Source organism: Pristiophorus japonicus, unplaced genomic scaffold, assembly GCF_044704955.1.
Source record: "Pristiophorus japonicus isolate sPriJap1 unplaced genomic scaffold, sPriJap1.hap1 HAP1_SCAFFOLD_213, whole genome shotgun sequence".
Classification (NCBI taxonomy): domain Eukaryota; kingdom Metazoa; phylum Chordata; class Chondrichthyes; family Pristiophoridae; genus Pristiophorus; species Pristiophorus japonicus.
In genome coordinates this window covers 591,191-735,369 of record NW_027251832.1, presented here as the reverse complement: position 1 = coordinate 735,369, position 144,179 = coordinate 591,191, and the positions used below count along the sequence as shown (strand labels likewise).

Here is a 144,179-nt window from a genome sequence, read left to right as displayed (position 1 = left end):
CGGGAAAAAAAAAAAAAACACAAGGATTGATTAAGAAAAGAAACAGTAACTGATTGATCAACTACGATTGGTTCGTGCCAACATATCTCACACACCCAGACTGAGCCCGAATTAAGAGCCTTTTCAGGCCACGTAACGGCCAGGAGAAGTGGGCGTAGAGAACTCGGTTGGCCGAAAGGATTGTGAGATCAGAAACTGTGGTAAAATCTTAAATCATCCAGAATGGGGGCTGGAGCAAGTAAACCACCACCAAAAGGGACCCCAGCCCATTTTATGCTCCAGAATTGTGGTCAGTCTTCAATTGACCACCTAAGAGAATGGGTAAAATGGACTAAGGGTGAAAACAGGCCATTTCCACCCGATGGTTCATTCAATTTAGAGAGAATAACCTGTCTAGAAGAATGCCTTATAGACAGAGACCCAGGTAGAAGAGGGAAAAAAAAAGTGAATTGGTCAGCGTTTGGAGATTGGAAAAGGGAAGCTGAGGAACGACACGAGAAGAGCCTAAGAGTTAGCAAGCAGTGTACTAGAGGGAGAAAGCAGGGGGATGAACGGGTAGAGCAGGTGAATCGCCCTCGACATAACAAACACCCATCCGTTATGGTTGCTAAAGAGACAAAGGCACACTCACCTAGGGCTCCGGAGGGTTGGGATAAGGATAAGGATGAGGATGAGGACTGGGATGAGGATTGGACTCCCTACAGCCATCGACCACCGCCGTATGTTCCATCCCCGGGGGGTGCTCCAGGCCAAGGAGGAGATGATCCTCGGGCCGGAGTACAGGGAAACGGGGTAACACCCGCTCCCAACAATACAGGTGAGGCTGCAGGAAATATAAGTCAGTCACAAGGGAATCAATACCGTGACGGCCCTGCAGGGGGCACACGAAGTCATACCCGTGGACCAGAGCCCAGTGCCCTGGAGCCATCATCATCAGTATACCCAGTAAGACTTTTTCCCAGTCCACTCTCGGGGGGGGCTCCGGTCCCTATTTATCGACCATGGTCACCAAGTGAATTAAGAATAATTGTGGAAGGATTGGCAGACCCCAAAACCAATATTGAAAAGGCCATAGACCAGTTAAAAGTAATCATCTTGTGCCACGAACCCAGTATATTAGATGGTCAAATCTTACTGAAAGCATGGTTAAAGGACACAAAATTTGCCGAACTTGAGATAAAATTCAAAGATTTTAAAACCCATCGAGAGGCTCCGGATGCAGATCCCAGCACGAAGCCAGGAGAGGGGTTCTGGGGAAGATGTTGGGAAGCCTTACATTCGGTGTTCCCGAGGAAAACGAATTGGTCCAAAATTATGGAAACTACACAAAGAAAGGAGGAGGATGTTGAGGATTATGTAGAAAGAGTGCGAGAGATCATGAACCAATGTTCAGGCATGAAAATGGAGGAGGTAGAGGCTCCTATGATCAGCGCCGTGGTAAACGGGCTACGGCCCGAACTCAGAGATCCCTTTAAACTAGTTTGTCTCGGATGGCGACAGGAATCGCTATCCAAGGTTGTATCTATGTTAAAGGACATACAAGAGCGAAATAGAGAATCTAAAAGCAAGGTCACCATGTTTGTAGGACAAGCAGCTCCAATGACACCCACCCCGGTGACACCGTCCTACGCCCCACCCCAGGGTAGAGGAAGAGGGCGAGCCAGAGGAGGATATTACAGGGGAAGAGGGAGAGGAGGTGCAGGGCAGGAACAATATTATACCTGTCACAATTGTGGTCAGATTGGACACTGGGCTAGAACTTGCCGGGCAAAACAGCAACAACCAAATTATGATTGGACTCAACAGGCAGGTAATAGAGCACACCCTCCCCCTTCAGAACCCAACCCGTATGCGACCCAAGTCCAGGTACATGCTAGACCTCAGACTAATTTCTCTGTGCAAGATCCATTTGGATCACAGAATCAAAAGCAATTCGGCCAACCACCAAATTGCCCGTATAATGATCAATGACGCCCAATCCCAGACCCGAGTGCTGCGAACAAACAGCTTCCTGTCGTTTCGTTAAATGCCATAGGAGAACCTGAAGTAAAAATACGAATACAAGGAAAGGATGTCCCATTCCTAGTGGATACTGGTGCCACCTATTCGGTCCTTTCAAGGGAGGATACGAGGGGAATTCCCACTTCCACTAATCAAACCTCAGTGATTGGACTATCTGGACACGCACAGCAAATGTTTTTCTCCAACCCTATCAATGTACAAATAGAGGATTACGAAGATAGTCATTCATTCCTACTGTCTAAAGAGGTTCCAGTGAATCTGTGTGGACGTGACCTGTTATGTAAAATGAATGCCACGATCCTCTGTTCCCCAGCTGGTCTGGAGGTTCGAGTCCCCATAGATAAATGTGGCGCATATCCACTACTTCAACCCACAACTCCCATATTGTATGCCTGGGAAAATTTAGACCCCACACTAAGCAAAACCCTATCCTATTTGGTTGGTTCATATTGGTGTGTAACAAGGTTAATCACAGACTACCTCAAATCTCAAACCTTGGGCAAGTGGTACGAAACCTTACACTGCACAGCATATTGTGACAACACGGGATCAGACGCTGCAGCACAAATCTTTTATCAACCATTCCTGCACCAGAAACATCAATTGATGATCGAAAAAATCTTTATCGGACCCGAAGGGATAGCGGCAGGGGTTGAATTATCCTCCCACAGTCAGAGCTTGTTTAGGGTTAAAGGGAGCGTTCCACACTGCACCCTTGCGGTTGCAGGCACACATAAACCCCAGGATTTAGGACAGATGGTTAAAAGAATGCAAGGATCCCCAGTACAAGAGGAATGGCACACACGTAATGGAACTTTGGGGCAACATGAAAAGGGGGGAGGCTATTCTGTCAAGTTGAATGGGAAAGTATACTTCGATGCTGTCTTAGAAGAAAGGATGCTCTCAGCCACTAGCTTCCCAGTACGACAAAGCACAGCAGAGCTTCTTGCTAAAGTTCCAGAACAACTATGGTCTACACACGCTAATGAAGTAGGGAGGATGCTTACTGCACAACCCTATAAGGTAGCAATCAATTCAACCGCCCCGCTCCCCAAGAAGCCCCAATACCCCTTGTCCCCAGCCGCAGAACAAGGTATTGAGCCAGTCATTAAGTCCCTGCTGGCCCAGGGAGTAATCGTTCCAACTAGAAGTCCATGTAACACACCGATCTTTCCGGTGCAGAAGCCCAATAGTGACAAATGGAGATTTGTCCAAGACCTACGAGCCGTGAATCATTCGGTATTCCCAACTTATCCAGTGGTACCCAACCCGGCAATTATACTTGCCAGTATTCCGGCATCATCAACGTATTACACAGTAGTTGATCTGTGTTCAGCATTTTTCTCAATACCTATTCACCCAGAGTCTCAATTCCTGTTTGCCTTCACGTATAAAGGACGCCAATATACGTGGACAAGACTCCCGCAGGGATTTACCGAGAGCCCTACCATATTCTCACAATGCCTAAAGAGGGATCTGGAAGATGTAATTTTACCAGCAGGTTCTACACTTGTGCAGTATGTTGACGACTTATTGCTCGCCTCACCCTCCAAATTGGCCTGCGAAACGGACTCCCTTGTGTTATTAAAAGCTCTGGCCTCGAAAGGACACAAGGTGTCAAAGGCAAAGTTACAATTTGTCTCAGAAAAGGTTCGGTATCTAGGGCACGAATTGGTCAGGGATACGAGACAATTGACACAAGACCGAGTAAAAGCAATCTGCTCTGCCCCACTACCAGTAACCAAGAGAGAAATGAAACACCTCCTCGGCATGACAGGATACTGCCGGCAATGGGTTATGAGTTATTCCGAGATCGTTAGACCACTGTTAGACATGTCCATGCCCGCACTACCAGAGAAGTTGATTTGGAATGAGGTATCCCGGAATGCTTTTCAGAACCTTAAACAGTCCCTCACTTCAGCACCCGCCTTGGGATTACCAGATTACACTAAGCTATTCAACTTATTTGTGCATCACAAGTCGGGTTTTGCACAATCTGTTTTGACTCAGTTACATGGGGACAGGCAGCGACCGGTAGCATATTTCAGTACCCAACTAGACCCAGTGGCACGCGGACTACCAGGATGTCTTCCTTCGTTGGCAGCAGCTTATTATGCTATGCAACAGGCTCAGACAATAACTCTAAATCATCAGACCATTTTATATATCCCACACTCTGTCGAGATTTTACTTACTAAATGTGCCACCCAACACCTAACCTCCGCAAGAACCACTAAATACGAGGTCGAACTGTTATCAAATCCGAACCTTGTCATCAAAAGATGTACTACCTTAAATCCAGCCACTCTACTCCCCACGGAAGACGACGGCGAACCCCATTCATGTGAAATGGTAACCGAATTAGTGACTAAACCACGTATCAATCTAACAGATGTACCAATGTGTAACCCTGAGCTAGTGTACTATGTTGACGGATCAGCCTTACGAAATGATAGGGGCCAACCTAGAGCGGCTTATGCAATTGTAACTCAGTTTAATGTTGTCGAAACAGCCTCTCTTCCAGACTCCTTTTCAGCCCAACAAGCCGAATTGTTTGCGTTAACTCGAGCCTGTATTCTGGCTGAAGGACACACAGTTAATATCTACACTGACTCCAGGTATGCTTTTGGGGTATCACATGACTATGGACAAATTTGGAAGATTCGCGGGTACCTGACTTCTTCAGGAACCCCTATCAAAAATGCAGAACAAGTGGAAAATCTCCTGCGAGCCATTCAATGCCCCTTAAAACTTGCCATTATCAAATGCCAAGCACATACAGGCCAGTCGAATGAGGTGGCACTCGGGAATGCCAGAGCTGATAATGCAGCTAAGTCAGCAGCTCTGTCGAAAGGGGGGATGCAGGTGTCATTGTTCCCACTAAGGAAAAATAATTGCTCAGACCCGCCACCCACTATTAATGACGTGCTGGCCTTTCAGACACAGGCCAGTACGGAGGAGGTGGAGGAGACAGACCCACCACCCACTATTAATGATGTGCTGACCTTTCATACACAGGCCAGTACGGAGGAGGTGGAGGAGACAGACCCACCACCCACTATTAATGATGTGCTGACCTTTCAGACACAGGCCAGTACGGAGGAGGTGGAGGAGACAGACCCACCACCCACTATTAATGACGTGCTGGCCTTTCAGACACAGGCCAGTACGGAGGAGGTGGTGACCTGGACGATGGATCAATGTTATAAAAATCCAGAAGGAATATGGGTTCACCATGACGGCCGCGTGGTGGCCCCTAGATCCTTACTTCCATGGATTGCCCGATGTGTTCATACATTCACACATGCAGGCAAAGGGGGATTGGCAGATTATATTTTGGCAACTTGGTATGCACCAGGTATTTCGGCAATTGCAAAACAAATCTGTGAAAATTGTGTTACCTGTCAGACAATGAATCCGGGTAAGACGGAAAAAGTAGAATCTGCCTCCCACCCAAATCCAATCGGGCCTTTTGTACATTTACAAATGGATTTTATTGAATTACCTATGTGTATGGGATTCAAGTATGTATTAGTTATTGTAGATGTGTTCTCTAGATGGATTGAAGCCTTTCCATGTAAAAAGGCCGATGCCACTACTGTTGCTAAATGTTTGTTAAAAGAAATTGTACCGCGCTTCGGAATCCCTGCTAAGCTTTCCAGTGATAACGGGTCACATTTCACGGGAACTGTCATAAGAGAAATGTGTAAAGCTTTACAGATTAATCAACGTTTTCATTGCAGTTATCATCCACAATCAGCTGGACTTGTTGAAAGATATAATGGAATGCTTAAAAATAAGCTGGCAAAACTATGCAATGACACTGGACTGAAATGGACAGAACTGCTGCCCTTAGCTTTGATGGTAATGCGATCTGCAACCAACAGAACAACAGGCTTGTCACCACATGAGATAGTTATGGGACGTCCCCAACGACTACCTTTTACAGCACCATTTACTGCAAAACAGATGGACATCCACAAAATGGAGGAAAATATGTTGAATTATTGTATTGCACTAACCAAATGTATTTCCAGCTTTCATTCACAGGTAAAGGAAGCCCAAGTCAAGCCAGCGGAAGGGAAGTGTCATAACCTGGAGCCAGGGGAATTCGTTTACATCAAGATTTTTAAAAGGAAAAGCAGTCTACAGCCAAGATTCGAAGGACCATACCAGGTCCTGCTGGCGACCAATACTGCAATCAAGGTAAAGGAAAGACCAACATGGATCCACGCATCCCATTGCAAACGGGCACCCGACCAGGAGGAAGGGACGAAGGAATCAGAGGAACAGAAAAAGGAAGACTGAATAAAGAACTGTATGGACTATGGGGACTGATGGTGCTGGGATTGACAGGGTTTTACTTCACATTATTGATTACACCATGGGTACAGACCCACCAGCGAAGGGAATTGCACGTAAACGTATTTATGGCACTGAGTTATAGGTATGCTCAAGAAAGAAACTTGTCGAGTTGTTGGATATGTTCCCATGTACCTGTCCACTCCAGGGGGGTATTCCCCTGAGATCTGTCCCCTTTAACGAATCAGAAATGGTAGAATGGTTGACAGTGCAAAACAGGACAAAACTAACTAAGGGGCCAGAAACAAAGGAGCAAACAGAATGGAGGTCGGCAGGGTATAATCTTACAGCCTTCCAGGGATGGTACCAGCCCAATTATGATAATAACCATCAGCCTCCCTTCCTAAGCATTACTCCCAGAATAGGAAATCCTGAGGGTATAATATGCCTAGTGAGTAATGAAACTAAAAGAAATGGAAATGGAGAGACTGTACAAGATCAGAATGGATTGAGTTGTCCTTGTGAAGGACAAAATGGGGGAATGTGGAAATGTATTTTTATCTAAGCTGATACCATACGGTATTTGTGTGCCTTTTGATTAAAATGGAGTCCTGGCCCTTCCAGAACTTTCTGCATTTTAGCAGCCAGCTTATTATGAACAGCTAAACCTGCTGTTAGATGGCTGATGGTTATCAGACAGCTAGGAGACAAGTCATGCTGAGACAAGTAACCCCCCCATGGTGCTCTCCTATTGTCTACACTACAGGAGTTCCATGTCACCCCACCCTTATCTTCTAGCCATTATCTCTTTCCTTTACCTCATCCATTTGAAGCAAACAGGTAAACTGACCAGGAAATGGGATAATCCTGATACAATACAAGACAGGTGATAGCCCATTACCTATGACTCATGGAGTAATGGCCGTTTGGCTTTCTGATAACCCTGACAAAAGGAAATATGTTGACACCATTTCAGTCCAGGATATAGTAATTAACTCTTTATCTGTATTCACTGACTGTGAGACAGAGCAATACACAGGGAGAGGCCAGAACTTGGGTTTTACTGTATAAATATCTTGTGAAGCTGTACCATTGCGGAGGTTTCATTTTAGCCCTTGACTGAGTGAAACCTACCCCTTGCGAGCAAGTAAATTAAAAGGGAAACTTCCATCGGAGCTGTAAGTGTCGGAGTCATTCTTTTCTGAGGTCGAGATTTCGACAACACTGACTGGTGTCTCTCAGTCTGTCTCCCTCAGGGAGATATCTGTACACTGACTGGTGTCTCTCAGTCCCTCTCTCTCAGGGTGATATCTGTACACTGATTGGTGTCCCTCAGTCCCTCTCCCTCAGGGAGTTATCTGTACACTGACTGCTTTCTCTCAGTCCCTCTACCTCAGGGAAATATCTGTACACTGACTGGTATCTCTCAGTCCCTCTCTCCATCAGGGAGATATCTGTACACTGACTGGTGTCTCTTAGTTCCTCTCCCTCATGGAGATATCTGCACACTGACTGCTGTCTCTCAGTCCCTCTACCTCAGGGAAATATGTGTACACAGATTGGTCTCTGTCAGTCCCTCTCCCTCAGGGAGATGTGTGTACACTGACTGGTGTCTTTTAGTCCCTCTCCCTCAGGGAGATATCTGTGCACTGACTGGTGTCTCTCAGTCCCTCTCTCTCTGGGGGACATCTGTGCACTGACTGCTGTCTCTCAGTCCACTCTCCCTCCGGGAGATATTTGTACACTGACTGCTGTCTCTCAGTCCCCTCTCCCTCAGGGATATCTGTACATTGACTGGTGTCTCTCAGTCCCCTCTCCCTCAGGGAGATATCCATACACTGACTGGTGTCTCTCAGTCCCTCTTCCGTGAGGGAGATATCTGCACACTGACTGGTGTCTTTCAGTCCCTCTCCCTCAGAGAGATATCTGTACTATGACTGGTGTCTCTCAGTCCCTCTCCCTCAGAGAGATATCTGTACACTGACTGGTGTCTCTCAGTCCCTCTCTCCCCGGGGATATCTGTACACTGACTGCTGTCTCTCAGTCCACCCAACCTCAGGCAGATATCTGTACACTGACTGCTGTCTCTCACACCACTCTCCCTCAGGGAGATATCTGTACACTGACTGGTGTCTCTCAGTCTCGCTCTCCCTCAGTGAGATATCTGTACACTGACTGGTGTCTCTCAGTCCCTCTCTCCCTCAGGGACATATCTGTACACTGACTGGTGTCTCTCAGTCCCTCTCTCCCTCAGGGAGATATCTGGACACTGACTGGTGTTTCTCAGTTCCTCTCCCTCAGGTAGATATCTGTACAGTGACTGGTGTCTCCCAGTTCCTCTCCGTCAGGGAGATATCTGTACACTGACTGGTGTCTCTCTGTCCCTCTCTCTCAGGGAGATATCTGTACACTGATTGGTGTCTCTCAGTCCCTCTCGCTCAGGGAGATATCTGCACACTGACTGGTGTCTCTCAGTCCCTCTCTCCCTCAGGGACATATCTGTACACTGACTGGTGTCTCTCTGTCCCTCTCTCCCTCAGGGAGATATCTGGACACTGACTGGTGTCTCTCAGTCCCTCTCCCTCAGGGAGATATCTGTACACTGACTGCTGTCTCTCAGTTCCTATCGCTCAGGGAGATAACTGAAAACTGACTGGTGCCTCTTAGTTCCTCTCCCTCAGGGAGATACCTGTACACTGACTGGTGTCTCTCAGACCCTCTCCCTCAGGTAGATATCTGTACAGTGACTGGTGTCGCCCAGTTCCTCTCCGTCAGGGAGAGATCTGTACACTGACTGGTGTCTCTCAGTCTGTCTCCCTCAGGGAGATATCTGTACACTGACTGGTGTCTCTCAGTCTCTCTCTCTCAGGGAGATATCTGTACACTGATTGGTGTCCCTCAGTCCCTCTCCCTCAGGGAGTTATCTGTACACTGACTGCTTTCTCTCAGTCCCTCTACCTCAGGGAAATATCTGTACACTGACTGGTATCTCTCAGTCCCTCTCTCCATCAGGGAGATATCTGTACACTGACTGGTGTCTCTTAGTTCCTCTCCCTCAGGGAGATATCTGTACACTGACTGGTGTCTCTCAGTCCGTCTCCCTCAGGGAGATATCTGTACACTGACTGGTGTCTCTTAGTTCCTCTCCCTCATGGAGATATCTGCACACTGACTGCTGTCTCTCAGTCCCTCTACCTCAGGGAAATATGTGTACACAGATTGGTCTCTGTCAGTCCCTCTCCCTCAGGGAGATGTGTGTACACTGACTGGTGTCTTTTAGTCCCTCTCCCTCAGGGACATATCTATACACTGACTGGTGTCTCTCAGTCCCTCTTCCGTGAGGGAGATATCTGTACACTGACTGGTGTCTCTCAGTCCCTCTCCCTCAGGGAGATATCTGTGTACTGACTGCTGTCTCTCAGTCCCTCTCCCTCAGGTAGATATCTGTACACTGACTGCTGTCTCTCAGTTCCTCTCCCTCAGGGAGATATCTGTACAGTGACACTGTCTCTCAGTCCCTCTCCCTCAGGGAAATCTGTACACTGACTGATATCTCTCAGTGCCACTCACTCAGGGAGATATCTGTACACTGTCTGGCGTCTCTCAGTCCCCTCTCCCTCAGGGAGATATCTGTACACTGACTGGTATCTCTCAGTCCCCTCTCACTCAGGGATATATCTGTACACTGACTGGTGTCTCTCAGTCCCTCTCCCTCAGGGAGATATCTGTGTACTGACTGCTGTCTCTCAGTCCCTCTCCCTCAGGGAGATATCTGTACAGTGACACTGTCTCTCATGACCTCTCCCTCAGGGATATCTGTACACTGACTGGTGTCTCTCAGTCCCCTCTCCCTCAGGGAGATATCTATACACTGACTGGTGTCTCTCAGTCCCTCTTCCATGAGGGAGATATCTGCACACTGATTGGTGTCTCTCAGACCCTCTCCCTCAGGGAGATACCTGTACACTGACTGGTGTTTCTCAGTTCCTCTCCCTCAGGTAGATATCTGTACAGTGACTGGTGTCTCCCAGTTCCTCTCTGTCAGGGAGATATCTGTACACTGACTGGTGTCTCTCAGTCTGTCTCCCTCAGGGAGATATCTGTACACTGACTGGTGTCTCTAAGTCCCTCTCTCTCAGGGAGATATCTGTACACTGATTGGTGTCTCTCAGTCCCTCTCCCTCAGGGAGATATCTGTACACTGACTGGTGTCTCTCAGTCCCTCTCTCCCTCGGGGAGATATCTGTACACTGACTGGTATCTCTCAGTCCCTCTTACCCTCAGGGAGATATCTGTACACTGACTGGTGTCTCTTAGTTCCTCTCCCTCAGGGAGAAATCTGTACACTGACTGGTGTCTCTCAGTCCGTCTCCCTCAGGGAGATATCTGTACACTGACTGGTGTCTCTTAGTTCCTCTCCCTCATGGAGATATCTGCGCATTGACTGCTGTCTCTCAGTCCCTCCCCTTCAGGGACATATCTGTACATTGACTGCTGTCTCTCAGTCCCTCTACCTCAGGGAAATATGTGTACACAGATTGGTCTCTGTCAGTACCTCTCCCTCAGGGAGATGTGTGTACACTGACTGGTGTCTTTTAGTCCCTCTCCCTCAGGGAGATATCTGTACACTGACTGGTGTCTCTCAGTCCCTCTCTCTCTGGGGGACATCTGTGCACTGACTGCTGTCTCTCAGTCCACTCTCCCTCGGGCAGATATTTGTACACTGACTGCTGTCTCTCAGTCCCCTCTCCCTCAGGGATATCTGTACACTGATTGGTGTCCCTCAGTCCCTCTCCCTCAGGGAGATATCTGTACACTGACTGGTGTCTCTCAGTCTCGCTCTCCCTCAGGGAGACATCTGTACACTGACTGGTGTCACTCAGTCCCTCTCTCCCCGAGGGACATATCTGTACAGTGACTGGTGTCTCTCAGTCCCTCTCTACCTCAGGGAGATATCTGTACACTGACTGGTGTCTCTCAGTCCCTATCGCTCAGGGAGATAACTGAAAACTGACTGGTGCCTCTTAGTTCCTCTCCCTCAGGTAGATATCTGTAAAGTGACTGGTGTCTCTCAGTTCCTCTCCGTCAGGGAGATATCTGTACACTGACTGGTGTCTCTCAGTCTGTCTCCCTCAGGGAGATATCTGCACACTGACTGGTGTCTCTCAGTCCCTCTACCTCAGGGAAATATGTGTACACAGATTGGTCTCTGTCAGTCCCTCTCCCTCAGGGAGATGTGTGTACACTGACTGGTGTCTTTTAGTCCCTCTCCCTCAGGGAGATATCTGTGCACTGACTGGTGTCTCTCAGTCCCTCTCTCTCTGGGGGACATCTGTGCACTGACTGCTGTCTCTCAGTCCACTCTCCCTCCGGGAGATATTTGTACACTGACTGCTGTCTCTCAGTCCCCTCTCCCTCAGGGATATCTGTACATTGACTGGTGTCTCTCAGTCCCCTCTCCCTCAGGGAGATATCCATACACTGACTGGTGTCTCTCAGTCCCTCTTCCGTGAGGGAGATATCTGCACACTGACTGGTGTCTTTCAGTCCCTCTCCCTCAGAGAGATATCTGTACTATGACTGGTGTCTCTCAGTCCCTCTCCCTCAGAGAGATATCTGTACACTGACTGGTGTCTCTCAGTCCCTCTCTCCCCGGGGATATCTGTACACTGACTGCTGTCTCTCAGTCCACCCAACCTCAGGCAGATATCTGTACACTGACTGCTGTCTCTCACACCACTCTCCCTCAGGGAGATATCTGTACACTGACTGGTGTCTCTCAGTCTCGCTCTCCCTCAGTGAGATATCTGTACACTGACTGGTGTCTCTCAGTCCCTCTCTCCCTCAGGGACATATCTGTACACTGACTGGTGTCTCTCAGTCCCTCTCTCCCTCAGGGAGATATCTGGACACTGACTGGTGTTTCTCAGTTCCTCTCCCTCAGGTAGATATCTGTACAGTGACTGGTGTCTCCCAGTTCCTCTCCGTCAGGGAGATATCTGTACACTGACTGGTGTCTCTCTGTCCCTCTCTCTCAGGGAGATATCTGTACACTGATTGGTGTCTCTCAGTCCCTCTCGCTCAGGGAGATATCTGCACACTGACTGGTGTCTCTCAGTCCCTCTCTCCCTCAGGGACATATCTGTACACTGACTGGTGTCTCTCTGTCCCTCTCTCCCTCAGGGAGATATCTGGACACTGACTGGTGTCTCTCAGTCCCTCTCCCTCAGGGAGATATCTGTACACTGACTGCTGTCTCTCAGTTCCTATCGCTCAGGGAGATAACTGAAAACTGACTGGTGCCTCTTAGTTCCTCTCCCTCAGGGAGATACCTGTACACTGACTGGTGTCTCTCAGACCCTCTCCCTCAGGTAGATATCTGTACAGTGACTGGTGTCGCCCAGTTCCTCTCCGTCAGGGAGAGATCTGTACACTGACTGGTGTCTCTCAGTCTGTCTCCCTCAGGGAGATATCTGTACACTGACTGGTGTCTCTCAGTCTCTCTCTCTCAGGGAGATATCTGTACACTGATTGGTGTCCCTCAGTCCCTCTCCCTCAGGGAGTTATCTGTACACTGACTGCTTTCTCTCAGTCCCTCTACCTCAGGGAAATATCTGTACACTGACTGGTATCTCTCAGTCCCTCTCTCCATCAGGGAGATATCTGTACACTGACTGGTGTCTCTTAGTTCCTCTCCCTCAGGGAGATATCTGTACACTGACTGGTGTCTCTCAGTCCGTCTCCCTCAGGGAGATATCTGTACACTGACTGGTGTCTCTTAGTTCCTCTCCCTCATGGAGATATCTGCACACTGACTGCTGTCTCTCAGTCCCTCTACCTCAGGGAAATATGTGTACACAGATTGGTCTCTGTCAGTCCCTCTCCCTCAGGGAGATGTGTGTACACTGACTGGTGTCTTTTAGTCCCTCTCCCTCAGGGACATATCTATACACTGACTGGTGTCTCTCAGTCCCTCTTCCGTGAGGGAGATATCTGTACACTGACTGGTGTCTCTCAGTCCCTCTCCCTCAGGGAGATATCTGTGTACTGACTGCTGTCTCTCAGTCCCTCTCCCTCAGGTAGATATCTGTACACTGACTGCTGTCTCTCAGTTCCTCTCCCTCAGGGAGATATCTGTACAGTGACACTGTCTCTCAGTCCCTCTCCCTCAGGGAAATCTGTACACTGACTGATATCTCTCAGTGCCACTCACTCAGGGAGATATCTGTACACTGTCTGGCGTCTCTCAGTCCCCTCTCCCTCAGGGAGATATCTGTACACTGACTGGTATCTCTCAGTCCCCTCTCACTCAGGGATATATCTGTACACTGACTGGTGTCTCTCAGTCCCTCTCCCTCAGGGAGATATCTGTGTACTGACTGCTGTCTCTCAGTCCCTCTCCCTCAGGGAGATATCTGTACAGTGACACTGTCTCTCATGACCTCTCCCTCAGGGATATCTGTACACTGACTGGTGTCTCTCAGTCCCCTCTCCCTCAGGGAGATATCTATACACTGACTGGTGTCTCTCAGTCCCTCTTCCATGAGGGAGATATCTGCACACTGATTGGTGTCTCTCAGACCCTCTCCCTCAGGGAGATACCTGTACACTGACTGGTGTTTCTCAGTTCCTCTCCCTCAGGTAGATATCTGTACAGTGACTGGTGTCTCCCAGTTCCTCTCTGTCAGGGAGATATCTGTACACTGACTGGTGTCTCTCAGTCTGTCTCCCTCAGGGAGATATCTGTACACTGACTGGTGTCTCTAAGTCCCTCTCTCTCAGGGAGATATCTGTACACTGATTGGTGTCTCTCAGTCCCTCTCCCTCAGGGAGATATCTGTACACTGACTGGTGTCTCTCAGTCCCTCTCTCCCTCGGGGAGATATCTGTACACTGACTGGTATCTCTCAGTCCCTCTTACCCTCAGGGAGATATCTGTACACTGACTGGTGTCTCTTAGTTCCTCTCCCTCAGGGAGAAATCTGTACACTGACTGGTGTCTCTCAGTCCGTCTCCCTCAGGGAGATATCTGTACACTGACTGGTGTCTCTTAGTTCCTCTCCCTCATGGAGATATCTGCGCATTGACTGCTGTCTCTCAGTCCCTCCCCTTCAGGGACATATCTGTACATTGACTGCTGTCTCTCAGTCCCTCTACCTCAGGGAAATATGTGTACACAGATTGGTCTCTGTCAGTACCTCTCCCTCAGGGAGATGTGTGTACACTGACTGGTGTCTTTTAGTCCCTCTCCCTCAGGGAGATATCTGTACACTGACTGGTGTCTCTCAGTCCCTCTCTCTCTGGGGGACATCTGTGCACTGACTGCTGTCTCTCAGTCCACTCTCCCTCGGGCAGATATTTGTACACTGACTGCTGTCTCTCAGTCCCCTCTCCCTCAGGGATATCTGTACACTGATTGGTGTCCCTCAGTCCCTCTCCCTCAGGGAGATATCTGTACACTGACTGGTGTCTCTCAGTCTCGCTCTCCCTCAGGGAGACATCTGTACACTGACTGGTGTCACTCAGTCCCTCTCTCCCCGAGGGACATATCTGTACAGTGACTGGTGTCTCTCAGTCCCTCTCTACCTCAGGGAGATATCTGTACACTGACTGGTGTCTCTCAGTCCCTATCGCTCAGGGAGATAACTGAAAACTGACTGGTGCCTCTTAGTTCCTCTCCCTCAGGTAGATATCTGTAAAGTGACTGGTGTCTCTCAGTTCCTCTCCGTCAGGGAGATATCTGTACACTGACTGGTGTCTCTCAGTCTGTCTCCCTCAGGGAGATATCTGCACACTGACTGGTGTCTCTCAGTCCCTATCCCACAGGGAGATATCTGTACACTGACTGGTGTCTCTTAGTTCCTCTCCCTCAGGGAGATATCTGTACACTGACTGGTGTCTCTCAGTCCGTCTCCCTCAGGGAGATATCTGTACACTGACTGGTGTCTCTCAGTCCCTCTCTCTCTGGGGGACATCTGTGCACTGACTGCTGTCTCTCAGTCCACTCTCCCTCGGGCAGATATTTGTACACTGACTGCTGTCTCTCAGTCTCGCTCTCCCTCAGGGAGATATCTGTACATTGACTGGTGTCTCTCAGTCCCCTCTCCCTCAGGGAGATATCTGTACAATAACTGGTATCTCTCAATCCCTCTCCCTCGGGGAGATATCTGTACACTGACTGGTGTCTCTCAGTCCCTCTCCCTCAGGGAGATATCTGTACAGTGACTGGTGTCTCCCAGTTCCTCTCTGTCAGGGAGATATCTGTACACTGACTGAATCAACGTTTTCATTGCAGTTATCATCCACAATCAGCTGGACTTGTTGAAAGATATAATGGAATGCTTAAAAATAAGCTGGCAAAACTATGCAATGACACTGGACTGAAATGGACAGAACTGCTGCCCTTAGCTTTGATGGTAATGCGATCTGCAACCAACAGAACAACAGGCCTGTCACCGCATGAGATAGTTATGGGACGTCCCCAATGACTACCTTTTACAGCACCATTTACTGCAAAACAGATGGACATCCACAAAATGGAGGAAAATATGTTGAATTATTGTATTGCACTAACCAAATGTATTTCCAGCTTTCATTCACAGGTAAAGGAAGCCCAAGTCAAGCCAGCGGAAGGGAAGTGTCATAACCTGGAGCCAGGGGAATTCGTTTACATCAAGATTTTTAAAAGGAAAAGCAGTCTACAGCCAAGATTCGAAGGACCATACCAGGTCCTGCTGGCGACCAATACTGCAATCAAGGTAAAGGAAAGACCAACATGGATCCACGCATCCCATTGCAAACGGGCACCCGACCAGGAGGAAGGGACGAAGGAATCAGAGGAACAGAAAAAGGAAGACTGAATAAGGAACTGTATGGACTATGGGGACTGATGGTGCTGGGCTTGACAGGGTTTTACTTCGCAATATTGATTACACCAGGGGTACAGACCCACCACCGAAGGGAATTGCACGTAAACGTATTTATGGCACTGAGTCATAGGTATGCTCAAGAAAGAAATTTGTCGAGTTGTTGGATATGTTCCCATGTACCTGTCCACTCCAGGGGGGGTATTCCCCTGAGATCTGTCCCCTTTAACGAATCAGAAATGGTAGAATGGTTGACAGTGCAAAATAGGACAAAACTAACTAAGGGGCCAGAAACGAAGGAGCAAACAGAATGGAGGTCGGCAGGGTATAAACTCACAGCCTTCCAGGGATGGTACCAGCCCAATTATGATAATAACCATCAGCCTCCCTTCCTAAGCATTACTCCCAGAATAAGAAATCCTGAAGGTATAATATGCCTAGTGAGTAATGAAACTAAAGAAATGGAAATGGAGAGACTGTACAAGATCAGAATGGATTGAGTTGTCCTTGTGAAGGACAAAATGGGGGAATGTGGAAATGTATTTTTATCTAAGCTGATACCATACGGTATTTGTGTGCCTTTTGATTAAAATGGAGTCCTGGCCCTTCCAGAACTTTCTGCATTTTAGCAGCCAGCTTGCATAAACAGCCAAACCTGCTGTTAGATGGCTGATGGTTATCAGACAGCTAGGAGACAAGTCATGCTGAGACAAGTAACCCCCATGGTGCTCTCCTATTGTCTACACTACAGGAGTTCCATGTCACCCCACCCTTATCTTCTAGCCATTATCTCTTTCCTTTACCTCATCCATTTGAAGCAAACAGGTAAACTGACCAGGAAATTGGATAATCCTGACACAATACAAGACAGGTGATAGCCCATTACCTATGACTCATGGAGTAATGGCCGTTTGGCTTTCTGATAACCCTGACAAAAGGAAATATCTCGACACCATGTCAGGACCAGGATATAGTAATTAACTCTTTATCTGTATTCACTGACTGTGAGACAGAGCAATACACAGGGAGAGGCCAGAACTTGGGTTTTACTGTATAAATATCTTGTGAAGCTGTACCATTGCGGAGGTGTTCATTTAGCCCTTGACTGAGTGAAACCTACCCCTTGCGAGCAAGTAAATTAAAAGGGAAACTTCTATCGGAGCTGTACGTGTCGGAGTCATTCTTTTCTGAGGTCGAGATTTCGACAGTGTACTAGAGGGAGAAAGCAGGGGGATGAACGGGTAGAGCAGGTGAATCGCCCTCGACATAACAAACACCCATCCGTTATAGTTGCTAAAGAGACAAAGGCACACTCACCTAGGGCTCCTGAGGGTTGGGATAAGGATGAGGATGAGGACTGGGATGAGGATTGGACTCCCTACAGCCATCGACCACCGCCGTATGTTCCATCCCTGGGGGGTGCTCCAGGCCAAGGAGGAGACGATCCTCGGGCCGGAGTACAGGGAAACGGGGTAACACCCGCTCCCAACAATACAGGTGCGGCTGCAGGAAATATAAGTCAGTCACAAGGGAATCAATACCGTGACGGCCCTGCAGGGGGCACACGAAGTCTTACCCGTGGACCAGAGCCCGTTGCCCTGGAGCCATCATCATCTGCATACCCAGTAAGACTTTTTCCCAGTCCACTCTCTGGGGGAGCTCCGGTCCCTATTTATCGACCATGGTCACCAAGTGAATTAAGAATAATTGTGGAAGGATTGGCAGACCCCAAAACCAATATTGAAAAGGCCATAGACCAGTTAAAAGTGATCATCTTGTGCCACAAACCCAGTATATTAGATGGTCAAATCTTACTGAAAGCATGGTTAAAGGACACAAAATTTGCCGAACTTGAGATAAAATTCAAAGATTTTAAAACCCATAGAGAGGCTCCCAATGCAGATCCCAGCACGAAGCCAGGAGAGGGGTTCTGGGGAAGATGTTGGGAAGCCTTACATTCGGTGTTCCCGAGGAAAACGAATTGGTCCAAAATTATGGAAACTACACAAAGAAAGGAGGAGGATGTTGAGGATTATGTAGAAAGAGTGCGAGAGATCATGAACCAATGTTCAGGCATGAAAATGGAGGAGGTAGAAGCTCCTATGATCAGCGCCGTGTTAAACGGGCTACGGCCCGAACTCAGAGATCCCTTTAAACTAGTTTCTCTCGGATGGCGACAGGAATCGCTATCCAAGGTTGTATCTATGTTAAAGGACATACAAGAGCGAAATAGAGAATCTAGAAGCAAGGTCACCATGTTTGTAGGACAAGCAGCTCCAATAACACCCACCCCGGTGACACAGTCCTACGCCCCCCCCCAGGGTAGAGGAAGAGGGCGAGCCAGAGGAGGATATTACAGGGGGAGAGGGAGAGGAGGTGCAGGGCAGGAACAATATGATACCTGTCACAATTGTGGACAGATTGGACACTGGGCTAGAACTTGCCGGGCAAAACAGCAACAACAAAATCATGATTGGACTCAACAGGCAGGTAATAGAGCACCCCCTCCCCCTTCAGAACCCAACCCGTATGTGACCCAAGTCCAGGTACATGCTAGACCTCAGACTCATTTCTCTGTGCAAGATCCATTTGGATCACAGAATCAAAAGCAATTGGGCCAACCACCAAATTGCCCGTATAATGATCAATGACGCCCAATCCCAGACCCGAGTGCTGCGAACAAACAGTTACCCGTCGTTTCGTTAAATGCCATAGGAGAACCTGAAGTAAAAATACGAATACAAGGAAAGGATGTCCCATTCCTAGTGGATACTGGTGCCACCTATTCGGTCCTTTCAAGGGAGGATACGAGGGGAATTCCCACTTCCACTAATCAAACCTCAGTGATTGGACTATCTGGACATGCACAGCAAATGTTTTTCTCCAACCCTATCAATGTACAATTAGAGGATTACGAAGATAGTCATTCATTCCTACTGTCTAAGGAGGTTCCAGTGAATCTGTGTGGACGTGACCTGTTATGTAAAATGAATGCCACGATCCTCTGTTCCCCAGCTGGTCTGGAGGTTCGAGTCCCCATAGATAAATGTGGCGCATATCCACTACTTCAACCCACAACTCCCATATTGTATGCCTGGGAAAATTTGGACCCCACACTAAGCAAAACCCTATCCTATTTGGTTGGTTCATATTGGTGTGTAACAAGGTTAATCACAGACTACCTCAAATCTCAAACTTGGGCAAGTGGTACGAAACATTACACTGCACAGCATATTGTGACAACACGGGATCAGACGCTACAGCACAAATCTTTTATCAACCATTCCTGCACCAGAAACATCAATTGATGATCGAAAAAATCTTTATCGGACCCGAAGGGATAGCGGCAGGGGTTGAATTATCCTCCCACAGTCAGAGCTTGTTTAGGGTTAAAGGGAGCGTTCCACACTGCACCCTTGCGGTTGCAGGCACACATAAACCCCAGGATTTAGGACGAATGGTTAAAAGAATGCAAGGATCCCCAGTACAAGAGGAATGGCACACACGTAATGGAACTTTGGGGCAACATGAAAGGGGGGGGGGAGGCTATTCTGTCAAGTTGAATGGGAAAATATACTTCGATGCTGTCTTAGAAGAAAGGATGCTCTCAGCCACTAGCTTCCCAGTACGACAAAGCACAGCAGAGCTTCTTGCTAAAGTTCCAGAACAACTATGGTCTACACACGCTAATGAAGTAGGAAGGATGCTCACCGCACAACCCTATAAGGTAGCGATCAATTCAACCGCCCCGCTCCCCAAGAAGCCTCAATACCCCTTGTCCCCAGCCGCAGAACAAGGTATTGAGCCAGTCATTAAGTCCCTGCTGGCCCAGGGAGTAATCGTTCCAACTAGAAGTCCATGTAACACACCGATCTTTCCGGTGCAGAAGCCCAATAGTGACAAATGGAGATTTGTCCAAGACCTACGGGCCGTGAATCATTCGGTATTCCCAACTTATCCAGTGGTACCCAACCCGGCAATTATACTTGCCAGTATTCCGGCATCCTCAACGTATTACACAGTAGTTGATCTGTGTTCAGCATTTTTCTCAATACCCATTCACCCAGAGTCCCAATTCCTGTTTGCCTTCACGTATAAAGGACGCCAATATACGTGGACAAGACTCCCGCAGGGATTTACCGAGAGCCCTACCATATTCTCACAGTGCCTAAAGAGGGATCTGGAAGGTGTAATTTTACCAGCAGGTTCTACACTTGTGCAGTATGTTGACGACTTATTGCTCGCCTCACCCTCCAAATTGGCCTGCGAAACGGACTCCCTTGTGTTATTAAAAGCTCTGGCCTCGAAAGGACACAAGGTGTCAAAGGCAAAGTTACAATTTGTCTCAGAAAAGGTTCGGTATCTAGGGCACGAATTGGTCAGAGATACGAGACAATTGACACAAGACCGAGTAAAAGCAATCTGCTCTGCCCCACTCCCAGTAACCAAGAGAGAAATGAAACACCTCCTCGGCATGACAGGATACTGCCGGCAATGGGTTACGAGTTATTCCGAGATTGTTAGACCACTGTTAGACATGTCCATGCCCGCACTACCAGAGAAGTTGATTTGGAATGAGGTATCCCGGAATGCTTTTCAGAACCTTAAACAGTCCCTCACTTCAGCACCCGCCTTGGGATTACCAGATTACACTAAGCTATTCAACTTATTTGTGCATCACAAGTCGGGTTTTGCACAATCTGTTTTGACTCAGTTACATGGGGACAGGCAGCAACCGGTAGCGTATTTCAGTACCCAACTAGACCCAGTGGCACCGGACTACCAGGATGTCTTCCTTCGTTGGCAGCAGCTTATTATGCTATGCAACAGGCTCAGACAATAACTCTAAATCATCAGACCATTTTGTATCCCACACTCTGTCGAGATTTTACTTACTAAATGTGCCACCCAACACCTAACCTCCGCAAGAACCACTAAATACGAGGTCGAACTGTTATCAAATCCGAACCTTGTCATCAAAAGGTGTACTACCTTAAATCCAGCCACTCTACTCCCCACGGAAGACGACGGTGAACCCCATTCATGTGAAATGGTAACCTGAATTAGTGACTAAACCACGTATCAATCTAACAGATGTACCAATGTGTAACCCTGATCTAGTGTACTATGTTGACGGATCAGACTTACGAAATGATAGAGACCAACCGAGAGCAGCTTATGCAATTGTAACTCAGTTTAATGTTGTCGAAACAGCCTCTCTTCCAGACTCCTTTTCAGCCCAACAAGCCGAATTGTTTGCGTTAACTCGAGCCTGTATTCTGGCTGAAGGACACAGAGTTAATATCTACACTGACTCCAGGTATGCTTTTGGGGTACCACATGACTATGGACAAATTTGGAAGATTCGCGGGTACCTGACTTCTTCAGGAACCCCTATCAAAAATGCAGAACAAGTGGAAAATCTCCTGCGAGCCATTCAATGCCCTTTGAAACTTGCCATTATCAAATGCCAAGCACATACAGGCCAGTCGAATGAGGTGGCACTTGGGAATGCCAGAGCTGATAATGCAGCTAAGTCAGCAGCTCTGTCGAAAGGGGGGATACAGGTGTCATTGTTCCCACTAAGGAAAAATAATTGCTCAGACCCGCCATCCACTATTAATGACGTGCTGGCCTTTCAGACACAGGCCAGTACGGAGGAGGAGGAGGAGACAGACCCACCACCCACTATTAATGACGTGCTGGCCTTTCAGACACAGGCCAGTACAGAGGAGGAGGAGGAGACAGACCCACCACCCACTATTAATGACGTGCTGGCCTTTCAGACACAGGCCAGTACGGAGGAGGAGGAGGAGACAGACCCACCACCCACTATTAATGACGTGCTGGCCTTTCAGACACAGGCCAGTACGGAGGAGGAGGAGGAGACAGACCCACCACCCATTATTAATGACGTGCTGGCCTTTCAGACACAGGCCAGTACGGAGGAGGTGGAGGAGACAGACCCACCACCCACTATTAATGATGTGCTGACCTTTCAGACACAGGCCAGTACGGAGGAGGTGGAGGAGACAGACCCACCACCCACTATTAATGATGTGCTGACCTTTCATACACAGGCCAGTACGGAGGAGGTGGAGGAGACAGACCCACCACCCACTATTAATGATGTGCTGACCTTTCAGACACAGGCCAGTACGGAGGAGGTGGAGGAGACAGACCCACCACCCACTATTAATGACGTGCTGGCCTTTCAGACACAGGCCAGTACGGAGGAGGTGGTGACCTGGACGAAGGATCAATGTTATAAAAATCCAGGATGAATATGGGTTCACCATGACGGCCGCATGGTGGCCCCTAGATCCTTACTTCCATGGATTGCCCGATGTGTTCATACATTCACACATGCAGGCAAAGGGGGATTGGCAGATTATATTTTGGCAACTTGGTATGCACCAGGTATTTCGGCAATTGCAAAACAAATCTGTGAAAATTGTGTTACCTGTCAGACAATGAATCCGGGTAAGACGGAAAAAGTAGAATCTGCCTCCCACCCAAATCCAGTCGGGCCTTTTGTACATTTACAAATGGATTTTATTGAATTACCTATGTGTATGGGATTCAAATATTTATTAGTTATTGTAGATGTGTTCTCTAGATGGATTGAAGCCTTTCCATGTAAAAAGGCCGATGCCACTACTGTTGCTAAATGTTTGTTAAAAGAAATCGTACCGCGCTTCGGAATCCCTGCTAAGCTTTCCAGTGATAACGGGTCACATTTCACGGGAACTGTTATAAGAGAAATGTGTAAAGCTTTACAGATTAATCAACGTTTTCATTGCAGTTATCATCCACAATCAGCTGGACTTGTTGAAAGATATAATGGAATGCTTAAAAATAAGCTGGCAAAACTATGCAATGACACTGGACTGAAATGGACAGAACTGCTGCCCTTAGCTTTGATGGTAATGCGATCTGCAACCAACAGAACAACAGGCCTGTCACCGCATGAGATAGTTATGGGACGTCCCCAACGACTACCTTTTACAGCACCACTTACTGCAAAACAGATGGACATCCACAAAATGGAGGAAAATATGTTGAATTATTGTATTGCACTAACCAAATGTATTTCCAGCTTTCATTCACAGGTAAAGGAAGCCCAAGTCAAGCCAGCGGAAGGGAAGTGTCATAACCTGGAGCCAGGGGAATTCGTTTACATCAAGATTTTTAAAAGGAAAAGCAGTCTACAGCCAAGATTCGAAGGACCATACCAGGTCTTGCTGGCGACCAATACTGCAATCAAGGTAAAGGAAAGACCAACACGGATCCACGCATCCCATTGCAAACGGGCACCCGACCAGGAGGAAGGGACGAAGGAATCAGAGGAACAGAAAAAGGAAGACTGAATAAGGAACTGTATGGACCATGGGGACTGATGGTGCTGGGCTTGACAGGGTTTTACTTCACATTATTGATTACACCAGGGTACAGACCCACCACCGAAGGGAATTGCAAGTAAACGTATTTATGGCACTGAGTCATAGGTATGCTCAAGAAAGAAACTTGTCGAGTTGATATGTTCCCATGTACCTGTCCACTCCAGGGGGGGGTATTCCCCTGAGATCTGTCCCCTTTAACGAATCAGAAATGGTAGAATGGTTGACAGTGCAAAACAGGACAAAACTAACTAAGGGGCCAGAAACGAAGGAGCAAACAGAATGGAGGTCGGCAGAGTATAAACTTACAGCCTTCCAGGGATGGTACCAGCCCAATTATGATAATAACCATCAGCCTCCCTTCCTAAGCATTACTCCCAGAATAGGGAATCCTGAAGGTATAATATGCCTAGTGAGTAATGAGACTAAAGGACCAGAAATGGGACGCAGCAAGTGTTCCCAAATGATTAAATTGCAAGCCACAACTAATCCGACTGAGAGAAAGATAGCAACCGTTGGCTGGACAACGGTCCATAACAAAGCCCCAGGTGAAGGGTGGGAAGGTGAGACCACTCGAGTAGGGACAGTGCGAAAGGACCAGGAGCTGACCGTCCTATAAATGCACCTACTTTATTTGTGGCCATAAAGCCTACCCATGGTTACCAGCCAACTGGACAGGGTCCTGTTACTTAGGATATGTGGTACCCCTTATCAGATCAGTAAGGACTCTAAGGGAGGCCTATGGAAGCCACAGATTTAAACGGGATTTGACGTGGCTAAACGGAATATTCAAGGTAATGGTGCCACCCTATGGAATAGCATCGACCGAATGGCAGTTACGGGAACTGGCTAACTTAGTGGAATCAGTAGCCAATGCAACTTCCCAAGCCTTTGAAGGGATAAATGACGAAATGGTAGCTATTCGAACAGTGGCTCTCCAAAATCGTATGGCCTTAGATTATCTCCTAGCCAAGGAGGGAGGAACATGTGCATTAATAGGTGAAGAATGCTGTACGTATATCCCAGATGAATCAGAAGATATCGGTAGTCTAGCTGAAAACATCAGGAAAAAGGTAATAGAGTATAAACAGACAGTTGGCCAGGATGGTATCACCTTGTGGGGTTGGGCATCAGGATGGTTGGAAGCCCTGGGGAAATCTGTGGTACAGGGTTTGATCATATTCCTGCTGATAGTCTTCGCCCTGTATCTATTATTTGTCGTCATTAAGTGTTGCTGTGCCAGGGTGGGAGAAACTATGTTACCTACCGAGACCACGGCTAGAGTTATGGTAGCAACAACTCTTGTGTAGAAATGGAAATGGAAATGGAGAGACTGTACAAGATCAGAATGGATTGAGTTGTCCTTGTGAAGGACAAAATGGGGGAATGTGGAAAGTATTTTTATCTAAGCTGATACCATACGGTATTTGTGTGCCTTTTGATTAAATGGAGTCCTGGCCCTTCCAGAACTTTCTGCATTTTAGCAGTCAGCTTGCATAAACAGCTAAACCTGCTGTTAGATGGCTGATGGCCATCAGACAGCTAGGAGACAAGTCATGCTGAGACAAGTAACCCCCCATGGTGCTCTCCTATTGTCTACACTACAGGAGTTCCATGTCACCCCACCCTTATCTTCTAGCCATTATCTCTTTCCGAGACCTCATCCATTTGATGCAAACAGATAAACTGACCAGAAAATTGGAACAATCCTGACACAATACAAGACAGGTGATAGCCCATTACCTATGACTCATGGAGTAATGGCCGTTTGGCTTTCTGATAACCCTGACAAAAGGAAATATCTGTAAACCATGTCAGGACCAGGATATAGTAATTAACTCTTTATCTGTATTCACTGACTGTGAGACAGAGCGATACACAGGGAGATGCCAGAACTTTGGTTTTACTGTATAAATATCTTGTTAAACTGAACCATTTCGGAGGTGATCACTTAGCCCTTGACTGAGTGTGACCTACCCCTTGCGAGCAAGTAAATTAAAAAGGAAACTTCTACCGGAGCTGTAAATGTCGGAGTCATTCTTTTCGGAGGTCGAGATTTCGACAAAGCCACCGGTTGGAGTTGGCCGTCATCGTTACCCTGCTGCAACACACACCCAAACCCGTAGGATGACGCATCGCATGTTAAAACCAGTTTTTTACAGGCGTCATACAAAGTCAACAGTTTGTTGGAACACAGCAGTTCCTCGCCTTATTGAAAGCCCGTTCTTGACAGTCCCCACAAAACCATTCACAACCTTTCCGCAGGAACATGTGTAACGGCTCCAACAATGTGCTTAAGTTCGGCAGAAAGTTCCCGAAATAGTTCAAAAATCCCAGGAATGATCACAGCTCCGACGTGTTTCCAGGCCTGGGTGCCCGGTGAATCACCTCAGTTTTTGATTCAGTGGGCCTGATCCCGTGTACAGCAACCCTCCTGCCCAAAAACTCGACCTCTGGGGTCAAAAACACACACTTGGCCTTTTTCAGCCGCAAGCCTACCCGATCCAATCGGCGTAGCATCTCCTCCAGGTTGTGGAGGTGTTCCTCGGTGTCTCGACCCGTTATGGGAATGTCGTCTTGGAACACAATCGTTCCAGGGATGGACTTGAGCAAACTTTCCATGTTTCTCTGAAAGATAGCTGCTGCCGAACGAATGACAAACGGACACCTGTTGTAGATAAATAATCCCTTGTGTGTCGTGATGGTCAGAAGCTTGGATTCTTCAGTCTGTTCCTGAGTCATGTCGGCCGAAGTGAGGTCCAGCTTCGTGAACAGCTTACCACCTGCCAGTGTGGCAAAAAGGTCCTCCGCTCTCGGGAGCGGGTATTGGTCTTGCAGCGACACTCGGTTGATGGTTGCTTTGTAGTTGCCACAAATCCTGACCGAGCCATCTGCTTTAAACACAGGAACGATGGGACTGGCCCAGTCGCTGAATTCAACGGCCAAAATTATGCCCTCTCTGAGCCTGTCCAATTCACAATCAATATTTTTACGCATCACATACGGCACCGCTCTGGCCTTGTGGTGCACTGGTCTGGCGTCCGGAGTGATGTGTATCACTACTTTAGTGCCCTTGAACGTTCCGACACCGGGTTGAAACAGTGACCTGAATTTTTGCAGGACCTGTGAGCATGAACTTCGCTCCACGGATGAAATGGCGTGCACATCCCCCCATTTCCAATTCATCCCAGCTAGCCAACTCCTCCCCAAAAGCGCGGGGCCATTTCCCGGAACGACCCAGAGTGGCAGCCGGTTCTGTGATCCATTCTGTGTTACCACCAAGTTTGCACTGCCCAGCACTGGGATGATCTCTTTGGTGTAAGTCCGTAGCTGCGTCTCAATGCGTTCCAGTTTGGGCCTGCTAGCTCTGTGTGGCCATCGTCTCTTAAATTGTTGGGCGCTCATGAGTGACTGGCTCACTCCCGTATCCAGCTCCATGTGCACCGGGATGCCATTCAGTAAGACTGGCATCATCATGGGTGGCGATTTAGTGTATGAGCTGTGGACGTCAGCCACGTGAACCCGCTGAACTTCAGCATCCATGGCTTTACCCCAGGCATCATCCTGCATTGCAGATCCCTCGTCTGGTTCCTCTGTCTCGCAGATTCGCCTCGCTACTGCCTTTTTGCACATCCTGGCCAAGTGTCCACTGATATTACAAATCCTACAGGTATATTGCTGGAATCTGCAGCTTCTTGCAGTGTGTCTACCCCCCACATCTCCAGCATGAGCTGAGATTGAGATTGTTGTTAACAAAGGGACTATTACCCGGCATTCCCCTCTGATTGCCCATTTGGCTGTTTCTAAGCACTCTGATGGTGGGTGTTAATGGTCCCATCCCGGGACACATTGTTCCTCAAGATGGCGTGAATTGCCGATCCCCTCTCCATTGTCCTTGTTGCAGGCCCACCCTAGAGCCTGTTGCTGCCTGGGTGGTTTCAAAATGCCCTTGCCTGCCTGCGGGGTCCCGAGCAGTTTTCACCATGTTAACTCCCTGGTCCATCGCCACGTTGGGACCAGGGTTGCGGGCGTAAATTTGCTTGGTCTCCTCTTCCCCTGCCATAAAGGTCTGAGCTAACAACGCCGCCCCTTCTAAAGTCAAGTCCTTGGTCTCTATGAGCTTCCTGAAAATGCCGGCATGATTAATGCCCTCGATGGCAAAAGTCCCTTAATATCTCCCCCCTGCAGGCATCAGAGAACTTACAGAAACTGACCAAGCACTACAGGTCCGCCACGAAGTCCGAGACGTTTTGTCCCTCCCGGTGCCGGTGAGAGTAGAACCGGTGCCGGGCCATGTGTACACTACTTGCCGGCTTGAGATGCTCACTGATCAGCTGGCTGAGCTCTTCAAAAGACTTGTCCGCCGGCTTTTGGGGTGCGAGCAGGTCTTTCATCAGCGCATACGTCTGTGGACCACAGCTGGTCAGTAGATGCATACGTCTGTGGACCACAGCTGGTCAGTAGATGCATACGTCTGTGGACCACAGCTGGTCAGTAGATGCATACGTCTGTGGACTACAGCTGGTCAGTAGGTTCATACGTCTATGGACCACAGCTGGTCAGTAGATGCATACGTCTGTGGACCACAGCTGGTCAGTAGATGCACCCTCCGCTTGTCAGCCGCTGTCTCTTCCAGCCAGTCCTTTGTGACAAAGCTCTGCTGGAGTCTTTCCACAAAGTCATCCCAGTCCTCACCCACACAGTAACGTTCCTCTGTGCCACCGGTGGCCATCCTCGTGGTTCGGTGATTCCCGTTTCTCGTCACCAAATGTAGTGTCCCTGCACCTTACTACAAACTCACACGAGGCATGGATATATCAGACACGGTCACTCTGTGACCTTCACCTTTATTGGCAGGACCAAGGAGTACTGACCCTGGGTGGGACCTGCCCTTTTATACCTGGAAACCCAGGTGAGGAGTGTCTCCAACAAGTTGACCCCCTGTGGTCATGGTGTGCATTTCTAGGGTACAGGTACAGTGTGCATGAGTTACAGTTACATGACCAAATCATTACAAGATGGTTAAATACATGACACAGGGGACTTGTACGCCTTTAGTCCCATTATTTTACTGAGTACTACTTCACTAGCGATAGTGATTGTATGAAGTTCCAACCTCCCTACAGCCCCTTGCTTATCCACTATTGGGGTGTTTCAGTGGCTTCTACCGTGAAGACGGATACAATATATTTGTTGAACGTCTCTACCATTCCCCAGTCTCATCCTCCAGGGGAGGAACATTTACTTTAGCCACTCTTTTCCTTGTTATGTACCTGTAGAAACTCTTACTGTGTTTTCATATTTCGTGCTTGTTTCCTTTCATACTCTATCTTCCCGCTCTTTGTCAATTTTGTATTTGTTCTTTGCTGGCTTTTAAACGTTTCCCAATCCTCTGGTCTCCCACTGATCTTGGCCCATTGCAGGCCCTTGTTTTCAATGTGATGCCATCCCTTATTTCCTCAGTTAGGCACGGATGGTTGTCCCTTCTCTTACAGTCTTTCCATCTCATTGGGATATATTTTAGTTGCGAGTTAAGAAATATCTCCTTAAATGTCTGCCACTGATCATCAACCGTCCCGTACTTTAATCTATTTTCCCAGTCCACTTTAGCCAACTCTGCCCCCATACCTTTGTTTTCTCAATAATTTAAGCTTAGGACACTGGTTTGAGAACTAACTTACTCACCGCCCAACAGAATTTCAAATTGAACCATGTTATGGTCATTCATTTCACTGCACCAGATCTAAGATAGCCTGCTCGCTGGTTGGTTCTGCAACATGCTGTTCAAGGAAACCATCCAGGATACACTCTATGAACTCTTCCTCGGGGCTACGCTGGCCAATTTGCTTTGTCCAATCAATATGTAGGTTAAAATCGCCCAGGATTCTTTCGGTGCATTTATTACAAGCCTCCACCTGCCACGATCTTGCATGGCAGAGCAGGCTCGAGGGGCTCAATGGACTAATCGTGCTCCTATTTACTGCAAAAGCTTCCACAGATATGTGAAGAGAAAACGATTAGTGAAGACAGACATAGGTCTCTTGCAGTCAGATTCAGGCACTGATGTAAAGCCTGGCCGACAGGAGCTGCCATCGTACCTGGTGTTGGACCTCCTCCTTACCATGCTGGGTTGTGGGGATTGGTGCAGGGCCGGGCCGAGTGGCTCCCCCTAGCCACTCACTCACTGCTTTGGTGAACAAACCTCTATCTGCTGCTGCCCTCGACTCTCGCTGTAACTCACCTGGCCTCACTTCTGGGAAGGGGAAGGTCAGTGACATCAACCAGCCAATGGGAATAGATCCTGCCGCCAGCTTTGTGCTGGGTACCAGAGCTGTATATGCTGTGCCGAGCGCGAGTGAGAACATCCATATGTGAGGCAGGGAGGGGTCCTGAGGAACACTACCCCATTGTCTAGGCAACGGATGTCGCCACCTTAGTGCAGGCAGGTGACCAGCTACTTTAGGTGGTACTTTAGGGGGTGCCATCCTTTTGCAGGTCACTGCTGACCTTGCAGAGGATCCTGACAGATTGTCACTCCCCGCCCAGGGAGCCCTGTGTAGACAGTGTGTGAGTGAGTGTGATAATATTCACCATGAGGGAGAGTGGCTCGGACACAATGGGCCTTAAATTCCGGCCTCACCAGGTCAGGCCCAAGTGTACATGCCCCGGAAACCGGCTTTTCCGATCTGTCAAAGATGTCTCCATATGGATTCTCCACATCCCGGGGAGAAGACCATTTGTGTGGGTGAGATTGGGTCATTTGCCCAAATCATGCCCAGAGAATGTCCTTCAAACTCTTACACTGGTAAAAGTAATGTATCGACCTGCTTTTACCTGGTTTAAGAGTTCTAAAACATATCAAAAATAAACTTAAATACATATTTTTACAGTAAAAACCTTTTCCACCAAGGATCATTTATTTTAAACCTTATTGAAACATGTTAAAAAAAATTCCAAAAATATTTTTTTTTCCCAAAACATTGACTTTAATTTCAATTAATTTTAAATATGCGATGTGTTTTTTAATTTATTCTGTTGCTTTTCAATATTGAGGTGTTTATTCACATTGATAATAATGGGAACTCTGAAAAAGCGAGTTGCCATTATTATCACTGAGAATACTGCAGCGTGATTGGTGCTTCAGGCCCATGTGACTCCAGCTTTACTGTACGTATGGGGAAGGCCATTTCCCTAACGCTACACATGGAATGAAGGTCTCGGATGGGAATCGAAGGTTTACGTAAAATATCCTCCGGTCGGAGGCATTTGTCCGAAGGAAGCCCCCAACCGGGATTTCCCCCCCATTATCTGGTGGCATTGAGTTCTGAGGCTGTAAAGTCTCTGCTGCTTCTTATCGTTTAATGCATTTTACAATTACAACAAAGGGATATTTCAGCACATTCTTCCACTGCTCCCGGAACTTAGTCTGTGTCACGGCGTAAATCCCAGTGTTTGTACAGCAACTCAGCTGTTGCAGCATGTATCCCAGTTCAGTTACTGACGTAGGTATATATACAGTATGTGTAATCCAACCAATCCGGTTTGCCACAACAACCACCATATACATTGCCCATAGCAGGATGAAATTCCCCGAGATAACAAACAATAAAATCATGGATTTCCTGCGACTCTCCATCTCGGGGTCTCTGGGACTCTCCCCACTGCTGTGACCCCGGAGTCTCCTGCGAGCTCTGCTGGCCATTAAAATGTGTCTGACAGTGAGAGCATTGAGCAGCAGGATCAGAATAAATGGGACACACGGGGTTAGAATATAATGAAGTAGTTCGAATGCTGCCCAGCCCAGTGATGTATAATTAGTGTGATACAGATCACAAAACCAGGGGTTGTTACCTAGCACATACCAATCTGTGAACATAAAATACCAGGGTATGTTCTTTAAACAGCTCAGCACAGTCACTGTTCCCAGAACCACAGCCGCCGTTCTCTCGGTGCTATATTTAGTTTTCAGCTTCTGGCAACAAATGGCCACAAATCGATCGAAGGTGAAAGTGACGGTGAACCAGACAGAACAGTCTGTGGCTGCATACAGCAGGACGGCGTGGATATTACACAGGGGGATGGAATACACGAAAATAAACTGTTCCCTATAACGAATCGGAATGTGCCTCAGTATCAGATCCAGGATCACGACCAGTAGATCCGCTGTTGCCATGGCCACCAGGTAACGAGTGACACATTTGGAGAGTCCACACTTTCCCCGGGACAGGATCATTATCGTCACTAAGTTCACTGTGAGGAAAGGAAATAACCAGTTAAATTAAACATCAGGCTGGGAGCAAGAGCAGAAGATTGATGGGATTCGGTCTGCAATCTGCAAATCATTAGTGACATGAAATGATATAATCTAATTCTCGTAGCTGAGGAAATGAATGCAGGGTTTATTGCAAAAATAAAAAGGAATCAATAAATGAAATGGGGATAAAGACAACATGAAATGAACAGATGTTTGATCAATGAGACATTAAATGATAGATCTACCTTTAGCTCAGCAGACAACAACACTGCCCGAGGTAACAGGGACACACGGGTCAAGAACCTCTCAGGAAGCCTTTGTGTCCCGGGATCAGTCAGCACCGAGAGCGGTGAGATTCACTTCTGTGCCGCTGTGTTGGTGGGAGGGGGCGGTGATGGGGGGAGAGGGAGGGAGACCCTCATTGTATTCTTGCTCCTGCTGAGGATCTGGATTCGAATTAGAACTGAAAGTGAGTGTAACAGAAATAAACATCGACTGCAATTTTGCCATGCAATAATTACAGGTGGTTCTACTTAAAATGTATGAAGCTAATATGACGATGTTAGGTTATTAAATACAAATGTACAGCAGTTAGAAAGGTAACTGGGCTGCAGGAAGTGTATTGAACAATGAGCTTTACACCTTTTTGTTGAAATTGTCGCTCATTGAAAGTAAGAATTTCCGAATAACATGGCAAAGAATGGACTCTGAATAAAATAAATAGTTATCATTGACCAGGGAATGTCCAACTAAATGCTTTGTTTTAGCATCGAAATCGGACGACTTATTCCACAGGTAAAGTGTTGCCCAATGTTTCTGTAAAGTATCTGAACACAAATGGATAAGAGTTATTCTTGTTTTCTTTCACATGTTGCTTTCCAACTTGTGCATCGTATATTAGATGGAAAAATATCAAAAGATTGCTTTATCATTAATACTTCAGTTACAATCAGCTGACATTCTTTATGCTGAATGAAAGCAGGGTACAATAGAGAATTACTCCGATTCTCACTGACAGACCCACTGAGCTGTGGCAGACATACATGAGAGTCAATTGTAAACTCAAAACAAAGATTGCAAATAAATGTCTGGAAATCTGACTGAATGAGCATTTAGTGAGAATGAAAATGACCCTGATAAATCTGTTCCAACCATCAGAAGCAGTGGCAGCAATGCAGAACTGGAGAATGTGGAAAATGAGGCACTGGCTGGAACTGAATGATTCGAAACATGGAAACATAGAAAATAGGAGAAACATAGAAAATAGGAGATATTTCAGTGATTTAAGAAGGTGTGTATGATCTGTCAGGATTTGTTCTTCGCACTGTGTGTAAATAAACATGGCGAGCATTCGGTGAACACAACAGCAAAATACTGTGGATGATGAACGTCTGAAATAAAAATAGAAAATCCGAGAGATAATCAACAGGTCAGGCAGCATCAGAGGAGAGAGAAACACAGTGACCGCTTCAGGTCAATCACCTGTCGTCATTTGGTGACAAGTTCCCGAAACTTAGAAAACCTGCTCCTGATCTGATCCAAATGTGCAGTGCAGTGAGGATTCTGAAATTCAGGAAATAAAGTGTCTCATCCAATATCTTTGCTTGAGTTCAATATAGAACATTTGAATCTTGATGGAGCAATATCATTTAAAGAATCAATAGCCGACAGCACGGTGAGGTACCAGGGACACTAACAGTGAGGTACCAGATACACTAACAGTGAGGTACCAGATACACTAACAGTGAGGTACCAGATACACTAACAGTGAGGTACCAGATACACTAACAGTGAGGTACCAGATACACTAACAGCGAGGTACCAGATACACTAACAGTGAGGTACCAGATACACTAACAGTGAGGTACCAGATACACTAACAGCGAGGTACCAGATACACTAACGGTGAAGTACCAGATACAATAACAGTGAGGTAACAGATACACTAACAGCGAGGTACCAGATACACTAACAGTGAGGTTCCAGATACACTAACAGTGAGGTACCAGATACACTAACAGTGAGGTACCAGATACACTAACAGTGAGGTACCATATACACTAACAGTGAGGTAGCAGATATACTAACAGTGAGGTACCAGGGAGACTAACAGTGAGGTACCAGATACACTAACAGTGAGGTACCAGATACACTAACAGTGAGGTACCAGATACACTAACAGCGAGGTACCAGATACACTAACAGCGAGGTACCAGATACACTAACAGTGAGGTACCAGATACACTAACAGTGAGGTACCAGATACACTAACAGTGAGGTACCAAATACACTAACAGTTAGGTACCAGGGAGACTAACAGTGAGGTACCAGATCCACTAACAGGGAGGTATCAGATACACTAACAGTGAGGTACCAGATACACTAACAGTGAGGTACCAGATTCAGTAACAGTGAGGTACCAGGGACACTAACAGTGAGGTACCAGATACACTAAAAGTGAGGTACCAGATACACTAAAAGTGAGGTACCAGATACACTAACAGCGAGGTACCAGATACACTAACAGTTAGGTACCAGATACACTAACAGCGAGGTACCAGATACACTAACAGTGAGGTACCAGATACACTAACAGTGAGGTACCAGGGAGACTAACAGTGAGGTACCAAATACACTAACAGTGAGGTATCAGATATACTAACGGTAAGGTACCAAATACACTAACAGTGAGGTACCAGGGAGACTAACAGTGAGGTACGAGATACACTAACAGTGAGGTACCAGATACACTAACAGTGAGGTACCAGATACACTAAAAGTGAGGTACCAGATATACTAACAGCGAGGTACCAGATACACCAACAGTGAGGTACCAGATACACTAACAGTGAGGTACAAGATACACTAACAGTGATGTACCAGATACACTAAAAGTGAGGTACCAGATACACTAACAGCGAGGTACCAGATACACTAACAGCGAGGTACCAGATACACTAACAGTGAGGTACCAAATACACTAACAGTGAGGTACCAGGGAGACTAACAATGAGGTGCCAGATACACTAACAGTGAGGTACCAGATACGCTAACAGTGAGGTACCAGATACACTAACAGTGATGTACCAGATACACTAACAGTGAGGTACCAAATACACAAACAGTGAGGTACCAGGGAGACTAACAGTGAGGTACCAGATACACTAACAGTGAGGTACCAGATACACTAACAGTGAGGTACCAGATACACTAACAGCGAGGTACCAGATACACTAACAGTGAGGTACCAGATACACTAACAGTGAGGTACCAAATACACTAACAGCGAGGTACCAGATACACTAACAGTGAGGTACCAGATACACTAACAGCGAGGTACCAGATACACTAACAGCGAGGTACCAGATACACTAACAGTGAGGTACCAGATACACTAACAGTGAGATTCCAGATACACTAACAGCGAGATGCCAGATACACTAACAGCGAGGTACCAGATACACTAACAGTGAGGTACCAAATACACTAACAGTGAGGTACCAGGGAGACTAACAGTGAGGTACCAGATCCACTAACAGGGAGGTACCAGATACACTAACAGCGAGGTACCAGATACACTAACAGTGAGGTACCAGGTACACTAACAGTGAGGTACCAGATACACTAACAGTGAGGTACCAGATACACTAACAGTGAGGTACCAGATACACTAACAGTGAGGTAGCAGATACACTAACAGCGAGGTACCAGATACACTAACAGTGAGGTACCAGATACACTAACAGCGAGGTAGAGATACACTAACAGCGAGGTACCAGATACACTAACAGTGAGTTACCAGATACACTAACAGTGAGGAACCAGATACACCAACAGCGAGGTACCAGATACACTAACAGTGAGGTACCAGATACACTAACAGTGAGGTACCAAATACACTAACAGCGAGGTACCAGACACACTAACAGTGAGGTACCAGATACACTAACAGTGAGGTACCAGGGAGACTAACAGTGTGGTACCAGATACACTAACAGCGAGGTACCAGATACACTAACAGTGAGGTACCAGATACACTAACAGTGAGGTACCAGGGAGACTAACAGTGAGGTACCAGATACACTAACAGTGAGGTACCAGATACACTAACAGTGAGGTACCAAATACACTTACAGTGAGGTACCAGGGAGATAAACAGTGAGGTACCAGATACACTAACAGGGAGGTACCAGATACACTAACAGCGAGGTACCAGATACACTAACAGTGAGGTACCAGATACACTAACAGCGAGGTACCAGATACACTAACAGCGAGGTACCAGATACACTAACAGCGAGGTCCCAGATACACTAACAGTGAGGTACCAGATACACTAACAGTGAGGTACCAGATACACTAACAGTGAGGTACCAGATACACTAACAGTGAGGTACCAAATACACTAACAGTGAGGTACCAGGGTGACTAACAGGGAGCTACCAAATACACTAACAGTGAGGTACCAGATACACGAACGGTGAGGTACCAAATACACTAACAGTGAGGTACCAGGGAGACTAACAGTGAGGTACGAGATACACTAACAGTGAGGTACCAGATACACTAACAGTGAGGTACCAGATACACTAACAGTGAGGTACCAGATACACTAACTGCGAGGTACCAGATACACTAACAGTCAGGTACCAGATACACTAACAGTGAGGTACCAGATACACTAACAGTGAGGTACCAGATATACTAACAGTGACGTACCAGATACACTAACAGTGACGTACCAGATACACTAACAGTGAGGTACCAGATACACTAACAGTGAGGTACCAGATACACTAACAGTGAGGTACCAGATACACTAACAGTGAGGTACCAGATACACTAACAGCGAGGTACCAGATACACTAACAGCGAAGTACCAGATACACTAACAGCGAGGTACCAGATAATCTAAAAGTGAGGTACCAGATACACTAACAGCGAGGTACCAGATACACTAACAGTGAGGTACCAGATACACTAACAGCGAGGTGCCAGATACACTAACAGTGAGGTACCAGATTCACTAACAGTGAGGTACCAGGGACACTAACAGTGAGGTACCAGATACACTAACAGCGAGATACCAGATACACTAAAAGTGATGTACCAGATACACTAACAGTGAGGTACCAGGGACACTAACAGTGAGGTACCAGATACACTAACAGTGAGGTACCAGATATACTAACAGCGAGGTACCAGATACACTAACAGTGAGGTACCAGATACACTAACAGTGAGGTACCAGGGAGACTAACAATGAGGTACCAGATACACTAACTGCGAGGTACCAGATACACTAACAGTGAGGTACAAATACACTAACAGTGAGGTACCAGGGAGACTAACAGTGAGGTACCAAATACACTAACAGTGAGGTATAAGATACACTAACGGTGAGGTACCAAATACACTAACAGTGAGGTACCAGGGAGACTAACAGTGAGGTACGAGATACACTAACAGTGAGGTACCAGATACACTAACAGTGAGGTACCAGATACACTAAAAGTGAGGTACCAGATACACTAACAGCGAGGTACCAGATACACTAACAGTGAGGTACCAGATACACTAACAGTGAGGTACCAGATACACGAACAGCGAGGTACCAGATACACTAACAGTGAGGTACCAGATACACTAACAGTGAGGTTCCAGATACACTAACAGTGAGGTACCAGATACACCAACAGCGAGGTACCAGATACACTAACAGTGAGGTACCAAATACACTAACAGTGAGGTACCAGGGAGATTAACAGTGAGGTACCAGATACACTAACAGGGAGGTACCATATACACTAACAGTGAGGTACGAAGGAGACTAACAGTGAGGTACTAGATACACTAACAGTGAGGTACCAGATACACTAACAGCGAGGTACCAGATACACTAACAGTGAGGTACCAGATACACTAACAGTGAGGTACCAGATACACGAACAGTGATGTACCAGATACACTAACAGTGAGGTACCAAATACACTAACAGTGAGGTACCAGGGAGACTAACAGTGAGGTACGAGATACACTAACAGTGAGGTACCAAATACACTAACAGCGAGGTACCAGATACACGAACAGCGAGGTATCAGATACACTAACAGCGAGGTACCAGATACACGAACAGCGAGGTACCAGATACACTAACAGCGAGGTACCAGATACACTAACAGCGAGGTACCAGATACACTAACATTGAGGTACCAGATACACTAACAGTGAGGTACCAGGTACACTAACAGCGAGGTACCAGATACACTAACAGTGAGGTACCAGATACACTAACAGTGAGGTACCAGATACACCAACAGCGAGGTACCAGATACACTAACAGTGAGGTACCAAATACACTAACAGCGAGGTACCAGATACACTAACAGTGAGGTACCAGATACACTAACAGTGAGGTACCAGGGAGACTAACAGTGAGGTACCAGATACACTAACAGTGAGGTACCAGATACACTAACAGTGAGGTACCAGATACACTAACAGTGAGGTACCAAATACACTTACAGTGAGGTACCAGGGAGATAAACAGTGAGGTACCAGATACACTAACAGGGAGGTACCAGATACACTAACAGTGAGGTACCAGGGAGACTAACAGTGAGGTACCAGATACACTAACAGTGAGGTACCAGATACACTAACAGTGATGTACCAGATACACTAACAATGAGGTACCAGATACGCTAACAGTGAGGTACCAGATACACTAACAGTGAGGTACCAAATACACTAACAGCGAGGTACCAGATACACTAACAGTGAGGTACCAGATACACTAACAGCGAGGTACCAGATACACTAACAGCGAGGTACCAGATACACTAACAGCGAGGTCCCAGATACACTAACAGTGAGGTACCAGATACACTAACAGTGAGGTACCAGATACACTAACAGTGAGGTACCAGATACACTAACAGTGAGGTACCAGATACACTAACTGCGAGGTACCAGATACACTAACAGTCAGGTACCAGATACACTAACAGTGAGGTACCAGATACACTAACAGTGAGGTACCAGATATACTAACAGTGACGTACCAGATACACTAACAGTGACGTACCAGATACACTAACAGCGAGGTGCCAGATACACTAACAGTGAGGTACCAGATTCACTAACAGTGAGGTACCAGGGACACTAACAGTGAGGTACCAGATACACTAACAGCGAGATACCAGATACACTAAAAGTGATGTACCAGATACACTAACAGTGAGGTACCAGGGACACTAACAGTGAGGTACCAGATACACTAACAGTGAGGTACCAGATATACTAACAGCGAGGTACCAGATACACTAACAGTGAGGTACCAGGGAGACTAACAATGAGGTACCAGATACACTAACTGCGAGGTACCAGATACACTAACAGTTATGTACCAGATACACTAACAGTGAGGTACCAAATACACTAACAGTGAGGTACCAGGGAGACTAACAATGAGGTACCAGATACACTAACAGTGAGGTACCAGATACACTAACAGTGAGGTACCAGGGAGACTAACAGTGAGGTACCAGATACACTAACAGTGAGGTACCAGATACACTAACAGTGAGGTACCAGATACACTAACAGCGAGATACCAGATACACTAAAAGTGATGTACCAGATACACTAACAGTGAGGTACCAGGGAGACTAACAGTGAGGTACCAGATACACTAACAGTGAGGTACCAGATATACTAACAGTGACGTACCAGATACACTAACAGTGACGTACCAGATACACTAACAGCGAGGTGCCAGATACACTAACAGTGAGGTACCAGATTCACTAACAGTGAGGTACCAGGGACACTAACAGTGAGGTACCAGATACACTAACAGCGAGATACCAGATACACTAAAAGTGATGTACCAGATACACTAACAGTGAGGTACCAGGGACACTAACAGTGAGGTACCAGATACACTAACAGTGAGGTACCAGATATACTAACAGCGAGGTACCAGATACACTAACAGTGAGGTACCAGGGAGACTAACAATGAGGTACCAGATACACTAACTGCGAGGTACCAGATACACTAACAGTTATGTACCAGATACACTAACAGTGAGGTACCAAATACACTAACAGTGAGGTACCAGGGAGACTAACAATGAGGTACCAGATACACTAACAGTGAGGTACCAGATACACTAACAGTGAGGTACCAGGGAGACTAACAGTGAGGTACCAGATACACTAACAGTGAGGTACCAGATACACTAACAGTGAGGTACCAAATACACTTACAGTGAGGTACCAGGGAGATAAACAGTGAGGTACCAGATACACTAACAGGGAGGTACCAGATACACTAACAGTGAGGTACCAGGGAGACTAACAGTGAGGTACCAGATACACTAACAGTGAGGTACCAGATACACTAACAGTGAGGTACCAGATACACTAACAGCGAGGTACCAGATACACGAACAGCGAGGTACCAGATACACTAACAGCAAGGTACCAGATACACTAACAGTGAGGTACCAGATACACTAACAGTGAGGTACCAGATACACTAACAGTGAGGTACCAAATACACTAACAGTGAGGTACCAGGGTGACTAACAGTGAGCTACCAAATACACTAACAGTGAGGTACCAGATACACGAACGGTGAGGTACCAAATACACTAACAGTGAGATACCAGGGAGACTAACAGTGAGGTACCAGATATACTAACAGTGACGTACCAGATACACTAACAGTGACGTACCAGATACACTAACAGTGAGGTACCAGATACACTAACAGTGAGGTACCAGATACACTAACAGTGAGGTACCAGATACACTAACAGCGAGGTACCTGATACACTAACAGCGAGGTACCAGATACACTAACAGTGAGGTACCAGATAATCTAAAAGTGAGGTACCAGATACACTAACAGCGAGGTACCAGATACACTAACAGTGAGGTACCAGATACATTAACAGTGAGGTACCAGATACACTAACAGCGAGGTGCCAGATACACTAAAAGTGATGTACCAGATACACTAACAGCGAGGTACTAGATACACTAAAAGTGAAGTACCAGATACACTAACAGTGAGGTACCAGGGACACTAACAGTGAGGTACCAGATACACTAACAGTGAGGTACCAGATATACTAACAGCGAGGTACCAGATACACGAACAGTGAGGTACCAGATACACTAACAGTGAGGTATCAGATACACTAACAGTGAGGTACCAGATACACTAACAGCGAGGTAGCAGATACACTAACAGTGAGGTACCAGATACACTAACAGTGAGGTACCAGGGAGACTAACAGTGAGGTACCAGATACACTAACAGTGAGGTACCAAATACACTAACAGTGAGGTACCAGACACACTAACAGCGAGGTACCAGATACACTAACAGTGAGGTACCAGGGAGACTAACAGTGAGGTACCAGATACACTAACAGTGAGGTACCAGATACACTAACAGTTATGTACCAGATACACTAACAGTGAGGTACCAAATACACTAACAGTGAGGTACCAGGGAGACTAACAATGAGGTACCAGATACACTAACAGTGAGGTACCAGATACACTAACAGTGAGGTACCAGGGAGTCTAAAAGTGAGGTACCAGATACACTAACAGTGAGGTACCAGATACACTAACAGTGAGGTACCAAATACACTTACAGTGAGGTACCAGGGAGATAAACAGTGAGGTACCAGATACACTAACAGGGAGGTACCAGATACACTAACAGTGAGGTACCAGGGAGACTAACAGTGAGGTACCAGATACACTAACAGTGAGGTACCAGATACACTAACAGTGATGTACCAGATACACTAACAGTGAGGTACCAAATACACTAACAGTGAGGTACCAGGGAGACTAACAATGAGGTACCAGATACACTAACAGTGAGGTACCAGATACACTAACAGTGAGGTACCAGATACACTAACAGTGAGGAACCAAATACACAAACAGTGAGGTACCAGGGAGACTAACAGTGAGGTACCAGATACACTAACAGTGAGGTACCAGATACACTAACAGTGAGGTACCAGATACACTAACAGCGAGGTACCAGATACACTAACAGCGAGGTACCAGATCCACTAACAGCGAGGTACCAGATACATTAACAGTGAGGTACCAGATACACTAACAGTGAGGTACCAGATACACTAACAGTGAGGTACCAGATACACTAACAGTGAGGTACCAGATACACTAACAGTGAGGTACCAAATACACTAACAGTGAGGTACCAAATACACTTACAGTGAGGTACCAGGGTGACTAACAGTGAGCTACCAAATACACTAACAGTGAGGTACCAGATACACGAACGGTGAGGTACCAAATACACTAACAGTGAGGTACCAGGGAGACTAACAGTGAGGTACCAGATACACTAACAGTAAGGTACCAGATACACTAACAGTGAGGTACCAGATACACTAACAGCGAGGTACCAGATACACTAACAGCGAGGTACCAGATACACTAACAGCGAGGTACCAGATAATCTAAAAGTGAGGTACCAGATACACTAACAGCGAGGTACCAGATACACTAACAGTGAGGTACCAGATACACGAACAGTGAGGTACCAGATACACTAACAGCGAGGTGCCAGATACACTAACAGTGAGGTACCAGATTCACTAACAGTGAGGTACCAGGGACACTAACAGTGAGGTACCAGATACACTAACAGCGAGATACCAGATATACTAAAAGTGATGTACCAGATACACTAACAGCGAGGTGCCAGATACACTAAAAGTGATGTACCAGATATACTAACAGTGAGGTACCAGGGACACTAACAGTGAGGTACCAGATACACTAACAGTGAGGTACCAGATATAATAACAGCGAGGTACCAGATACACTAACAGTGAGGTACCAGATACACTAACAGTGAGGTATCAGATACACTAACAGTGAGGTACCAGATACACTAACACTGAGGTACCAGATACACTAACACTGAGGTACCAGATACACTAACAGTGAGGTACCAGATACACTAACAGTGAGGTACCAGATACACTAACTGCGAGGTACCAGATCCACTAACAGCGAGGTACCAGATACACTAACAGTGAGGTACCAGATACACTAACAGTGAGGTACCAGATACACTAACAGCGAGGTACCAGATACACTAACAGTGAGGTACCAGATACACTCACAGTGAGGTACCAGATACACTAACAGTGAGGTACCAGATACACTAACAGTGAGGTACCAGATACACTAACAGTGAGGTACCATATACACTAACAGTGAGGTACCAGATACACTAACAGTGAGGTACCAGATACACTAACAGCGAGGTACCAGATACACTAACAGTGAGGTAGCAGATACACTAACAGTGAGGTACCAGATACACTAACAGCGAGGTACCAGATACACTAACAGTGTGGTACCAAATACACTAACAGTGAGGTACCAGATACACTAACAGTGAGGTACCAAATACACTAACAGTGAGGTACCAGGGAGACTAACAGTGAGGTACCAAATACACTAACAATGAGGTATCAGATACACTAACGGTGAGGTACCAAATACACTAACAGTGAGGTACCAGGGAGACTAACAGTGAGGTACGAGATACACTAACAGTGACGTACCAGATACACTAACAGTGAGGTACCAGATACACTAAAAGTGAGGTACCAGATACACTAACAGCGAGGTACCAGATACACTAACAGTGAGGTACCAGATACACTAACAGTGAGGTAACAGATACACTAACAGCGAGGTACCAGAAACACTAACAGTGAGGTACCAGATACACTAACAGTGAGGTTCCAGATACACTAACAGTGAGGTACCAGATACACTAACAGCGAGATGCCAGATACACTAACAGCGAGGTACCAGATACACTAACAGTGAGGTACCAAATACACTAACAGTGAGGTACCAGATACACTAACAGCGAGGTACAAGATACACTAACAGTGAGGTACCAGATACACTAACAGTGAGGTACCAAATACACTAACAGTGAGGTACCAGGGAGACTAACAATGAGGTACCAGATACACTAACAGTGAGGTACCAGATACACTAACAGTGAGGTACCAGATACACTAACAGTGAGGAACCAAATACACAAACAGTGAGGTACCAGGGAGACTAACAGTGAGGTACCAGATACACTAACAGTGAGGTACCAGATACACTAACAGTGAGGTACCAGATACACTAACAGCGAGGTACCAGATACACTAACAGCGAGGTACCAGATCCACTAACAGCGAGGTACCAGATACATTAACAGTGAGGTACCAGATACACTAACAGTGAGGTACCAGATACACTAACAGTGAGGTACCAGATACACTAACAGTGAGGTACCAGATACACTAACAGTGAGGTACCAGATACACGAACGGTGAGGTACCAAATACACTAACAGTGAGGTACCAGGGAGACTAACAGTGAGGTACCAGATACACTAACAGTGAGGTACCAGATACACTAACAGTGAGGTACCAGATACACTAACAGCGAGGTACCAGATACACTAACAGCGAGGTACCAGATACACTAACAGCGAGGTACCAGATAATCTAAAAGTGAGGTACCAGATACACTAACAGCGAGGTACCAGATACACTAACAGTGAGGTACCAGATACACGAACAGTGAGGTACCAGATACACTAACAGCGAGGTGCCAGATACACTAACAGTGAGGTACCAGATTCACTAACAGTGAGGTACCAGGGACACTAACAGTGAGGTACCAGATACACTAACAGTGAGGTACCAGATACACTAACAGTGAGGTACCAGATACACTAACAGCGAGGTACCAGATACACTAACAGTGAGGTAGCAGATACACTAACAGCGAGGTACCAGATACACTAACAGCGAGGTACCAGATACACTAACAGTGAGGTACCAGATACACAAACAGCGAGGTACCAGATACACTAACAGTGTGGTACCAAATACACTAACAGCGAGGTAGCAGATACACTAACAGTGAGGTACCAGATACACTAACAGTGAGGTACCAGGGAGACTAACAGTGAGGTACCAGGGAGACTAACAGTGAGGTACCAAATACACTAACAATGAGGTATCAGATACACTAACGGTGAGGTACCAAATACACTAACAGTGAGGTACCAGGGAGACTAACAGTGAGGTACGAGATACACTAACAGTGACGTACCAGATACACTAACAGTGAGGTACCAGATACACTAAAAGTGAGGTACCAGATACACTAACAGCGAGGTACCAGATACACTAACAGTGAGGTACCAGATACACTAACAGTGAGGTAACAGATACACTAACAGCGAGGTACCAGAAACACTAACAGTGAGGTACCAGATACACTAACAGTGAGGTTCCAGATACACTAACAGTGAGGTACCAGATACACTAACAGCGAGATGCCAGATACACTAACAGCGAGGTACCAAATACACTAACAGTGAGGTACCAGATACACTAACAGCGAGGTACAAGATACACTAACAGTGAGGTACCAGATACACTCACAGTGAGCTACCAGATACACGAACAGTGAGGTACCAGATACACTAAAAGTGAGGTACCAGATACACTAACAGCGAGGTACCAGATACACTAACAGTGAGGTACAAGATACACTAACAGTGAGGTACCAGATACACGAACAGTGAGGTACCAGATACACTAACAGCGAGGTACCAGATACACTAACAGTGAGGTACCAGATGCACTAACAGCGAGGTACCAGATACACTAACAGCGAGGTGCCAGATACACTAACAGTGAGGTACCAGATACACTAACAGTGAGGAACCAGATACACTAACAGTGAGGTACCAGATACACTAACAGTGAGGTACCAGATACACTAACAGTGAGGTACCAGATACACCAACAGCGAGGTACCAGATACACTAACAGCGAGGTACCAGATACACTAACAGTGAGGTACCAGATACACTAACAGTGAGGTACCAGATACACTAACAGTGAGGTGCCAGATACACTAACAGCGAGGTACCAGATACACTAACAGTGAGGTACCAGATACACTAACCCCGAGGTACCAGATACACTAACCCCGAGGTACCAGATACACTAACAGTGAGGTACCAGATACACTAACAGTGAGGTACCAGATACACTAACAGTGAGGTAGCAGATACACTAACAGCGAGGTACCAGATACACTAACAGTGAGGTACCAGATACACTAACAGCGAGGTAGAGATGCACTAACAGCGAGGTACCAGATACACTAACAGTGAGGTTCCAGATACACTAACAGTGAGGTACCAGATACACCAACAGCGAGGTACCAGATACACTAACAGCGAGGTACCAGATACACTAACAGTGAGGTACCAGATACACTAACAGTGAGGTACCAGGGAGACTAACAGTGTGGTACCAGATACACTAACAGTGAGGTACCAGATACACTAACAGTGAGGTACCAAATACACTAACAGTGAGGTACCAGGGAGATTAACAGTGAGGTACCAGATACACTAACAGGGAGGTACCATATACACTAACAGTGAGGTACCAGGGAGACTAACAGTGAGGTACCAGATACACTAACAGTGAGGTACCAGAAACACTAACAGTGAGGTACCAAATACACTAACAGTGAGGTACCAGGGAGATTAACAGTGAGGTACCAGATACACTAACAGTGAGGTACCAGATACACTAACAGTGAGGTACCAGATACACTAACAGTGAGGTACCAGATACACTAACAGTGAGGTACCAGATTAACGAACGGTGAGGTACCAAATACACTAACAGTGAGGTACCAGGGAGACTAACAGTGAGGTACCAGATACACTAACAGTGAGGTACCAGGTACACTAACAGTGAGGTACCAGATACACTAACAGTGAGGTACCAGATACACTAACAGCGAGGTACCAGATACACTAACAGCGAGGTACCAGATACACTAACAGTGAGGTACGAGATACACTAACAGCGAGGTACCAGATACACTAACAGCGAGGTACCAGATACACTAACAGTGAGGTACCAGATACACTAACAGTGAGGAACCAGATACACTAACAGTGAGGTACCAGATACACTAAAAGTGAGGTACCAGATACACTAACAGCGAGGTACCAGATACACTAACAGTGAGGTACCAGATACACTAACAGTGAGGTAACAGATACACTAACAGCGAGGTACCAGAAACACTAACAGTGAGGTACCAGATACACTAACAGTGAGGTTCCAGATACACTAACAGTGAGGTACCAGATACACTAACAGCGAGATGCCAGATACACTAACAGCGAGGTACCAGATACACTAACAGTGAGGTACCAAATACACAAACAGTGAGGTACCAGATACACTAACAGCGAGGTACAAGATACACTAACAGTGAGGTACCAGATACACTAACAGTGAGGTACCAAATACACTAACAGTGAGGTACCAGGGAGACTAACAATGAGGTACCAGATACACTAACAGTGAGGTACCAGATACACTAACAGTGAGGTACCAGGGAGACTAAAAGTGAGGTACCAGATACACTAACAGTGAGGTACCAGATACACTAACAGTGAGGTACCAAATACACTTACAGTGAGGTACCAGGGAGATAAACAGTGAGGTACCAGATACACTAACAGGGAGGTACCAGATACACTAACAGTGAGGTACCAGGGAGACTAACAGTGAGGTACCAGATACACTAACAGTGAGGTACCAGATACACTAACAGTGATGTACCAGATACACTAACAGTGAGGTACCAAATACACTAACAGTGAGGTACCAGGGAGACTAACAATGAGGTACCAGATACACTAACAGCGAGGTACCAGATTCACTAACAGCGAGGTACCAGATACACTAACAGTGAGGTACCAGATACACTAACAGTGAGGTACCAGATACACCAAAAGCGAGGTACCAGATACACTAACAGTGAGGTACCAGATACACTAACAGCGAGGTAGCAGATACACTAACAGTGAGGTACCAGATACACTAACAGTGAGGTACCAGGGAGACTAACAGTGAGGTACCAGATACACTAACAGTGAGGTACCAGATACACTAACAGTGAGGTACCAAATACACTTACAGTGAGGTACCAGGGAGATAAACAGTGAGGTACCAGATACACTAACAGGGAGGTACCAGATACACTAACAGTGAGGTACCAGGGAGACTAACAGTGAGGTACCAGATACACTAACAGTGAGGTACCAGATACACTAACAGTGAGGTACCAGATACACTAACAGTGAGGTACCAAATACACTTACAGTGAAGTACCAGGGAGATAAACAGTGAGGTACCAGATACACTAACAGGGAGGTACCAGATACACTAACAGTGAGGTACCAGGGAGACTAACAGTAAGGTACCAGATACACTAACAGTGAGGTACCAGATACACTAACAGTGAGGTACCAGATACACTAACAGTGAGGTACCAGATACACTAACAGTGAGGTACCAGATTAACGAACGGTGAGGTACCAAATACACTAACAGTGAGGTACCAGGGAGACTAACAGTGAGGTACCAGATACACTAACAGTGAGGTACCAGGTACACTAACAGTGAGGTACCAGATACACTAACAGTGAGGTACCAGATACACTAACAGCGAGGTACCAGATACACTAACAGCGAGGTACCAGATACACTAACAGCGAGGTACCAGATACACTAACAGTGAGGTACCAGATACACTAACAGTGAGGAACCAGATACACTAACAGTGAGGTACCAGATACACTAAAAGTGAGGTACCAGATACACTAACAGCGAGGTACCAGAAACACTAACAGTGAGGTACCAGATACACTAACAGTGAGGTTCCAGATACACTAACAGTGAGGTACCAGATACACTAACAGCGAGATGCCAGATACACTAACAGCGAGGTACCAGATACACTAACAGTGAGGTACCAAATACACAAACAGTGAGGTACCAGATACACTAACAGCGAGGTACAAGATACACTAACAGTGAGGTACCAGATACACTAACAGTGAGGTACCAAATACACTAACAGTGAGGTACCAGGGAGACTAACAATGAGGTACCAGATACACTAACAGTGAGGTACCAGATACACTAACAGTGAGGTACCAGGGAGACTAAAAGTGAGGTACCAGATACACTAACAGTGAGGTACCAGATACACTAACAGTGAGGTACCAAATACACTTACAGTGAGGTACCAGGGAGATAAACAGTGAGGTACCAGATACACTAACAGGGAGGTACCAGATACACTAACAGTGAGGTACCAGGGAGACTAACAGTGAGGTACCAGATACACTAACAGTGAGGTACCAGATACACTAACAGTGATGTACCAGATACACTAACAGTGAGGTACCAAATACACTAACAGTGAGGTACCAGGGAGACTAACAATGAGGTACCAGATACACTAACAGTGAGGTACCAGGGAGACTAACAGTGAGGTACCAGATACACTAACAGTGAGGTACCAGATACACTAACAGTGAGGTACCAGATACACTAACAGCGAGGTACCAGATACACTAACAGCGAGGTACCAGATCCACTAACAGCGAGGTACCAAATACATTAACAGTGAGGTACCAGATACACTAACAGTGAGGTACCAGATACACTAACAGTGAGGTACCAGATACACTAACAGTGAGGTACCAGATACACTAACAGTGAGGTACCAAATACACTAACAGTGAGGTACCAAATACACTTACAGTGAGGTACCAGGGTGACTAACAGTGAGCTACCAAATACACTAACAGTGAGGTACCAGATACACGAACGGTGAGGTACCAAATACACTAACAGTGAGGTACCAGGGAGACTAACAGTGAGGTACCAGATACACTAACAGTGAGGTACCAGATACACTAACAGTGAGGTACCAGATACACTAACAGCGAGGTACCAGATACACTAACAGCGAGGTACCAGATACACTAACAGCGAGGTACCAGATAATCTAAAAGTGAGGTACCAGATACACTAACAGCGAGGTACCAGATACACTAACAGTGAGGTACCAGATACACGAACAGTGAGGTACCAGATACACTAACAGCGAGGTGCCAGATACACTAACAGTGAGGTACCAGATTCACTAACAGTGAGGTACCAGGGACACTAACAGTGAGGTACCAGATACACTAACAGCGAGATACCAGATATACTAAAAGTGATGTACCAGATACACTAACAGCGAGGTACCAGATACACTAAAAGTGATGTACCAGATACACTAACAGTGAGGTACCAGATACACTAACACTGAGGTACCAGATACACTAACACTGAGGTACCAGATACACTAACAGTGAGGTACCAGATACACTAACAGTGAGGTACCAGATACACTAACTGCGAGGTACCAGATCCACTAACAGCGAGGTACCAGATACACTAACAGTGAGGTACCAGATACACTAACAGTGAGGTACCAGATACACTAACAGCGAGGTACCAGATACACTAACAGTGAGGTACCAGATACACTCACAGTGAGGTACCAGATACACTAACAGTGAGGTACCAGATACACTAACAGTGAGGTACCAGATACACAAACAGCGAGGTACCAGATACACTAACAGTGTGGTACAAAATACACTAACAGCGAGGTAGCAGATACACTAACAGTGAGGTACCAGATACACTAACAGTGAGGTACCAGGGAGACTAACAGTGAGGTACCAGGGAGACTAACAGTGAGGTACCAAATACACTAACAATGAGGTATCAGATACACTAACGGTGAGGTACCAAATACACTAACAGTGAGGTACCAGGGAGACTAACAGTGAGGTACCAGATACACTAACAGTGACGTACCAGATACACTAACAGTGAGGTACCAGATACACTAAAAGTGAGGTACCAGATACACTAACAGCGAGGTACCAGATACACTAACAGTGAGGTACCATATACACTAACAGTGAGGTAACAGATACACTAACAGCGAGGTACCAGAAACACTAACAGTGAGGTACCAGATACACTAACAGTGAGGTTCCAGATACACTAACAGTGAGGTACCAGATACACTAACAGCGAGATGCCAGATACACTAACAGCGAGGTACCAGATACACTAACAGTGAGGTACCAAATACACTAACAGTGAGGTACCAGATACACTAACAGCGAGGTACAAGATACACTAACAGTGAGGTACCAGATACACTCACAGTGAGCTACCAGATACACGAACAGTGAGGTACCAGATACACTAAAAGTGAGGTACCAGATACACTAACAGCGAGGTACCAGATACACTAACAGTGAGGTACAAGATACACTAACAGTGAGGTACCAGATACACGAACAGTGAGGTACCAGATACACTAACAGCGAGGTACCAGATACACTAACAGTGAGGTACCAGATGCACTAACAGCGAGGTACCAGATACACTAACAGCGAGGTGCCAGATACACTAACAGTGAGGTACCAGATACACTAACAGTGAGGAACCAGATACACTAACAGTGAGGTACCAGATACACTAACAGTGAGGTACCAGATACACTAACAGTGAGGTACCAGATACACCAACAGCGAGGTACCAGATACACTAACAGCGAGGTACCAGATACACTAACAGTGAGGTACCAGATACACTAACAGTGAGGTACCAGATACACTAACAGTGAGGTGCCAGATACACTAACAGCGAGGTACCAGATACACTAACAGTGAGGTACCAGATACACTAACCCCGAGGTACCAGATACACTAACCCCGAGGTACCAGATACACTAACAGTGAGGTACCAGATACACTAACAGTGAGGTACCAGATACACTAACAGTGAGGTAGCAGATACACTAACAGCGAGGTACCAGATACACTAACAGTGAGGTACCAGATACACTAACAGCGAGGTAGAGATACACTAACAGCGAGGTACCAGATACACTAACAGTGAGGTTCCAGATACACTAACAGTGAGGTACCAGATACACCAACAGCGAGGTACCAGATACACTAACAGCGAGGTACCAGATACACTAACAGTGAGGTACCAGATACACTAACAGTGAGGTACCAGGGAGACTAACAGTGTGGTACCAGATACACTAACAGTGAGGTACCAGATACACTAACAGTGAGGTACCAAATACACTAACAGTGAGGTACCAGGGAGATTAACAGTGAGGTACCAGATACACTAACAGGGAGGTACCATATACACTAACAGTGAGGTACCAGGGAGACTAACAGTGAGGTACCAGATACACTAACAGTGAGGTACCAGATACACTAACAGCGAGGTACCAGATACACTAACAGTGAGGTACCAGATACACTAACAGTGAGGTACCAGATACACTTACAGTGAGGTACCAGATACACTAACAGTGAGGTACCAGATACACTAACAGGGAGGTACCAGATACACTAACAGGGAGGTACCAGATACACTAACAGCGAGTTACCAAATACACTAACAGCGAGGTACCAGATACACGAACAGCGAGGTATCAGATACACTAACAGCGAGGTACCAGATACACTAACAGTGAGGTACCAGATTCATGAACAGTGAGGTACCAGGGACACTAACAGCGAGGTACCAGATACACTAACAGTGAGGTACCAGATACACTAACAGTGAGGTATCAGATACCTAAAAGTGAGGTACCAGATACACTAACACTGAGGTACCAGATACACTAACACTGAGGTACCAGATACACTAACAGTGAGGTACCAGATACACTAACAGTGAGGTACCAGATACACTAACAGTGAGGTACCAGATACACTAACAGGGAGGTACCAGATACACTAACTGCGAGGTACCAGATACACTAACTGCGAGGTACCAGATCCACTAACAGCGAGGTACCAGATACACTAACAGTGAGGTACCAGATACACTAACAGCGAGATGCAAGATACACTAACAGCGAGGTACCAGATACACTAACAGTGAGGTACCAGATACACTAACAGTGATGTACCAGATACACTAATAGTGAGGTACCAGATACACTCACAGTGAGGTACCAGATACACTTACAGTGAAGTACCAGATACACTCACAGTGAGGTACCAGATACACTAACAGCGAGGTACCAGATACACTAACAGTGAGGTACCAGATACACTCACAGTGAGGTACCAGATACACTAACAGTGAGGTACCAGATACACTAACAGCGAGGTACCAGATACACTAACAGTGAGGTACCAGATACACTAACAGTGAGGTACCAGATACACTAACAGTGAAGTACCAGATACACTAACAGTGAGGTACCAGATACACTAACAGCGAGGTGCCAGACACACTAACAGTGAGGTACCAGATTCACTAACAGTGAGGTACCAGGGACACTAACAGTGAGGTACCAGATACACTAACAGCGAGCTACCAGATACACTAACTGCGAGGTACCAGATACACTAACTGCGAGGTACCAGATCCACTAACAGCGAGGTACCAGATACACTAACAGTGAGGTACCAGATACACTAACAGTGAGGTACCAGATACACTAACAGCGAGGTACCAGATACACTAACAGTGAGGTACCAGATACACTCACAGTGAGGTACAAGATACACTAACAGTGAGGTACCAGATACACTAACAGTGAGGTACCAGATACACTAACTGTGAGGTACCATATACACTAACAGTGAGGTACCAGATACACTAACAGTGAGGTACCAGATACGCTAAGAGCGAGGTACCAGATACACTAACAGTGAGGTACCAGATACACTAACAGCGAGGTACCAGATTCACTAACAGCGAGGTACCAGATACACTAACAGTGAGGTACCAGATACACTAACAGTGAGGTACCAGATACACCAAAAGCGAGGTACCAGATACACTAACAGTGAGGTACCAGATACACTAACAGCGAGGTAGCAGATACACTAACAGTGAGGTACCAGATACACTAACAGTGAGGTACCAGGGAGACTAACAGTGAGGTACCAGATACACTAACAGTGAGGTACCAGATACACTAACAGTGAGGTACCAAATACACTTACAGTGAGGTACCAGGGAGATAAACAGTGAGGTACCAGATACACTAACAGGGAGGTACCAGATACACTAACAGTGAGGTACCAGGGAGACTAACAGTGAGGTACCAGATACACTAACAGTGAGGTACCAGATACACTAACAGTGAGGTACCAGATACACTAACAGTGAGGTACCAAATACACTTACAGTGAAGTACCAGGGAGATAAACAGTGAGGTACCAGATACACTAACAGGGAGGTACCAGATACACTAACAGTGAGGTACCAGGGAGACTAACAGTAAGGTACCAGATACACTAACAGTGAGGTACCAGATACACTAACAGTGAGGTACCAGATACACTAACAGTGAGGTACCAGATACACTAACAGTGAGGTACCAGATTAACGAACGGTGAGGTACCAAATACACTAACAGTGAGGTACCAGGGAGACTAACAGTGAGGTACCAGATACACTAACAGTGAGGTACCAGGTACACTAACAGTGAGGTACCAGATACACTAACAGTGAGGTACCAGATACACTAACTGCGAGGTACCAAATACACTAACAGTGAGGTACCAGATACACTAACAGTGAGGTACGAGATACACTAACAGCGAGGTACCAGATACACTAACAGCGAGGTACCAGATACACTAACAGTGAGGTACCAGATACACTAACAGTGAGGAACCAGATACACTAACAGTGAGGTACCAGATACACTAACAGTGAGCTACCAGATATACTAACAGTGACGTACCAGATACACTAACAGTGACGTACCAGATACACTAACAGTGAGGTACCAGATACACTAACAGTGAGGTACCAGATACACTAACAGTGAGGTACCAGATACACTAACAGCGAGGTACCAGATACACTAACAGTGAGGTACCAGATACACTAACAGTGAGGTACCAGATACACTAACAGTGAGGTACCAGATACACTAACAGCGAGGTACCAGATACACTAACAGCGAGGTACCAAATACACTAACAGTGAGGTACCAGATACACTAACAGTGAGGTACCAGATACACTAACAGCGAGGTACCAGGGAGACTAACAGTGAGGTACGAGATACACTAACAGTGATGTACCAGATACACTAACAGTGAGGTACCAGATACACTAAAAGTGAGGTACCAGATACACTAACAGCGAGGTACCAGATACACTAACAGTGAGGTACCAGATACACTAACAGTGAGGTAACAGATACACTAACAGCGAGGTACCAGAAACACTAACAGTGAGGTACCAGATACACTAACAGTGAGGTTCCAGATACACTAACAGTGAGGTACCAGATACACTAACAGCGAGATGCCAGATACACTAACAGCGAGGTACCAGATACACTAACAGTGAGGTACCAAATACACAAACAGTGAGGTACCAGATACACTAACAGCGAGGTACAAGATACACTAACAGTGAGGTACCAGATACACTAACAGCGAGGTACCAAATACACTAACAGTGAGGTACCAGGGAGACTAACAATGAGGTACCAGATACACTAACAGTGAGGTACCAGATACACTAACAGTGAGGTACCAGGGAGACTAAAAGTGAGGTACCAGATACACTAACAGTGAGGTACCAGATACACTAACAGTGAGGTACCAAATACACTTACAGTGAGGTACCAGGGAGATAAACAGTGAGGTACCAGATACACTAACAGGGAGGTACCAGATACACTAACAGTGAGGTACCAGGGAGACTAACAGTGAGGTACCAGATACACTAACAGTGAGGTACCAGATACACTAACAGTGATGTACCAGATACACTAACAGTGAGGTACCAAATACACTAACAGTGAGGTACCAGGGAGACTAACAATGAGGTACCAGATACACTAACAGTGAGGTACCAGATACACTAACAGTGAGGTACCAGATACACTAACAGTGAGGAACCAAATACACAAACAGTGAGGTACCAGGGAGACTAACAGTGAGGTACCAGATACACTAACAGTGAGGTACCAGATACACTAACAGTGAGGTACCAGATACACTAACAGCGAGGTACCAGATACACTAACAGCGAGGTACCAGATCCACTAACAGCGAGGTACCAAATACATTAACAGTGAGGTACCAGATACACTAACAGTGAGGTACCAGATACACTAACAGTGAGGTACCAGATACACTAACAGTGAGGTACCAGATACACTAACAGTGAGGTACCAAATACACTAACAGTGAGGTACCAAATACACTTACAGTGAGGTACCAGGGTGACTAACAGTGAGCTACCAAATACACTAACAGTGAGGTACCAGATACACGAACGGTGAGGTACCAAATACACTAACAGTGAGGTACCAGGGAGACTAACAGTGAGGTACCAGATACACTAACAGTGAGGTACCAGATACACTAACAGTGAGGTACCAGATACACTAACAGCGAGGTACCAGATACACTAACAGCGAGGTACCAGATACACTAACAGCGAGGTACCAGATAATCTAAAAGTGAGGTACCAGATACACTAACAGCGAGGTACCAGATACACTAACAGTGAGGTACCAGATACACGAACAGTGAGGTACCAGATACACTAACAGCGAGGTGCCAGATACACTAACAGTGAGGTACCAGATTCACTAACAGTGAGGTACCAGGGACACTAACAGTGAGGTACCAGATACACTAACAGCGAGATACCAGATATACTAAAAGTGATGTACCAGATACACTAACAGCGAGGTACCAGATACACTAAAAGTGATGTACCAGATACACTAACAGTGAGGTACCAGATACACTAACACTGAGGTACCAGATACACTAACACTGAGGTACCAGATACACTAACAGTGAGGTACCAGATACACTAACAGTGAGGTACCAGATACACTAACTGCGAGGTACCAGATCCACTAACAGCGAGGTACCAGATACACTAACAGTGAGGTACCAGATACACTAACAGTGAGGTACCAGATACACTAACAGCGAGGTACCAGATACACTAACAGTGAGGTACCAGATACACTCACAGTGAGGTACCAGATACACTAACAGTGAGGTACCAGATACACTAACAGTGAGGTACCAGATACACTAACAGTGAGGTACCATATACACTAACAGTGAGGTACCAGATACACTAACAGTGAGGTACCAGATACACTAACAGCGAGGTACCAGATACACTAACAGTGAGGTAGCAGATACACTAACAGCGAGGTACCAGATACACTAACAGCGAGGTACCAGATACACTAACAGTGAGGTACCAGATACACAAACAGCGAGGTACCAGATACACTAACAGTGTGGTACCAAATACACTAACAGCGAGGTAGCAGATACACTAACAGTGAGGTACCAGATACACTAACAGTGAGGTACCAGGGAGACTAACAGTGAGGTACCAGGGAGACTAACAGTGAGGTACCAAATACACTAACAATGAGGTATCAGATACACTAACGGTGAGGTACCAAATACACTAACAGTGAGGTACCAGGGAGACTAACAGTGAGGTACCAGATACACTAACAGTGACGTACCAGATACACTAACAGTGAGGTACCAGATACACTAAAAGTGAGGTACCAGATACACTAACAGCGAGGTACCAGATACACTAACAGTGAGGTACCAGATACACTAACAGTGAGGTAACAGATACACTAACAGCGAGGTACCAGAAACACTAACAGTGAGGTACCAGATACACTAACAGTGAGGTTCCAGATACACTAACAGTGAGGTACCAGATACACTAACAGCGAGATGCCAGATACACTAACAGCGAGGTACCAGATACACTAACAGTGAGGTACCAAATACACTAACAGTGAGGTACCAGATACACTAACAGTGAGGTACAAGATACACTAACAGTGAGGTACCAGATACACTCACAGTGAGCTACCAGATACACGAACAGTGAGGTACCAGATACACTAAAAGTGAGGTACCAGATACACTAACAGCGAGGTACCAGATACACTAACAGTGAGGTACAAGATACACTAACAGCGAGGTACCAGATACACGAACAGTGAGGTACCAGATACACTAACAGTGAGGAACCAGATACACTAACAGTGAGGTACCAGATACACTAACAGTGAGGTACCAGATACACTAACAGTGAGGTACCAGATACACCAACAGCGAGGTACCAGATACACTAACAGCGAGGTACCAGATACACTAACAGTGAGGTACCAGATACACTAACAGTGAGGTACCAGATACACTAACAGTGAGGTGCCAGATACACTAACAGCGAGGTACCAGATACACTAACAGTGAGGTACCAGATACACTAACCCCGAGGTACCAGATACACTAACCCCGAGGTACCAGATACACTAACAGTGAGGTACCAGATACACTAACAGTGAGGTACCAGATACACTAACAGTGAGGTAGCAGATACACTAACAGCGAGGTACCAGATACACTAACAGTGAGGTACCAGATACACTAACAGCGAGGTAGAGATACACTAACAGCGAGGTACCAGATACACTAACAGTGAGGTTCCAGATACACTAACAGTGAGGTACCAGATACACCAACAGCGAGGTACCAGATACACTAACAGCGAGGTACCAGATACACTAACAGTGAGGTACCAGATACACTAACAGTGAGGTACCAGGGAGACTAACAGTGTGGTACCAGATACACTAACAGTGAGGTACCAGATACACTAACAGTGAGGTACCAAATACACTAACAGTGAGGTACCAGGGAGATTAACAGTGAGGTACCAGATACACTAACAGGGAGGTACCATATACACTAACAGTGAGGTACCAGGGAGACTAACAGTGAGGTACCAGATACACTAACAGTGAGGTACCAGATACACTAACAGCGAGGTACCAGATACACTAACAGTGAGGTACCAGATACACTAACAGTGAGGTACCAGATACACTTACAGTGAGGTACCAGATACACTAACAGTGAGGTACCAGATACACTAACAGGGAGGTACCAGATACACTAACAGGGAGGTACCAGATACACTAACAGCGAGTTACCAAATACACTAACAGCGAGGTACCAGATACACTAACAGCGAGGTACCAGATACACTAACAGTGAGGTACCAGATACACTAACAGCGAGGTACCAGATACACTAACAGCGAGGTACCAGATACACTAACAGTGAGGTACCAGATACACTAACAGTGAGGTTCCAGATACACTAACAGCGAGATGCCAGATACACTAACAGCGAGGTACCAGATACACTAACAGTGAGGTACCAAATACACTAACAGTGAGGTACCAGGGAGACTAACAGTGAGGTACCAGATCCACTAACAGGGAGGTACCAGATACACTAACAGCGAGGTACCAGATACACTAACAGTGAGGTACCAGATACACTAACAGCGAGGTACCAGATACACTAACAGCGAGGTACCAGATACACTAACAGTGAGGTACGAGATACACTAACAGTGAGGTACCAGATACACTAACAGTGAGGTACCAGATGACACTAACAGTGAGGTACGAGATACACTAACAGTGAGGTACCAGACACACTAACAGTGAGGTACCAGATACACTAACAGCGAGGTACCAGATACACTAACAGGGAGGTACCAGATACACTAACAGTGAGGTACCAGATACACTAACAGTGAGGTACCAGATTCACTAACAGTGAGGTACCAGGGACACTAACAGTGAGGTACCAGATACACTAACAGTGAGGTACCAGATACACTAACAGTGAGGTACCAGATACACTAACAGCGAGGTACCAGATACACTAACAGTGAGGTACCAGATACACTCACAGTGAGGTACCAGATACACTAACAGTGAGGTACCAGACACACTAACAGTGAGGTACCAGATACACTAACAGTGAGGTACCAGATACACTAACAGCGAGGTACCAGATACACTAACAGCGAGGTACCAGATACACTAACATCGAGGTACCAGATACACTAACAGTGAGGTACCAGATACACCAACAGCGAGGTACCAGATACACTAACAGTGAGGTACCAGATACACTAACAGTGAGATACCAGATTCACTAACAGCGAGGTACCAGATACACTAACAGCGAGGTACCAGATACACTAACAGTGAGGTACCAGGGAGACTAACAGTGAGGTACGAGATACACTCAACAGTGAGGTACCAGATACACTAACAGTGAGGTACCAGATGACACTTACAGTGAGGTACCAGATACACTAACAGCGAGGTACCAAATACACTAACAGTGAGGTACCAGATACACTAACAGCGAGGTACGAGATACACTAACAGTGAGGTACCGGATACACTAACAGTGAGGTACCAGATACACTAACAGTGAGGTACCAGATACACTAACAGCGAGGTACCAGATACACTAACAGGGAGGTACCAGATACACTAACAGTGAGGTACCAGATACACTAACAGTGAGGTACCAGATACACTAACAGCGAGATGCAAGATACACTAACAGCGAGGTACCAGATACACTAACAGTGAGGTACCAGATACACTAACAGTGATGTACCAGATACATTAATAGTGAGGTACCAGATACACTCACAGTGAGGTACCAGATACACAAACAGTGAAGTAACAGATACACTAACAGTGAGGTACCAGATACACTAACAGCGAGGTACCAGATACACTAACAGTGAGGTACCAGATACACTCACAGTGAGGTACCAGATACACTAACAGCGAGGTACCAGATACACTAACAGCGAGGTACCAGATACACTAACAGTGAGGTACCAGATACACTAACAGTGAGGTACCAGATACACAAACAGTGAGGTACCAAATACACTTACAGTGAGGTACCAGGGAGATAAACAGTGAGGTACCAGATACACTAACAGTGAGGTACCAGATACACTAACAGCGAGGTACCAGATAATCTAAAAGTGAGATACCAGATACTCTAACAGCGAGGTACCAGATACACTAACAGTGAAGTACCAGATACATTAACAGTGAGGTACCAGATACACTAACAGCGAGGTGCCAGACACACTAACAGTGAGGTACCAGATTCATGAACAGTGAGGTACCAGGGACACTAACAGTGAGGTACCAGGGACACTAACAGTGAGGTACCAGATACACTAACAGCGAGCTACCAGATACACTAAAAGTGATGTACCAGATACACTAACAGCGAGGTACCAGATACACTAACAGTGATGTACCAGATACACTAACAGTGAGGTACCAGGGACACTAACAGTGAGGTACCAGATACACTAACAGTGAGGTATCAGATACCTAAAAGTGAGGTACCAGATACACTAACACTGAGGTACCAGATACACTAACAGTGAGGTACCAGATACACTAACAGTGAGGTACCAGATACACTAACAGTGAGGTACCAGATACACTAACAGGGAGGTACCAGATACACTAACTGCGAGGTACCAGATACACTAACTGCGAGGTACCAGATCCACTAACAGCGAGGTACCAGATACACTAACAGTGAGGTACCAGATACACTAACAGTGAGGTACCAGATACACTAACAGCGAGATGCAAGATACACTAACAGCGAGGTACCAGATACACTAACAGTGAGGTACCAGATACACTAACAGTGATGTACCAGATACACTAATAGTGAGGTACCAGATACACTCACAGTGAGGTACCAGATACACTTACAGTGAAGTACCAGATACACTAACAGTGAGGTACCAGATACACTAACAGCGAGGTACCAGATACACTAACAGTGAGGTACCAGATACACTCACAGTGAGGTACCAGATACACTAACAGTGAGGTACCAGATACACTAACAGCGAGGTACCAGATACACTAACAGTGAGGTACCAGATACACTAACAGTGAGGTACCAGATACACTAACAGCGAGGTGCCAGACACACTAACAGTGAGGTACCAGATTCACTAACAGTGAGGTACCAGGGACACTAACAGTGAGGTACCAGGGACACTAACAGTGAGGTACCAGATACACTAACAGCGAGCTACCAGATACACTAACTGCGAGGTACCAGATACACTAACTGCGAGGTACCAGATCCACTAACAGTGAGGTACAAGATACACTAACAGTGAGGTACCAGATACACTAACAGTGAGGTACCAGATACACTAACTGTGAGGTACCATATACACTAACAGTGAGGTACCAGATACACTAACAGTGAGGTACCAGATACGCTAAGAGCGAGGTACCAGATACACTAACAGTGAGGTACCAGATACACTAACAGCGAGGTACCAGATTCACTAACAGCGAGGTACCAGATACACTAACAGTGAGGTACCAGATACACTAACAGTGAGGTACCAGATACACCAAAAGCGAGGTACCAGATACACTAACAGTGAGGTACCAGATACACTAACAGCGAGGTAGCAGATACACTAACAGTGAGGTACCAGATACACTAACAGTGAGGTACCAGGGAGACTAACAGTGAGGTACCAGATACACTAACAGTGAGGTACCAGATACACTAACAGTGAGGTACCAAATACACTTACAGTGAGGTACCAGGGAGATAAACAGTGAGGTACCAGATACACTAACAGGGAGGTACCAGATACACTAACAGTGAGGTACCAGGGAGACTAACAGTGAGGTACCAGATACACTAACAGTGAGGTACCAGATACACTAACAGTGAGGTACCAGATACACTAACAGTGAGGTACCAAATACACTTACAGTGAAGTACCAGGGAGATAAACAGTGAGGTACCAGATACACTAACAGGGAGGTACCAGATACACTAACAGTGAGGTACCAGGGAGACTAACAGTAAGGTACCAGATACACTAACAGTGAGGTACCAGATACACTAACAGTGAGGTACCAGATACACTAACAGTGAGGTACCAGATACACTAACAGTGAGGTACCAGATTAACGAACGGTGAGGTACCAAATACACTAACAGTGAGGTACCAGGGAGACTAACAGTGAGGTACCAGATACACTAACAGTGAGGTACCAGATACACTAACAGCGAGGTACCAGATACACTAACAGTGAGGTACCAGATAATCTAAAAGTGAGGTACCAGATACACTAACAGCGAGGTACCAGATACACTAACAGTGAGGTACCAGATACACTAACAGTGAGGTACCAGATACACTAACACTGAGGTACCAGATACACTAACACTGAGGTACCAGTTACACTAACAGCAAGGTACCAGATACACTAACAGTGAGGTATCAGCTACACTAACAGTGAGGTACCAGATACACTAACAGCGAGGTACCAGATACACTATCAGCGAGGTACCAGATACACTAACATTGAGGTACCAGATACACTAACAGCGAGGTACCAGATACACTAACAGTGAGGGACCAGATACTCTAACATTGAGGTACTAGATACACTAACAGCGAGGTACCAGATACACTAACAGCGAGGTACCAGATACACTAACAGAGAGGTACCAGATGCACTAACAGCGAGGTACCAGATACACTAACAGTGAGGTACCAGATACACTAACAGAGAGGTACCAGATACACTAACAGTGAGGTCCCAGATACACTAACAGTGAGGTACCAGATACACTAACAGTGAGGTACCAGATACACTATCAGCGAGGTACCAGATACACTAACATTGAGGGACCAGATACACTAACAGCGAGGTGCCAGATACACTAACAGTGAGGTACCAGATACACTAACAGTGAGGTACCAGATACACTAACAGTGAGGTACCAGATACACTAACAGTGAAGTACCAGATACACTAACAGCAAGGTACCAGATACACTAACAGTGAGGTACCAGATACACTAACAGCGAGGTACCAGAAACACTAACAGTGAGGTACCAGATACACTAACAGCGAGGTACCAGATACAATAACAGTGAGGTACCAGATAATCTAAAAGTGAGGTACCAGATACACTAACAGTGAGGTACCAGATACACTAACACTGAGGTACCAGATACACTAACACTGAGGTACCAGAGACACTAACAGCAAGGTACCAGATACACTAACAGTGAGGTATCAGCTACTCTAACAGTGAGGTACCAGATACACTAACAGCGAGGTACCAGATACACTATCAGCGAGGTACCAGATACACTAACATTGAGGTACCAGATACACTAACAGCGAGGTACCAGATACACTAACAGTGAGGTACCAGATACACTAACATTGAGGTACCAGATACACTAACAGCGAGGTACCAGATACACTAACAGTGAGGTACCAGGGAGACTAACAGTGAGCTACCAGGGAGACTAACAGTGAGGTACGAGATACACTAACAGTGAGGTACCAGATACACTAACAGTGAGGTACCAGATGACACTTACAGTGAGGTACCAGATACACTAACAGCGAGGTACCAAATACACTAACAGTGAGGTACCAGATACACTAACAGTGAGGTACGAGATACACTAACAGTGAGGTACCAGATACACTAACAGCGAGGTACCAGATACACTAACAGTGAGGTACCAGATTCACTAACAGTGAGGTACCAGGGACACTAACAGTGAGGTACCAGATACACTAACAGCGAGGTACCAGATACACTAAAAGTGATGTACCAGATACACTAACAGCGAGGTACCAGATACACTAAAAGTGATGTACCAGATACACTAACAGTGAGGTACCAGGGACACTAACAGTGAGGTACCAGATACACTAACAGTGAGGTACCAGATATACTAACAGCGAGGTACCAGATACACTAACAGTGAGGTACCAGATACACTAACAGTGAGGTACCAGATACACTAACAGTGAGGTACTAGATACACTAACAGGGAGGTACCAGATACACTAACTGCGAGGTACCAGATACACTAACTGCGAGGTACCAGATCCACTAACAGCGAGGTACCAGATACACTAACAGCGAGGTACCAGATACACTAACAGTGAGGTACCAGATACACTAACAGCGAGGTACCAGATACACTCACAGTGAGGTACCAGATACACTAACAGTGAGGTACCAGATACACTAACCGTGAGGTACCAGATACACTAACTGTGAGGGACCATATACACTAACAGTGAGGTACCAGATACACTAACAGTGAGGTACCAGATACACTAACAGAGAGGTACCAGATACACTAACAGCGAGGTACCAGATGCACTAACAGCGAGGTACCAGATACACTAACAGCGAGGTACCAGATACACTAACAGTGAGGTACCAGATACACTAACAGTGAGGTACCAGATACACCAAAAGCGAGGTACCAGATACACTAACAGTGAGGTACCAAATACACTAACAGCGAGGTAGCAGATACACTAACAGTGAGGTACCAGATACACTAACAGTGAGGTACCAAATACACTTACAGTGAGGTACCAGGGAGATAAACAGTGAGGTACCAGATACACTAACAGGGAGGTACCAGATACACTAACAGTGAGGTACCAGGGAGACTAACAGTGAGGTACCAGATACACTAACAGTGAGGTACCAGATACACTAACAGTGAGGTACCAGATACACTAACAGTGAGGTACCAAATATACTAACAGCGAGGTACCAGATACACTAACACTGAGGTACCAGATACACTAACACTGAGGTACCAGATACACTAACAGTGAGGTACCAGATACACTAACAGTGAGGTACCAGATACACTAACAGTGAGGTACCAGATACACTAACAGGGAGGTACCAGATACACTAACTGCGAGGTACCAGATACACTAACTGCGAGGTAGCAGATCCACTAACAGCGAGGTACCAGATACACTAACAGCGAGGTACCAGATACACTAACAGTGAGGTACCAGATACACTAACAGCGAGGTACCAGATACACTAACAGTGAGGTACCAGATACACTCACAGTGAGGTACCAGATACACTAACAGTGAGGTACCAGATACACTAACAGTGAGGTACCAGATACACTAACTGTGAGGTACCATATACACTAACAGTGAGGTACCAGATACACTAACAGCGAGGTACCAGATACACTAACAGCGAGGTACCAGATACACTAACAGCAAGGTACCAGATCCACTAACAGCGAGGTACCAGATACACTAACAGTGAGGTACCAGATACACTAACAGTGAGGTACCAGATACACCAAAAGCGAGGTACCAGATACACTAACAGTGAGGTACCAAATATACTAACAGCGAGGTAGCAGATACACTAACAGTGAGGTACCAGATACACTAACAGTGAGGTGCCAGGGAGACTAACAGTGAGGTACCAGATACACTAACAGTGAGGTACCAAATACACTTACAGTGAGGTACCAGGGAGATAAACAGTGAGGTACCAGATACACTAACAGGGAGGTACCAGATACACTAACAGTGAGGTACCAGGGAGACTAACAATGAGGTACCAGATACACTAACAGTGAGGTACCAGATACACTAACAGTGAGGTACCAAATACACGAACAGCGAGGTACCAGATACACTAACAGTGAGGTACCAGATACACTAACAGTGACGTACCAGATACACTAACAGCGAGGTACCAGATACACTAACAGTGAGGTACCAGATACACTAACAGTGAGGTACCAGATACACTAACAGTGAGGTACAAGATACACTAACAGCGAGGTACCAGATACACTAACAGCGAGGTATCAGATAATCTAAAAGTGAGGTACCAGATACACTAACAGCGAAGTACCAGATACACTAACAGTGAGGTACCAGATACACTAACAGCGAGGTGCCAGATACACTAACAGTGAGGTACCAGATACACTAACAATGAGGTACCAGATACACTAACAGTGAGGTACCAGATACACTAACAGCGAGGTGCCAGATACACTAACAGTGAGGTACCAGATTCACTAACAGTGAGGTACCAGGGACACTAACAGTGAGGTACCAGATACACTAACAGTGAGGTACCAGATACACTAACAGTGAGGTACCAGATACACTAACAGTGAGGTACCAGATACACTAACAGCGAGATGCCAGATACACTAACAGCGAGGTACCAGATACACAAACAGCGAGGTACCAGATACACTAACAGCGAGGTACCAGATACACTAACAGCGAGGTACCAGATACACTAACAGTGAGGTACCAGATACACTAACAGTGAGGTACCAGATACACTAACAGCGAGGTACCAGATACACCAACAGTGAGGTACCAGATACACTATCAATGAGGTACCAGATACACAAACAGTGAGGTACCAGATACACTAACAGCGAGGTACCAGATACACTAAGAGTGATGTGCCAGATACACTAACAGCGAGGTACCAGATACACTAAAAGTGATGTACCAGATACACTAACAGTGAGGTACCAGGGACACTAACAGTGAGGTACCAGATACACTAACAGTGAGGTACCAGATACACTAACAGTGAGGTACCAGATACACTAACAGTGAGGTATCAGATACACTAACAGTGAGGTACCAGATACACTAACAGCGAGGTACCAGACACACTAACAGTGAGGTACCAGTTACACTAACAGTGAGGTACCAGATACACTAACACTGAGGTACCAGATACACTAACAGTGAGGTACCAGATACACTAACATTGAGGTAGCAGATACACTAACAGTGAGGTACCAGATATACTAACAGTGAGGTACCAGATATACTAACAGTGAGGTACCAGATACACTAACAGTGAAGTACCAGATACACTAACAGCGAGGTACCAGATACACTAACAGCGAGGTACCAGATACACTAACAGCGAGGTACCACATACACTAACAGTGAGGTACCAGATACACTAACAGCAAGGTACCAGATACACTAACAGTGAGGTATCAGCTACACTAACAGTGAGGTACCAGATACACTAACAGTGAGGTACCAGATACACTAACAGCGAGGTACCAGATACACTAACAGTGAGGTACCAGATACACTAACAGCGAGGTACCAGATACACTAACATTGAGGTACCAGATACACTAACAGCGAGGTACCAGATACATTAACAGCGAGGTACCAGATACACTAACAGTGAGGTACCAGATACACTAACAGTGAGGTACCAGATACACTAACAGTGAGGTACCAGATACATTAACAGTGAGGTACCAGATACACTAACAGCGAGGTACCAAATACACTAACATTGAGGTACCAGATACACTAACAGTGAGGTACCAGATACACTAACAGTGAGGTACCAGATACACTAACAGTGAGGTACCAGATACACTTACAGTGAGGTACCAGATACACTAACAGTGAGGTACCAGATACACGAACAGTGAGGTACCAGATACACTAACAGTGAAGTACCAGATACACTAACAGTGAGGTACCAGATACACTAAGTGTGCGGTACCAGGGACACTAAAAGTGAGGTACCAGATACACTAAGAGTGAGGTACCAGGGAGACTAACAGTGAGGTACCAGATACACTAACAGCGAGGTACCAGATACACTAACAGCGAGGTACCAGATACACTAACAGTGAGGTACCAGATACACTAACAGTGAGGTACCAGATACACTAACAGCGAGGTACCAGATACACTAACAGTGAGGTACCAGATACGCTAACAGCGAGGTACCAGATACACTAACAGAGAGGTACCAGATACACTAACAGCGAGGTACCAGATACACTAACAGCGAGGTACCAGATACACTAACAGTGAGGTACCAGATACACTAACAGCGAGGTACCAGATACACTAACAGCGAGGTACCAGATACACTAACAGTGAGGTACCAGATACACCAAAAGCGAGGTACCAGATACACCAACAGTGAGGTACCAAATACACTAACAGCGAGGTAGCAGATACACTAACAGTGACGTACCAGATACACTAACAGTGAGGTACCAGGGAGACTAACAGTGAGGTACCAGATACACTAACAGTGAGGTACCAGATACACTAACAGTGAGGTACCAGATAAACGGTGAGGTACCAAATACACTAACAGTGAGGTACCAGGGAGACTAACAGTGAGGTACCAGATTCACTAAAAGTGAGGTACCAGGAACACTAACATTGAGGTACCAGATACACTAACAGCGAGGTACCAGATACACTAAAAGTGATGTACCAGATACACTAACAGCGAGGTACCAGATACACTAACAATGAGGTACCAGATACACTAACAGAGAGGTACCAGATACACTAACAGTGATGTCCCAGATACACTAACAGTGAGGTACCAGATACACTAACAGTGAGGTATCAGATACACTAACAGTGAGGTACCAGATACACTAACAGCGAGGTACCAGATACACTAACAGTGAGGTACCCGATACACTAACAGTGAGGTAACAGATGCACTAACAGTGAGGTACCAGATACACTAACAGCGAGGTACCAGATACACTAACAGCGAGGTACCCGATACACTAACAGTGAGGTAACAGATGCACTAACATTGAGGTACCAGATACACTAACAGCGAGGTACCAGATACACTAACAGTGAGGTACCAGATACACTAACAGTGAGGTACCAGATACACTAACAGTGAGGTACCAGATACACTAACAGTGAGGTACCAGATACACTAACAGCGAGGTACCAGATACACTAATAGCGAGGTACCAGATACACTAACAGCGAGGTACCAGATACACTAACAGCGAGGTACCAGATACACTAACATTGAGGTACCAGATACACTAGCAGTGAGGTACCAGATACACTAACAGTGAGGTACCAGCTACACTAACAGTGAGGTACCAGATACACGAACAGCGAGGTACCAGATACACTAACAGCGAGGTACCAGATACACTAACAGCGAGGTACCAGATACACTAACAGCGAGGTACCAGATACACTAACAGCGAGGTACCAGATACACTAACATTGAGGTACCAGATACACTAACAGTGAGGTACCAGGTACACTAACAGCGAGGTACCAGATACACTAACAGTGAGGTACCAGATACACTTACAGTGAGGTACCGGGGACACTAACAGTGAGGTACCAGATACACTTACAGTGAGGTACCAGATACACTAACAGTGAGGTACCAGATGCACTAACAGCGAGGTACCAGATACACTAACAGCGATGTACCAGATACACTAACAGTGAGGTACCAGATACACTAACAGCGAGGTACCAGATACACTAACAGTGAGGTACCAGATACACTAACAGTGAGGTACCAGATACACTAACAGTGAGGTACCAGATACACTAACAGCGAGGAACCAGATACACTAACAGTGAGGTACCCAATACACTAACAGAGAGGTACCAGATACACTAACAGCGAGGAACCAGATACACTAACAGTGAGGTACCAGATACACGAACACTGAGGTACCAGATACACTAACAGTGAAGTAACAGATACACCAACAGTGAGGTACCAGATACACTAAGTGTGCGGTACCAGGGACACTAAAAGTGAGGTACCAGATACACTAAGAGTGAGGTACCAGGGAGACTAACAGTGAGGTACCAGATGCACTAACAGCGAGGTACCAGATACACTAACAGTGAGGTACCAGATACACGAACAGTGAGGTACCAGATACACTAACAGTGAAGTAACAGATACACTAACAGTGAGGTACCAGGTACACTAAGTGTGCGGTACCAGGGACACTAAAAGTGAGGTACCAGATACATTAAGAGTGAGATACCAGGGACACTAACAGTGAGGTACCAGATACACTAACAGCGAGGTACCAGATACACTAACAGCGAGGTACCAGATACACTAACAGTGAGGTACCAGATACACTAACAGTGAGGTACCAGATACACTAACAGCGAGGTACCAGATACACTAACAGTGAGGTACCAGATACACTAACAGTGAGGTACCAGGGAGACTAACAGCGAGGTACCAAATACACTAACAGCGAGGTACCAGATACACTAACAGCGAGGTACCAGATACACTAACAGCGAGGTACCAGATACACTAACAGTGAGGTACCAGATACACTAACAGCGAGGTACCAGATACACTAGCAGTGAGGTACCAGATACACTAACAGCGAGGTACCAGATACACTAACAGAGAGGTACCAGATACACTAACAGCGAGGTACCAGATACACTAACAGCGAGGTACCAGATACACTAACAGCGAGGTACCAGATACACTAACAGCGAGGTACCAGATACACTAACAGCGAGGTACCAGATACACTAACAGCGAGGTACCAGATACACTAACAGCGAGGTACCAGATACACTAACAGTGAGGTACCAGATACACTTACAGTGAGGTACCAGATACACTAACAGTGAGGTACCAGATACACTAAGAGTGAGGTACCAGATACACTAACAGCGAGGTACCAGATACACTTACAGTGAGGTACCAGATACACTAACAGCGAGGTACCGGGGACACGAGCAGTGAGGTACCAGATACACTTACAGTGAGGTACCAGATACACTAACAGTGAGGTACCAGATACACTTACAGTGAGGTACCAGATACACTAACAGTGGAGGTACCAGATACACTAACAGTGAGGTACCAGATACACGAACAGTGAGGTACCAGATACACTTACAGTGAGGTACCAGATACACTAACAGTGAGGTACCAGATACACTAACAGTGAGGTACCAGATACACTAAGAGTGCGGTAGCAGGGACACTAAAAGTGAGGTACCAGATACACTAACAGTGAGGTACCAGGGAGACTAACAGTGAGGTACCAGATACACTAACAGTGAGGTACCGGGGACACTAACAGTGAGGTACCAGATACACTTGCAGTGAGGTACCAGATACACTAACAGTGAGGTACCAGATACACTAACAGCGAGGTACCGGGGACACTAACAGTGAGGTACCAGATACACTTACAGTGAGGTACCAGATACACTAACAGTGAGGTACCAGATACACTAACAGTGAGGTACCAGATACACTAACAGAGAGGTACCAGATGCACTAACAGCGAGGTACCAGATACACTAACAGCGAGGTACCAGATACACTAACAGAGAGGTACCAGATACACTAACAGCGAGGTACCAGATACACTAACAGTGAGGTACCAGATACACTAACAGTGAGGTACCAGATACACTAACAGTGAGGTACCAAATACACTAACACAGAGGTACCAGATACACTAACAGCGAGGAACCAGATACACTAACAGTGAGGTACCAGATACAGTAACAGAGAGGTACCAGATACACTAACAGTGAGGTACCAGATACACTAACAGTGAGGTACCAGATACACTAACAGTGAGGTACCAGATACACTAAGAGTGCGGTACCAGGGACACTAAAAGTGAGGTACCAGATACACTAACAGTGAGGTACCAGGGAGACTAACAGTGAGGTACCAGATACACTAACAGCGAGGTACCAGATACACTAACAGCGAGGTACCAGATACACTAACAGCGAGGTACCAGATAAACTAACAGTGAGGTACCAGATACACTAACAGCGAGGTACCAGATACACTAACAGTGAGGTACCAGATACACTAACAGCGAGGTACCAGGGACACTAACAGCGAGGTACCAGGGACACTAACAGTGAGGTACCCGATACACTAACAGAGAGGTACCAGATACACTAACAGCGAGGAACCAGATACACTAACAGTGAGGTACCAGATACACGAACACTGAGGTACCAGATACACTAACAGTGAAGTAACAGATACACTAACAGTGAGGTACCAGATACACTAAGTGTGCGGTACCAGGGACACTAAAAGTGAGGTACCAGATACACTAGGAGTGAGGTACCAGGGAGACTAACAGTGAGGTACCAGATGCACTAACAGCGAGGTACCAGATACACTAACAGTGAGGTACCAGATACACGAACAGTGAGGTACCAGATACACTAACAGTGAAGTAACAGATACACTAATAGTGAGGTACCAGATACACTAAGTGTGCGGTACCAGGGACACTAAAAGTGAGGTACCAGATACATCAAGAGTGAGGTACCAGGGAGACTAACAGCGAGGTACCAGATACACTAACAGGGAGGAACCAGATACACTAACAGTGAGGTACCAGATACACGAACAGTGAGGTACCAGATACACTAAGAGTGAGGTACCAGATACACTAAAAGTGAGGTACCAGATACATCAAGAGTGAGGTACCAGGGAGACTAACAGCGAGGTACCAGATACACTTACAGTGAGGTACCAGATACACTTACAGTGGAGGTACCAGATACACTAACAGCGAGGTACCAGATACACTAACAGTGAGGTACCAGATACACGAACAGTGAGGTACCAGATACACTAACAGTGAGGTACCAGATACACTAACAGTGAGGTACCAGATACACTAACAGTGAGGTACCAGATACACTAAGAGTGCGGTAGCAGGGACACTAAAAGTGAGGTACCAGATACACTAACAGTGAGGTACCAGGGAGACTAACAGTGAGGTACCAGATACACTAACAGTGAGGTACCGGGGACACAAACAGTGAGGTACCAGATACACTTGCAGTGAGGTACCAGATACACTAACAGTGAGGTACCAGATACACTAACAGCGAGGTACCGGGGACACTAACAGTGAGGTACCAGATACACTTACAGTGAGGTACCAGATACACTAACAGTGAGGTACCAGATACACTAACAGTGAGGTACCAGATACACTAACAGAGAGGTACCAGATGCACTAACAGCGAGGTACCAGATACACTAACAGCGAGGTACCAGATACACTAACAGAGAGGTACCAGATACACTAACAGCGAGGTACCAGATACACTAACAGTGAGGTACCAGATACACTAACAGTGAGGTGCCAGATACACTAACAGTGAGGTACCAGATACACTAACACAGAGGTACCAGATACACTAACAGCGAGGAACCAGATACACTAACAGTGAGGTACCAGATACAGTAACAGAGAGGTACCAGATACACTAACAGCGAGGAACCAGATACACTAACAGTGAGTTACCAGATACACGAACAATGAGGTACCAGATACACTAACAGTGAGGTACCAGATACACTAACAGTGAGGTACCAGATACACTAACAGTCAGGTACCGGGGACACTAACAGCGAGGTACCAGATACACTAACAGCAAGGTACCAGATACACTAACAGGGAGGTACCAGATACACTAACAGTGAGGTACCAGATACACTAACAGTGAGGTACCAGATACACTAACAGCGAGGTACCAGATACACTAACAGAGAGGTACCAGATGCACTAACAGCGAGGTACCAGATACACTAACAGCGAGGTACCAGATACACGAACAGTGAGGTACCAGATACACTAACAGTGAAGTAACAGATACACTAACAGTGAGGTACCAGATACACTAAGTGTGCGGTACCAGGGACACTAAAAGTGAGGTACCAGATACATTAAGAGTGAGGTACCAGGGAGACTAACAGTGAGGTACCAGATACACTAACAGCGAGGTACCAGATACACTAACAGCGAGGTACCAGATACACTAACAGTGAGGTACCAGATACACTAACAGTGAGGTACCAGATACACTAACAGCGAGGTACCAGATACACTAACAGTGAGGTACCAGATACACTAACAGTGAGGTACCAGGGAGACTAACAGCGAGGTACCAGATACACTAACAGCGAGGTACCAGATACACTAACAGCGAGGTACCAGATACACTAACAGCGAGGTACCAGATACACTAACAGTGAGGTACCAGATACACTAACAGCGAGGTACCAGATACACTAGCAGCGAGGTACCAGATACACTAACAGCGAGGTACCAGATACACTAACAGTGAGGTACCAGATACACTTACAGTGAGGTACCAGATACACTAACAGTGGAGGTACCAGATACACTAACAGTGAGGTACCAGATACACTAACAGAGAGGTACCAGATACACTAACAGCGAGGTACCAGATACACTAACAGTGAGGTACCAGATACACTAACAGAGAGGTACCAGATACACTAACAGCGAGGAACCAGATAGACTAACAGTGAGGTACCAGATACACGAACAGTGAGGTACCAGATACACTAACAGTGAGGTACCAGATACACTAACAGTGAGGTACCAGATACACTAAGAGTGCGGTAGCAGGGACACTAAAAGTGAGGTACCAGATACACTAACAGTGAGGTACCAGGGAGACTAACAGTGAGGTACCAGATACACTAACAGTGAGGTACCAGATACACTAACAGTGAGGTACCAGATACACTAACAGTGAGGTACCAGATACACTAAGAGTGCGGTACCAGATACACTAACAGTGAGGTACCAGATACACTAACAGTGAGGTACCAGATACACTAACAGTGAGGTACCAGGGAGACTAACAGTGAGGTACCAGATACACTAACAGCGAGGTACCAGATACACTAACAGCGAGGTACCAGATACACTAACAGCGAGGTACCAGATAAACTAACAGTGAGGTACCAGATACACTAACAGCGAGGTACCAGATACACTAACAGTGAGGTACCAGATACACTAACAGCGAGGTACCAGGGACACTAACAGCGAGGTACCAGGGACACTAACAGCGAGGTACCAGGGACACTAACAGCGAGGTACCAGATACACTAACAGTGAGGTACCAGATGCACTAACAGCGAGGTACCGGGGACAGTAACAGTGAGGTACCAGATACACTTACAGTGAGGTACCGGGGACACTAACAGTGAGGTACCAGATACACTTACAGTGAGGTACCAGATACACTAACAGTGAGGTACCAGATACACTAACAGTGAGGTACCAGATACACTAACAGCGAGGTACCAGATACACTAACAGTGAGGTACCAGATACACTAACAGAGAGGTACCAGATACACTAACAGCGAGGAACCAGATACACTAACAGTGAGGTACCAGATACACGAACAGTGAGGTACCAGATACACGAACAGTGAGGTACCAGATACACTAACAGTGAGGTACCAGATACACTAAGAGTGCGGTAGCAGGGACACTAAAAGTGAGGTACCAGATACACTAACAGTGAGGTACCAGGGAGACTAACAGTGAGGTACCAGATACACTAACAGTGAGGTACCGGGGACACAAACAGTGAGGTACCAGATACACTTGCAGTGAGGTACCAGATACACTAACAGTGAGGTACCAGATACACTAACAGCGAGGTACCGGGGACACTAACAGTGAGGTACCAGATACACTAACAGTGAGGTACCAGATACACTAACAGTGAGGTACCAGATACACTAACAGAGAGGTACCAGATGCACCAACAGCGAGGTACCAGATACACTAACAGCGAGGTACCAGATACACTAACAGAGAGGTACCAGATACACTAACAGAGAGGTACCAGATACACTAACAGCGAGGTACCAGATACACTAACAGTGAGGTACCAGATACACTAACAGTGAGGTACCAGATACACTAACAGTGGGGTACCAGATACACTAACAGTGAGGTACCAGATACACTAACAGTGAGGTACCAGATACACTAACAGTGGGGTACCAGATACACTAACACAGAGGTACCAGATACACTAACAGCGAGGAACCAGATACACTAACAGTGAGGTACCAGATACAGTAACAGCGAGGTACCAGATATACTAACAGTGAGGTACCAGATACACTAACAGCGAGGTACCAGGGACACTAACAGCGAGGTACCAGATACACTAACAGTGAGGTACCAGATGCACTAACAGCGAGGTACCGGGGACAGTAACAGTGAGGTACCAGATACACTTACAGTGAGGTACCGGGGACACTAACAGTGAGGTACCAGATACACTTACAGTGAGGTACCAGATACACTAACAGTGAGGTACCAGATACACTTACAGTGAGGTACCAGATACACTAACAGTGAGGTACCAGATACACGAACAATGAGGTACCAGATACACTAACAGTGAGGTACCAGATACACTAACAGTGAGGTACCAGATACACTAAGAGTGCGGTACCAGTGACATTAAAAGTGAGGTACCAGATACACTAACAGTGAGGTACCAGATACACTAACAGTGAGGTACCAGATACACTAACAGTGAGGTACCAGATACACTAACAGTGAGGTAACAGATACACTAAGAGTGCGGTACCAGGGACACTAAAAGTGAGGTACCAGATACACTAACAGTGAGGTACCAGGGAGACTAACAGTGAGGTACCAGATACACTAACAGCGAGGTACCAGATACACTAACAGCGAGGTACCAGATACACTAACAGCGAGGTACCAGATAAACTAACAGCGAGGTACCAGATACACTAACAGCGAGGTACCAGATACACTAACAGTGAGGTACCAGATACACTAACAGCGAGGTACCAGGGACACTAACAGCGAGGTACCAGATACACTAACAGTGAGGTACCAGATGCACTAACAGCGAGGTACCGGGGACAGTAACAGTGAGGTACCAGATACACTTACAGTGAGGTACCGGGGACACTAACAGTGAGGTACCAGATACACTTACAGTGAGGTACCAGATACACTAACAGTGAGGTACCAGATACACTTACAGTGAGGTACCAGATACACTAACAGTGAGGTACCAGATACACTAACAGTGAGGTACCAGTTACACTAACAGTGAGGTACCAGATACACTAACAGTGAGGTACCAGATACACTAACAGTGAGGTACCAGATACACTAACAGTGAGGTACCAGATACACTAACAGTGAGGTACCAGATACACTAACAGTGAGGTACCAGATACACTAACAGCGAGGTACCAGATACACTAACAGTGAGGTACCAGATACACTAACAGCGAGGTACCAGATACACTAACAGAGAGGTACCAGATGCACTAACAGCGAGGTACCAGATACACTAACAGCGAGGTACCAGATACACGAACAGTGAGGTACCAGATACACTAACAGTGAAGTAACAGATACACTAACAGTGAGGTACCAGATACACTAAGTGTGCGGTACCAGGGACACTAAAAGTGAGGTACCAGATACATTAAGAGTGAGGTACCAGGGAGACTAACAGTGAGGTACCAGATACACTAACAGCGAGGTACCAGATACACTAAGAGCGAGGTACCAGATACACTAACAGTGAGGTACCAGATACACTAACAGTGATGTACCAGATACACTAACAGCGAGGTACCAGATACACTAACAGTGAGGTACCAGATACACTAACAGTGAGGTACCAGGGAGACTAACAGCGAGGTACCAGATACACTAACAGAGAGGTACCAGATGCACCAACAGCGAGGTACCAGATACACTAACAGCGAGGTACCAGATACACTAACAGAGAGGTACCAGATACACTAACAGAGAGGTACCAGATACACTAACAGCGAGGTACCAGATACACTAACAGTGAGGTACCAGATACACTAACAGTGAGGTACCAGATACACTAACAGTGGGGTACCAGATACACTAACAGTGAGGTACCAGATACACTAACAGTGAGGTTCCAGATACACTAACAGTGGGGTACCAGATACACTAACACAGAGGTACCAGATACACTAACAGCGAGGAACCAGATACACTAACAGTGAGGTACCAGATACAGTAACAGAGAGGTACCAGATACACTAACAGCGAGGAACCAGATACACTAACAGTGAGGTACCAGATACACGAACAATGAGGTACCAGATACACTAACAGTGAGGTACCAGATACACTAACAGTGAGGTACCAGATACACTAAGAGTGCGGTACCAGGGACATTAAAAGTGAGGTACCAGATACACTAACAGTGAGGTACCAGATACACTAACAGTGAAGTACCAGATACACTAACAGTGAGGTACCAGATACACTAAGAGTGCGGTACCAGGGACACTAAAAGTGAGGTACCAGATACACTAACAGTGAGGTACCAGGGAGACTAACAGTGAGGTACCAGATACACTAACAGCGAGATACCAGATACACTAACAGCGAGGTACCAGATACACTAACAGCGAGGTACCAGATAAACTAACAGTGAAGTACCAGATACACTAACAGCGAGGTACCAGATATACTAACAGTGAGGTACCAGATACACTAACAGCGAGGTACCAGGGACACTAACAGCGAGGTACCAGATGCACTAACAGCGAGGTACCGGGGACAGTAACAGTGAGGTACCAGATACACTTACAGTGAGGTACCGGGGACACTAACAGTGAGGTACCAGATACACTTACAGTGAGGTACCAGATACACTAACAGTGAGGTACCAGATACACTTACAGTGAGGTACCAGATACACTAACAGTGAGGTACCAGATACACGAACAATGAGGTACCAGATACACTAACAGTGAGGTACCAGATACACTAACAGTGAGGTACCAGATACACTAAGAGTGCGGTACCAGGGAGACTAACAGTGAGGTACCAGATACACTAACAGCGAGGTACCAGATACACTAACAGCGAGGTACCAGATACACTAACAGTGAGGTACCAGATACACTAACAGTGAGGTACCAGATACACTTACAGTGAGGTACCAGATACACTAACAGTGAGGTACCAGATACACTAACAGTGAGGTACCAGATACACTAACAGTGAGGTACCAGTTACACTAACAGTGAGGTACCAGATACACTAACAGTGAGGTACCAGATACACTAACAGTGAGGTACCAGATACACTAACAGTGAGGTACCAGATACACTAACAGTGAGGTACCAGATACACTAACAGTGAGGTACCAGATACACCAACAGTGAGGTACCAGATACACTTACAGTGAGGTACCAGATACACTTACAGTGAGGTACCAGATACACTAACAGTGAGGTACCAGATACACTAACAGTGAGGTACCAGATACACTAACAGCGAGGTACCAGATACACTAACAGTGAGGTACCAGATACACTAACAGTGAGGTACCAGATACACTAACAGTGAGGTACCAGATACACTAACAGTGAGGTACCAGTTACACTAACAGCGAGGTACCAGATACACTAACAGTGAGGTACCAGATACACGAACAGTGAGGTACCAGATACACTAACAGTGAGGTACCAGATACACTAACAGCGAGGTACCAGATACACTAACAGTGAGGTACCAGATACACTAACAGCGAGGTACCAGATACACTAACAGAGAGGTACCAGATGCACTAACAGCGAGGTACCAGATACACTAACAGCGAGGTACCAGATACACGAACAGTGAGGTACCAGATACACTAACAGTGAAGTAACAGATACACTAACAGTGAGGTACCAGATACACTAAGTGTGCGGTACCAGGGACACTAAAAGTGAGGTACCAGATACATTAAGAGTGAGGTACCAGGGAGACTAACAGTGAGGTACCAGATACACTAACAGCGAGGTACCAGATACACTAAGAGCGAGGTACCAGATACACTAACAGTGAGGTACCAGATACACTAACAGTGATGTACCAGATACACTAACAGCGAGGTACCAGATACACTAACAGTGAGGTACCAGATACACTAACAGTGAGGTACCAGGGAGACTAACAGCGAGGTACCAGATACACTAACAGCGAGGTACCAGGTACACTAACAGCGAGGTACCAGATACACTAACAGCGAGGTACCAGATACACTAACAGTGAGGTACCAGATACACTAACAGCGAGGTACCAGATACACTAGCAGCGAGGTACCAGATACACTAACAGTGAGGTACCAGATACACTAACAGTGAGGTACCAGGGAGACTAACAGTGAGGTACCAGATACACTTACAGTGAGGTACCAGATACACTAACAGTGGAGGTACCAGATACACTAACAGTGAGGTACCAGATACACGAACAGTGAGGTACCAGATACACTTACAGTGAGGTACCAGATACACTAACAGTGAGGTACCAGATACACTAACAGTGAGGTACCAGATATACTAAGAGTGCGGTAGCAGGGACACTAAAAGTGAGGTACCAGATACACGAACAGTGAGGTACCAGATACACTTGCAGTGAGGTACCAGATACACTAACAGTGAGGTACCAGATACACTAACAGCGAGGTACCGGGGACACTAACAGTGAGGTACCAGATACACTTACAGTGAGGTACCAGATCCACTAACAGTGAGGTACCAGATACACTAACAGTGAGGTACCAGATACACTAACAGAGAGGTACCAGATGCACTAACAGCGAGGTACCAGATACACTAACAGCGAGGTACCAGATACACTAACAGAGAGGTACCAGATACACTAACAGCGAGGTACCAGATACACTAACAGTGAGGTACCAGATACACTAACAGTGAGGTACCAGATACACTAACAGTGAGGTACCAGATACACTAACACAGAGGTACCAGATACACTAACAGCGAGGAACCAGATACACTAACAGTGAGGTACCAGATACTGTAACAGAGAGGTACCAGATACACTAACAGCGAGGAACCAGATACACTAACAGTGAGGTACCAGATACACGAACAATGAGGTACCAGATACACTAACAGTGAGGTACCAGATACACTAACAGTGAGGTACCAGATACACTAACAGTGAGGTACCAGATACACTAACAGCGAGGTACCGGGGACACTAACAGTGAGGTACCAGATACACTAACAGTGAGGTACCAGATACACTAACAGTGAGGTACCAGATACACTAACAGAGAGGTACCAGATGCACCAACAGCGAGGTACCAGATACACTAACAGCGAGGTACCAGATACACTAACAGAGAGGTACCAGATACACTAACAGAGAGGTACCAGATACACTAACAGCGAGGTACCAGATACACTAACAGTGAGGTACCAGATACACTAACAGTGAGGTACCAGATACACTAACAGTGGGGTACCAGATACACTAACAGTGAGGTACCAGATACACTAACAGTGAGGTACCAGATACACTAACAGTGGGGTACCAGATACACTAACACAGAGGTACCAGATACACTAACAGCGAGGAACCAGATACACTAACAGTGAGGTACCAGATACAGTAACAGAGAGGTACCAGATACACTAACAGCGAGGAACCAGATACACTAACAGTGAGGTACCAGATACACGAACAATGAGGTACCAGATACACTAACAGTGAGGTACCAGATACACTAACAGTGAGGTACCAGATACACTAAGAGTGCGGTACCAGGGACATTAAAAGTGAGGTACCAGATACACTAACAGTGAGGTACCAGATACACTAACAGTGAGGTACCAGATACACTAACAGTGAGGTACCAGATACACTAACAGTGAGGTACCAGATACACTAAGAGTGCGGTACCAGGGACACTAAAAGTGAGGTACCAGATACACTAACAGTGAGGTACCAGGGAGACTAACAGTGAGGTACCAGATACACTAACAGCGAGGTACCAGATACACTAACAGCGAGGTACCAGATACACTAACAGCGAGGTACCAGATAAACTAACAGTGAGGTACCAGATACACTAACAGCGAGGTACCAGATATACTAACAGTGAGGTACCAGATACACTAACAGCGAGGTACCAGGGATACTAACAGCGAGGTACCAGATACACTAACAGTGAGGTACCAGATGCACTAACAGCGAGGTACCGGGGACAGTAACAGTGAGGTACCAGATACACTTACAGTGAGGTACCGGGGACACTAACAGTGAGGTACCAGATACACTTACAGTGAGGTACCAGATACACTAACAGTGAGGTACCAGATACACTTACAGTGAGGTACCAGATACACTAACAGTGAGGTACCAGATACACGAACAATGAGGTACCAGATACACTAACAGTGAGGTACCAGATACACTAACAGTGAGGTACCAGATACACTAAGAGTGCGGTACCAGGGACATTAAAAGTGAGGTACCAGATACACTAACAGTGAGGTACCAGATACACTAACAGTGAGGTACCAGATACACTAACAGTGAGGTACCAGATACACTAACAGTGAGGTACCAGATACACTAAGAGTGCGGTACCAGGGACACTAAAAGTGAGGTACCAGATACACTAACAGTGAGGTACCAGGGAGACTAACAGTGAGGTACCAGATACACTAACAGCGAGGTACCAGATACACTAACAGCGAGGTACCAGATACACTAACAGCGAGGTACCAGATAAACTAACAGCGAGGTACCAGATGCACTAACAGCGAGGTACCAGATACACTAACAGTGAGGTACCAGATACACTAACAGCGAGGTACCAGGGACACTAACAGCGAGGTACCAGATACACTAACAGTGAGGTACCAGATGCACTAACAGCGAGGTACCGGGGACAGTAACAGTGAGGTACCAGATACACTTACAGTGAGGTACCGGGGACACTAACAGTGAGGTACCAGATACACTTACAGTGAGGTACCAGATACACTAACAGTGAGGTACCAGATACACTTACAGTGAGGTACCAGATACACTAACAGTGAGGTACCAGATACACTAACAGTGAGGTACCAGATACACTAACAGTGAGGTACCAGATACACTAACACAGAGGTACCAGATACACTAACAGCGAGGAACCAGATACACTAACAGTGAGGTACCAGATACTGTAACAGAGAGGTACCAGATACACTAACAGCGAGGAACCAGATACACTAACAGTGAGGTACCAGATACACGAACAATGAGGTACCAGATACACTAACAGTGAGGTACCAGATACACTAACAGTGAGGTACCAGATACACTAACAGTGAGGTACCAGATACACTAACAGCGAGGTACCGGGGACACTAACAGTGAGGTACCAGATACACTAACAGTGAGGTACCAGATACACTAACAGTGAGGTACCAGATACACTAACAGAGAGGTACCAGATGCACCAACAGCGAGGTACCAGATACACTAACAGCGAGGTACCAGATACACTAACAGAGAGGTACCAGATACACTAACAGAGAGGTACCAGATACACTAACAGCGAGGTACCAGATACACTAACAGTGAGGTACCAGATACACTAACAGTGAGGTACCAGATACACTAACAGTGGGGTACCAGATACACTAACAGTGAGGTACCAGATACACTAACAGTGAGGTACCAGATACACTAACAGTGGGGTACCAGATACACTAACACAGAGGTACCAGATACACTAACAGCGAGGAACCAGATACACTAACAGTGAGGTACCAGATACAGTAACAGAGAGGTACCAGATACACTAACAGCGAGGAACCAGATACACTAACAGTGAGGTACCAGATACACGAACAATGAGGTACCAGATACACTAACAGTGAGGTACCAGATACACTAACAGTGAGGTACCAGATACACTAAGAGTGCGGTACCAGGGACATTAAAAGTGAGGTACCAGATACACTAACAGTGAGGTACCAGATACACTAACAGTGAGGTACCAGATACACTAACAGTGAGGTACCAGATACACTAACAGTGAGGTACCAGATACACTAAGAGTGCGGTACCAGGGACACTAAAAGTGAGGTACCAGATACACTAACAGTGAGGTACCAGGGAGACTAACAGTGAGGTACCAGATACACTAACAGCGAGGTACCAGATACACTAACAGCGAGGTACCAGATACACTAACAGCGAGGTACCAGATAAACTAACAGTGAGGTACCAGATACACTAACAGCGAGGTACCAGATATACTAACAGTGAGGTACCAGATACACTAACAGCGAGGTACCAGGGATACTAACAGCGAGGTACCAGATACACTAACAGTGAGGTACCAGATGCACTAACAGCGAGGTACCGGGGACAGTAACAGTGAGGTACCAGATACACTTACAGTGAGGTACCGGGGACACTAACAGTGAGGTACCAGATACACTTACAGTGAGGTACCAGATACACTAACAGTGAGGTACCAGATACACTTACAGTGAGGTACCAGATACACTAACAGTGAGGTACCAGATACACGAACAATGAGGTACCAGATACACTAACAGTGAGGTACCAGATACACTAACAGTGAGGTACCAGATACACTAAGAGTGCGGTACCAGGGACATTAAAAGTGAGGTACCAGATACACTAACAGTGAGGTACCAGATACACTAACAGTGAGGTACCAGATACACTAACAGTGAGGTACCAGATACACTAACAGTGAGGTACCAGATACACTAAGAGTGCGGTACCAGGGACACTAAAAGTGAGGTACCAGATACACTAACAGTGAGGTACCAGGGAGACTAACAGTGAGGTACCAGATACACTAACAGCGAGGTACCAGATACACTAACAGCGAGGTACCAGATACACTAACAGCGAGGTACCAGATAAACTAACAGCGAGGTACCAGATACACTAACAGCGAGGTACCAGATACACTAACAGTGAGGTACCAGATACACTAACAGCGAGGTACCAGGGACACTAACAGCGAGGTACCAGATACACTAACAGTGAGGTACCAGATGCACTAACAGCGAGGTACCGGGGACAGTAACAGTGAGGTACCAGATACACTTACAGTGAGGTACCGGGGACACTAACAGTGAGGTACCAGATACACTTACAGTGAGGTACCAGATACACTAACAGTGAGGTACCAGATACACTTACAGTGAGGTACCAGATACACTAACAGTGAGGTACCAGATACACTAACAGTGAGGTACCAGATACACTAACAGTGAGGTACCAGTTACACTAACAGTGAGGTACCAGATACACTAACAGTGAGGTACCAGATACACTAACAGTGAGGTACCAGATACACTAACAGTGAGGTACCAGATACACTAACAGTGAGGTACCAGATACACTAACAGTGAGGTACCAGATACACTAACAGCGAGGTACCAGATACACTAACAGTGAGGTACCAGATACACTAACAGCGAGGTACCAGATACACTAACAGAGAGGTTCCAGATGCACTAACAGCGAGGTACCAGATACACTAACAGCGAGGTACCAGATACACGAACAGTGAGGTACCAGATACACTAACAGTGAAGTAACAGATACACTAACAGTGAGGTACCAGATACACTAAGTGTGCGGTACCAGGGACACTAAAAGTGAGGTACCAGATACATTAAGAGTGAGGTACCAGGGAGACTAACAGTGAGGTACCAGATACACTAACAGCGAGGTACCAGATACACTAAGAGCGAGGTACCAGATACACTAACAGTGAGGTACCAGATACACTAACAGTGATGTACCAGATACACTAACAGCGAGGTACCAGATACACTAACAGTGAGGTACCAGATACACTAACAGTGAGGTACCAGGGAGACTAACAGCGAGGTACCAGATACACTAACAGCGAGGTACCAGGTACACTAACAGCGAGGTACCAGATACACTAACAGCGAGGTACCAGATACACTAACAGTGAGGTACCAGATACACTAACAGCGAGGTACCAGATACACTAGCAGCGAGGTACCAGATACACTAACAGTGAGGTACCAGATACACTAACAGTGAGGTACCAGGGAGACTAACAGTGAGGTACCAGATACACTTACAGTGAGGTACCAGATACACTAACAGTGGAGGTACCAGATACACTAACAGTGAGGTACCAGATACACGAACAGTGAGGTACCAGATACACTTACAGTGAGGTACCAGATACACTAACAGTGAGGTACCAGATACACTAACAGTGAGGTACCAGATACACTAACAGCGAGGTACCAGATAAACTAACAGTGAGGTACCAGATACACTAACAGCGAGGTACCAGATACACTAACAGTGAGGTACCAGATACACTAACAGCGAGGTACCAGGGACACTAACAGCGAGGTACCAGGGACACTAACAGCGAGGTACCAGGGACACTAACAGCGAGGTACCAGATACACTAACAGTGAGGTACCAGATGCACTAACAGCGAGGTACCGGGGACAGTAACAGTGAGGTACCAGATACACTTACAGTGAGGTACCGGGGACACTAACAGTGAGGTACCAGATACACTTACAGTGAGGTACCAGATACACTAACAGTGAGGTACCAGATACACTAACAGTGAGGTACCAGATACACTAACAGCGAGGTACCAGATACACTAACAGTGAGGTACCAGATACACTAACAGAGAGGTACCAGATACACTAACAGCGAGGAACCAGATACACTAACAGTGAGGTACCAGATACACGAACAGTGAGGTACCAGATACACTAACAGTGAGGTACCAGATACACTAACAGTGAGGTACCAGATACACTAAGAGTGCGGTAGCAGGGACACTAAAAGTGAGGTACCAGATACACTAACAGTGAGGTACCAGGGAGACTAACAGTGAGGTACCAGATACACTAACAGTGAGGTACCGGGGACACAAACAGTGAGGTACCAGATACACTTGCAGTGAGGTACCAGATACACTAACAGTGAGGTACCAGATACACTAACAGCGAGGTACCGGGGACACTAACAGTGAGCTACCAGATACACTAACAGTGAGGTACCAGATACACTAACAGTGAGGTACCGGGGACACAAACAGTGAGGTACCAGATACACTTGCAGTGAGGTACCAGATACACTAACAGTGAGGTACCAGATACACTAACAGCGAGGTACCGGGGACACTAACAGTGAGGTACCAGATACACTAACAGTGAGGTACCAGATACACTAACAGTGAGGTACCAGATACACTAACAGAGAGGTACCAGATGCACTAACAGCGAGGTACCAGATACACTAACAGTGAGGTACCAGATACACTAACAGTGAGGTACCAGATACACTAACAGTGAGGTACCAGATACACTAACACAGAGGTACCAGATACACTAACAGCGAGGAACCAGATACACTAACAGTGAGGTACCAGATACAGTAACAGAGAGGTACCAGATACACTAACAGCGAGGAACCAGATACACTAACAGTGAGGTACCAGATACACGAACAATGAGGTACCAGATACACTAACAGTGAGGTACCAGATACACTAACAGTGAGGTACCAGATACACTAAGAGTGCGGTACCAGGGACATTAAAAGTGAGGTACCAGATACACTAACAGTGAGGTACCAGATACACTAACAGTGAGGTACCAGATACACTAACAGTGAGGTACCAGATACACTAAGAGTGCGGTACCAGGGACACTAAAAGTGAGGTACCAGATACACTAACAGTGAGGTACCAGGGAGACTAACAGTGAGGTACCAGATACACTAACAGCGAGATACCAGATACACTAACAGCGAGGTACCAGATACACTAACAGCGAGGTACCAGATAAACTAACAGTGAAGTACCAGATACACTAACAGCGAGGTACCAGATATACTAACAGTGAGGTACCAGATACACTAACAGCGAGGTACCAGGGACACTAACAGCGAGGTACCAGATACACTAACAGTGAGGTACCAGATGCACTAACAGCGAGGTACCGGGGACAGTAACAGTGAGGTACCAGATACACTTACAGTGAGGTACCGGGGACACTAACAGTGAGGTACCAGATACACTTACAGTGAGGTACCAGATACACTAACAGTGAGGTACCAGATACACTTACAGTGAGGTACCAGATACACTAACAGTGAGGTACCAGATACACGAACAATGAGGTACCAGATACACTAACAGTGAGGTACCAGATACACTAACAGTGAGGTACCAGATACACTAAGAGTGCGGTACCAGGGACATTAAAAGTGAGGTACCAGATACACTAACAGTGAGGTACCAGATACACTAACAGTGAGGTACCAGATACACTAACAGTGAGGTACCAGATACACTAACAGTGAGGTACCAGATACACTAACAGTGAGGTACCAGATACACTAAGAGTGCGGTACCAGGGACACTAAAAGTGAGGTACCAGATACACTAACAGTGAGGTACCAGGGAGACTAACAGTGAGGTACCAGATACACTAACAGCGAGGTACCAGATACACTAACAGCGAGGTACCAGATACACTAACAGTGAGGTACCAGATACACTAACAGTGAGGTACCAGATACACTTACAGTGAGGTACCAGATACACTAACAGTGAGGTACCAGATACACTAACAGTGAGGTACCAGATACACTAACAGTGAGGTACCAGTTACACTAACAGTGAGGTACCAGATACACTAACAGTGAGGTACCAGATACACTAACAGTGAGGTACCAGATACACTAACAGTGAGGTACCAGATACACTAACAGTGAGGTACCAGATACACTAACAGCGAGGTACCAGATACACTAACAGAGAGGTACCAGATGCACTAACAGCGAGGTACCAGATACACTAACAGCGAGGTACCAGATACACGAACAGTGAGGTACCAGATACACTAACAGTGAAGTAACAGATACACTAACAGTGAGGTACCAGATACACTAAGTGTGCGGTACCAGGGACACTAAAAGTGAGGTACCAGATACATTAAGAGTGAGGTACCAGGGAGACTAACAGTGAGGTACCAGATACACTAACAGCGAGGTACCAGATACACTAAGAGCGAGGTACCAGATACACTAACAGTGAGGTACCAGATACACTAACAGTGATGTACCAGATACACTAACAGCGAGGTACCAGATACACTAACAGTGAGGTACCAGATACACTAACAGTGAGGTACCAGGGAGACTAACAGCGAGGTACCAGATACACTAACAGCGAGGTACCAGGTACACTAACAGCGAGGTACCAGATACACTAACAGCGAGGTACCAGATACACTAACAGTGAGGTACCAGATACACTAACAGCGAGGTACCAGATACACTAGCAGCGAGGTACCAGATACACTAACAGTGAGGTACCAGATACACTAACAGTGAGGTACCAGGGAGACTAACAGTGAGGTACCAGATACACTTACAGTGAGGTACCAGATACACTAACAGTGGAGGTACCAGATACACTAACAGTGAGGTACCAGATACACGAACAGTGAGGTACCAGATACACTTACAGTGAGGTACCAGATACACTAACAGTGAGGTACCAGATACACTAACAGTGAGGTACCAGATACACTAACAGCGAGGTACCAGATAAACTAACAGTGAGGTACCAGATACACTAACAGCGAGGTACCAGATACACTAACAGTGAGGTACCAGATACACTAACAGCGAGGTACCAGGGACACTAACAGCGAGGTACCAGGGACACTAACAGCGAGGTACCAGGGACACTAACAGCGAGGTACCAGATACACTAACAGTGAGGTACCAGATGCACTAACAGCGAGGTACCGGGGACAGTAACAGTGAGGTACCAGATACACTTACAGTGAGGTACCGGGGACACTAACAGTGAGGTACCAGATACACTTACAGTGAGGTACCAGATACACTAACAGTGAGGTACCAGATACACTAACAGTGAGGTACCAGATACACTAACAGCGAGGTACCAGATACACTAACAGTGAGGTACCAGATACACTAACAGAGAGGTACCAGATACACTAACAGCGAGGAACCAGATACACTAACAGTGAGGTACCAGATACACGAACAGTGAGGTACCAGATACACTAACAGTGAGGTACCAGATACACTAACAGTGAGGTACCAGATACACTAACAGTGAGGTACCGGGGACACAAACAGTGAGGTACCAGATACACTTGCAGTGAGGTACCAGATACACTAACAGTGAGGTACCAGATACACTAACAGCGAGGTACCGGGGACACTAACAGTGAGGTACCAGATACACTAACAGTGAGGTACCAGATACACTAACAGTGAGGTACCAGATACACTAACAGAGAGGTACCAGATGCACTAACAGCGAGGTACCAGATACACTAACAGTGAGGTACCAGATACACTAACAGTGAGGTACCAGATACACTAACAGTGAGGTACCAGATACACTAACACAGAGGTACCAGATACACTAACAGCGAGGAACCAGATACACTAACAGTGAGGTACCAGATACACTAACAGTGAGGTACCAGATACACTAACAGTGGGGTACCAGATACACTAACAGTGAGGTACCAGATACACTAACAGTGAGGTACCAGATACACTAACAGTGGGGTACCAGATACACTAACACAGAGGTACCAGATACACTAACAGCGAGGAACCAGATACACTAACAGTGAGGTACCAGATACAGTAACAGAGAGGTACCAGATACACTAACAGCGAGGAACCAGATACACTAACAGTGAGGTACCAGATACACGAACAATGAGGTACCAGATACACTAACAGTGAGGTACCAGATACACTAACAGTGAGGTACCAGATACACTAAGAGTGCGGTACCAGGGACATTAAAAGTGAGGTACCAGATACACTAACAGTGAGGTACCAGATACACTAACAGTGAGGTACCAGATACACTAACAGTGAGGTACCAGATACACTAAGAGTGCGGTACCAGGGACACTAAAAGTGAGGTACCAGATACACTAACAGTGAGGTACCAGGGAGACTAACAGTGAGGTACCAGATACACTAACAGCGAGATACCAGATACACTAACAGCGAGGTACCAGATACACTAACAGCGAGGTACCAGATAAACTAACAGTGAAGTACCAGATACACTAACAGCGAGGTACCAGATATACTAACAGTGAGGTACCAGATACACTAACAGCGAGGTACCAGGGACACTAACAGCGAGGTACCAGATACACTAACAGTGAGGTACCAGATGCACTAACAGCGAGGTACCGGGGACAGTAACAGTGAGGTACCAGATACACTTACAGTGAGGTACCGGGGACACTAACAGTGAGGTACCAGATACACTTACAGTGAGGTACCAGATACACTAACAGTGAGGTACCAGATACACTTACAGTGAGGTACCAGATACACTAACAGTGAGGTACCAGATACACGAACAATGAGGTACCAGATACACTAACAGTGAGGTACCAGATACACTAACAGTGAGGTACCAGATACACTAAGAGTGCGGTACCAGGGACATTAAAAGTGAGGTACCAGATACACTAACAGTGAGGTACCAGATACACTAACAGTGAGGTACCAAATACACTAACAGTGAGGTACCAGATACACTAACAGTGAGGTACCAGATGCACTAACAGTGAGGTACCAGATACACTAAGAGTGCGGTACCAGGGACACTAAAAGTGAGGTACCAGATACACTAACAGTGAGGTACCAGGGAGACTAACAGTGAGGTACCAGATACACTAACAGCGAGGTACCAGATACACTAACAGCGAGGTACCAGATACACTAACAGTGAGGTACCAGATACACTAACAGTGAGGTACCAGATACACTTACAGTGAGGTACCAGATACACTAACAGTGAGGTACCAGATACACTAACAGTGAGGTACCAGATACACTAACAGTGAGGTACCAGTTACACTAACAGTGAGGTACCAGATACACTAACAGTGAGGTACCAGATACACTAACAGTGAGGTACCAGATACACTAACAGTGAGGTACCAGATACACTAACAGTGAGGTACCCGATACACTAACAGTGAGGTACCAGATACACCAACAGTGAGGTACCAGATACACTTACAGTGAGGTACCAGATACACTTACAGTGAGGTACCAGATACACTAACAGTGAGGTACCAGATACACTAACAGTGAGGTACCAGATACACTAACAGCGAGGTACCAGATACACTAACAGTGAGGTACCAGATACACTAACAGTGAGGTACCAGATACACTAACAGTGAGGTACCAGATACACTAACAGTGAGGTACCAGTTACACTAACAGCGAGGTACCAGATACACTAACAGTGAGGTACCAGATACACGAACAGTGAGGTACCAGATACACTAACAGTGAGGTACCAGATACACTAACAGCGAGGTACCAGATACACTAACAGTGAGGTACCAGATACACTAACAGCGAGGTACCAGATACACTAACAGAGAGGTACCAGATGCACTAACAGCGAGGTACCAGATACACTAACAGCGAGGTACCAGATACACGAACAGTGAGGTACCAGATACACTAACAGTGAAGTAACAGATACACTAACAGTGAGGTACCAGATACACTAAGTGTACGGTACCAGGGACACTAAAAGTGAGGTACCAGATACATTAAGAGTGAGGTACCAGGGAGACTAACAGTGAGGTACCAGATACACTAACAGCGAGGTACCAGATACACTAAGAGCGAGGTACCAGATACACTAACAGTGAGGTACCAGATACACTAACAGTGATGTACCAGATACACTAACAGCGAGGTACCAGATACACTAACAGTGAGGTACCAGATACACTAACAGTGAGGTACCAGGGAGACTAACAGCGAGGTACCAGATACACTAACAGCGAGGTACCAGGTACACTAACAGCGAGGTACCAGATACACTAACAGCGAGGTACCAGATACACTAACAGTGAGGTACCAGATACACTAACAGCGAGGTACCAGATACACTAGCAGCGAGGTACCAGATACACTAACAGTGAGGTACCAGATACACTAACAGTGAGGTACCAGGGAGACTAACAGTGAGGTACCAGATACACTTACAGTGAGGTACCAGATACACTAACAGTGGAGGTACCAGATACACTAACAGTGAGGTACCAGATACACGAACAGTGAGGTACCAGATACACTTACAGTGAGGTACCAGATACACTAACAGTGAGGTACCAGATACACTAACAGTGAGGTACCAGATATACTAAGAGTGCGGTAGCAGGGACACTAAAAGTGAGGTACCAGATACACGAACAGTGAGGTACCAGATACACTTGCAGTGAGGTACCAGATACACTAACAGTGAGGTACCAGATACACTAACAGCGAGGTACCGGGGACACTAACAGTGAGGTACCAGATACACTTACAGTGAGGTACCAGATCCACTAACAGTGAGGTACCAGATACACTAACAGTGAGGTACCAGATACACTAACAGAGAGGTACCAGATGCACTAACAGCGAGGTACCAGATACACTAACAGCGAGGTACCAGATACACTAACAGAGAGGTACCAGATACACTAACAGCGAGGTACCAGATACACTAACAGTGAGGTACCAGATACACTAACAGTGAGGTACCAGATACACTAACAGTGAGGTACCAGATACACTAACACAGAGGTACCAGATACACTAACAGCGAGGAACCAGATACACTAACAGTGAGGTACCAGATACTGTAACAGAGAGGTACCAGATACACTAACAGCGAGGAACCAGATACACTAACAGTGAGGTACCAGATACACGAACAATGAGGTACCAGATACACTAACAGTGAGGTACCAGATACACTAACAGTGAGGTACCAGATACACTAACAGTGAGGTACCAGATACACTAACAGTGAGGTACCAGATACACTAACAGTGAGGTACCAGATACACTAACAGTGAGGTACCAGATACACTTACAGTGAGGTACCAGATACACTTACAGTGAGGTACCAGATACACTAACAGTGAGGTACCAGATACACTAACAGTGAGGTACCAGATACACTAACAGTGAGGTACCAGATACACTAACAGTGAGGTACCAGATACACTAACAGTGAGGTACCAGATACACTAACAGTGAGGTACCAGATACACTAACAGTGAGGTACCAGTTACACTAACAGCGAGGTACCAGATACACTAACAGCGAGGTACCAGATACACTAACAGTGAGGTACCAGATACACTAACAGCGAGGTACCAGATACACTAACAGAGAGGTACCAGATGCACTAACAGCGAGGTACCAGATACACTAACAGCGAGGTACCAGATACACGAACAGTGAGGTACCAGATACACTAACAGTGAAGTAACAGATACACTAACAGTGAGGTACCAGATACACTAAGTGTGCGGTACCAGGGACACTAAAAGTGAGGTACCAGATACATTAAGAGTGAGGTACCAGGGAGACTAACAGTGAGGTACCAGATACACTAACAGCGAGGTACCAGATACACTAAGAGCGAGGTACCAGATACACTAACAGTGAGGTACCAGATACACTAACAGTGATGTACCAGATACACTAACAGCGAGGTACCAGATACACTAACAGTGAGGTACCAGATACACTAACAGTGAGGTACCAGGGAGACTAACAGCGAGGTACCAGATACACTAACAGCGAGGTACCAGGTACACTAACAGCGAGGTACCAGATACACTAACAGCGAGGTACCAGATACACTAACAGTGAGGTACCAGATACACTAACAGCGAGGTACCAGATACACTAGCAGCGAGGTACCAGATACACTAACAGTGAGGTACCAGATACACTAACAGTGAGGTACCAGGGAGACTAACAGTGAGGTACCAGATACACTTACAGTGAGGTACCAGATACACTAACAGTGGAGGTACCAGATACACTAACAGTGAGGTACCAGATACACGAACAGTGAGGTACCAGATACACTTACAGTGAGGTACCAGATACACTAACAGTGAGGTACCAGATACACTAACAGTGAGGTACCAGATACACTAAGAGTGCGGTAGCAGGGACACTAAAAGTGAGGTACCAGATACACGAACAGTGAGGTACCAGATACACTTGCAGTGAGGTACCAGATACACTAACAGTGAGGTACCAGATACACTAACAGCGAGGTACCGGGGACACTAACAGTGAGGTACCAGATACACTTACAGTGAGGTACCAGATACACTAACAGTGAGGTACCAGATACACTAACAGTGAGGTACCAGATACACTAACAGAGAGGTACCAGATGCACTAACAGCGAGGTACCAGATACACTAACAGCGAGGTACCAGATACACTAACAGAGAGGTACCAGATACACTAACAGTGAGGTACCAGATACACTAACAGTGAGGTACCAGATACACTAACAGTGAGGTACCAGATACACTAACACAGAGGTACCAGATACACTAACAGCGAGGAACCAGATACACTAACAGTGAGGTACCAGATACAGTAACAGAGAGGTACCAGATACACTAACAGCGAGGAACCAGATACACTAACAGTGAGGTACCAGATACACGAACAATGAGGTACCAGATACACTAACAGTGAGGTACCAGATACACTAACAGTGAGGTACCAGATACACTAAGAGTGCGGTACCAGGGACATTAAAAGTGAGGTACCAGATACACTAACAGTGAGGTACCAGATACACTAACAGTGAGGTACCAGATACACTAACAGTGAGGTACCAGATACACTAACAGTGAGGTACCAGATACACTAAGAGTGCGGTACCAGGGACACTAAAAGTGAGGTACCAGATACACTAACAGTGAGGTACCAGGGAGACTAACAGTGAGGTACCAGATACACTAACAGCGAGGTACCAGATACACTAACAGCGAGGTACCAGATACACTAACAGCGAGGTACCAGATAAACTAACAGTGAGGTACCAGATACACTAACAGCGAGGTACCAGATACACTAACAGTGAGGTACCAGATACACTAACAGCGAGGTACCAGGGACACTAACAGCGAGGTACCAGGGACACTAACAACGAGGTACCAGATACACTAACAGTGAGGTACCAGATGCACTAACAGCGAGGTACCGGGGACAGTAACAGTGAGGTACCAGATACACTTACAGTGAGGTACCGGGGACACTAACAGTGAGGTACCAGATACACTTACAGTTAGGTACCAGATACACTAACAGTGAGGTACCAGATACACTAACAGCGAGGAACCAGATACACTAACAGTGAGGTACCCGATACACTAACAGAGAGGTACCAGATACACTAACAGCGAGGAACCAGATACACTAACAGTGAGGTACCAGATACACGAACACTGAGGTACCAGATACACTAACAGTGAAGTAACAGATACACTAACAGTGAGGTACCAGATACACTAAGTGTGCGGTACCAGGGACACTAAAAGTGAGGTACCAGATACACTAGGAGTGAGGTACCAGGGAGACTAACAGTGAGGTACCAGATGCACTAACAGCGAGGTACCAGATACACTAACAGTGAGGTACCAGATACACGAACAGTGAGGTACCAGATACACTAACAGTGAGGTACCAGATACACTAAGTGTGCGGTACCAGGGACACTAAAAGTGAGGTACCAGATACATTAAGAGTGAGGTACCAGGGAGACTAACAGTGAGGTACCAGATACACTAACAGTGAGGTACCAGATACACTAACAATGAGGTACCAGATACACTAACAGTGAGGTACCAGATACACTAACAGTGAGGTACCAGATACACTAAGAGTGCGGTAGCAGGGACACTAAAAGTGAGGTACCAGATACACTAACAGTGAGGTACCAGGGAGACTAACAGTGAGGTACCAGATACACTAACAGTGAGGTACCGGGGACACAAACAGTGAGGTACCAGATACACTTGCAGTGAGGTACCAGATACACTAACAGTGAGGTACCAGATACAATAACAGCGAGGTACCGGGGACACTAACAGTGAAGTACCAGATACACTTACAGTGAGGTACCAGATACACTAACAGTGAGGTACCAGATACACTAACAGTGAGGTACCAGATACACTAACAGAGAGGTACCAGATGCACTAACAGCGAGGTACCAGATACACTAACAGCGAGGTACCAGATACACTAACAGAGAGGTACCAGATACACTAACAGCGAGGTACCAGATACACGAACACTGAGGTACCAGATACACTAACAGTGAAGTAACAGATACACTAACAGTGAGGTACCAGATACACTAAGTGTGCGGTACCAGGGACACTAAAAGTGAGGTACCAGATACATTAAGAGTGAGGTACCAGGGAGACTAACAGTGAGGTACCAGATACACTAACAGTGAGGTACCAGATACACTAACAGTGAGGTACCAGATACACTAAGAGTGCGGTAGCAGGGACACTAAAAGTGAGGTACCAGATACACTAACAGTGAGGTACCAGGGAGACTAACAGTGAGGTACCAGATACACTAACAGTGAGGTACCGGGGACACAAACAGTGAGGTACCAGATACACTTGCAGTGAGGTACCAGATACACTAACAGTGAGGTACCAGATACAATAACAGCGAGGTACCGGGGACACTAACAGTGAGGTTCCAGATACACTTACAGTGAGGTACCAGATACACTAACAGTGAGGTACCAGATACACTAACAGTGAGGTACCAGATACACTAACAGAGAGGTACCAGATGCACTAACAGCGAGGTACCAGATACACTAACAGCGAGGTACCAGATACACTAACAGAGAGGTACCAGATACACTAACAGCGAGGTACCAGATACACTAACAGTGAGGTACCAGATACACTAACAGTGAGGTACCAGATACACTAACAGTGAGGTACCAGATACACTAACACAGAGGTACCAGATACACTAACAGCGAGGAACCAGATACACTAACAGTGAGGTACCAGATACAGTAACAGAGAGGTACCAGATACACTAACAGCGAGGAACCAGATACACTAACAGTGAGTTACCAGATACACGAACAATGAGGTACCAGATACACTAACAGTGAGGTACCAGATACACTAACAGTGAGGTACCAGATACACTAAGAGTGCGGTACCAGGGACACTAACAGTGAGGTACCAGATACACTTACAGTGAGGTACCAGATACACTAACAGTGAGGTACCAGATACACTAACAGTGAGGTACCAGATACACTAAGAGTGCGGTACCAGGGACACTAAAAGTGAGGTACCAGATACACTAACAGTGAGGTACCAGGGAGACTAACAGTGAGGTACCAGATACACTAACAGTGAGGTACCAGATACACTTACAGTGAGGTACCAGATACACTTACAGTGAGGTACCAGATACACTAACAGCGAGGTACCAGATACACTAACAGTGAGGTACCAGATACACTAAGAGTGCGGTACCAGGGACACTAACAGTGAGGTACCAGATACACTTACAGTGAGGTACCAGATACACTAACAGTGAGGTACCAGATACACTAACAGTGAGGTACCAGATACACTAAGAGTGCGGTACCAGGGACACTAAAAGTGAGGTACCAGATACACTAACAGTGAGGTACCAGGGAGACTAACAGTGAGGTACCAGATACACTTACAGTGAGGTACCAGATACACTTACAGTGAGGTACCAGATACACTTACAGTGAGGTACCAGATACACTAACAGCGAGGTACCAGATACACTAACAGTGAGGTACCAGATACACTAACAGTGAGGTACCAGATACACTAACAGTGAGGTACCAGTTACACTAACAGCGAGGTACCAGATACACTAACAGTGAGGTACCAGATACACTAACAGGGAGGTACCAGATACACTAACAGTGAGGTACCAGATACACTAACAGTGAGGTACCAGATACACTAACAGCGAGGTACCAGATACACTAACAGAGAGGTACCAGATGCACTAACAGCGAGGTACCAGATACACTAACAGCGAGGTACCAGATACACGAACAGTGAGGTACCAGATACACTAACAGTGAAGTAACAGATACACTAATAGTGAGGTACCAGATACACTAAGTGTGCGGTACCAGGGACACTAAAAGTGAGGTACCAGATACATTAAGAGTGAGGTACCAGGGAGACTAACAGTGAGGTACCAGATACACTAACAGCGAGGTACCAGATACACTAACAGCGAGGTACCAGATACACTAACAGTGAGGTACCAGATACACTAACAGCGAGGTACCAGATACACTAACAGTGAGGTACCAGATACACTAAAAGTGAGGTACCAGGGAGACTAACAGCGAGGTACCAGATACACTAACAGCGAGGTACCAGATACACTAACAGCGAGGTACCAGATACACTAACAGCGAGGTACCAGATACACTAACAGTGAGGTACCAGATACACTAACAGCGAGGTACCAGATACACTAACAGTGAGGTACCAGATACACTAACAGCGAGGTACCAGATACACTAACAGCGAGGTACCAGATACACTTACAGTGAGGTACCAGATACACTAACAGTGGAGGTACCAGATACACTAACAGTGAGGTACCAGATACACTAACAGAGAGGTACCAGATACACTAACAGCGAGGAACCAGATACACTAACAGTGAGGTACCAGATACACTAACAGAGAGGTACCAGATACAGTAACAGCGAGGATCCAGATACACTAACAGTGAGGTACCAGATACACGAACAGTGAGGTACCAGATACACTAACAGTGAGGTACCAGATACACTAACAGTGAGGTACCAGATACACTAAGAGTGCGGTAGCAGGGACACTAAAAGTGAGGTCCCAGATGCACTAACAGTGAGGTACCAGGGAGACTAACAGTGAGGTACCAGATACACTAACAGTGAGGTACCGGGGACACAAACAGTGAGGTACCAGATACACTTGCAGTGAGGTACCAGATACACTAACAGTGAGGTACCAGATACACTAACAGCGAGGTACCGGGGACACTAACAGTGAGGTACCAGATACACTAACAGTGAGGTACCAGATACACTAACAGAGAGGTACCAGATACACTAAAAGAGAGGTACCAGATGCACTAACAGCGAGGTACCAGATACACTAACAGTGAGGTAACAGATACACTAACAGTGAGGTACCAGATACACTAACACAGAGGTACCAGATACACTAACAGCGAGGAACCAGATACACTAACAGTGAGGTACCAGATACAGTAACAGAGAGGTACCAGATACACTAACAGCGAGGAACCAGATACACTAACAGTGAGGTACCAGATACACGAACAATGAGGTACCAGATACACTAACAGTGAGGTACCAGATACACTAACAGTGAGGTACCAGATACACTAAGAGTGCGGTACCAGGGACATTAAAAGTGAGGTACCAGATACACTAACAGTGAGGTACCAGATACACTAACAGTGAGGTACCAGATACACTAACAGTGAGGTACCAGATACACTAACAGTGAGGTACCAGATACACTAAGAGTGCGGTACCAGGGACACTAAAAGTGAGGTAACAGATACACTAACAGTGAGGTACCAGGGAGACTAACAGTGAGGTACCAGATACACTAACAGCGAGGTACCAGATACACTAACAGCGAGGTACCAGATACACTAACAGCGAGGTACCAGATAAACTAACAGTGAGGTACCAGATACACTAACAGCGAGGTACCAGATACACTAACAGTGAGGTACCAGATACACTAACAGCGAGGTACCAGGGACACTAACAGCGAGGTACCAGGGACACTAACAGCGAGGTACCAGATACACTAACAGTGAGGTACCAGATGCACTAACAGCGAGGTACCGGGGACAGTAACAGTGAGGTACCAGATACACTTACAGTGAGGTACCGGGGACACTAACAGTGAGGTACCAGATACACTTACAGTGAGGTACCAGATACACTAACAGTGAGGTACCAGATACACTAACAGCGAGGAACCAGATACACTAACAGTGAGGTACCCGATACACTAACAGAGAGGTACCAGATACACTAACAGCGAGGAACCAGATACACTAACAGTGAGGTACCAGATACACGAACACTGAGGTACCAGATACACTAACAGTGAAGTAACAGATACACTTACAGTGAGGTACCAGATACACTAAGTGTGCGGTACCAGGGACACTAAAAGTGAGGTACCAGATACACTAGGAGTGAGGTACCAGGGAGACTAACAGTGAGGTACCAGATGCACTAACAGCGAGGTACCAGATACACTAACAGTGAGGTACCAGATACACGAACAGTGAGGTACCAGATACACTAACAGTGAAGTAACAGATACACTAATAGTGAGGTACCAGATACACTAAGTGTGCGGTACCAGGGACACTAAAAGTGAGGTACCAGATACATTAAGAGTGAGGTACCAGGGAGACTAACAGTGAGGTACCAGATACACTAACAGTGAGGTACCAGATACACTAACAGTGAGGTACCAGATACACTAACAGTGAGGTACCAGATACACTAACAGTGAGGTACCAGATACACTAAGAGTGCGGTAGCAGGGACACTAAAAGTGAGGTACCAGATACACTAACAGTGAGGTACCAGGGAGACTAACAGTGAGGTACCAGATACACTAACAGTGAGGTACCGGGGACACAAACAGTGAGGTACCAGATACACTTGCAGTGAGGTACCAGATACACTAACAGTGAGGTACCAGATACAATAACAGCGAGGTACCGGGGACACTAACAGTGAGGTACCAGATACACTTACAGTGAGGTACCAGATACACTAACAGTGAGGTACCAGATACACTAACAGTGAGGTACCAGATACACTAACAGAGAGGTACCAGATGCACTAACAGCGAGGTACCAGATACACTAACAGCGAGGTACCAGATACACTAACAGAGAGGTACCAAATACACTAACAGCGAGGTACCAGATACACTAACAGTGAGGTACCAGATACACTAACAGTGAGGTACCAGATACACTAACAGTGAGGTACCAGATACACTAACACAGAGGTACCAGATACACTAACAGCGAGGAACCAGATACACTAACAGTGAGGTACCAGATACAGTAACAGAGAGGTACCAGATACACTAACAGCGAGGAACCAGATACACTAACAGTGAGTTACCAGATACACGAACAATGAGGTACCAGATACACTAACAGTGAGGTACCAGATACACTAACAGTGAGGTACCAGATACACTAAGAGTGCGGTACCAGGGACACTAACAGTGAGGTACCAGATACACTTACAGTGAGGTACCAGATACACTAACAGTGAGGTACCAGATACACTAACAGTGAGGTACCAGATACACTAAGAGTGCGGTACCAGGGACACTAAAAGTGAGGTACCAGATACACTAAAAGTGAGGTACCAGGGAGACTAACAGTGAGGTACCAGATACACTAACAGTGAGGTACCAGATACACTTACAGTGAGGTACCAGATACACTTACAGTGAGGTACCAGATAAACTAACAGTGAGGTACCAGATACACTAACAGTGAGGTACCAGATACACTAACAGAGAGGTACCAGATACACTTACAGTGAGGTACCAGATACACTTACAGTGAGGTACCAGATACACTAACAGGGAGGTACCAGATACACTAACAGTGAGGTACCAGATACACTAACAGTGAGGTACCAGATACACTAACAGTGAGGTACCAGTTACACTAACAGCGAGGTACCAGATACACTAACAGCGAGGTACCAGATACACTAACAGCGAGGTACCAGATACACGAACAGTGAGGTACCAGATACACTAACAGTGAAGTAACAGATACACTAATAGTGAGGTACCAGATACACTAAGTGTGCGGTACCAGGGACACTAAAAGTGAGGTACCAGATACATTAAGAGTGAGGTACCAGGGAGACTAACAGTGAGGTACCAGATACACTAACAGTGAAGTAACAGATACACTAATAGTGAGGTACCAGATACACTAAGTGTGCGGTACCAGGGACACTAAAAGTGAGGTACCAGATACATTAAGAGTGAGGTACCAGGGAGACTAACAGTGAGGTACCAGATACACTAACAGCGAGGTACCAGATACACTAACAGCGAGGTACCAGATACACTAACAGTGAGGTACCAGATACACTAACAGTGAGGTACCAGATACACTAACAGCGAGGTACCAGATACACTAACAGTGAGGTACCAGATACACTAACAGTGAGGTACCAGGGAGACTAACAGCGAGGTACCAGATACACTAACAGCGAGGTACCAGATACACTAACAGCGAGGTACCAGATACACTAACAGCGAGGTACCAGATACACTAACAGTGAGGTACCAGATACACTAACAGCGAGGTACCAGATACACTAACAGTGAGGTACCAGATACACTAACAGCGAGGTACCAGATACACTAACAGTGAGGTACCAGATACACTAACAGTGAGGTACCAGGGAGACTAACAGTGAGGTACCAGATACACTAACAGTGAGGTACCGGGGACACAAACAGTGAGGTACCAGATACACTTGCAGTGAGGTACCAGATACACTAACAGTGAGGTACCAGATACACTAACAGCGAGGTACTGGGGACACTAACAGTGAGGTACCAGATACACTAACAGTGAGGTACCAGATACACTAACAGTGAGGTACCAGATACACTAACAGAGAGGTACCAGATGCACTAACAGCGAAGTACCAGATACACTAACAGTGAGGTACCAGATACACTAACAGTGAGGTACCAGATACACTAACACAGAGGTACCAGATACACTAACAGCGAGGAACCAGATACACTAACAGTGAGGTACCAGATACAGTAACAGAGAGGTACCAGATACACTAACAGCGAGGAACCAGATACACTAACAGTGAGGTACCAGATTCACGAACAATGAGGTACCAGATACACTAACAGTGAGGTACCAGATACACTAACAGTGAGGTACCAGATACACTAAGAGTGCGGTACCAGGGACATTAAAAGTGAGGTACCAGATACACTAACAGTGAGGTACCAGATACACTAACAGTGAGGTACCAGATACACTAACAGTGAGGTACCAGATACACTAACAGTGAGGTACCAGATACACTAAGAGTGCGGTACCAGGGACACTAAAAGTGAGGTACCAGATACACTAACAGTGAGGTACCAGGGAGACTAACAGTGAGGTACCAGATACACTAACAGCGAGGTACCAGATACACTAACAGCGAGGTACCATATACACTAACAGCGAGGTACCAGATAAACTAACAGTGAGGTACCAGATACACTAACAGCGAGGTACCAGATACACTAACAGTGAGGTACCAGGGACACTAACAGCGAGGTACCAGGGACACTAACAGCGAGGTACCAGATACACTAACAGTGAGGTACCAGATGCACTAACAGCGAGGTACCGGGGACAGTAACAGTGAGGTACCAGATACACTTGCAGTGAGGTACCGGGGACACTAACAGTGAGGTACCAGATACACTTACAGTGAGGTACCAGATACACTAACAGTGAGGTACCAGATACACTAACAGCGAGGAACCAGATACACTAACAGTGAGGTACCCGATACACTAACAGAGAGGTACCAGATACACTAACAGCGAGGAACCAGATACACTAACAGTGAGGTACCAGATACACGAACACTGAGGTACCAGATACACTAACAGTGAAGTAACAGATACACTAACAGTGAGGTACCAGATACACTAAGTGTGCGGTACCAGGGACACTAAAAGTGAGGTACCAGATACACTAGGAGTGAGGTACCAGGGAGACTAACAGTGAGGTACCAGATGCACTAACAGCGAGGTACCAGATACACTAACAGTGAGGTACCAGATACACGAACAGTGAGGTACCAGATACACTAACAGTGAAGTAACAGATACACTAATAGTGAGGTACCAGATACACTAAGTGTGCGGTACCAGGGACACTAAAAGTGAGGTACCAGATACATTAAGAGTGAGGTACCAGGGAGACTAACAGTGAGGTACCAGATACACTAACAGTGAGGTACCAGATACACTAACAGTGAGGTACCAGATACACTAACAGTGAGGTACCAGATACACTAACAGTGAGGTACCAGATACACTAAGAGTGCGGTAGCAGGGACACTAAAAGTGAGGTACCAGATACACTAAGAGTGCGGTACCAGGGACACTAAAAGTGAGGTACCAGATACACTAACAGTGAGGTACCAGGGAGACTAACAGTGAGGTACCAGATACACTAACAGTGAGGTACCAGATACACTTACAGTGAGGTACCAGATACACTTACAGTGAGGTACCAGATAAACTAACAGTGAGGTACCAGATACACTAACAGTGAGGTACCAGATACACTAACAGAGAGGTACCAGATACACTTACAGTTAGGTACCAGATACACTTACAGTGAGGTACCAGATACACTAACAGCGAGGTACCAGATACACTAACAGTGAGGTACCAGATACACTAACAGTGAGGTACCAGATACACTAACAGTGAGGTACCAGTTACACTAACAGCGAGGTACCAGATACACTAACAGTGAGGTACCAGATACACTAACAGGGAGGTACCAGATACACTAACAGTGAGGTACCAGATACACTAACAGTGAGGTACCAGATACACTAACAGCGAGGTACCAGATACACTAACAGAGAGGTACCAGATGCACTAACAGCGAGGTACCAGATACACTAACACCGAGGTACCAGATACACGAACAGTGAGGTACCAGATACACTAACAGTGAAGTAACAGATACACTAATAGTGAGGTACCAGATAAACTAAGTGTGCGGTACCAGGGACACTAAAAGTGAGGTACCAGATACATTCAGAGTGAGGTACCAGGGAGACTAACAGTGAGGTACCAGATACACTAACAGTGAAGTAACAGATACACTAATAGTGAGGTACCAGATACACTAAGTGTGCGGTACCAGGGACACTAAAAGTGAGGTACCAGATACATTAAGAGTGAGGTACCAGGGAGACTAACAGCGAGGTACCAGATACACTAACAGCGAGGTACCAGATACACTAACAGCGAGGTACCAGATACACTAACAGTGAGGTACCAGATACACTAACAGTGAGGTACCAGATACACTAACAGCGAGGTACCAGATACACTAACAGTGAGGTACCAGATACACTAACAGTGAGGTACCAGGGAGACTAACAGCGAGGTACCAGATACACTAACAGCGAGGTACCAGATACACTAACAGCGAGGTACCAGATACACTAACAGCGAGGTACCAGATACACTAACAGCGAGGTACCAGATACACTAACAGTGAGGTACCAGATACACTAACAGCGAGGTACCAGATACACTAACAGTGAGGTACCAGATACACTAACAGCGAGGTACCAGATACACTAACAGTGAGGTACCAGATACACTTACAGTGAGGTACCAGATACACTAACAGTGGAGGTACCAGATACACTAACAGTGAGGTACCAGATACACTAACAGTGAGGTACCAGATACACTAACAGAGAGGTACCAGATGCACTAACAGCGAGGTACCAGATACACTAACAGTGAGGTACCAGATACACTAACAGTGAGGTACCAGATACACTAACACAGAGGTACCAGATACACTAACAGCGAGGAACCAGATACACTAACAGTGAGGTACCAGATACAGTAACAGAGAGGTACCAGATACACTAACAGCGAGGGACCAGATACACTAACAGTGAGGTACCAGATACACGAACAATGAGGTACCAGATACACTAACAGTGAGGTACCAGATACACTAACAGTGAGGTACCAGATACACTAAGAGTGCGGTACCAGGGACATTAAAAGTGAGGTACCAGATACACTAACAGTGAGGTACCAGATACACGAACAATGAGGTACCAGATACACTAACAGTGAGGTACCAGATACACTAACAGTGAGGTACCAGATACACTAAGAGTGCGGTACCAGGGACACTAAAAGTGAGGTACCAGATACACTAACAGTGAGGTACCAGGGAGACTAACAGTGAGGTACCAGATACACTAACAGCGAGGTACCAGATACACTAACAGCGAGGTACCAGATACACTAACAGCGAGGTACCAGATAAACTAACAGTGAGGTACCAGATACACTAACAGCGAGGTACCAGATACACTAACAGTGAGGTACCAGATACACTAACAGTGAGGTACCAGGGAGACTAACAGCGAGGTACCAGATACACTAACAGCGAGGTACCAGATACACTAACAGCGAGGTACCAGATACACTAACAGCGAGGTACCAGATACACTAACAGTGAGGTACCAGATACACTAACAGCGAGGTACCAGATACACTCGCAGTGAGGTACCAGATACACTAACAGCGAGGTACCAGATACACTAACAGTGAGGTACCAGATACACTAACAGCGAGGTACCAGATACACTAACAGTGAGGTACCAGATACACTAACAGCGAGGTACTAGATACACTCGCAGCGAGGTACCAGATACACTAACAGTGAGGTACCAGATACACTAACAGTGAGGTACCAGGGAGACTAACAGTGAGGTACCAGATACACTTACAGTGAGGTACCAGATACACTTACAGTGAGGTACCAGATACACTAACAGTGAGGTACCAGATACACTAACAGTGAGGTACCAGATACACTAAGAGTGCGGTCGCAGGGACACTAAAAGTGAGGTACCAGATACACTAACAGTGAGGTACCAGGGAGACTAACAGTGAGGTACCAGACACACTAACAGTGAGGTACCGGGGACACTAACAGTGAGGTACCAGATACACTTGCAGTGAGGTACCAGATACACTAACAGTGAGGTACCAGATACACTAACAGCGAGGTACCGGGGACACTAACAGTGAGGTACCAGATACACTTACAGTGAGGTACCAGATACACTAACAGTCAGGTACCAGATACACTAACAGTGAGGTACCAGATACACTAACAGAGAGGTACCAGATGCACTAACAGCGAGGTACCAGATACACTAACAGCGAGGTACCAGATACACTAACAGTGAGGTACCAGATACACTAACAGTGAGGTACCAGATACACGAACAATGAGGTACCAGATACACTAACAGTGAGGTACCAGATACACTAACAGTGAGGTACCAGATACACTAAGAGTGCGGTACCAGGGACATTAAAAGTGAGGTACCAGATACACTAACAGTGAGGTACCAGATACACTAACAGTGAGGTACCAGATACACTAACAGTGAGGTACCAGATACACTAACAGTGAGGTACCAGATACACTAAGATTGCGGTACCAGGGACACTAAAAGTGAGGTACCAGATACACTAACAGTGAGGTACCAGGGAGACTAACAGTGAGGTACCAGATACACTAACAGCGAGGTACCAGATACACTAACAGCGAGGTACCAGATACACTAACAGCGAGGTACCAGATAAACTAACAGTGAGGTACCAGATACACTAACAGCGAGGTACCAGATACACTAACAGTGAGGTACCAGATACACTAACAGCGAGGTACCAGGGACACTAACAGCGAGGTACCAGGGACACTAACAGCGAGGTACCAGATACACTAACAGTGAGGTACCAGATGCACTAACAGCGAGGTACCGGGGACAGTAACAGTGAGGTACCAGGGAGACTAACAGTGAGGTACCGGGGACACTAACAGTGAGGTACCAGATACACTTACAGTGAGGTACCAGATACACTAACAGTGAGGTACCAGATACACTAACAGCGAGGAACCAGATACACTAACAGTGAGGTACCCGATACACTAACAGAGAGGTACCAGATACACTAACAGCGAGGAACCAGATACACTAACAGTGAGGTACCAGATACACGAACACTGAGATACCAGATACACTAACAGTGAAGTAACAGATACACTAACAGTGAGGTACCAGATACACTAAGTGTGCGGTACCAGGGACACTAAAAGTGAGGTACCAGATACACTAGGATTGAGGTACCAGGGAGACTAACAGTGAGGTACCAGATGCACTAACAGCGAGGTACCAGATACACTAACAGTGAGGTACCAGATACACGAACAGTGAGGTACCAGATACACTAACAGTGAAGTAACAGATACACTAATAGTGAGGTACCAGATACACTAAGTGTGCGGTACCAGGGACACTAAAAGTGAGGTACCAGATACATTAAGAGTGAGGTACCAGGGAGACTAACAGTGAGGTACCAGATACACTAACAGTGAGGTACCAGATACACTAACAGTGAGGTACCAGATACACTAACAGTGAGGTACCAGATACACTAACAGTGAGGTACCAGATACACTAAGAGTGCGGTAGCAGGGACACTAAAAGTGAGGTACCAGATACACTAACAGTGAGGTACCAGGGAGACTAACAGTGAGGTCCAGATACACTAACAGTGAGGTACCAGATACACTAACAGTGAGGTACCAGATACACTAACAGTGAGGTACCAGATACGCTAAGAGTGCGGTACCAGGGACACTAAAAGTGAGGTACCAGATACACTAACAGTGAGGTACCAGGGAGACTAACAGTGAGGTACCAAATACACTAACAGTGAGGTACCAGATACACTTACAGTGAGGTACCAGATACACTTACAGTGAGGTACCAGATAAACTAACAGTGAGGTACCAGATACACTAACAGTGAGGTACCAGATACACTAACAGCGAGGTACCAGATACACTAACAGTGAGTACCAGAAACACTAACAGTGAGGTACCAGATACACTAACAGTGAGGTACCAGATACACTAACAGTGAGGTACCAGATACACTAACAGTGAGGTACCAGTTACACTAACAGCGAGGTACCAGATACACTAACAGTGAGGTACCAGATACACTAACAGTGAGATACCAGATACACTAACAGCGAGGTACCAGATACACTAACAGTCAGGTACCGGGGACACTAACAGCGAGGTACCAGATACACTAACAGCAAGGTACCAGATACACTAACAGGGAGGTACCAGATACACGAACAGTGAGGTACCAGATACACTAACAGTGAGGTACCAGATACACTAACAGCGAGGTACCAGATACACTAACAGAGAGGTACCAGATGCACTAACAGCGAGGTACCAGATACACTAACAGCGAGGTACCAGATACACGAACAGTGAGGTACCAGATACACTAACAGTGAAGTAACAGATACACTAATAGTGAGGTACCAGATACACTAAGTGTGCGGTACCAGGGAGACTAACAGTGAGGTACCAGATACACTAACAGCGAGGTACGAGATACACTAACAGCGAGGTACCAGATACACGAACAGTGAGGTACCAGATACACTAACAGTGAGGTACCAGATACACTAACAGCGAGGTACCAGATACACTAACAGTGAGGTACCAGATACACTAACACTGAGGTACCAGGGAGACTAACAGCGAGGTACCAGATACACTAACAGCGAGGTACCAGATACACTAACAGCGAGGTACCAGATACACTAACAGCGAGGTACCAGATACACTAACAGTGAGGTACCAGATACACTAACAGCGAGGTACCAGATACACTCGCAGTGAGGTACCAGATACACTAACAGCGAGGTACCGGATACACTAACAGTGAGGTACCAGATACACTTACAGTGAGGTACCAGATACACTAACAGTGGAGGTACCAGATACACTAACAGTGAGGTACCAGATACACCAACAGAGAGGTACCAGATACACTAACAGCGAGGAACCAGATACACTAACAGTGAGGTACCAGATACACTAACAGAGAGGTACCAGATACACTAACAGCGAGGAACCAGATACACTAACAGTGAGGTACCAGATACACGAACAGTGAGGTACCAGATACACTAACAGTGAGGTACCAGATACACCAACAGTGAGGTACCAGATACACTAAGAGTGCGGTAGCAGGGACACTAAAAGTGAGGTACCAGATACACTAACAGTGAGGTACCAGGGAGACTAACAGTGAGGTACCAGATACACTAACAGTGAGGTACCGGGGACACAAACAGTGAGGTACCAGATACACTTGCAGTGAGGTACCAGATACACTAACAGTGAGGTACCAGATACACTAACAGCGAGGTACCGGGGACACTAACAGTGAGGTACCAGATACACTAACAGTGAGGTACCAGATACACTAACAGTGAGGTACCAGATACACTAACAGAGAGGTACCAGATGCACTAACAGCGAGGTACCAGATACACTAACAGTGAGGTACCAGATACACTAACAGTGAGGTACCAGATACACTAACAGTGAGGTACCAGATACACTAACACAGAGGTACCAGATACACTAACAGCGAGGAACCAGATACACTAACAGTGAGGTACCAGATACAGTAACAGAGAGGTACCAGATACACTAACAGCGAGGAACCAGATACACTAACAGTGAGGTACCAGATACACGAACAATGAGGTACCAGATACACTAACAGTGAGGTACCAGATACACTAACAGTGAGGTACCAGATACACTAAGAGTGCGGTACCAGGGACATTAAAAGTGAGGTACCAGATACACTAACAGTGAGGTACCAGATACACTAACAGTGAGGTACCAGGGAGACTAACAGTAAGGTACCAGATACACTAACAGCGAGGTACCAGGGAGACTAACAGTGAGGTACCAGATACACTAACAGTGAGGTACCAGATACACTTACAGTGAGGTACCAGATACACTAACAGTGAGGTACCAGATACACTAACAGTGAGGTACCAGATACACTAACAGTGAGGTACCAGAGACACTAACAGTGAGGTACCAGATACACTAACAGTGAGGTACCAGATACACTAACAGTGAGGTACCAGATACACTAACAGTGAGGTACCAGATACACTTACAGTGAGGTACCAGATACACTTACAGTGAGGTACCAGATACACTAACAGTGAGGTACCAGATACACTAACAGTGAGGTACCAGATACACTAACAGAGAGGTACCAGATACACTAACAGTGAGGTAGCAGATACACTAACAGCGAGGTACCAGATACACTAACAGTGAGGTACCAGATAGACTAACAGTGAGGTACCAGATACACTAACAGTGAGGTACCAGATACACTAACAGTGAGGTACCAGATACACTAACAGCGAGGTACCAGATACACTAACATCGAGGTACCAGATACACTAACAGTGAGGTACCAGATACACTAACAGTGAGGTACCAGATACACTAACAGTGAGGTACCAGATACACTAACAGCGAGGTACCAGATACACTAACAGTGAGGTACCAGATACACTAACAGTGAGGTACCAGATACACTAACAGCGAGGTACCAGATACACTAACAGTGAGGTACCAGATACACTAACAGCGAGGTACCAGATACACTAACAGAGAGGTACCAGATACACTAACAGCGAGGTACCAGATACACTAACAGCGAGGTACCAGATACACGAACAGTGAGGTACCAGATACACTAACAGTGAAGTAACAGATACACTAACAGTGAGGTACCAGATACACTAAGTGTGCGGTACCAGGGACACTAAAAGTGAGGTACCAGATACATTAAGAGTGAGGTACCAGGGAGACTAACAGTGAGGTACCAGATACACTAACAGCGAGGTACCAGGGAGACTAACAGCGAGGTACCAGATACACTAACAGCGAGGTACCAGATACACTAACAGCGAGGTACCAGATACACTAACAGCGAGGTACCAGATACACTAACAGTGAGGTACCAGATACACTAACAGTGAGGTACCAGATACACTAACAGCGAGGTACCAGATACACTAGCAGTGAGGTACCAGATACACTAACAGCGAGGTACTAGATACACTAACAGAGAGGTACCAGATACACTAACAGCGAGGTACCAGATACACTGACAGCGAGGTACCAGATACACTAACAGTGAGGTACCAGATACACTAACAGCGAGGTACCAGATACACTAACAGTCAGGTACCGGGGACACTAACAGCGAGGTACCAGATACACTAACAGCAAGGTACCAGATACACTAACAGGGAGGTACCAGATACACTAACAGTGAGGTACCAGATACACTAACAGTGAGGTACCAGATACACTAACAGCGAGGTACCAGATACACTAACAGAGAGGTACCAGATGCACTAACAGCGAGGTACCAGATACACTAACAGCGAGGTACCAGATACACGAACAGTGAGGTACCAGATACACTAACAGTGAAGTAACAGATACACTAATAGTGAGGTACCAGATACACTAAGTGTGCGGTACCAGGGACACTAAAAGTGAGGTACCAGATACATTAATAGTGAGGTACCAGGGAGACTAACAGTGAGGTACCAGATACACTAACAGCGAGGTACGAGATACACTAACAGCGAGGTACCAGATACACTAACAGTGAGGTACCAGATACACTAACAGTGAGGTACCAGATACACTAACAGCGAGGTACCAGATACACTAACAGTGAGGTACCAGATACACTAACACTGAGGTACCAGGGAGACTAACAGCGAGGTACCAGATACACTAACAGCGAGGTACCAGATACACTAACAGCGAGGTACCAGATACACTAACAGCGAGGTACCAGATACACTAACAGTGAGGTACCAGATACACTAACAGCGAGGTACCAGATACACTCGCAGTGAGGTACCAGATACACTAACAGCGAGGTACCAGATACACTAACAGTGAGGTACCAGATACACTTACAGTGAGGTACCAGATACACTAACAGTGGAGGTACCAGATACACTAACAGTGAGGTACCAGATACACTAACAGAGAGGTACCAGATACACTAACAGCGAGGAACCAGATACACTAACAGTGAGGTACCAGATACACTAACAGAGAGGTACCAGATACACTAACAGCGAGGAACCAGATACACTAACAGTGAGGTACCAGATACACGAACAGTGAGGTACCAGATACACTAACAGTGAGGTACCAGATACACTAACAGTGAGGTACCAGATACACTAAGAGTGCGGTAGCAGGGACACTAAAAGTGAGGTACCAGATACACTAACAGTGAGGTACCAGGGAGACTAACAGTGAGGTACCAGATACACTAACAGTGAGGTACCGGGGACACAAACAGTGAGGTACCAGATACACTTGCAGTGAGGTACCAGATACACTAACAGTGAGGTACCAGATACACTAACAGCGAGGTACCGGGGACACTAACAGTGAGGTACCAGATACACTAACAGTGAGGTACCAGATACACTAACAGTGAGGTACCAGATACACTAACAGTGAGGTACCAGATACACTAAGAGTGCGGTACCAGGGACATTAAAAGTGAGGTACCAGGGACACTAAAAGTGAGGTACCAGATACACTAACAGTGAGGTACCAGGGAGACTAACAGTGAGGTACCAGATACACTAACAGCGAGGTACCAGATACACTAACAGCGAGGTACCAGATACACTAACAGCGAGGTACCAGATAAACTAACAGTGAGGTACCAGATACACTAACAGTGAGGTACCAGATACACTAACAGTGAGGTACCAGATACACTAACAGTGAGGTACCAGATACACTAACAGCGAGGTACCAGATACACTAACAGCGAGGTACCAGATACACTAACAGTGAGGTACCAGATACACTAACAGTGAGGTACCAGATACACTAACAATGAGGTACCAGATACACTAACAGCGAGGTACCAGATACACTAACAGTGAGGTAACAGATACACTAACAGTGAGGTACCAGATACACTAACAGTGAGGTACCAGATACACTAACAGCGAGGTACCAGATAAACTAACAGCGAGGTACCAGATACACTAACAGAGAGGTACCAGATGCACTAACAGCGAGGTACCAGATACACTAACAGCGAGGTACCAGATACACGAACAGTGAGGTACCAGATACACTAACAGTGAAGTAACAGATACACTAACAGTGAGGTACCAGATACACTAAGTGTGCGGTACCAGGGACACTAAAAGTGAGGTACCAGATACATTAAGAGTGAGGTACCAGGGAGACTAACAGTGAGGTACCAGATACACTAACAGCGAGGTACCAGGGAGACTAACAGCGAGGTACCAGATACACTAACAGCGAGGTACCAGATACACTAACAGCGAGGTACCAGATACACTAACAGCGAGGTACCAGATACACTAACAGTGAGGTACCAGATACACTAACAGCGAGGTACCAGATACACTAGCAGTGAGGTACCAGATACACTAACAGCGAGGTACCAGATACACTAACAGAGAGGTACCAGATACACTAACAGCGAGGTACCAGATACACTAACAGCGAGGTACCAGATACACTAACAGTGAGGTACCAGATACACTAACAGGGAGGTACCAGATACACTAACAGCGAGGTACCAGATACACTAACAGCGAGGTACCAGATACACTAACAGCGAGGTACCAGATACACTAACAGCGAGGTACCAGATACAGTAACAGTGAGGTACCAGATACACTTACAGTGAGGTACCAGATACACTAACAGTGAGGTACCAGATACACTAAGAGTGAGGTACCAGATACACTAACAGCGAGGTACCAGATACACTTACAGTGAGGTACCAGATACACTAACAGCGAGGTACCGGGGACATGAGCAGTGAGGTACCAGATACACTTACAGTGAGGTACCAGATACACTAACAGTGAGGTACCAGATACACTAACAGCGAGGTACCGGGGACACTAACAGTGAGGTACCAGATACACTTACAGTGAGGTACCAGATACACTAACAGTGGAGGTACCAGATACACTAACAGTGAGGTACCAGATACACTAACAGAGAGGTACCAGATACACTAACAGCGAGGAACCAGATACACTAACAGTGAGGTACCAGATACACTAACAGAGAGGTACCAGATACACTAACAGCGAGGAACCAGATACACTAACAGTGAGGTACCAGATACACGAACAGTGAGGTACCAGATACACTAACAGTGAGGTACCAGATACACTAACAGTGAGGTACCAGATACACTAACAGTGAGGTACCAGATACACTAAGAGTGCGGTAGCAGGGACACTAAAAGTGAGGTACCAGATACACTAACATTGAGGTACCAGGGAGACTAACAGTGAGGTACCAGATACACTAACAGTGAGGTACCAGATACACTAACAGTGAGGTACCAGATACACTAACAGTGAGGTACCAGATACACTAACAGTGAGGTACCAGATACACTAACAGAGAGGTACCAGATGCACTAACAGCGAGGTACCAGATACACTAACAGCGAGGTACCAGATACACTAACAGAGAGGTACCAGATACACTAACAGCGAGGTACCAGATACACTAACAGTGAGGTACCAGATACACTAACAGTGAGGTACCAGATACACTAACACAGAGGTACCAGATACACTAACAGCGAGGAACCAGATACACTAACAGTGAGGTACCAGATACACTAACAGTGAGGTACCAGATACACTAACAGTGAGGTACCAGATACACTTACAGTGAGGTACCAGATACACTAACAGCGAGATACCGGGGACACTAACAGTGAGGTACCAGATACACTTACAGTGAGGTACCAGATACACTAACATTGAGGTACCAGATACACTTACAGTGAGGTACCAGATACACTAACAGCGAGGTACCAGATACACTAACAGAGAGGTACCAGATACACTAACAGTGAGGTACCAGATACACTAATAGTGAGGTACCAGATACACTAACAGTGAGGTACCAGATACACTAACAGTGAGGTACCAGATACACTAACAGTGAGGTACCAGATACACTAACAGTGAGGTACCAGATACACTAACAGTGAGGTACCAGATACACTAACAGCGAGGTACCAGATACACTAACAGAGAGGTACCAGATGCACTAACAGCGAGGTACCAGATACACTAACAGTGAGGTACCAGATACACTAACAGTGAGGTACCAGATACACTAACAGTGAGGTACCAGATACACTAACAGTGAGGTACAAGATACACTAACAGTGAGGTAGCAGATACACTAACAGTGAGGTAGCAGATACACAAACAGTGAGGTACCAGATACACTAACAGTGAGGTACCAGATACAATAACAGTGAGGTACCAGATACACTAAGAGTGCGGTACCAGGGACACTAAAAGTGAGGTACCAGATACACTAACAGTGAGGTACCAGGGAGACTAACAGTGAGGTACCAGATACACTAACAGTGAGGTACCAGATACACTAACAGTGAGTTACCAGATACACTAACAGTGAGGTACCAGATACACTAAGAGTGAGGTACCAGATACACTAACAGCGAGGTACCAGATACACTTACAGTGAGGTACCAGATACACTAACAGCGAGGTACCGGGGACATGAGCAGTGAGGTACCAGATACACTTACAGTGAGGTACCAGATACACTAACAGTGAGGTACCAGATACACTAACAGCGAGGTACCGGGGACACTAACAGTGAGGTACCAGATACACTTACAGTGAGGTACCAGATACACTAACAGTGGAGGTACCAGATACACTAACAGTGAGGTACCAGATACACTAACAGAGAGGTACCAGATACACTAACAGCGAGGAACCAGATACACTAACAGTGAGGTACCAGATACACTAACAGAGAGGTACCAGATACACTAACAGCGAGGAACCAGATACACTAACAGTGAGGTACCAGATACACGAACAGTGAGGTACCAGATACACTAACAGTGAGGTACCAGATACACTAACAGAGAGGTACCAGATACACTAACAGCGAGGAACCAGATACACTAACAGTGAGGTACCAGATACACTAACAGAGAGGTACCAGATACACTAACAGCGAGGAACCAGATACACTAACAGTGAGGTACCAGATACACGAACAGTGAGGTACCAGATACACTAACAGTGAGGTACCAGATACACTAACAGTGAGGTACCAGATACACTAACAGTGAGGTACCAGATACACTAAGAGTGCGGTAGCAGGGACACTAAAAGTGAGGTACCAGATACACTAACATTGAGGTACCAGGGAGACTAACAGTGAGGTACCAGATACACTAACAGTGAGGTACCAGATACACTAACAGTGAGGTACCAGATACACTAACAGTGAGGTACCAGATACACTAACAGTGAGGTACCAGATACACTAACAGAGAGGTACCAGATGCACTAACAGCGAGGTACCAGATACACTAACAGCGAGGTACCAGATACACTAACAGAGAGGTACCAGATACACTAACAGCGAGGTACCAGATACACTAACAGTGAGGTACCAGATACACTAACAGTGAGGTACCAGATACACTAACACAGAGGTACCAGATACACTAACAGCGAGGAACCAGATACACTAACAGTGAGGTACCAGATACACTAACAGTGAGGTACCAGATACACTAACAGTGAGGTACCAGATACACTTACAGTGAGGTACCAGATACACTAACAGCGAGATACCGGGGACACTAACAGTGAGGTACCAGATACACTTACAGTGAGGTACCAGATACACTAACATTGAGGTACCAGATACACTTACAGTGAGGTACCAGATACACTAACAGCGAGGTACCAGATACACTAACAGAGAGGTACCAGATACACTAACAGTGAGGTACCAGATACACTAATAGTGAGGTACCAGATACACTAACAGTGAGGTACCAGATACACTAACAGTGAGGTACCAGATACACTAACAGTGAGGTACCAGATACACTAACAGTGAGGTACCAGATACACTAACAGTGAGGTACCAGATACACTAACAGCGAGGTACCAGATACACTAACAGAGAGGTACCAGATGCACTAACAGCGAGGTACCAGATACACTAACAGTGAGGTACCAGATACACTAACAGTGAGGTACCAGATACACTAACAGTGAGGTACCAGATACACTAACAGTGAGGTACAAGATACACTAACAGTGAGGTAGCAGATACACTAACAGTGAGGTAGCAGATACACAAACAGTGAGGTACCAGATACACTAACAGTGAGGTACCAGATACAATAACAGTGAGGTACCAGATACACTAAGAGTGCGGTACCAGGGACACTAAAAGTGAGGTACCAGATACACTAACAGTGAGGTACCAGGGAGACTAACAGTGAGGTACCAGATACACTAACAGTGAGGTACCAGATACACTAACAGTGAGTTACCAGATACACTAACAGCGAGGTACCAGATACACTAACAGTGAGGTACCAGATACACTAACAGTGAGGTACCAGATACACTAACAGTGAGGTACCAGATACACTAACAGTGAGGTACCAGATACACTAACAGTGAGGTACCAGATACACTAACAGTGAGGTACCAGATACACTAACAGCGAGGTACCAGATACACTAACAGAGAGGTACCAGATGCACTAACAGCGAGGTACCAGATACACTAACAGTGAGGTACCAGATACACTAACAGTGAGGTACCAGATACACGAACAGTGAGGTACCAGATACACGAACAGTGAGGTACCAGATACACTAACAGTGAGGTACCAGATACACTAACAGTGAGGTAGCAGATACACGAACAGTGAGGTACCAGATACACTAACAGTGAGGTACCAGATACAATAACAGTGAGGTACCAGATACACTAACAGCGAGGTACCGGGGACACTAACAGTGAGGTACCAGATACACTTACAGTGAGGTACCAGATACACTAACAGTGAGGTACCAGATACACTAACAGCGAGGTACCGGGGACACTAACAGTGAGGTACCAGATACACTTACAGTGAGGTACCAGATACACTAACAGTGGAGGTACCAGATACACTAACAGTGAGGTACCAGATACACTAACAGAGAGGTACCAGATACACTAACAGCGAGGAACCAGATACACTAACAGTGAGGTACCAGATACACTAACAGAGAGGTACCAGATACACTAACAGCGAGGAACCAGATACACTAACAGTGAGGTACCAGATACACGAACAGTGAGGTACCAGATACACTAACAGTGAGGTACCAGATACACTAACAGTGAGGTACCAGATACACTAACAGTGAGGTACCAGATACACTAAGAGTGCGGTAGCAGGGACACTAAAAGTGAGGTACCAGATACACTAACATTGAGGTACCAGGGAGACTAACAGTGAGGTACCAGATACACTAACAGTGAGGTACCGGGGACACAAACAGTGAGGTACCAGATACACTTGCAGTGAGGTACCAGATACACTAACAGTGAGGTACCAGATACACTAACAGCGAGGTACCGGGGACACTAACAGTGAGGTACCAGATACACTAACAGTGAGGTACCAGATACACTAACAGTGAGGTACCAGATACACTAACAGTGAGGTACCAGATACACTAACAGAGAGGTACCAGATGCACTAACAGCGAGGTACCAGATACACTAACAGCGAGGTACCAGATACACTAACAGAGAGGTACCAGATACACTAACAGCGAGGTACCAGATACACTAACAGTGAGGTACCAGATACACTAACAGTGAGGTACCAGATACACTAACACAGAGGTACCAGATACACTAACAGCGAGGAACCAGATACACTAACAGTGAGGTACCAGATACACTAACAGTGAGGTACCAGATACACTAACAGTGAGGTACCAGATACACTTACAGTGAGGTACCAGATACACTAACAGCGAGATACCGGGGACACTAACAGTGAGGTACCAGATACACTTACAGTGAGGTACCAGATACACTAACATTGAGGTACCAGATACACTTACAGTGAGGTACCAGATACACTAACAGCGAGGTACCAGATACACTAACAGAGAGGTACCAGATACACTAACAGTGAGGTACCAGATACACTAATAGTGAGGTACCAGATACACTAACAGTGAGGTACCAGATACACTAACAGTGAGGTACCAGATACACTAACAGTGAGGTACCAGATACACTAACAGTGAGGTACCAGATACACTAACAGTGAGGTACCAGATACACTAACAGCGAGGTACCAGATACACTAACAGAGAGGTACCAGATGCACTAACAGCGAGGTACCAGATACACTAACAGTGAGGTACCAGATACACTAACAGTGAGGTACCAGATACACTAACAGTGAGGTACCAGATACACTAACAGTGAGGTACCAGATACACTAACAGTGAGGTACAAGATACACTAACAGTGAGGTACCAGATAAACTAACAGTGAGGTACCAGATACACTAACAGCGAGGTACCAGATACACTAACAGTGAGGTACCAGATACACTAACAGTGAGGTACCAGGGAGACTAACAGTGAGGTACCAGATACACTAACAGTGAGGTACCAGGGAGACTAACAGTGAGGTACCAGATACACTAACAGTGAGGTACCAGATACACTAACAGTGAGGTACCAGATACACTAACATTGAGGTACCAGATACACTAACAGTGAAGTACCAGATACACTAACAGTGAGATACCAGATACACTGACAGTGAGGTACCAGAGACACTAACAGTGAGGTACCAGATACACTCACAGCGAGGTACCAGATACACTAACACAGAGGTACCAGATACACTAACAGTGAGGTACCAGATACACTAACAGTGAGGTACCAGGGACACTAACAGTGAGGTTCCAGATACACTAACAGTGAGGTACCAGATACACTAACAGTGAGGTACCAGATACACTAACAGTGAGGTACCAGATACACTAACAGCGAAGTACCAGATACACTAACAGCGAGGTACCAGATACACTAACAGTGAGGTACCAGATACACTAACAGTGAGGTACCAGATACACTAACAGCGAGGTACCAGATACACTAACAGCGCGGTACCAGATACACTTACAGTGAGGTACCAGATACACTAACAGCGAGGTACCAGATACACTAACTGAGAGGTACCAGATACACTAACAGCGAGGTACCAGATACACTAACAGTGAGGTACCAGATACACTAACATTGAGGTACCAGATACACTAACAGCGAGGTACCAGATACACTAACAGCGAGGTACCAGATACACTAACAGCGAGCTACCAGATACACTAACAGTGAGGTACCAGATACACTTACAGTGAGGTACCAGATACACTAACAGCGAGGTACCAGATACACTAACTGAGAGGTACCAGATACACTAACAGCGAGGTACCAGATACACTAACAGTGAGGTACCAGATACACTAACAGTGAGGTACCAGATACACTAACACAGAGGTACCAGATACACTAACAGCGAGGAACCAGATACACTAACAGTGAGGTACCAGATACACTAACAGTGAGGTACCAGATACACTAACAGTGAGGTACCAGATACACTAACAGCGAGGTACCAGATACACTAACAGAGAGGTACCAGATGCACTAACAGTGAGGTACCAGATACACTAACAGTGAGGTACCAGATACACTAACAGTGAGGTACCAGATACACTAACAGTGAGGTACCAGATTCACTAACAGTGAGGTACCAGATACACTAACAGTGAGGTACAAGATACACTAACAGTGAGGTAGCAGATACACTAACAGTGAGGTAGCAGATACACAAACAGTGAGGTAACAGATACACTAACAGTGAGGTACCAGATACAATAACAGTGAGGTACCAGATACACTAAGAGTGCGGTACCAGGGACACTAAAAGTGAGGTACCAGATACACTAACAGTGAGGTACCAGGGAGACTAACAGTGAGGTACCAGATACACTAACAGTGAGGTACCAGATACACTAACAGTGAGTTACCAGATACACTAACAGCGAGGTACCAGATACACTAACAGTGAGGTACCAGATACACTAACAGTGAGGTACCAGATACACTAACAGTGAGGTACCAGATACACTAACAGTGAGGTACCAGATAAACTAACAGTGAGGTACCAGATACACTAACAGCGAGGTACCAGATACACTAACAGTGAGGTACCAGATACACTAACAGTGAGGTACCAGGGAGACTAACAGTGAGGTACCAGATACACTAACAGTGAGGTACCAGGGAGACTAACAGTGAGGTACCAGATACACTAACAGTGAGGTACCAGATACACTAACAGTGAGGTACCAGATACACTAACAGTGAGGTACCAGATACACTCACAGTGAAGTACCAGATACACTAACAGTGAGATACCAGATACACTGACAGTGAGGTACCAGAGACACTAACAGTGAGGTACCAGATACACTCACAGCGAGGTACCAGATACACTAACACAGAGGTACCAGATACACTAACAGTGAGGTACCAGATACACTAACAGTGAGGTACCAGGGACACTAACAGTGAGGTTCCAGATACACTAACAGTGAGGTACCAGATACACTAACAGTGAGGTACCAGATACACTAACAGTGAGGTACCAGATACACTAACAGCGAGGTACCAGATACACTAACAGCGAGGTACCAGATACACTAACAGTGAGGTACCAGATACACTAACAGTGAGGTACCAGATACACTAACAGCGAGGTACCAGATACACTAACAGCGCGGTACCAGATACACTTACAGTGAGGTACCAGATACACTAACAGCGAGGTACCAGATACACTAACTGAGAGGTACCAGATACACTAACAGCGAGGTACCAGATACACTAACAGTGAGGTACCAGATACACTAACATTGAGGTACCAGATACACTAACAGCGAGGTACCAGATACACTAACAGCGAGGTACCAGATACACTAACAGCGAGCTACCAGATACACTAACAGTGAGGTACCAGATACACTAACAGCGAGGTACCAGATACACTAACAGCGAGCTACCAGATACACTAACAGTGAGGTGCCAGACACACTAACAGCGAGGTACCAGATACACTAACAGCGAGGTACCAGGGACACTAACAGCGAGGTACCAGGGACACTAACAGCGAGGTACCAGATACACTAACAGTGAGGTACCAGATGCACTAACAGCGAGGTACCGGGGACAGTAACAGTGAGGTACCAGATACACTTACAGTGAGGTACCGGGGACACTAACAGTGAGGTACCGGGGACACTAACAGTGAGGTACCAGATACATTTACAGTGAGGTACCAGATACACTAACAGTGAGGTACCAGATACACTTACAGTGAGGTACCAGATACACTAACAGTGAGGTACCAGATACACTAAGAGCGAGGTACCAGATACACTAACAGCGAGGTACCAGATACACTAACAGTGAGGTACCAGATACACTAACAGTGAGGTACCAGATACACTAACAGTGAGGTACCAGATACACTAACAGCGAGGTACCAGATACACTAACAGCGAGGTACTAGATACACTAACAGTGAGGTACCAGATACACTAACAGCGAGGTACCAGATACACTAACAGTCAGGTACCGGGGACACTAACAGCGAGGTACCAGATACACTAACAGCGAGGTACCAGATACACTAACAGTGAGGTCCAGATACACTAACAGTGAGGTACCAGATACACTAACAGCGAGGTACCAGATACACTAACAGAGAGGTACCAGATGCACTAACAGCGAGGTACCAGATACACTAACAGCGAGGTACCAGATACACTAACAGTGAGGTACCAGATACACTAACAGCGAGGTACCAGATACACTAACAGTGAGGTACCAGATACACTAACAGTGAGGTACCAGATACACTAACAGTGAGGTACCAGATACACTAACAGTGAAGTACCAGATACACTATCAGTGAGATACCAGATACACTGACAGTGAGGTACCAGAGACACTAACAGTGAGGTACCAGATACACTCACAGCGAGGTACCAGATACACTAACTGAGAGGTACCAGATACACTAACAGCGAGGTACCAGATACACTAACAGTGAGGTACCAGATACACTAACATTGAGGTACCAGATACACTAACAGCGAGGTACCAGATACACTAACAGCGAGGTACCAGATACACTAACAGCGAGCTACCAGATACACTAACAGTGAGGTACCAGATACACTTACAGTGAGGTACCAGATACACTAACAGCGAGGTACCAGATACACTAACTGAGAGGTACCAGATACACTAACAGCGAGGTACCAGATACACTAACAGTGAGGTACCAGATACACTAACAGTGAGGTACCAGATACACTAACACAGAGGTACCAGATACACTAACAGCGAGGAACCAGATACACTAACAGTGAGGTACCAGATACACTAACAGTGAGGTACCAGATACACTAACAGTGAGGTACCAGATACAATAACAGTGAGGTACCAGATACACTAAGAGTGCGGTACCAGGGACACTAAAAGTGAGGTACCAGATACACTAACAGTGAGGTACCAGGGAGACTAACAGTGAGGTACCAGATACACTAACAGTGAGGTACCAGATACACTAACAGTGAGTTACTAGATACACTAACAGCGAGGTACCAGATACACTAACAGTGAAGTACCAGATACACTAACAGTGAGGTACCAGATACACTAACAGTGAGGTACCAGGGACACTAAAAGTGAGGTACCAGATACACGAACAGTGAGGTACCAGATACACTAACAGTGAGGTACCAGATACAATAACAGTGAGGTACCAGATACACTAAGAGTGCGGTACCAGGGACACTAAAAGTGAGGTACCAGATACACTAACAGTGAGGTACCAGATACACTAATAGTGAGGTACCAGATACACTAACAGTGAGGTACCAGATACACTAACAGTGAGGTACCAGATACACTAACAGTGAGGTACCAGATAAACTAACAGTGAGGTACCAGATACACTAACAGCGAGGTACCAGATACACTAACAGTGAGGTACCAGATACATTAACAGTGAGGTACCAGGGAGACTAACAGTGAGGTACCAGATACACTAACAGTGAGGTACCAGGGAGACTAACAGTGAGGTACCAGATACACTAACAGTGAGGTACCAGATACACTAACAGTGAGGTACCAGATACACTAACAGTGAAGTACCAGATACACTAACAGTGAGATACCAGATACACTGACAGTGAGGTACCAGATACACTCACAGCGAGGTACCAGATACACTAACACAGAGGTACCAGTTACACTAACAGTGAGGTACCAGATACACTAACAGTGAGGTACCAGGGACACTAACAGTGAGGTTCCAGATACACTAACAGTGAGGTACCAGATACACTAACAGTGAGGTACCAGATACACTAACAGTGAGGTAACAGATACACTAACAGCGAGGTACCAGATACACTAACAGCGAGGTACCAGATACACTAACAGTGAGGTACCAGATACACTAACAGTGAGGTACCAGATACACTAACAGCGAGGTACCAGATACACTAACAGCGCGGTACCAGATACACTTACAGTGAGGTACCAGATACACTAACAGCGAGGTACCAGATACACTAACTGAGAGGTACCAGATACACTAACAGCGAGGTACCAGATACACTAACAGTGAGGTACCAGATACACTAACATTGAGGTACCAGATACACTAACAGCGAGGTACCAGATACACTAACAGCGAGGTACCAGATACACTAACAGCGAGCTACCAGATACACTAACAGTGAGGTACCAGATACACTAACAGCGAGGTACCAGATACACTAACAGCGAGCTACCAGATACACTAACAGTGAGGTACCAGATACACTAACAGCGAGGTACCAGATACACTAACAGCGAGGTACCAGGGACACTAACAGCGAGGTACCAGGGACACTAACAGCGAGGTACCAGATACACTAACAGCGAGGTACCAGATGCACTAACAGCGAGGTACCGGGGACAGTAACAGTGAGGTACCAGATACACTTACAGTGAGGTACCGGGGACACTAACAGTGAGGTACCGGGGACACTAACAGTGAGGTACCAGATACATTTACAGTGAGGTACCAGATACACTTACAGTGAGGTACCAGATACACTAACAGTGAGGTACCAGATACACTAACAGTGAGGTACCAGATACACTAACAGTGAGGTACCAGATACACTAACAGTGAGGTACCAGGGACACTAACAGTGAGGTACCAGATACACTAACAGTGAGGTACCAGATACACTAACAGTGAGGTACCAGATACACTAACAGTGAGGTACCAGATACACTAACAGTGAGGTACCAGATACACTAACAGCGAGGTACCAGATACACTAACAGCGAGGTACCAGATACACTAACAGTGAGGTACCAGATACACTAACAGCGAGGTACCAGATACACTAACAGTCAGGTACCGGGGACACTAACAGCGAGGTACCAGATACACTAACAGCGAGGTACCAGATACACTAACAGTGAGGTACCAGATACACTAACAGTGAGGTACCAGATACACTAACAGCGAGGTACCAGATACACTAACAGAGAGGTACCAGATGCACTAACAGCGAGGTACCAGATACACTAACAGCGAGGTACCAGATACACTAACAGTGAGGTACCAGATACACTTACAGTGAGGTACCAGATACACTAACAGCGAGGTACCGGGAACATGAACAGTGAGGTACCAGATACACTTACAGTGAGGTACCAGATACACTAACAGCGAGATACCGGGGACACTAACAGTGAGGTACCAGATACACTTACAGTGAGGTACCAGATACACTAACATTGAGGTACCAGATACACTTACAGTGACGTACCAGATACACTAACAGCGAGGTACCAGATACACTAACAGAGAGGTACCAGATACACTAACAGTGAGGTACCAGATACACTAATAGTGAGGTACCAGATACACTAACAGTGAGGTACCAGATACACTAACAGTGAGATACCAGATACACTGACAGTGAGGTACCAGAGACACTAACAGTGAGGTACCAGAGACACTCACAGCGAGGTACCAGATACACTAACACCGAGGTACCAGATACACTAACAGTGAGGTACCAGATACACTAACAGTGAGGTACCAGATACACTAACAGCGAGGTACCAGATACACTAACAGTGAGGTACCAGATACACTTACAGTGAGGTACCAGATACACTAACAGTGAGGTACCAGATACACTAACAGCGAGGTACCAGATACACTTACAGTGAGGTACCAGATACACTAACAGCGAGGTACCGGGAACATGAACAGTGAGGTACCAGATACACTTACAGTGAGGTACCAGATACACTAACAGCGAGATACCGGGGACACTAACAGTGAGGTACCAGATACACTTACAGTGAGGTACCAGATACACTAACATTGAGGTACCAGATACACTTACAGTGAGGTACCAGATACACTAACAGCGAGGTACCAGATACACTAACAGAGAGGTACCAGATACACTAACAGTGAGGTACCAGATACACTAATAGTGAGGTACCAGATACACTAACAGTGAGGTACCAGATACACTAACAGTGAGATACCAGATACACTGACAGTGAGGTACCAGAGACACTAACAGTGAGGTACCAGAGACACTCACAGCGAGGTACCAGATACACTAACACCGAGGTACCAGATACACTAACAGTGAGGTACCAGATACACTAACAGTGAGGTACCAGATACACTAACAGCGAGGTACCAGATACACTAACAGTGAGGTACCAGATACACTTACAGTGAGGTACCAGATACACTAACAGTGAGGTACCAGATACACTAACAGCGAGGTACCAGATACACTTACAGTGAGGTACCAGATACACTAACAGCGAGGTACCGGGAACATGAACAGTGAGGTACCAGATACACTTACAGTGAGGTACCAGATACACTAACAGCGAGATACCGGGGACACTAACAGTGAGGTACCAGATACACTTACAGTGAGGTACCAGATACACTAACATTGAGGTACCAGATACACTTACAGTGAGGTACCAGATACACTAACAGCGAGGTACCAGATACACTAACAGAGAGGTACCAGATACACTAACAGTGAGGTACCAGATACACTAACAGTGAGGTACCAGATACACTAACAGTGAGGTACCAGATACACTAACAGCGAGGTACCAGATACACGAACAGTGAGGTACCAGATACACTTACAGTGAGGTACCAGATACACTAACCGTGAGGTACCAGATACACTAACCGTGAGGTACCAGATACACTAACAGTGAGGTACCAGATACACTAACAGCGAGGTACCAGATACACTTACAGCGAGGTACCAGATACACTAACAGTGAGGTACCAGATACACTAACAGTGCGGTACCAGATACACTAACAGTGAGGTACCAGATACACTAACAGCGAGGTACCAGATACACTCACAGTGAGGTACCAGATACACTAACAGTGAGGTACCAGATACACTAACAGCGAGGTACCAGATACACTAACAGTGAGGTACGAGATACACTAACAGCGAGGAACCAGGGACACTAACAGCAGTGAGGATGTACCATTATTTTTAAACAACACGTGCATAAACAAAATGCAATAGAATACCATTAATAACTAATTATCCCTTGCTACAGAGCAAGAATGATATTACAGTGAAACATGGTTTATATATTTAATAATTGAACATAGATACTTACTCGGAACACCAAAAGCAGCGAGTAGAGGATAGTAAATATGTTGTATGTCGATCAATAATTTTCTTATCATGACTTCTAGAGCCCATCTATCAATGATGGCTAGATATTCATCAGTCATGGGAGGCGCTGGTGGGATGAGAGACACAACCATGACTTCCCTTCTGTGACTCACTTTTGGTGTCTGTGCTGGAGGAGACCTGCTGATTGTGTGAGGTGAAACATTGAAGGGAGCTCCTTACATCGAGCAGAGGGAAATCCCCGATGACATCATTAGGCATCACTGTAACTGACATTAATCACAGACATTGAACAAACAGACTCATTGAACCATTGTCACCACAATATTTCACTGCAACTTAATCCAGCTCACTGTATTGTACACAGTTTTAAATTAAAAGTGAGATAATGTGTGATTTTTTTTACACACCCATAAAATACCGAGGACAAAGATAACATAGTTTATATTCCTGTCTTGAATTAAAACTGAGAACAAAAGATGAGAAAGTGACAGAAACAAAGGAGGGATAAAAGATGAAAAGACAGATTGCAGCAACCTTGTTCTCTGATGCATTGGATCCCAGGCCAGCAGGGTCAAAACATTCCCAATCAATAAATGTTCCCAAACGGCAGTATCTGAGCGATGGTCGCTGTAATGGATCAATGGGACTCGCGTACGTGACACAACTCCAGCCTCAATCCAGGAATTCCATTCCAAGCCCTCTAGATTACAGTCCTTCCACTTCAGTCCAGGAATTCCATTCCAAGCCCTCTAGATTACAGTCCTTCCACTTCAGTCCAGGAATTCCATTCCCGGGACGGTCTATATTATCTGACACTCGAACAGGAACAACAGGTTATTTGTAAAGAATGCCCTTACCCAGTCAAGCATCTCCTTTATCGAGGGGAGGAATAATAAAAGAAGCAAAGGTTTGATCCCAAGGAACCAAAGGAAATTGCTTAAATATTAACCATTGAGATAAGTACTCTGTAAATATCTCAAAACACCATGAAATGCTCTCGAAACATTGAAGTCTTATATAATCATAATCTTATTCAGAGATCCATACCTCGCAGTCAACATTGTGGATTCTCCCAACACCATCCCAGTGTCGGTCCACTTCCTCCAGCAGCACAGCCCCAGTGGAGTTGGGGCACACTTGTGTAACAGTCGGAAAGGATTGGCTCTGAGATTCCTAACATTGACTCCCGATAATATGAGTTCTTGTGGAATTAGGTCAAACAGTTAGGGAAAGCACATGCTGTTTACCAGATATCGCCCGCCCTCAGTTGAGGGACCCTCCATGTTGAACAACACTTGGAAGAAGCATTGAGAGTAGCAACATCAGAGAATGTACTCTTAGTTGGAGATTTCAATGTCCATCACCAAGAGTGGCTCGGTAGATCCACTACTGACAGAGCCAGCCGAGTCATGAAGGACAAAGCTGCCAGACTGGGCATGTGGCAAATGGTGAGAGAACCAACACCAGGGAAACAGACTTGAACTCGTCCTCCCCAATCTACCTCTCACAGTGACCACAACACAGTCAATGTGGGGACAAAGTTCTGTCTTCACACGAACAACACCCTCCATCGTGCTGTGTGGCACTACCACTGTGATCAATGGGATAGAGACATAGAAACACAGAAAATAGGTGTAGGTGTAGGCATTCGGTCCTTCGAGCCTGCACCACAATTCAATAAGGTCATGGCTGATCATTCCCTCAATACCCCTTTCCTGCTTTCTGTCCATACCCCTTGATCCCTTAAGCCATAAGGGCCATACCTAACTCCCTCTTGAATATATCTAACGAACTGGCATCAACAACTCTCTGCTGAAGAGAATTCCACAGGTTAACAACTCTCTGAGTGAAGCAGTTTCTCCTCATCTCAGTCCTAAATGGCCTACCCCTTATCCTTCGACTGTGTCCCCTGGTTCTGGACTTCCCCAACATCGGGAACATTCTTCCTGCATCTAACCTGTCCCGTCCCGTCAGAATTTTAGATGTTTCTATGAGATCCCCTCTCATCTTTCTAAACTTCAGTGAATACAGGCCCAGTCGATCCAGTCTCTCCTCATATGTCAGTCCTGCCATCCCAGGAATCAGTCTGGTGAACCTTCGCTGTATTCCCTCAATAGCAAAAACATCCTTCCTCAGATTAGGAGACCAAAACTGAGCACAATATTCCAGGTGAGGTCTCACTAAGGCCCTGTACAACTGCAGTAAGACCTCCCTGCTCCTATATTCAAATCCCCTCGCTATGAAGGCCAACATACCATTTGCCTTCTTCACCGCCTGCTGTACCTGCATGCCAACTTTCAATGACTGATGTACCATGACACTCAGGTCTCGTTGCACCTCGCCTTTTCCTAATTTGCTGCCATTCAGATAATATTCTGCCTTCATGTTTTTACCACCAAAGTGGATAACCTCACATTTATCCATATTATACTGCATCTGCCATGCATTTGCTCACTCACCTAACCTGTCCAAGTCACCCTGCAGCCTCTTAGCATCCTCCTCACAGCTCACACCGCCACCCAGCTTCATGTTATCTGCAAACTTGGAGATATTACACTCAATTCCTTCATCTAAATCATTGATGTAGATTCAGCACAGAAATAGCCGTTTAAAAGTGGGCATCCATGATGCACCATCAGCAGGAGAGGACAATCTGTAAACTCATGGCCCAGAATACCCCTCACACTCCCAATGCTATCAGAGACGACACAGGGGGAATCACAGAGTGGGTCAGTACTTACAGAGACTACACAAGGGGAATCACAGAGTGGGTCAGTACTTACAGAGACTACACAGGGGGAATCACAGAGTGGGTCAGTACTTACAGAGACTGCACAGGGGGAATCACAGAGTGGGTCAGTACTTACAGAGACTACACAGGGGGAATCACAGAGTGGGTCAGTACTTACAGAGACTACACAGGGGGAGTCACAGAGTGGGTCAGTACTTACAGAGACTACACAGGGGGAGTCACAGAATGGGTCAGTACTTACAGAGGCTACACAGGGGGAGTCACAGAGTGGGTCAGTACTTACAGAGACTACACAGGGGGAATCACAGAGTGGGTCAGTACTTACAGAGACTACACAGGGGGAATCACAGAGTGGGTCAGTACTTACAGGGAGTAAACAGGGAGTCACCGAGTGGGTCTGTACTTACAGTGAGTAAACAGGGAGTTACAGAGTGTGTCTGTACTTACAGGGAGTAAACAGGGGAGACACAGAGCGGGTCTGTACTTACAGCGAGTACAAAGGGGTCACATAAGAACATAACAACATCAGAATTAGGAACAGGAGTAGGCCATCTAGCCCCTTGAGCCTGCTCCGCCATTCAACAAGATCATGGCTGATCTGGCCGTGGACTCAGCTCCACTTACCCGCCCGCTCCCCGTAACCCTTAATTCCCTTATTGGTTAAAAATCTATCTATCTGTGATTTGAATATATTCAATGAGCTAGCCTCAACTGTTTCCTTGGGCAGAGAATTCCACAGATTCACAACCCTCTGGGAGAAGAAATTCCTTCTCAACTCGGTTTTAAATTGGCTGACCCGTATTTTGAGGCTGTGCCCCCTAGTTGGTACCAACGACATCGGTAAAAAGAGGGATGAGGTCCTACGAAACGAATTTAAGGAGCTAGGAGCTAAATTAAAAAGTAGGACCTCAAAAGTAGTAATCTCGGGATTGCTACCAGTGCCACGTGATAGTCAGAGTAGGAATCGCAGGATAGTGCAGATGAATACGTGGCTTGAGCAGTGGTGCAACAGGGAGGGATTCAAATTCCTGGGGCATTGGAACCGGTTCTGGGGGAGGTGGGACCAGTACAAACCGGACAGTCTGCAGCTGGGCAGGACCGGAACCAATGTCCTAGGGGGAGTGTTTGCGAGTGCTGTTGGGGAGGATTTAAACTGATATGGCAGGGGGATGGGAACCAATGCAGGGAGACAGAGGGAAACAAAAAAGAGGCAAAAGCAAAAGACAGAAAGGAGATGAGGAAAAGTGGAGGGCAGAGAAACCCAAGGCAAAGAACAAAAAGGGCCACTGTACAGCAAAATTCTAAAAGGACAAAGGGTGTTAAAAGAACAAGCCTGAAGGCTTTGTGTCTTAATGCAAGGAGTATCCGCAATAAAGTGGATGAATTAACTGTGCAAATAGATGTTAACAAATATGATGTGATTGGGATTACGGAGACGTGGCTCCAGGATGATCAGGGCTGGGAACTCAACATCCAGGGGTATTCAACATTCAGGAAAGATAGAATAAAAGGAAAAGGAGGTGGGGTAGCATTGCTGGTTAAGGAGGAGATTAATGCAATAGTTAGGAAGGACATTAGCTTGGATGATGTGGAATCTATATGGGTAGAGCTGCAGAATACCAAAGGACAAAAAACGTTAGTGGGAGTTGTGTACAGACCTCCAAACAGTAGTAGTGATGTTGGGGAGGGCATCAAACAGGAAATTAGGGGTGCGTGCAATAAAGGTGCAGCAGTTATAATGGGTGACTTTAATATGCACATAGATTGGGTTAACCAAACTGGAAGCAATACGGTAGAGGAGGATTTCCTGGAGTGCATAAGGGATGGTTTTTTAGACCAATATGTCGAGGAACCAACTAGGGGGGAGGCCATCTTAGACTGGGTGTTGTGTAATGAGAGAGGATTAATTAGCAATCTCGTTGTGCGAGGCCCCTTGGGGAAGAGTGACCATAATATGGTGGAATTCTACATTAGGATGGAGAATGAAACAGTTAATGCAGAGACCATGGTCCAGAACTTAAAGAAGGCTAACTTTGAAGGTATGAGGCGTGAATTGGCTAGGATAGATTGGCGAATGATACTGAAGGGGTTGACTGTGGATGGACAATGGCAGACATTTAGAGACCGCATGGATGAACTACAACAATTGTACATTCCTGTCTGGCGTAAAAATAAAAAAGGGAAGGTGGCTCAACCGTGGCTATCAAGGGAAATCAGGGATAGCATTAAAGCCAAGGAAGTGGCATACAAATTGGCCAGAAATAGCAGAGAACCCAGGGACTGGGAGAAATTTAGAACTCAGCAGAGGAGGACAAAGGGTTTGATTAGGGCAGGGAAAATGGAGTACGAGAAGAAGCTTGCAGGGAACATTAAGAAGGATTGCAAAAGTTTCTATAGATATGTAAAGAGAAAAAGGTTAGTAAAGACAAACGTAGGTCCCCTGCAGTCAGAATCAGGGGAAGTCATAACGGGGAACAAAGAAATGGCGGACCAATTGAACAAGTACTTTGGTTCGGTATTCACTGAGGAGGACACAAACAACCTTCCGGATATAAAAGGGGTCGGAGGGTCTAGTAAGGAGGAGGAACTGAGGGAAATCCTTATTAGTCGGGAAATTGTGTTGGGGAAATTGATGGGATTGAAGGCCGATAAATCCCCAGGGCCTGATGGACTGCATCCCAGAGTACTTAAGGAGGTGGCCTTGGAAATAGTGGATGCATTGACAGTCATTTTCCAACATTCCATTGACTCTGGATCAGTTCCTATGGAGTGGAGTGTAGCCAATGTAACCCCACTTTTTAAAAAAGGAGGGAGAGAGAAAACAGGGAATTACAGACCGGTCAGCCTGACATCGGTAGTGGGTAAAATGATGGAATCAATTATTAAGGATGACATTGCAGTGCATTTGGAAAGAGGTAATATGATAGGTCCAAGTCAGCATGGATTTGTGAAAGGGAAATCATGCTTGACAAATCTTCTGGAATTTTTTGAGGATGTTTCCAGTAGAGTGGACAAGGGAGAACCAGTTGATGTGGTATATTTGGACTTTCAGAAGGCTTTCGACAAGGTCCCACACAAGAGATTAATGTGCAAAGTTAAAGCACATGGGATTGGGGGTAGTGTGCTGACATGGATTGAGAACTGGTTGTCAGACAGGAAGCAAAGAGTAGGAGTAAATGGGGACTTTTGAGAATGGCAGGCAGTGACTAGTGGGGTACCGCAAGGTTCTGTGCTGGGGCCCCAGCTGTTTACACTGTACATTAATGATTTAGACGAGGGGATTAAATATAGTATCTCCAAATTTGCGGATGACACTAAGTTGGGTGGCAGTGTGAGCTGCAAGGAGGATTCTATGAGGCTGCAGAGCGACTTGGATAGGTTAGGTGAGTGGGCAAATGCATGGCAGATGAAGTATAATGTGGATAAATGTGAGGTTATCCACTTTGGTGGTAAAAACAGAGAGACAGACTATTCTCTGAATGGTGACAGATTAGGAAAAGGGCAGGTGCAAAGAGACCTGGGTGTCATGGTACATCAGTCATTGAAGGTTGGCATGCAGGTACAGCAGGCGGTTAAGAAAGCAAATGGCATGTTGGCCTTCATAGCGAGGGGATTTGAGTACAGGGGCAGGGAGGTGTTGCTACAGTTGTACAGGGCCTTGGTGAGGCCACACCAGGAGTATTGTGTACAGTTTTGGTCTCCTAACCTGAGGAAGGACATTCTTGCTATTGAGGGAGTGCAGCGAAGGTTCACCAGACTGATTCCCGGGATGTCGGGACTGACCTATCAAGAAAGATTGGATCAGCTGGGCTTGTATTCACTGGAGTTCAGAAGAATGAGAGGGGACCTCATAGAAACGTTTAAAATTCTGACGGGGTTAGACAGGTTAGATGCAGGAAGAATGTTCCCAATGTTGGGGAAGTCCAGAACCAGGGGACACAGTCTAAGGAAAAGGGGGAAGCCATTTAGGACCGAGATGAGGAGGAATTTCTTCACCCAGAGAGTGGTGAACCTGTGGAATTCTCTACCACAGAAAGTTGTTGAGGCCAATTCACTAAATATATTCAAAAAGGAGTTAGATGAAGTCCTTACTGCTAGGGAGATCAAGGGGTATGGTGAGAAAGCAGGAATGGGGTACTGAAGTTGCATGTTCAGCCATGAACTCATTGAATGGCGGTGCAGGCTTGAAGGGCCGAATGGCCTACTCCTGCACCTATTTTCTATGTTTCTATGTTTCTATGTAACAAGCCACTGTCTCCTTCCCCTCCCTCCCTCCCCTCCGCGGTAACAAGCCGCTGTCTCCTTCCCCTCCCTCCCCTCCGCGGTAACAAGCCGCTGTCTTCTTCCCCTCCCTCCCCTCCCCTCCCTCAACGGTAACAAGCCGCTGTCTCCTTCCCCTCCCTCCCCTCCGCGGGAACAAGCCACTGTCTCCTTCCCCTCCCTCCCTCCCCTCCGCGGGAACAAGCCACTGTCTCCTTCCCATCCCTCCCTCCACGGTAACAAGCCGCTGTATCCTTCCCCTCCCTCCCTCCCCTCCGCGGTAACAAGCCGCTGTCTCCTTCCCCTCCCCTCCCTCCGCGGTAACAAGCCGCTGTCTCCTTCCCCTCCCCTCCCTCCGCGGTAACAAGCCGCTGTCTCCTTCCCCTCCCCTCCCTCCGCGGTAACAAGCCGCTGTCTCCTTCCCCTCCCTCCGCGGTAACAAGCCGCTGTCTCCTTCCCCTCCCTCCGCGGTAACAAGCCGCTGTCTCCTTCCCCTCCCTCCGCGGTAACAAGCCGCTGTCTCCTTCCCCTCCCCTCCCTCCGCGGTAACAAGCCGCTGTCTCCTTCCCCTCCCTCCGCGGTAACAAGCCGCTGTCTCCTTCCCCTCCCTCCGCGGTAACAAGCCGCTGTCTCCTTCCCCTCCCCTCCCTCCGCGGTAACAAGCCGCTGTCTCCTTCCCCTCCCTCCGCGGTAACAAGCCGCTGTCTCCTTCCCCTCCCTCCCTCCCCTCCGCGGCAACAAGCCACTGTCTCCTTCCCCTCCCTCCCCTTCCTCCACGGCAACAAGCCGCTGTCTCCTTCCCCTCCCTCCCCTTCCTCCACGGCAACAAGCCGCTGTCTCCTTCCCCTCCCTCCCCTTCCTCCGCGGCAACAAGCCACTGTCTCCTTCCCCTCCCTCCCCTTCCTCCGCGGTAACAAGCCGCTGTCTCCTTCCCCTCCCTCCCTCCCCTCCGCGGTAACAAGCCACTGTCTCCTTCCCCTCCCTCCCCTCCCCTCCACGGTAACAAGCCGCTGTCTCCTTCCCCTCCCTCCCTCCCCTCCGCGGTAACAAGCCACTGTCTCCTTCCCCTCCCTCCCCTCCCCTCCGCGGTAACAAGCCGCTGTCTCCTTCCCCTCCCTCCCCTCCCTCCGCGGTAACAAGCCACCGTCTCCTTCCCCTCCCTCCCCTCCGTGGTAACAAGCCGCTGTCTCCTTCCCCTCCCTCCCTCCCTCCGCGGTAACAAGCCGCTGTCTCCTTCCCCTCCCTCCCCTCCGCGGTAACAAGCCGCTGTCTCCTTCCCCTCCCTCCCCTCCCCTCCGCGGTAACAAGCCGCTGTCTCCTTCCCCTCCCTCCCTCCCCTCCGCGATAACAAGCCACCGTCTCCTTCCCCTCCCTCCCCTCCGTGGTAACAAGCCGCTGTCTCCTTCCCCTCCCTCCCTCCCTCCGCGGTAACAAGCCGCTGTCTCCTTCCCCTCCCTCCCTCCGCGTTAACAAGCCGCTGTCTTCTTCCCCTCCGTCTCCTCCCTCCGCGGTAACAAGCCGCTGTCTCCTTCCCCTCCCTCCCTCCCCTCCGCGATAACAAGCCGCTGTCTCCTTCCCCTCCCTCCCCTCCCCTCCGCGGTAACAAGCCGCTGTCTCCTTCCCCTCCCTCCCCTCCCCTCCGCGGTAACAAGCCGCTGTCTCCTTCCCCTCCCTCCCCTCCCTCCGCGGTAACAAGCCGCTGTCTCCTTCCCCTCCCTCTCCTCCCTCCGCGGTAACAAGCCGCTGTTTCCTTTCCCTCCCTCCCCTCCCCTCCGCGGTAACAAGCCGCTGTCTCCTTCCCCTCCCTCTCCTCCCTCCGCGGTAACAAGCCGCTGTTTCCTTCCCCTCCCTCCCCTCCCCTCCGCGGTAACAAGCCGCTGTTTCCTTCCCCTCCCTCCCCTCCCCTCCCCTCCACGGCAACAAGCCACTGTCTCCTTCCCCTCCCTCCCCTCCCTCCGCGGTAACAAGCCGCTGTCTCCTTCCCCTCCCTCTCCTCCCTCCGCGGTAACAAGCCGCTGTCTCCTTCCCCTCCCTCCCTCCCCTCCGCTGTAACAAGCCGCTGTTCCTGCCCCTCTCTCCCCTCCGCGGTAACAAGCCACTGTCTCCTTCCCCTCCCCTCCCTCCGCGGTAACAAGCCGCTGTCTCCCTCCCTCCCTCCCTCCCTCCCCTCCACGGTAACAAGCCGCTGTCTCCTTCCCCTCCCCTCCCTCCGCGGTAACAAGCCACTGTCTCCTTCCCCTCCCTCCCTCCCCTCCGCGGTAACAAGCCGCTGTCTCCTTCCCCTCCCTCCCCTCCGCGGTAACAAGCCGCTGTCTCCTTCCCCTCCCTCCCTCCCCTCCACGGTAACAAGCCGCTGTCTCCTTCCCCTCCCCTCCCTCCGCGGTAACAAGCCACTGTCTCCTTCCCCTCCCTCCCTCCCCTCCGCGGTAACAAGCCGCTGTCTCCTTCCCCTCCCTCCCCTCCGCGGTAACAAGCCGCTGTCTCCTTCCCCTCCCTCCCCTCCCTCCGCGGCAACAAGCCGCTGTCTCCTTCCCCTCCCTCCCCTCCCTCCGCGGTAACAAGCCGCTGTCTCCTTCCCCTCCCTCCCCTCCCTCCGCGGCAACAAGCCGCTGTCTCCTTCCCCTCCCTCCCCTCCGCGGTAACAAGCCACTGTCTCCTTCCCCTCCCTCCCCTCCCTCCGCGGCAACAAGCCACTGTCTCCTTCCCCTCCCTCCCTCCACGGCAACAAGCCGCTGTCTCCTTCCCCTCCCTCCCTCCACGGCAACAAGCCACTGTCTCCTTCCCCTCCCTCCCTCCACGGCAACAAGCCACTGTCTCCTTCCCCTCCCTCCCTCCGCGGCAACAAGCCACTGTCTCCTTCCCCTCCCTCCCTCCACGGCAACAAGCCACTGTCTCCTTCCCCTCCCTCCCCTCCCCTCCGCGGTAACAAGCCGCTGTCTCCTTCCCCTCCCTCCCCTCCGCGGCAACAAACGCCGGTTTACTTCGAACGATGGCCGAAGCACTTTCACACAGGAAGGAAGATGGTTTATTTAATCTTTTCTTTGCTTATAAATGTTTATTCAGGTTGGATTTATTTGTATAATATTTGTAGAAGTATAAATAATGATTTATTGTCGAATTTAATGAGTTCCCTTCCCCCCCACACCTCGTTCTGGACGGCTAATTTGTAACCTGCGCCTGATTTTTTAATGTGTAGAACAGGTTTTTTCAGTTCTACAAAAATCTTCACTTGCTCCATTCTACTTTAGTTTGGAGTATGTTTTCACTGTGGAAACTTTCAAATCAGGCGTCAGTGGCCGGACACGCCCCCTTTTGAAGAAAAAATTCTGTTCCAAAGTAGAACTGTTCTACCTGACTAGAACTGCACAAAAAAAATGTGAGGAATTGCGATTTCTAAAATAGTCCGTTCTCCACCAGTTGCTCCTAAAAATCAGGCGCAAATCATGTGGAAACTTGGGCCCCATATAGGGGAATCACAGAGTTGGTCAGTACTTACAGAGACTACACAGGGGGAATCACAGAGTGGGTCAGTACTTACAGAGACTACACAGGGAGAATCACAGAGTGGGTCTGTACTTACAGAGACTACACAGGGGGAATCACAGAGTGGGTCAGTACTTCCAGAGACTACACAGGGGAATCACAGAGTGGGTCAGTACTTGCAGAGACTACACAGGGGGAATCACAGAGTGGGTCAGTACTTCCAGAGACTACACAGGGGGAATCACAGAGTGGGTCAGTACTTACAGAGACGACACAGGGGGAGTCACAGAGTGGGTCAGTACTTACAGAGACTACACAGGAATCACAGAGTGGGTCAGTACTTACAGAGACTACACAGGGGCAATCACAGAGTGGGTCAGTACTTACAGAGACGACACAGGGGGAATCACAGAGTGGGTCAGTACTTACAGAGGCTACACAGGAATCACAGAGTGGGTCAGTACTTACAGAGACTACACAGGGGGAATCACAGAGTGGGTCAGTACTTACAGAGACTACACAGGGAGAATCACAGAGTGGGTCAGTACTTACAGAGACTACACAGGAATCACAGAGTGCGTCAGTACTTACAGAGACTACACAGGGGGAATCACAGAGTGGGTCAGTACTTACAGAGACTACACAGGGGGAATCACAGAGTGGGTCAGTACTTACAGAGACTACACAGGGAGAATCACAGAGTGGGTCTGTACTTACAGAGACCACACAGGGGGAATCACAGAGTGGGTCAGTACTTGCAGAGACTACACAGGGGGAATCACAGAGTGGGTCAGTACTTTCAGAGACTACACAGGGGGAATCACAGAGTGGGTCAGTAATTACAGAGACTACACAGGGGGAATCACAGAGTGGGTCAGTACTTACAGGGACTACACAGGGAGAGTCACAGAATGGGTCATTACTTACAGAGACGACACAGGAATCACAGAGTGGGTCAGTACTTACAGAGACTACACAGGGGGAGTCACAGAGTGGGTCAGTACTTCCAGAGACTACACAGGGGGAATCACAGAGTGGGTCAGTACTTACAGAGACTACACAGGAATCACAGAGTGGGTCAGTACTTACAGAGACTACACAGGGGGAATCACAGAGTGGGTCAGTACTTACAGAGACTACACAGGGGGAATCACAGAGTGGGTCAGTACTTACAGAGACTACACAGGGGGAATCACAGAGTGGGTCAGTACTTACAGAGACTACACAGGGGGAATCACAGAGTGGGTCAGTACTTACAGAGACTAGAAAGGGGGAATCACAGAGTGGGTCAGTACTTACAGAGACTACACAGGGGAATCACAGAGTGGGTCAGTACTTACAGAGACTACACAGGGGGAATCACAGAGTGGGTCAGTACTTACAGAGACTACACAGGGGGAATCACAGAGTGGGTCAGTACTTACAGAGACTACACAGGGGGAATCACAGAGTGTGTCAGTACTTACAGAGACGAGACAGGGGGAATCACAGAGTGGGTCAGTACTTACAGAGACTACACAGGGGAATCACAGAGTGGGTCAGTACTTACAGAGACTACACAGGGGGAATCACAGAGTGGGTCAGTACTTACAGAGACTACACAGGGGAATCACAGAGTGGGTCAGTACTTAAAGAGACTACACAGGGGGAATCACAGAGTGGGTCAGTACTTACAGAGACGACACAGAGGGAGTCACAGAGTGGGTCAGTACTTACAGAGACTACACAGGGGGAATCACAGAGTGGGTCAGTACTTACAGAGACTACACAGGGGGAATCACAGAGTGGGTCAGTACGTACAGAGACGACACAGGGGAATCACAGAGTGGGTCAGTACTTACAGAGACGACACAGGGGAATCACAGAGTGGGTCAGTACTTACAGAGACTACACAGGAATCACATAGTGGGTCTGTACTTACACAGACTACACAGGGAGAATCACAGAGTGGGTCAGTACTTACAGAGACTACACAGGGGGAGTCACAGAGTGGGTCAGTACTTACAGAGACTAAACAGGAATCACAGAGTGGGTCTGTACTTACACAGACTACACAGGGGGAATCACAGAGTGGGTCAGTACTTACAGAGACTACACAGGGGGAGTCACAGAGTGGGTCAGTACTTACAGAGTCTACACAGGGGAATCACAGAGTGGGTCTGTACTTACAGAGACTACACAGGGGGAGTCACAGAGTGGGTCAGTACTTACAGAGACTACACAGGGGGAGTCACAGAGTGGGTCAGTACTTACAGAGACTACACAGGAATCACAGAGTGGGTCAGTACTTACAGAGACTACACAGGAGGAATCACAGAGTGGGTCTGTACTTACAGAGACTACACAGGGGGAATCACAGAGTGGGTCAGTACTTACAGAGACTACACAGGGGGAATCACAGAGTGGGTCATTGCTTACAGAGACTACACAGGGCGAGTCACAGAGTGGGTCAGTACTTACGAGACTACACAGGGGGAATCACAGAGTGGGTCAGTACTTCCAGAGACTACACAGGGGGAATCACAGAGTGGGTCTGTACTTACAGAGACTACACAGGGGGAATCACAGAGTGGGTCAGTACTTACAGAGACTACACAGGGGGAATCACAGAGTGGGTCAGTACTTACAGAGACTACACAGGGGGAATCACAGAGTGGGTCAGTACTTACAGAGACTACACTTGGGAATCACAGAGTGGGTCAGTACATACAGAGACTACACAGGGGGAGTCACAGAGTGGGTCAGTACTGACAGAGACTACACAGGGGGAATCACAGAGTGGGTCAGTACTTACAGAGACTACACAGGGGGAATCACAGAGTGGGTCAGTACTTACAGAGACTACACAGGAATCACAGAGTGCGTCAGTACTTACAGAGACTACACAGGGGGAATCACAGAGTGGGTCAGTACTTACAGAGACTACACAGGGAGAATCACAGAGTGGGTCTGTACTTACAGAGACCACACAGGGGGAATCACAGAGTGGGTCAGTACTTGCAGAGACTACACAGGTTGGAATCACAGAGTGGGTCAGTACTTACAGAGACTACACAGGGGGAATCACAGAGTGGGTCAGTACTTACAGAGACTACACAGGGGGAGTCACAGAATGGGTCAGTACTTCCAGAGACTACACAGGAGGAATCACAGAGTGGGTCAGTACTTACAGAGACTACACAGGGGGAATCACAGAGTGGGTCAGTACTTACAAAGACTACACAGGGGGAATCACAGAGTGGGTCTGTACTTAGAGACTACACAGGGGGAATCACAGAGTGGGTCAGTACTCACAGAGACTACACAGCGGGAGTCACAGAGTGGGTCAGTACTTACAGAGACTACACAGGAATCACAGAGTGGGTCAGTACTTACAGAGACTACACAGGGGGAATCACAGAGTGGGTCAGTACTTACAGAGACTACACAGGGGGAATCACAGAGTGGGTCAGTACTTACAGAGACTAGACAGGGGGAATCACAGAGTGGGTCAGTACTTACAGAGACTACACAAGGGAATCACAGAGTGGGTCAGTACTTACAGAGACTACACAGGGGGAATCACAGAGTGGGTCTGTACTTACAGACACTACACAGGGGAATCACAGAGAGTGTCAGTACTTACAGAGACTTCACAGGGGGAATCACAGAGTGGGTCAGTACATACAGTGATGACACAGAGGGAGTCACAGAGTGGGTCAGTACTTACAGAGACTACACAGGGGGAATCACAGAGTGGGTCAGTACTTACAGAGACTACACAGGGGAATCACAGAGTGGGTCAGTACTTACAGAGACTACACAGGGGAATCACAGAGTGGGTCAGTACTTACAGAGACGACACAGGAATCACAGAGTGGGTCTGTACTTACACAGGGAGAATCACAGAGTGGGTCAGTACTTACAGAGACTACACAGGGGGAATCACAGAGTGGGTCAGTACTTACAGAGACGACACAGAGGGAGTCACAGAGTGGGTCAGTAC

At 46.5% G+C, this 144,179-nt stretch overlaps 1 protein-coding gene across 1 annotated transcript; it reads right to left on the bottom strand.

Moving 5' to 3' along the window:
- Positions 1–29,567: 29,567 nt before the first annotated feature.
- LOC139245164 (probable G-protein coupled receptor 139) lies at positions 29,568–129,751 on the bottom strand. The gene is made up of 3 exons (XM_070871116.1): positions 129,680–129,751; positions 30,969–31,840; positions 29,568–29,579 (listed from the first exon to the last, which is right to left on the bottom strand). Exons 1-3 carry the CDS (start codon positions 129,747–129,749, stop codon positions 29,568–29,570), a joined length of 954 nt encoding a protein of 317 aa, XP_070727217.1. The 5' UTR covers positions 129,750–129,751.
- Positions 129,752–144,179: the final 14,428 nt, after the last annotated feature.

Coding starts and splice junctions, on each gene's coding strand:
- LOC139245164 (XM_070871116.1), bottom strand. CDS start 129,749: ATGATAAGAAAATTATTGATCGACATACAACATATTTACTATCCTCTA. Junction 31,841..129,679: donor CGCTGCTTTTGGTGTTCCGA/GTAAGTATCTAT, acceptor CTTTCCTCACAG/TGAACTTAGTGACGATAATG.